Source organism: Homarus americanus, unplaced genomic scaffold (assembly GCF_018991925.1).
Source record: "Homarus americanus isolate GMGI-L3 unplaced genomic scaffold, GMGI_Hamer_2.0 scaffold52512, whole genome shotgun sequence".
Lineage (NCBI taxonomy): Eukaryota > Metazoa > Arthropoda > Malacostraca > Decapoda > Nephropidae > Homarus > Homarus americanus.
This window is the reverse complement of record NW_024735442.1, coordinates 1,251,764-1,395,942: the sequence shown is the minus strand read 5'-3', so window position 1 is coordinate 1,395,942 and position 144,179 is coordinate 1,251,764. Positions and strand designations below refer to the sequence as shown.

At 39.3% G+C, this 144,179-nt stretch overlaps 3 protein-coding genes and 1 long non-coding RNA gene across 8 annotated transcripts in view; 2 read left to right on the top strand and 2 right to left on the bottom strand.

The window, feature by feature from the left end:
- The window catches only part of LOC121870907 (ionotropic receptor 93a-like), a 29,091-nt gene extending 17,824 nt beyond the window's left edge, over window positions 1-11,267 (top strand). Inside the window, exon 11 of one of the 2 annotated variants that reach the window (XM_042372878.1) lies at window positions 10,594-11,267. In XM_042372878.1, coding sequence (XP_042228812.1) covers window positions 10,594-10,848 — 255 coding nt within the window. In that variant the 3' untranslated portion in view covers window positions 10,849-11,267. The remainder of the gene's footprint in view (window positions 1-10,593) is intronic. The other variant, XM_042372879.1, reaches the window with a different exon arrangement.
- Window positions 11,268-14,503: 3,236 nt separating this feature from the next.
- On the bottom strand, window positions 14,504-15,562 carry LOC121870906. Its single transcript, XR_006089796.1, has 2 exons — window positions 15,024-15,562; window positions 14,504-14,914 (listed from the first exon to the last, which is right to left on the bottom strand). It is a non-coding gene; the product is annotated as an uncharacterized LOC121870906 (long non-coding RNA).
- A 9,841-nt stretch (window positions 15,563-25,403) lies between these two features.
- LOC121870973 (voltage-dependent calcium channel gamma-7 subunit-like) lies at window positions 25,404-58,383 on the top strand. Of its 2 annotated transcripts, none has more exons than XM_042372968.1 (5): window positions 25,404-25,650; window positions 48,377-48,436; window positions 53,984-54,121; window positions 55,379-55,521; window positions 58,043-58,383. In XM_042372968.1, exons 1-5 carry the CDS (start codon window positions 25,404-25,406, stop codon window positions 58,148-58,150), a joined length of 696 nt encoding a protein of 231 aa, XP_042228902.1. In that variant the 3' UTR covers window positions 58,151-58,383. The 2 variants fall into 2 exon arrangements, with proteins under 2 accessions (XP_042228902.1, XP_042228903.1); XM_042372969.1 differs by lacking the exon at window positions 25,404-25,650 and adding an exon at window positions 30,047-30,068.
- Window positions 58,384-69,755: 11,372 nt separating this feature from the next.
- Window positions 69,756-138,819, bottom strand: LOC121870972 (sortilin-related receptor-like). Of its 3 annotated transcripts, XM_042372967.1 has the most exons (38): window positions 138,504-138,819; window positions 132,388-132,621; window positions 131,704-131,865; window positions 131,111-131,268; window positions 128,077-128,161; window positions 127,652-127,789; window positions 124,984-125,135; window positions 120,609-120,825; window positions 117,585-117,770; window positions 117,309-117,458; window positions 116,215-116,316; window positions 113,090-113,505; window positions 108,629-108,809; window positions 106,455-106,690; window positions 105,166-105,241; window positions 104,585-104,734; window positions 103,815-104,011; window positions 102,062-102,143; window positions 101,252-101,443; window positions 100,122-100,285; window positions 99,405-99,517; window positions 94,699-94,858; window positions 92,483-92,789; window positions 91,987-92,192; window positions 91,342-91,513; window positions 90,383-90,562; window positions 89,863-89,986; window positions 88,837-88,942; window positions 86,522-86,621; window positions 84,919-85,153; window positions 82,435-82,637; window positions 81,628-81,807; window positions 81,371-81,502; window positions 80,025-80,296; window positions 77,612-77,802; window positions 74,832-75,029; window positions 74,354-74,391; window positions 69,756-70,173 (listed from the first exon to the last, which is right to left on the bottom strand). In XM_042372967.1, exons 1-38 carry the CDS (start codon window positions 138,756-138,758, stop codon window positions 70,150-70,152), a joined length of 6,474 nt encoding a protein of 2,157 aa, XP_042228901.1. In that variant the 5' UTR covers window positions 138,759-138,819; the 3' UTR covers window positions 69,756-70,149. The 3 variants fall into 3 exon arrangements, with proteins under 3 accessions (XP_042228901.1, XP_042228899.1, XP_042228900.1); XM_042372965.1 differs by lacking the exon at window positions 74,354-74,391; XM_042372966.1 differs by lacking the exon at window positions 74,354-74,391 and having other exon boundaries at window positions 90,383-90,559.
- Between the last annotated feature and the right edge of the window lie 5,360 nt (window positions 138,820-144,179).

Genomic DNA, 144,179 nt, shown 5'->3' with positions numbered 1-144,179 from the left:
TGGGATTTGTGTTATTGTTGCTGGGTCGTGTATCAGCCCATGTTCGAGCTCTCTCTGAAATCATGTGTTACTTCTGGATCCTCCAGACGCTAAGTGTTAAAATCTCTTCTGGAGGCTCGTTGCCTTCGCCGTTTTGGGGCGACTTGAAGTGAGAGTGGCCTAAGCTATACATGGTTTGGGTGATGAGGACATCTCAGCAATCTCTTTCTCTGACAATGATGTAGACAATGAGATGCCAGTATTTGGATCATTGGTGTAGCCATGAATCCATGAACTTGTCGGCCTGCCTAAACAAGGTATTGGTGATAGTGAGGTTGTGTGCAACACACTTGCTGAGGAGGAGCAGGCCGTTGGGATTTCACTTGCCTCGCCCATTTCTCCCTATGGTTCCCTGTCAAATGTCAGCATCTCTACCAACTCTGGCATTGAAGTCACCATGGAGCACAACCTTATCTTCTCTGGGGATAGATTAGCACTCTGTCGAGGTCGGCGTAAAAGGCCTTCTTGATATCATCCTCTGCATCCAGTGTTGGGGTGTATGACCTGAGTGTTTCAGTAGGACTCTGGGCGTCATGAGGCGCTCGTTGATCCCAACAGGCATTTCAGTTAGCCTGTGTAGGATGTGATGGCTGATGGCAAATCCAATCCATAAATGCGGCTTCCCTCAGCAGCAGGCTTACCTTTCTGTGAGTCGACCTAAGTCTGGGAGCCGGGACTCATTATTGACTGCCACAACGTCGGTTCTTCTTTCAGGACGTGCGTTTGTGCTAGTATCCAGAAGGGACCTGACATTCCATGCAGCGACCATAGGAGGTTGGTTAGTTTTTTTTTTTTATCTGTGATTGTAATTGTGCTTTCGACCGCATAAGGATGACCTTACTGGGTGCGGTTGCCTAGTCAGGTTGGTTCTTTAGGCACACTACAGTATGTTTAGGGCACCTTTTCTAGCCTCCTCCCCATGTGGGGTGAGCAGAGTGGCTCCTCAAAAAGGCTGCTCAGTCGCACACACAGGGCCGGAATGCACTGCTGCCTAGATCCCAGTTATAACAAGGGTAAACTCGCGAGTAAAATTATAGGTAATGGGATTGTAAGGTGAGGAATGTTTGGTAGCGTGGCTCATTAGTTATTTAACTGTTAATTTATATTCACAGGGGGAATTTTTTAAACACTAATTCTTAGTACAGCTATATATTAGTTAGCTGAATGACACAGACGCATTAATAGATCATTTTATTTACGTTACGAGACAATGACACTCGGACACAAACATGAAATGGATACACTTCCCACCGTAAGTAACTGAGGGAGGCTCAGCGGCTCGGGGATGTCTGCAGGTGCTGCTGAAGAGCGTGCCTCCTGTCTTCTTCTGAGTCCTGTCTTTCCCTGTCTGTTCTCATCTATCTCTGGAAGGAGCAGTCGGCCCCTTCCCTATTATAATAGCAATGTTTCGTGGGAGGAGCTGCAGCCCTTTTATGTTGGCAGTGATAAGTCGGCAGATGACGTCTCCTGATCAACACCAAACTGGGTAGGCCTGGACAGCTGTGTTTGATCAGGTGCGTGGTCATGTTGCTTATCGTGGAACGCCAGTCGGTAATGCTCAATATCAATTTAAATTGTTTATTCCTTGATAGAGGAAGCGGGATCCTAGTGCTGTCACTAGGTACCCCTGTACAATAATACCAGAAGCATCTGGCAAGTGTGACAAGTATATACAGTATAAATATTATAAAGGGGCTTACTAAAGCCTAAGGAAGGAAGGATATTACTTTAACACGTAATCAATGTTATTTACATAATATCTGGCCAGTATGGGGAGGATCATCGTGTCTCCGTCAGGGGGTCGTGGAGTGGTGGTCCAGCAGGTGTCACGGAAACGTTGTGTGTGGGGACATCTTAGGAGGTAGTGGATAAGGGTGCGGCTGTCGGGTCTTCTGCATAATGCACAAGAGCGTTGCTCAGGGGATGCGGGGATACCAATCTCCCAAGCAAATTCATACCCAATAATGATACGGGCAGCAATCACGTCCCTTTTCCGCGACCCTTTCCCATAGACATACGAGAGGTCAGGAAGTTTATGGAGGACATCGTACCAGGTGGGCGGGGAGTCCAGGGGGATGGCTGCTTCCCGAGCTTCTCTCTGCTTGCGGCGAATTTGGGTCCTAAGCTGTAAAAGTGTTCGAGGAACAACGTAGTCAGGTGTGGCCTTGTTGCAGCCAGTCTTGGCAAGGCCATCTGCTGCCTCATTCCCTAAGATACCAACATGACTGGGTATCCATAGGAATGTCACAGGGCGGCCTGCATCATGAAGTGTTGATGTTAGCCCTTGTATTCGGAGGATGAGGTCCTTATTTTCCCCTGATCCAAATGCGATCCCGTCGAGAGTAGACCTGGAATCGCAGCAGACAAGCAAGGGGCAGAAACCATCTGCTTCTTCCTCAGCGAGAAGGGCAGCAAGGAGGGCTATCAGTTCAGCCTGAGTGGAGGATGCCCCGTCAGAAACTCTGAGAGACAGTTTGATAGGCTCAGGGGCATCAGGACGGGAGATGTAGACACCAGCCCCGGCCCGACCTGTAGCGGGGTCAACAGAACCATCAGTGTAGAGGACGACCCTACCTGGGGACCAGTGGGCGATCCTGGAGAGGTGGTATTTGAAGAGAATAACAGAGTTCACGTGGGATTGCGGGAGCGGTCCACCGAGGGCAATCAGTTCAGGTTGAAAATCCAGCCAGGGAGAAGGAGACGAACCAACAGCAGGGGTGACAACAATATCAGGCAGGAGGTCGTGTTCCTGAAGAGCTCGGAAGAGTGACCCTCGCCACTGTCTTCTAGATGGAGGTCGGTCTCGGACAGCAGGAGTCAAGTTGGCTTGGACATAACTGCCCCGAGGATTCCGTAGAATGAAAACGGTAGTTTTTAGGTAAAACTCCTGGACACGATCCTGTAAGGGGGAAAGACCAAGTTCGGTATATAGAGAAGTAGAGCGTGTCCACTGAGGAGCCCCAAGGAAGATACGAGCAGCTTTCCTCTGGATAACTTCGAGACGGTTGACAGCAGTCCGACTAATGTTGACGAGGGTAGGGGTGGCGTAGTCCACACAGGAACGGACAAAGGACTTGCACATGGTGAGAAGTACAGGGATGGTGGCACCAAGGGAACCCCTGCACATGGTAGAGAGGGGAACGAGACGCCGAAAGCATATGTCTCGAAGATAGCGGACTTCAGGGATCTGACAACGTGTGCAAGTTACATACACACTCAGGTATTTTGTCTCATTAACCCAGTCCAAGGGCGTTCCTGATAAGATAAGGGGTGGAGGTACAACACGACCGTGCCACATGGCTTTTGTTTTCGCAGTTGAAAGAAGGAAACCAAGTGAATCACACTCTCTGTAGACCAGATCAAGGGCTTCCTGCATGCTGAGGTACCCAGGGGTTTGGAGGAGGACATCGTCGGCATATCCTGAGTGGAAAACTTCTGTCGGCCATTGAGGGAGTTGTGGAAGCCGCCTATGGTGTGAAGAAGGCGACGATGGAGTATCCTTTCCATCATTTTGCAAACACAGGAGGTAAGACTAATGGGTCGATATTTCCCAGGATCTCCCGGCTTAGGGATGGGGATAATAGTGGCATTTTTCCAGTTAGACGGGAGAACCCCATGTTCATAAGACATATTGTAGAGAGCGAACAAGGGGCCATTAGTACAGGCGTTGAGGACGGAGTAGGTTATCTGATCATCCCCAGGAGAGGTGTCTTTTCTAGAGCGACGAGCACTGTCAAGCTCGAACTGTGTGCTGGGATGATCAGTGGGGGCAGGGGAGGTAAGAGCAGCACGAACAACAGGCTCAGATGCATCGATGCGAGCCTGCACTGCCTCCTGCATTGGATCTGGAAGTGCCTCAGGGGAGGAAGCTCGTGCCCAGTCCTCCATTAAAGAGCAGGCAAGGGAGGCGGGGTCAGGGTGGGGAGGAGGCCTCCGTCGAGTACCCCGTATAGCATTAATCCGATTCCATACATAAGTGGGTGACGACTGGAACGATAGAGACCCCGTGAAGGATAGCCAGTCCGCCTCACGAATCCGACGACGCTCCTGAGATGCAAAGGAGCACCAATTTTTTAAGTCTTCCCAGTCCTCTGGAGAGCGAGACCTCCGTATGGCAGAGTAGAGATCACGGGTTACCTGCTGAAGATGTCTCATGGCAGGGATACGATACCAGTAGTTGGTGGCACTTCTGGGATGACGGGGAGGGCGTGGAGGGGCAGCGCGATTGACAGAGTCATACACGGCATCAACAAAATCAGCGCTGTAAGAGTCAAGGGACTGGGGACAAAATAGGAATCCGCCCAGGTAGAAAGGTTTTGGGTAAAGGAAGGAACAGCATTTTGTGTGAGACGAAGGCGAGGGGATCGATAAGGAGCTGATGTCGGGGCAGAGAAGGAGAGCCTGAGATGGGTAGTAACGGCAAGATGGTCACTATACAGAGCAGGCTCGGTGCAGACGGTAGGATGAAAGGAGGTATGACCGTTCAATAGTAAGCCAACATCAAGGAAACTATGGGGGAGGCGAGTAGGATCGTCAGGACAAAGAAAGCGAACATCATCATCCCCATTAAGAAACTGTGAGAGATGTGATCCGTTAAGGGTACATGGCGTGGGATGATCCGGAGTAAGAGTGGGATGGCGGGCATTAAAGTCGCCAAGAACAAGAGTGGGAATCCCATCATGGAGGTCGTGAAGAACCTGGGGGTCCAGAGAATCACTCTTGAAATGAACATTGACTACACGAAGGGTCCGGTCACCAAGAGTAAGGGAGACAGAAAGTAATTCAGACGGGGGTCCATGTGAGTCAGGTGAAGGGAGACGAACAGATGGAATGGTGTTACGCACAAGGGTGAGGAGGCCACGAGCCTGCCCACGGTACCGAGGCAGGGTGTAAGCAGTATAGCCAGAGAGGCGGAGTGGAGTAACATCGTCTGTGATGGTTTCCTGAAGTAGAGCGACATCTACTTGATGGGAGAGCACAAACTGGGCGAGGTCTGTCCGGCGAGGTCTAAGTCCCTGGATGTTCCATTGTAAGAAGAGGAGGGAACGGTCTCTGGTGTGAGATGAGTCGGTGGGGCTAGACAGGGCTCCTGAGGGGGTACCAAATTTTGTTGAGAAAAATGGAGAGGGAGGAGTGGGAGAGAGAGGGATGGATCCTCCATCTCGGGAGATGGAAGGAGGCGGGTCATCAGGGCTTGCATAGAGCGCCCCTGTTGGGTCAAGGTGTCCAGAATGAGTTGTTGTTGCCTCTGCAATGTCGCAATTGTTTTTACAAACGAGTCAAGTTGGGCAGAGAGAAGGTTGATTTGCTTGGAGTGGCGATCCAGACGGAGAGTGATTATTTCCATAGAACCAACTTGGTGTACCTGTGCATGAGCTGGAAGTGGCGGTGAGGATTGCCGAGGGCCCGACTGGGCAGGTGGTGGTGGTAGCGACGGAGAGGGACGGTGAGGGTTCAGGCGAGTAAGAGGTGGTGGTGCTGGTGCTGGTGAGAGACAGCGGAGGTCCTGGTGGGCAGGAGGTGGTGGTGACTGTGTGGCAGGGCCGGCAACGACCTTGTTCCAAGAACGGTAGGGAGAGGGAGGGTGAAAGGATGGGTAGTAGGGGTGATAGGGGGGATGGTAGAGGAGAGGAGATCAATGGGAAATCCTTGGTGGATGGAAGAGGCGGTGGTGGATAGGAGTGAGGTTTGGTGAGGAAAACTTACCTTGTACCTTGTACCACCGCCCTCGTGTGTACAAGGTAAGCTTTCCCCGGGCGAGTGCCACGACGCTGTGGGCAATTGGCATTCCAGGCGTGGTGACTGCCATGGCAATTGACACACCGTGGAATAACTGGGATTTTGTTCTCAATTTTCGATTTGCATTCCACTGTGTCGTGAGGACCTGCACAGAAACCGCAGGCGACCATCGTCGTGCACTCCCAGGTGCGGTGTTTCCACGATTGGCAAAGACCAAAGATTTTCAGGGTTCCGATAAATCGGTCGAGAGGACAATTGTGAATTGGTCCTACATTCACCTTCGGAGGGAGGGGGCCCACCCACCAGCCGATGAGTTCGTTGGATGGACGTTTGAAGACCGGGTTGATGCGGCGTTCCATGTCCAGTAGTTGTGGGAGAAGAGGGCGAAGATCGTCGATAGGGATCTCCCAGGTTACGTGGCGAACCATTACCTTGGTACGACGAGTTTCCGGGGTGATGATGGTGAACTTCAGCATCACCTTCTCCTGGGGAGCAGGAAGGCCCACCTGAGTGAGCAGGCGTACCGTCTCGTCCATTTGTGTGATGACTATTACGGCTGTAGGACCGCGGCGGAGGCGAAGTGTTGAGTCCTGAAGTGGAGAGCAGTGGCGGAAGAACCAGGTCGTCCATGTGCTCAGAGGCAAGTCCCGAGGAAAGGCGAGACGATGAAGGCGCGAGGGTCGGTCATTGAGCCATATGTAAGATCACTTGGGGACCCCGATGACAGGAGGAGGCCACCCTCTACAGCCCCAGACGGGGTGCGAGGGGGAGCCGTGGCCCCTGCTGGAGACCCTGACTTCTGAGGTTTCTGCTTCTTTGACTTGTCTTCAAGAACAAAGTCGTCAGCATCTCTGTCACCTACTGCCCCCGTTTCCAACGAACGGGAGCGTTCAACGGCGGGCATAGGGAACGTTGGCAACACTGCAGTCAGGTGGAGTGGTAATGACGTCACTGCTACGTCACACTATCACATTGCACATGCGCAAACTTGAAAAACTTTGCCCAGACGGATCGGGTGGTAGGACCAGATGTTTTATCCAAAAAAATGACAAAGTCCGATAGTAAAAAAAATAGATGCCACTGTGCTGATAACTGGGTCTTACTATAGTTGTCTGCACAGGCTGGGATTTGTAGACTTAACAAACAAACATTTTAAATGTAGCTACTAAGTTACCTCTCATCAGCCAAGCTCAGGTAACCAGAAACAGTTACACCCACCCATGTGCAGAGTTGTGACAAGAGACTGTCGGCATTCATCTCTGCCTGTCCCCATCGTCATTCGTCAGTCACCATAGGTCATTTTGGGTACAAGGGTTTGATGATGATGAGGAATTTGATGAGCTAGTTGATGGCTGCGCGTGAGTTGATTTATGTGGAGAGGCAAGAGCGCAGACTGCTACCACACATCTTGGTTCTCACTTTTCCTGATCCAGTGGTGCAAGTGTTGCAGCGACTGTGGAGAGGGAGAGTTGCAATGGACTGCCGATAGCCCAGTTTGTTGGGTTTCGCCTTAGTAGCCTGTCCATCATGCATTGCCTTCTTCTGCAGGTGTAGTCGTTGGGTTCCCATGTTGGTCACCTATTCCGCCTATACCGCCGTTGGGGTCTTGTTGGAGCTCAGTAATCAAGTCTGCCTGATGCGGGGCTCCACCGCAGATTTTTTCATTTTGGGTTTACTTCCGTAGCGTTTTACCTACCAAGGTAAATCCGAAAGGCAACAGGGTAGTGGTTGGGAGGCACCAGGACGTGTCCACATGCCAGTGGGCCTATTCGCCATCCCTCTGGGGCCCACTGCTACTCCAAAATCCCTCTGCTGGTCTAGCTTGGCCTCACGAGGCACACAGTTACCACGTGTTGCCACGAGGAGGCACAGCAGTAGTCTTAATGGTGAAGAGGCTGTGTACTGGTTTGGGAAGACTTATGCAAGTTGCTTCCCTGTTCGTCACGAGGGCTAGCCAGCGGCAGTAGTTGAAAGCGAGAAGAAGCAAGCAGTGCTTGCACCTTAACACTAACATAATGGTGCTACACTAGATGCATTACACTACCCTGTGTACGCACACACACACACACACACACAGACACACCTCACACACGCTCACATACACACACACAAGTCCTCAGAACACGGAGGACGTGCAGTGCGAGTCGTGTGTTTGCTTCCTCTTGGTAGAACTGTCCTTCCATGTCTTAGCCTAGTCCCCAATGCTTGACTGTTTTTCCATCCGGGTTGGGGATGTAGAGATCACCCAGAGACGATTGGATCTCGATGGACTCTCCTCCAAGGTATTGGCAGAGCTGTCTCGCTGGAATCCGGACCACTTTATGACTATTTTCACTTTCGGGCCAACTTTGAGACGCACCCCTGTTCCCCGTGATGACCTGATACCATCTTTGATGTATTCTTCTCTATACGTGTCCCAAACAATATGCAGACTGGAGACCTTCCTTAGCTTAGTTTTATTATGATTCTTGAAACACAATTCTTTGTAGTCTTCGAAGGTTTAAACTCCACCGAGAGGAACCAATATGTGGATGAGTACTCTATCATCATCAAGAAGCTAATCATAGGCCGTGGACTGGTTCACTGAAATTTTTAAATAATCCTACGATTCGCAGTTCTCCTTCTCGAGACAGTCAATGGTATCCGACTTTTTCTAAAGATTCATTACTTCTTCACTCTCAGCCATGGACGTGGGAAAACCATGAACCTCATGGGAGAAGAATTAGTCGAAATCACTTACGTGCGTACTTGTTGCAATGTACATTATTTCAAAAGAGTATCTGCCAGGATGATCAGATGATTCTCAAAAGCTACATGCAACTCGTTAAGTCCCGGGAGGATTGGTATGCGTAGCTCTGTGGTATACTTATTCTAATACACTTGGTAACCGAACATCATATTATTAACACCGAAATAAATGCACATTAGATTACTTTTGTTAAACTATATACCAAAGTAAATGCATGTCCCAATATGTATCATCCGTGAATGTGAGGATGTTATTGAGTGTCTGACACACACTAGATACAACCAAAGAAATTAAACATTAATTTACTATAAAACAATTACAAAATACATGTATATAATAATAAAAATTATGCACTCAAACAAGTAATTTTTACCCGACAATGAGACCTGAACTTCCACTTCGTTCCTTCGTTAATTGGAGCTGTTCTATTTGCACAAGTAGGAATCTTAGCTCACAGACTGACGTATTGTATCCGCTCTTTTCACTCTTAAACGTCATTAGTAACTGCTTAATTGATTAACAATTGTTGGAATGACACTGAGTGTATACCGTTGACACAACACGACGAGAGACAGCTCCCAGCCAGCCCACGATACCGGTCTCCAGAACGGCCACCTCTGCTCCAGCACTCGTTAACTGCAAAAACCAGTCAACCCAACTTAATACCTAGCAACAAACACCATTTGATTCGAAATAATACTATGTCCACAACTTAAATACCACACTGGAGACATACCTCTTTAGTAACGTTGCCATACAGCGGGAACACTCTCCCTGCATGACTCGTGGCAGCAGCCCTCACACACCTCTCAACTAAACTCAGCGACCAACACGAACCTAACCCGAAACACTAACTACACCCAAATGGACCACGACCAAACCAAAGAAGTTTCACTGTTGCTACTCGTTCTGACAGTGGTATCATAATGTTTCACACAGAATGTGGACAGATATTTTTTTGAGATACTATACATTTGGCTGAAGACGATTTTTCCATGCTAGCTCACGAGATCTTCTCCATCTTGTAGGAAAGGAGCTCCTCGGCTTCGAATGGCGTCAACAAGACTTTGGACATAAGTGAGGAAGTCGGTCTTTCACTTGTGTCCATCATCATGATGAAAGAAGTAGAATTTTTTGTGTCTGTAATTTCCCCCGAAGTCCTGGAACAACTGGTTTACCAATGATCCAGAAATGGGTCATTTTACGACAGACGGTGGTTCGTGGATCATTACAATCACTCCTCCAGTACTCTTCAAAGTTTAGTTCAGTCGCTTATTACTCTGATCAAGACAGTTTTTCAAGGAAAATCATTGGAAAATGGCACATCCCAAACAGAAATTCGTCTAAAACGTCAACACGGCAGCCATGTTTGAAAAATCTTTTATTAATATTACATCCGTCCTTCTAAGACCTATTCATAGAGGGTCACATGTCCAAATCGGACAAACAATAAGAACTTTATGACTGTTTCTTTCTCTCGGGGCCTCCTGGGGCACCAGGGTGGAACCACAGGGAACCCTAAGGGATTTGTTTTACCCCTTTCGAGATCGAGTGTTGATGACCCAAGGAACCTGGAAAACACCCTGGTTAAACTTTGAAGCCGTTTGAACTACAACTAAGGTGTTCGTGCTCATTAATGGGAGCTTATTCATCTACTGTATGAATAATTTTATATCCAATTTAGTCTTCATGTCCGACTGGGGCTCAAAGGAATAGGTTGTGGGAACTCACTGTATACAGTCAAAGAATTGACAAAGAAAACTTTAGAAATAATTTATTATTATTATTATTATTATTATTATTATTATTATTATTATTATTTTTATTATTATTATTATTATTATTATTATTATTATTATTATTATTATTATTATTATTATTATTATTACTATTATTATTATTATTATTATTATTATTATTATTATTATTATTATTATTATTATTATTACTATTATTATTATTATTATTATTATTATTATTATTATTATTATTATTATTATTATTATTATTATTATGTTAATTTGTCAGAAAATAATTCAAATTATTTCCAAAGTTGTCTGTTCTAGGCTGGACTGTACGAAAAGTGGATAGAAGACGTGATTCTTAGAACTAAGCAAGAAACTCGTAGGAGACTACAGGAACACCAGAAGCAAGGCCAGAAGGTGACCACCGCACAGGTCGATGACGACAAGAAGAATCAGGCACTGAAACTCGTCCACATGCAAGGACCTTTAATACTTCTCCTCCTGGGCCTTTCTTTATCTTTTTTCATCTTTGCCATTGAGCTTCTTAACAAGATCTTCAATAAGAAAACTAAATAAAATAATAAAGTTTATAACTAAAATATGATTTAGGCATAAAAGGACTGTAGCTGTTTTAATAATTAAAAAAAAAACGCCTGTCAATAATAGTTGGAGTAATGTTAAAAGATATAATTTATTATTTAAGGGAACCCATGAGGAGCTTCAGCTTTGGCTTTCACTCCGTGATATCCCAGCAAATGTAGTTTCTTCCGTGTCTTTCACTTCCCAAATTTACGTTCTGAATAAAAGTGGTAAATTTTTGCAAGATGGCAGGTTAAAATCACTAACGAGAGGCCCCTTAATTCAGTGCTAATGTTTGCTTCTAATTTAATGTAGTGTCGTTTTTGTGAAGAAAACAATGTACTGTACAGACAGGGTAGTAGATAGTAGGCAGTAGGCAGCTATCAAACAGGGAGGTACTACCGCCTGGGAAGATATTGGAAGCATAATGTGTTGTCTAATGGTAGACCCTGCTGCCATATGGCATCACAAGTACAGTATTGTGACCAAGTTCCAGGTTGCTGATCTGACTTTCTGCCTCATTTACACACAACTGCAGGGTTTCAGTTGCTTCTCTTACTTGGCAACACTACATACATATATTGTTTCTCACTATTGATCTTATAATTAATGTTTTGTAATTACTTATGGTCCTTTATTATTATTATTATAATTATTATTATTATTATTATTATTATTGTTATTATTATTAATATTATTATCATTATTATCATTATTATTATTATTATTATTATTATTATTATTATTATTATTAATTATCATTTTTATTTTTATTTTTATTATTATTATTATTATTATTATTATTATTATTATTATTATTATTATTATTATTATATTTTCGCTCCTAGGCCCTGATGTGGGTCATTGACCTGTGCCCTGGTGGGCTAATCCAATAAAAAAAAAAGTTTACCACACCTTCTACTGTAAATCTACCACCCTTAAATTTAGTAAATATGTTGATGTCTGGGTGTCCGAGCTTATTACCCCGTATTAGTACCTGGTCTCATTAAACCAACTTCTTTTTTCAGGTAGTAACAACTTCAAACTTGGAATATACATCGACATTTGCTTTGCTTATACCCTTTAGAGTACCGATATAGCACCGTGTACACATGCTTTGTATAATTGAAGCCTTAAAGTCTTCCGGATACTTGTGACAATATCCGGATATAATATAAAATAATCATGATAATTTTGTATTGTATCTAAAAAGCAAAAACAGTCAAAGAACATCTTTGATTCTCATTTCACAAAGACATGAAATCAAATCAAACAAATATTACCATTAACACTTGAATCGGGAAAGAGAGAAAGTATTACTCCTGTGATAGTGTTGTGATACCTATCTGTACAATATACAGTACACTTCAAATTGACCTGATAATATATTTGTGATTCTTACCGCAAGCGGTACTGAGTATGAAGACACATAAACAAACATTATGTTAGGCTGTAAGTCATGTCATGTTTATTGGGTGTGCCTGCCTGTATACAGTATATATATAGTGTTAAGATGGAGGCAGATGAGTGACCCAGAGTATGTTGAGATGTTGGGTGGTGTAAGGGGAGCCTGTTTGCGTATAACACGCCTGACAGCAGCGAGTTTGAATAGCCGGCCTGGGCACATGATGCCCGGCAGGGCACCGCTTCCTCACTGTAGCTATCCCCATCATAGTGCCAACACCTAACCTGTTTCTCCTGAAGACTTTCAACACATAAGTTTAACTTGTTCTTATTGTGTACACAGGTATAGTGTGTCCATTGCATCGTTTATCATTGTGACGATATAAAAATATGACAAATTAAATACTCATTGTAAGTGTTAAGATTAGACTAATTACATAGCTATGATTGTTATGTAAATATATATTGGATTAAACATTTATGTATGATTGCCTATGTATGATTTATTTGACATACTAAAATAAAATGTATTCAACAGGTTTGACCGAATTATAACGTTCGAGTTTAACGTGACAAGTCTGAATACTCCTTTAACCGCCCGGATGGCGGTTAGAGTGATAAAACATTAATCGCATATCCTGCTGGTAGCTTATCTTTAACTGAATAATTTCACAACGATCAGTTTATATATACCAGTGTGTAAAATTAATAGAAAACCAGCACTTTGTGCAAAATCATGGCATATGTACGACAGTTTCCGAAAAGATTAACTCCATCATTACGCATTAAAATAGAAAAAATTTACAAGAAATCAAAACACGTAACAATATAGACGTTATACAATAATGGAACAAACTCTTGTCCTTACTCTTTCTTTGTGAAATGAAGTTAAAAAAAATATTAATAATTAACCACGTTATCTGAGAATTTTTCCTGCAAATAAAATCTCTGTAAATAAAAAAAAAAGCTCATAATATTTTTAAGTACGTTATCATGTAAAAATCTGGTTGACATGCAGGTGTGTGCTTTTAAAAATGCATCATGTATTAGCCTAATCAAAAGTAAATGTCACACTACTGTTATATGCTAACCAATCGTCTTCGATTTTATTGACGACAGCGACCAATCAGGAACCTGCACAATTTTCAGCAGGGGTAACACGCTCTAATATGTCATGGAACCCACACATCCTCAACATTGCTAAAACTTCCTCCCGAGAGCTGGGAATGCTGTACAAATAAAGTAGCTACTTTACTCCTGAGCAGTTGCTTCAGGTATATAAAGGATTCATTCGTCCTAACTTGGAGTACTGTTCTCATATCTGGGGTGGCTCTTCTTCTGTCCAACTTTTAGATAGGGTGGAATCAAAGGCATTTCATCTTATTAACTCTCCTCGTTTAGTTGACAATCTTTCTTGCCCGCCGTGCCCACCATTTCCCTGTGGATGTCGGTCACACTAAAATAACCCGTTATAGTACTATCGTGCACAAAAGTCGTGTCCACTACCCATCCACAGTGAGGATTCGAATAGCCTTGAGTCTGAAGTTTCGAAACAGCTGGGGGGAAATGCTATGGTCGGCCAACAGATGTCGCCCACTGTAGTGTGTGTGTGTGGGGGGGGTGGGTGGAGTAGAGGAGGTGGGGGCTGGATGAGAGGCAGGTTTATTTATTATTTATACCACCATAATTTCAAGCTGCCTTTTTAACTACGTTTTGTCTTAGTTGTTTATTTATGGTTACGAATTCATGGAACAGGTGCAGTGTCCTGGGTGCTTATTGCTGCTCAGGTCACAATGATACTTTAAAGAATGAAATATATTAAGGATAAAAGTGAAATATGCAAGGATCAGCTAGTTTTACTCAGCGACTACGTCACAATTTTGTTGTTATTCCGACAAAGAGATTAGGGTAATATTTATTTATATTCCACCCATCCTTTGCTTAATAAATATTTGTGATAATATGCAATATTATATAACTATATACTTATGTTAAAAAGAGTGGAGTGAAAAAGTTATCAGTATTGTTAAATACACCTTCTTTCATTTGCAATTGAACAATTGACCACTTGCCTTTAACAATCAAAATTTTGGAATGACAAATTTCTATTTGCTTTCAACTATTTTCCGAATCCATTCAACAATCAGTTATTTTGATTTGACAATTTACAAAACCTTTCAACAGCCACATATCTCAGATTGCTTTCAACAGTCAACCAAACTTTTCAACAATGCGACTGAAACAATCATCATTGAAAAGAATTTATTCAACAATCTTTAAAATCAGTAACAGCCATGAATATTTAATTTTTGAGTATACTTACACAAACATCAACAACACAATGAATTCTGGTATAAACATATGTAATTATGTAATGCCTTTAGTCTTTAGTATGTAGTAGCTACATAAAACATACGATTGCTTAAAAAGAAACAAAGAAAAAAGGGCCTTATACTAATAGCTAAATACATTGGTGTCATGATACTTCGACGAAGCAATTCACAGTAAAGGCCTCGTACACCTTGGTGGGTTGTTTCTGCCTGGCTGTAAGGTAGGGATGAAGGTAAGTGAGGGTGGGAGGGGTAGTGGGATTGGGGAGAGGAGTGTCATATCAGCATCCCGTTGACTTGCCTTCCTCCTCTGCCTCACGAATAGTAACCTGTCAGGTAAAAAAGAACCCATGAGTGTATAGAAGGTTTTTGTTGTGAATTGTTTCAAGTGGAACAAACGGTAAGGCAGTAGGTTATATTATATTACTGTAGACCAACTGTATATCAATTGAAGATGTCTCGGCGCTCAATACATTGAACCAAGTAGGTGTTGACATGGTTATAGTTCTGCGACACAACATGTTCCGTGACACTAGGCAGTGCAAATTCCACGCCAACTTGCAAAATGTTCTCCCTCAGTGCATTGAGAGTCACTCCTTCTTGCCTGGCGTGGGCCGCGTTGCACCGTGGAGCTTCACGGTGGAGGTACTGCTTCAGGTATGATTTAAACACAGATAAACAGCTTTCTATGGGGTTCAAGCAAGGAGAGTATGGAGGGAGAAATTTAAAATTCAGCTCGGGATAGACTGCTGCGATACCGTTGTGAATTGGAGCGTTGTCTAGAACAAGTATGGACCTTGTGTCTCCGATTATTGCTGCAAGTGATGCGATGAAATCACTGAATACTTCCTTCGTCACTGAACCATAGTGAATTTCGTGATAGAGTATTCCACAGTGTTCAGCTATCGCAGCAATCACTGTCGTGTTTCTGCCACGCTGTCCACCAACGGCGCGATGCACACGCTCCCCGCGTCTTGCCCTGCCGTACCTCCTCTTGGTCCACAGATTGAACCCTGGAAATGAAACATCAGTGTATGTAGTCATACTGTAATGTAATTAAATATTAACACAAGGAAAGTTGTACGATGCATCAAACTGAGATCAATATTAAGTACTCACTCGTTACATACAGTTTACTTAAGTAATTATGTAGTACATACTACAGATAGTTGATAAGTGGTTACTTAATTACATACGTCTCATCAATATATACTAGTTGCTGTTGTAGACCCGTCGCCAGCATCCACGTAGCGTACGCGTGTCTCGCCTCCTTTACTGCGGGAGAATTTCTTTCTGCTGGGGAGTCACGGGACATTTTCAGTGATATCAGCTCCCCCTCCAAATAATGCGAAAGCGTTACCTCACTGAAATGTGGTTTTGTAGGAAATATATCCATGACCTCCTCCTTTATCTCTCTCAAGGTCATCATAGGGTTTGCTTCAAGCAGCATCACTATTAGATCCAGAGTTTCATTGTCTATGATCTTGTGTCTGCCTCCTGCGTGAGCCGCTTCAACCCTGTTTTCGCGTTGGTATACTCGCACAATGGAGTATGCCGTGGTGCGCTGAACTCCAAGGGCTGCTGCAACTACGAGGAAATCTTGTTCGGCTCTGTAGGCCTCGATAATGCGCCCGCGATCTGTAGCACGTTATTCGGTGCCTCCGTGGCATGCTGGAGGGGCTCGGCGACGAACTGTATACGGGAGAAGCTGCACACTCGTAATGAAAATACTGAGTGTGTAGCACACCATCTCGACTCGGTGATTCGTTACTTGCTTCAAAAGTTCGAATTAGATCAACTAGTCTTTCGATCTACGAAAAACACCAAAACATAAACTTTTTGCATAGTTATGATGTTTTAAAGATTGTTACTTAGTTTTGTAAAATGTTGAAAGTATTAGTGAATTGTCAATGAAGAATGAGACGATTGTTGAAAGCAAGTAAACATTGTCACGTGTTGAACGACTGTTGAAAAGTTTTGGATGATTGTTGAACGGAAAGTAAAGATTGTTATTAATCAAGTGTAAGAATGTCGATTCCATTCGAAGATGTTGAAACCAAAAGTAACATTGTTCAATTGCAATTGAAAAAAGGTGTAGTATTCAGACTTACTCTAGGTGACTGTCCCATAGTGTCCCAATTCTTCCAAGTTCCAGTGTTTAAACACCCCACCACAATATGCAAGCTTCATATATTTTGGAGTGTGCTCAGTTACCGTTAATATTGTGTGCTGAACATCATGAGCATTTCAATGATGGTAGCAATTATAACTATACAATTATATTGTGTTATAAGACAACACATTCCACGACGTGTTATACAGATCATTGTATACCACACAATACATAATTTGTGGCTGTTAGGTTACTTTGTTATGAATTTTCATGCGATATAGTTTATGACATCATTAAGGACATGGATTTAAGATAACACTGTAGGTGAGTTAATATATATTAATTGTATTTACAAACAATACTAAAATCCAAAAAATACACCAATACACACATCTTAGCATTAGGTCCAGCCACCCATTGCATTCAGGACTTCATCAAGGCGATTAGGGATGGAGTCGACCAGCTTCAGGCACACCCCTAGTCGTCGACGATACTCTCCCACATGTCGTAAGCTTTGGCCTCTATTGCTGCACAGGTTCGCTGCTCCCCAATATCCCAATCACGTTTCATCATGGTCCAAATATGTTCAATCGGATTAATATCACATCATAGCATTGGCCAGTCGATGACCTCAATTTCAGGGTGATCCTGGAGGTAGTCCTTTACTATGTTGCTGGTATGAATGGGACTGTTGTCATGAACCAGCCTGATAGTGTGGGGGGCTAGAACTGCCATAGCTCGGACTGTAGGAATTAGCACTTGCTCCAGGATGTCTACATACTGCTCACCAGTGAAATGGCCATTGATCTTGAGCAGTTCACCTGGCCCATGTGCCCACATCCACCCCCAGAATGACACTGACACCCTACCACTCACTGCGCGATGTTGAATGTGTTTCTCATGTGTGTTGGGGGGTCGCCAGCACTGCCTTGCTTCGGCTCCCACTGACCTGAACATCGTTTCATCGGTAAATATAATGGTTCTCCAGTATTCTTCTCTATGTGGAAGGTGTTCCAGTGCAAAGCCGAGTCGACACTCCTTGTGAGTAGGTGTTAGCCACCCTTTGTGAGCTGGAATAATGGCAGTCAATCCCGGCTTCATGAAGTCGGAGTCTTGTCGTCATGTGATGGCAGTTGAGGCCCAGATTTCTTGTATACTCCACTGATGTTCGCATTGGATATGCCGTTGCAGCTGCCACGATCATGGCGTCCATCCTTGCAAACGTTACTCGTGGCCTCCCACTTCGAGGTTTCGTCTCCACTGAGCCCTCTTCCTCCCACAGGTGGATCCACCTCCTAATCGTCTTGTTGCTCCTCCCCACTTCGAGAGCAATGTTCGGCACAGTTGCCCCGGCTCTCCACATCCCGATGATTTGGCATCGCTCAGCAATCACTGCCAACGAATTTGCTTGTCCTGCAGGCATATCTGAAATGGCAGAATAATATCATGTTGTGGTAACTGATGCAGGCTTTTATATACTAGAGTAAATTAATGGTATTAGTAACACCTAGGTTAAGTATTATTACTCTGACATAACGTTTTGGTAATCTTTTTGGATCAACTGCCCAAGAAACCCTTCCTATTTCATGTATTCATAGTGAACTACAAGTGGATCCTCGTCTACCCCCCACCACCCACACCTCCACCACCACCCCTGCGACTGCAGAGGAACATTCGCCGATAATCATCATCAAGATTTAGTTATCCAGACCACTGACACCCATTTGAGTCTCCTAGGGCTGGTCAGAGGGATTAGTTAACATATATTTGTGTTTCTATAAATTTAGTGCTATATTGTTTGGAGTGAGATTACAGTATTTCAAAAAAGGTTAAACTGAATTTAGGGAAAATTTTGGGGTCTCTAAGCAAAATATCTACATTGTAGGGTTAGTGAAGCCATTGTTCGATAAATCGACATTTATAGGGTATTCAATGAGAATATGTTGGACTGTTATTTGTGTTCGGCAGTTAGAGCATATATGTGGGCTCCATTAGGGGAAGACATGAGTTGGCCATGCGCCAATCAAGTGCATGCCCAATTCCCAGGACGATTCAGAACAGTTCCGTGATGTTGAAAGGATTGTTTTGATGATGACCAAGGATAAACTGATGATTTGATCATTTTAACTCATGACTTGTTGGTTCATTTTCCCAGGACTTTTGCCAATCGTCAAATATTAATATTTTATAGGTAGTTAGCCTCGCTTTTCATATTTCTTTGACAATTTTCAGCTATGACATGTTCGTTCCAGATTACATATAACTGTAATAGGTTACATTACATTAGGGTTCGTTATATAAAAACGTTTTTCTTCATGTTCATTGAGTCGTTCTGAATTCCATTTCTGCTCAAAATACTACATTACCCAACCCAAACTTCCAGGTTGCAACTGGGGGTGTAACATAACCGAGTAAGGTAACGTGCGGCAAATATGACCATCAAATGCATAGCACGTCAAACACCATATTTTTATGGTGAAGTTAACTAAGGAGCTCATATAACAACTGTCATATAATTATAATAGGGTGTCCCACTAATTACAGCAGATATTTGTAGAGGTGAAAGAATATGTGATTCTGAGTATAAAACTTCTATACATATATGGATTTTTCGGTTTACGTTTAGCCGTGAGGTGGATTTTACAAATTACGCAAGGCAACCATTACTAATGGCAGAGTCGAGGCGGGAGATACCGATAGCGATAGCGAAATATAGGAAAGGGGGAAGAAGGTTTAGTAGTGAAAGAATGTGGGTTAAACGGAACAGACTTTTAGGAGGAGAGAAAGTGTGTGGCCTTCTGCCCACTGCATGGTATTGGGTGGTAGGTTGGGGTGACTGGGGCGATGGGAGGAGGAAAGGATGTGGAGAAAAGAAGGCGAAAGGAAATGGAGGGCCCATCCCTATTTGGGTGGGGTGCACCTCATCTTTAATTTGTTTGGAGGGCCCATTCATTATTTTTTCTGAGTAGGGTTACACTTTTTATTATAGATAGAGGGAAACGGATGGAGATAGAGACGTGGTGGTTATGATTTTAGGTTGGGGTAGGGGGGTGGCCATGGGTGTTGCTTGTTTTTTCCACATATCTTAATCCGGCTCAAGTTACGTGGGATTGACCTTTGTTGTAAAGGTTTTAACTCTAAATACAAGGGGGAGGAGCCATGTCGTCGGTTCTGTGAGTGTTCATTACAGTAGTCCAAATCGTCGCCATGGGTAGAATAGGGGGAGGGGGGTTGGGGAATGCAGGGGAAGGTAATGTGATGGGATGGAATGTTCGATTGACGTTAGTCTTGGGGGAGGGATGAAGGGAAGAGGTGGGGGAGGGAGGAGTGGAGTGGGGGGATGGTGGAGGGGGAGTGTGGGGAGAGAATAAGTAGTCGATTAGTGTTTAGGTGTGGTAACCCACGATGCTCAAATTATGAGGTTTAATAGTTGGGTGGGTAGAGGCGGGGATGGGGGGGGGGAGGCTAGGTGCGGAGTTGGAACTCGTGAACGTATGATGTCGTTTAATGCAAGTTATGGAACATTACAGTATCTTCAAACGGGTTTTCACGCTATTAATAGGCCTTATGTAATCCACCAATAAGGATTACAACAGCACACAGTATGGCTGCAATTGGTAAGAAAAATAAAATATAACATGGCAAAATTTTTGCCCTGCGTAATTTTTACAACCCACCTCACGCCTAAAGTAAACCGAAAAATGCTTATGTGTATAGAAGATTTTCAACTCAATATCACATATTCTTTCACCTCTACAAATATCTGCTGTCACTCATGGGACACCCTGCAATAGTATAAGGACGACATGGGCTATGTTGACAAATTAATGTGACTTACCTGTTGGTGACGACGATGGTAGGAATGAGACCTCGGCATGTTTCAGTGTTCGACATCACCTCCTTCCCCTGGTGTGGGTGGCGCCAACCTTGGTAACAACTTGTGTATTATCCGTGACTACCATTACTGGTAGTCACGGAGAATTAATTACTGGTGTGCCCATCAGTCTCACCGTCGTAGCCATGAACGGCAGAGATAAGGTCGTTGTAGTGATTTTATTTACCCGTTACACATCTCTCACCATGCTTAATAATTTTAACTATCTTCATGACATTCTTATTGTTATCAGTGATTGTGGAATTCACGATGTTATGCTCCACCTACACACAGCCTGTTACTAGACTAACCCCCACCTCCTCTATTCCCCCCTCCCCACACACTACAGTGGGAGACATCTGTTGGCCGACCATAGTATTTCCCCCAGCTGTTTCGAAACTTCAGACTCAAGACAATTCGAACCCTCACTATGGCTGGGTAGTGGACACGACTTTGGTGCACTATAGTACCACCCACAGCAACTGGTGATTGGCAAGGACGACGCCAATAACTTCGCCCGCGGCCACTACACCATCTGCAAGCACAAGGAGACGATTAACGTCACTTTATACCATATCTGGAGGATGACCGACCAGGCCTTCAGGTACGACAGTGAAATACAAAAAGAAACGTATACAGGTACACTTGTCATTATCATGGGATTTGTATGGAAGTCCTGTTAGGCCATTTATATACATTTCGTATTACTTACAAATAGTACACTGAGGTATACTTTTGCTGAAGATGCCAAATAATTATTGTCAAAATTGATATACACTAAGAAAATATATTGCGTTAAGGAAATACTCGTGGATCTACTGTATTGCAAACACCCTTACATCTGGGTGCCCGTGTCTCAACCATTCGGTGCCTCCCAGGGTTTCCTTGTGTTCCATTCCTTCGGCGGTGGCACTGGCTCCGGCTTCACCTCGCTACTAAAGGAACACCTCTCAGTTCACTACGGCAAGATGACCAAACTAGAATTCGCCATCTACCTGGCACCACAGGCGAGTTAAAACATCACTACATGAACACCACCCACACACCACAATAATGAACAGGCGTCAGTCACAACAATATCCAAACGTCAAACACACACGATAATGTACAAATGTCAGTCACAACACGACCCCAACACTCAACAACATGACACATGACAAGTGTTTTATGACAACTTAAAAACAAAGTATAAATTTCCCTCCAGTAAGACACTGAGGTAAAACAAGAGATTGACCATATTACCTTGAAGTACAAAAACTGAGTATGGTTTTTGTGTCCTGTTTTGCATTTCTTCGTAAGAAATCTTGAATATAATCATCTACCATGAAATGTTACATACTTGTTGTGATAATGCAGAATAAAGGTATCATATCTGAACTAATACCCCGGCAGGTGTGAACGATGATCAGGTGGGCGCCTTGGGTCTCTTCGGATAACTTCTCAACAGCAAAGTCTATACCCTGGTGGCATTACTGAACCAAATTTATAAGACCTCAATACAGGGTTACTGACATCAAGACGTAAATATTCAGACGAGTTAGAAATAATAAAGTTGTTTGCAGGTGGAGCCTTACAACTCCATACTGACCACACTGTCGCCCCGTCTGGTCCCCAAGATATGCTAGGGACTGTCAGTTGATTGAAAATGTCTAAAGGAGGGCCACCAGACTGGTGCCTGTACTTCGGCACCTCAATTTACCCAAGGACATTAGAGTGCCTGCAACTGCCTAGCTTATACTACAGCCGGGCAAGGGGTGACCTAATTGAGGTGTATAAACATCTTAAAGGGCATTACTCAGTTGAATGTCTACATGGAGCTGGCAGACGCTCCAATACTGGAGCAGGTTCAGATACTGCGCACATTAGTACTGGTCCCTATAATCTCTGCTGACGCATATTACAGCTGCATAACATTCAAACTCACCGCGCTAAGGGAATATCTTTCTTGTGGGGAGTGTCACAGAAAACGGTAAACATTTGGAAGGGGTAAATCATATACTGCATGTTGTTTTATACGAATTATACCAGTGTCCGTGCATATAATCTTATGTATGTATACAGATAGTATTAAGGGAGAACTCAAGGTACAGTACCTATATGGTGGTTGGGAAGGCCCAATTGTTACGTATTAGTGTAATATTGTACATAAGTGTGACCGTGTCTGAAGGTTGTGGTATTTACGTCTATGTATGATTAGTAAACATAGCTACACCAGGTGTCAGATGAAAATATATGAGAACAATGATCTGGGAAAATGATAAGTGTGTCAGACATATGTGAAGTGTTGGGGGTTGATCCGTAAACTATACTCCAAGGAAAATATTTTATGTACTATCGTGGACAAAAGTTCGCTCCCTCCCAAACTGAAGCAGTATCGACCCCAAATGAGATAAAACAGCACACCCGCACCAGATGACAGTCAGGGTAAGTCAGTTCGGAGACTCATTCCCGTGACTCAGTTTCACCACAGGGAGCGAACTTTTGTCCACGATAGTACAGTCGGGGTCAAAAGTTCGCTTCCTCCCAAAATGAAGCAGCGCCGACCCCAAATGAGATGAACCAGCACAACCGCAGACAGGGTAAGTAAGTTCGGAGACTCATTCCCATGACTCGATTTCATCACGGGGGAGAGAACTTTTGTCCGCGGCTGTACATCGGTGAGAGCTTAATACACATCGTTACGTCTTGTGACGAATAGCCACGAACAGTGCAGTGATTCGAGAATCTTATGAAAGTGGTAAGCAATTACAAAGTGTGGGGGATGACCCATATATTGAGAATAAAGTGAAGTGGATATACCAAAGCCCAGAACCAAGGCCTTTGTCTGCCATGGCGCCTAAATCTCCTAAGGGACACAGTTTCGAGGAAATGAGATGTGTAAAGTAATTCACCAGAAACCTGACAAATCAGACACTGTAGTATGTAATTTAAGGTATGTAATTATAAGGCATAAAGTCACAATATCTAAGAAAGTGTATGTGTGGGGGCCAGAATAAAGACATGGTGATTTGTAAGCAATGGTACCTGTAGGCCTAGGTCTACGCGGGGCACGGCCGCACGGAGGCTCTCTCTCAGTAACTCCGGGAATCTCATGCGAATAGGTCAGTGCCAGTTGGTGTTACGTAAGAGTACTTAAAGAGGCGTATTTTAGTTTTACATACAGCTTAAAGCTTTGCCTAATCTATCTATATAAAACAAAGAAGTGTGTCTGTTTGTGTGTGTTTGTCTGTGTGTCTGCACGAGAATCTCGGAAGCTACTTTACCGATCTGTAGTGATGATGGATGGTGTTATATGTGGTGATGATGGATGATGTAGTGATGATGGGTGGTGTTATATGTAGTGATGATGGGTGGTGTTATATGTAGTGATGATGGATGGTGTTATATGTAGTGATGATGGATGGTGTTATATGTAGTGATGATGGATGATGTTATATGTAATGATGATGGGTGAATACTGATATTCACTACAATAGACTGAATCAAACACAGAACATACCTGAGAACGAAGGTGAAAGGTGATACGGGAGGTCTACTCCTCTCGCCTCGCACTGGTTTATATACCCCTGAGTTGCCAGCGATCGCTACTCACGCGATGACAAATTACAAACAATTTAACTGTTACTCATTCAAGGATGACCCTCAGTTGACTAAAGGTCTGGTGAATTACTAAAGTTGATTTACACAGACTAATTCAAGGTTGTGTTTGCCAGTAGAGAGTGGAATAAACGTAGTGACAACTGTGTTCGAAGGCAGGACTTACTGGGAGTGATCCTGAGGGTAAAACAGATGGGAAAAACACGTCTCTCCTGAGATTCTACAAGCGCGGTGGATTTGAATGTTATGTAGCGTAATATGAATTAAAATGGGTTTTTAGGAATGACAATGATGTGCGCAATACATAAGTTCCTGTATTTCCAAAATACTCTGAAAATATTTCATTCGCTGTAATTTATAGACACCCCAAAAAATTTTCTTTAAATACTTGTGCCAAAGAAAACGTACTTCATTTACGGGATTACTGTACAAAAAATGCTGAGAAAAGCTGTTTAAGCATATTTTGTATTTGAATTGCTGATATAACTACATAAGTACACAATAATGAAAATTGAAGCTCTTTATCAACTATCCTTGAAGATATTCTGGAATCAACAACGGTAATGCATGAGAACACCGCTACCACCAGAAAAATTTGACGGATTTTTTTTTCACAATATGTTCTTATCATTACAGCAAATATTTTAAAAGAGGCGACATTTACTAAAATTATCATTAGTGGGCAGGGCGTGAAAAAGAGGTAAACAACGGGGTAAAAATATGGCAAACACAAATAATGAATGCAGAGAAATGTCAAAACCTGACCTAACCTAACCTCCTAACGTTGCCATGGCTTTTAGAAACTGATGGAATCTGTCTCATTGGATGAAGCGCCTTTTGATGAGGGATTCAGCTAAGTAACCCACAAAACAATCTTTGCATAAAATGGAGGTAGGATAGAGCTACAGGAAATAAGTTAAAGAGCTTAATTACAACTAACTACTTAACAAATTGTAACTTTTACTCCAACAGAGTTCTAGTGCTTGTCGACCCGTTTTTAAACTCTGCTCTTCTGACGACCGGTAGATAGCGTCGCCTCTAACACGAGCTTGTGGCACACGTATCAACTTATTTACTCTATTCCTACTGTACAGCTGACCTTGCAGTCTCTCATTTTACCCAATGATTTTGTTGAACAAAGTTTGCATGCTGTACGACTACAGAAGAGGCTCGCGTGGCAGCGGGAAAGCTCATCACTAGGTTCATGGCGGACGCACGATCAGTGTCAATAAGGATGGTCAACAAGGAGGCGGCCCACGCCGTGCTCGTGGAGCGGCGGGTGTTGATTGCCGTCACTGCATTTCTATCCATAGGACTAATGTTATGGATAATCGCAATTTCTACCTCCTACTGGGGAATTGTGGATGGCGGAAAAGGTATATACGTAGCGACGACGAAGCGCTACTTTTTACAGTCGCACTCTGGAATTTGGAAAAGCTGCCGCATGTCTTATGAGAATAAGACCAAAGACCTTGTTTCTGGTAAGTACCACTCCAAGTTACCTGTAATTTATTTCCCTTAATATAAATCAAACAAAATCTAATTTGTATTTCTTGCACCTAACCCACTTTGTGAACTGTCCCACCTAACCCATGTATACTAAATCATCATAAAAATTACAAATATTTTTGCAACTATAATTTAACCTCCATACTCACATAAAGATCTGTATCATTAATGACAATAAATGCTGAATAATTTATGACATGAAACCTATCTAATGAAATGCCAGTGGCCAAGAAGTACAGTGGAACTACTAAACCAGGAACAACGTGTGTGTGTGTGTGTGTGTCACGTACGAAATTAGATGGCAATTGTTGGACTGTTTGAGGGAGTGACACAGAGGATACAACATCGTTGGTCCTCTGTAAATATACTTTACTGTTGGGACCCTTAGAAGCATTATGTCCTAATGGTGCTTCAGAAAAGTTCCAATACTGTTATTACATTGTAAATATTCCAGTGGTCCTTTAGATGTCGTCCTTTTAGAATTATCGTTGTCCTTGTTGAATTAGAAATATTCATGCAGTTAATGTTTTAGAAGACGTCTTAGTATCGGTACTTCTGTATACGTGTTATTTTAATACTTTAGAAATATTACATTTTTCGTTGCTAAAGAAATATGTCTCATCAGAATCCACAAGGGAGGTGAAGGGGCGAGGGGCTGTTGTTATAATGTTATTAATGATCTTCAACAAGGAAGGTCTTTAAACCCAACAGCAATAAAACAAAATACGAAAGGTAGAACTACGTTAGGGAGGGGAGAGGGAGATTGGGTGGAGGGAAAAGGGAGACTGGGTGAGGGGAGAGAGGGAGGCTGAGTGAGGGGAGAGAGGGAGAGGGGATTGAGTGAAGGGAGAGAGGGAGACTGAGTGAGGGGAGAGAGGGAGAGGGGATTGAGTGAAGGGAGAGAGGGAGACTGGGTGAGGGGAGAGGTTTAACAAGTTTAGGTCTAGTTAATATGACGGGAGAAATTTTGAAATAAAAAAAAATACTTCGGTAATATATACGAATATTCCCTACAAAAATAAAACTATCACTACTACTACTACTACTAATGGTCGGAGTGCTAGTTGGTGTCGAAACGTACTATCAGTCACGAAGAATGGAGACTTGTAGACTGGAGGAATAAGGAGGAAAACTATGGGGGAGTGGAGGGTGAAAAAAGCTTTGAGGAAATTTAAATAAGTGTAGTTAAGGAATGGGGACTGAGGGAAAAGGAGTGTGGAGAGGTTAGGAAAGTGTGGAGGAGGAATGTGGAGAGGTTGGGAAAGTAAGTGTGGAGGAGTTGGGTGCAGGTTAAGGAGGGAGGAGAAGGACTCAGTCTGAGGCATTATGAGGTAGATAGGATAACTGACCACTCGCTTCACCGTTTTATCTAACACTCTCTCACAGTTCTCGCTCCCTCTCTTCACACACACACGTACGTTTTTCAGGAAAGAAATCTATTTTATATCACAGTGGAAAATCACTATGATATATGTTATTGTTGTGTTAAGGATAATCTCCATTTGTCAGTTCTAATGTATTACCCATTTTCACCCATAATATTAATTATGATGAAAAACCATGATATTTAAGTTGTCACGCTGGAGACGCTGGAACTAGGCTGTGTAATTTTGATGATAAGCCGACCTTCGTGAGTGTCATTTCGATACTTTACAGCGATAATTTGTGATGTTATAGAATTGTTAATTATCAAAAAGCAAAAAACCTTTTAAACTCAAGGTTAGAACATTTAATCTAAAAGAGAGGTCTCAGTAAGATTTATTTATTAAAGACAAGGAAGTACACGAGAACCAACCACCTATCTTCCGTCCTCCTCGCACCCACGACTAAATCATAACAGGAGATCAGATCAGTCTACCATGTCCTTGACCATGCGTGAACAATAGATTGATATTTTTACCATCTCCATAATGACAGGAGAAAATTTCCCATGTATGAAACAATTGTACACAATAGCATATCAATACGTGGATTTCTGCACCAGGAGTAAATTATACAGTATAGCAATTGTGAAGGTCGGGTTGTGGACTGACTCGGCCAAACGAACTGTCAGACTCAACCCTCACCTCCTCCTCTAGTAGCGACCCTCAGTGTTTTTGGGAGAAGGTTGTGGGATAAGCAAAGAATAACGTTAAAATGTCAATATACTAACGACTTATAAGATACCAAATTTAACCTGTCCTAAACTAACCTAGTATATCTTCAACCACTATGATAACACTTCGTTTATCGTAATGTAAGCCGCTTCACACAGTTTCAGCGGTGGACATGAGAGAATCAGTCTAGGGGGGGCGGGTCTAGAGGTGTTGGCTTTCTGTTGAGATAAGATGCATGTCCTGTTAGTGAGACATACGACGTTTTCCATTTTCTACATCGGAAGTTGGAAATACAGAAGCGAAGCTGTGATATAACTTGTGCTCAACTTTGATTTTGGTTAGTGTTGATGTACCCTTATAGTTTTGAAACGTCTGTACCTATATTTATACCTGCTATACTTGTATCTACTGTACTTGTATGTTCTTTATCTATTTATATTCATTATGCCTGTCCTTTATCTACTGTACCTCTACTTGATCTGCTGGTTCTTTATGTTACTCTCAGTTGGTAATTGGCAGGACATGCATTCGACATTGAGCTGCTCACCAGTTGTTAACTCGTCAACAAAGGCTTCTCGAACTAGACATTAACCTCACTTGTCAGTTTTACTTTTACACAAGTCCAGCAGCTCAGAGTCGGATTATTTTTTTCAAGTAAATCCTCAGAAAAGCCCAAAATCTCTCGTTTAATGACTCCCAGTGACAAAAATCAGTGCTCCCCACTCGTCTTGGAGGATGCGCTGTCCACAAGGCTTCCCACATCACATCACCTCCATTCCTATTCTATGTCCTTTGAGGGGTGGTAAGCCGAGGTGGGTAGGTTCGATGTGGTCAGCACCATGTACTTGTGGCCGGTCTCACATAATATAGTCATTTGTCACCAACTGGGAGTCAAGCGTAAGTTGTTTTTATTTCTTTACAGGGACCATAGGTAAACACTATTGGTCTTCTCTCTACTGAACAAATGTTATACTGAAGCAAGCCTTGATGTTAGCCCTCTGTGGTGCTCAAAATAGTACGTTAAGATTTCTTGTACTGTCCAATATAAACAAACAATTGGATACAACGCCGCCGCCTCTTCACAACAAACACAGACTGACATTAGTTGTCTCTCCAGCAGTGAACACAACCCAGTATTGATTTCCATTGGTTGTTCCCGTGTTTGTGCTGGGAGAACATCATTAATGTTAATCATGATAATCACATTCATTAATTTCTACCCACATTTATTTAGAAGCGCATGTGAGGTCGGCCAGGGTATGTGAGGTCGGCCAGGGCACGTGAGGTCGGGCTGGGCATGTGAGGGCGGGCAGGGCACGTGAGGGCCTGACAAACCTTGATCACAACCCACCCTGGCATGACACCCAGGAAGCATCAGCCACTCGCCGAATGTCTTTTTAACGAGAAAGAAAACAGAGGTCTCGTTAGCACAGATTTCTACATTCTTATCAGTTCGGAGGCTGTTGTGACTTGAGACCCATTATAGTTGTGGATTGTTGTAAGATGTTTAACTTGTCCTTTAACGCAAGTCCACCACAAAAAAATTAGATTAATTAAATATATTTTTCATGTTTTTTTGAGTTTCTGACAAGGAGCAAATGTTTTAATGGTCAATATTGATGGGTTCATGTACGCTTGGATTCAAATGTAATGAAAATGCTGCATTTGCAATTAAATGTGGAATGATCATTTACCCTGAAATTGCACTTGCAGCCGTGAGGTGTATGGGTTGTGGTGGAGAGCATGGGTTGAGGTGGGCGGAGGGTCGTGAGGTGTATCTTCCAGCTAGTAGCTAGCTATTAATATTAAACTATCCTGCTTCATTATTCTTCATAACAAATCTGATTTTTTAGTTTTGTAAAATTATTTTCACTAGACCTACGGGGGGGCCCTCTGGGACGCGGAGTTCTGGACCACTACCCAGTTGCCTCCCTCCCTTAAATACGGTCCTCTGAATTGTATGTTTTCGTCAACGTACCTGGGTTGAAATATAATGGCTTTTCAGTGTGTGTGTGTGTGTGTGTGTGTGTGTGTGTATTGCAAAAAATTATAAAAGTTGTGACAATTTTCTTCTATTGCGTACGTGAACTTTATATAGTTGGCTGTAAGTCTTGTAACATCTTTCGTGTGTATATGAATTAAGGAAAACTAAAACGTTAATAAACTAATCTTACACAGAAACAAGAGGATGAGGTTTGAACCAGATTAACCTCTTTTCTCTCTGTATATCACCAATGACAAGACACGAAGGGAATGAACTACTGACGTCAATCAACCTCTTCTATACCACACAAGTAAACACACTACTGTACCTGTGTTGTGAGAGACCTGAGACACATACACACAGTCATAATATTCCATCCCGTCACAGTAGAGAAGTTGGTAAAATTGCAGTTCGGCCAATATGCCCTAGTAGTTTAGAATTGAGTTAATCCTGTGTATTTTGGTGTGATTTAATCGAAAGTACCCGTTTTAGAATTATCACCCCCCCCCCCCTAAAAAAGGTATGGAAAACTTTAAAATTCATTTCTGACGTTATTATTCTTTGGAAATGTGGTCAGAAATACTCCAAATAAGGAGATATAAAGGTTGGGGATGGTTAAAACAGTCGGCCGTGTATTGACCGAAACTGCAATAATACCGAGAAGTTCGTATATCAGTTCTCAGATACGTGTGGTGTACGCTCCAGGTGTGGTGTACGCTCCGGGTGTGGTGCACGCTCCAGGTGTGGTGTACGCTCCAGGTGTGGTGTACGCTCCAGGTGTGTCGGGCCAGAAGTAACTAGTATACTCTTACCAGGAAGTAATTATGGTATTGGATTCTTTACGTAATGTCCCCCTGACGTAGTGTATACCAGCGCCTTTCTTTTTAACTCTTTATCTTAATGTGTTCTGTGTATTACTAACACTATTTACCAAGAGGAATTAAGTGTAATATTATTTAAGCCCGCGCCATCTTAGTTTGTCTCTCCTATACGTAATCTAATGGAACCAAATATAATTTTCGTTTCTTTACCTTAAGAACAATTTGCCTCTTCAAATTAATTTACAATTTATATAAAACAAAAGCTTCATGACTTTAAAAAGGGAAGTCACGCTGTAGATTGAGAGGGTCGGAAAGGGATTGTCACGGTTACTTAACGTTGTGTCTTGGCTCCAGTAACAGCAGCAATAATGTTCACCTCCCACAGGGTAACACGCGTTATATTTTTGGGTATTATTGCAGTTTCGGTCAATACACGGCCGACTGTTTCAACCATCCCCGACCTTTAGATCTCCTTATTTGGAGTATTTCTGACCACATTTCAACCAGAGGGCAAAGAACAATAACCTCAGAAAGGAATTTTGAAGTTTTTCCATACTTGGAGGGGGGGTGGGGGTAACTCTTTAACGGGTACTTTCTCCTGGAAATAAAGGTCAAATTCGATTAACTCACACAAAAATACACAAAATTAACTTATTTCTAAACTACTAGGGCATATTGGCCGAACTGCAATTTTACCAATTTCTCTACTGTGACGTGTAAATTTTAAAGAGGGTTAAAAGAGTTGATTTGCGAGCTACAGGTGGCGTCACGTTAATAGTATGTGCACACTTACATTAATAGGCAGATATCATATTCATGCATAAATCCATTCATTATGCAAATTTTTCCCAGTTACAAACTATTCAATCATTCATTAACTCACTAAATTTCCTAGCTAGAGACCTATTAAATCATTAACACTCGCCTTACATACCAAGGTAAAGTTCCCGGGTCTGGCTATGATAACTTGCACTGAGAGTTTTGGTTAGTTCTTTCCACAATTAATTTATAAATAACTTCCCATCTCCGTGATTACGAATGAACACTCTGGCCCAGGGAAGCTGTAGTAAGCGTCCGTACGCAAGATGGTGAAAATCCAACTGATTTTCCCAGTCAATCAAACTACACGGGACAGGGACGTCACAGTGGGGTGGGTAACACCGTCGAACTACCTAACTACCCTCTTACAGGACAAGCAGAGACGAATTGTAAGTTGAGGATTCAGAGTAATTGAAGAATTTTAAAATTTTATAGTGAAATGGACGGAATTTTAATATCCATATTTTATACGACAAGTATTAGCCATAAATTGCTTTGAGGGTCTAAACGCGAAACACATCACTGGCACTGTTCTAACCTAACGGAACCTAACCAAACCTAACCTGTGAAATACACAAATCATTATCACAATGAACTAATTATCTGTCTACATCTGGCAGAATATAAAAAAAAATGCTCATCAGTGTTGGCTGGGTGACTCGTCCTCGCTCTGGGCAATAACTTCGAAATTCAAAAGATCCAGACTGGCTTTCATCAGCATGGCTTTTTTTTTTTTAATTTATAACCTGACGTGATAGGTCGCTCGGGGTGATGCGTTCTAAAGACTCAAAGACTGCGGGTGTTTTGATTTTTTTATTCCTATTTCCTGCTCTGTTTTAGGGGAATAGTTAAAGATACTCTGTTTCGTTTTATTTTTTTACCTTATCGCGGAGGAACAATTGGCTGTGACCGATAACTTAGTGGTGATATCTGGGTTTGCATTAGTGTATATGTTCAATTTACACCGTTGGGAAGTGGGTCACGTTCGCTACCCAGGGGAGGAATTCGATCCTAATTTACATCGCCCGCTGAGGATTGGCCGCATTCTCGCTTTTCCATTTTTTTAAGAGATAAAATAGGCTACGTTTTCTTTACGTATCTAGAAAGTGTAGATCACTTTTATGTAACGAAGACAAGCTGCGTTTACTTTCTTTTAGAGACGTTGAACTGGGTTTTTTCCTCAAGATAATACGATTCGCCATTGCTTAGGAGTTGTGTTCATTGCCCTAACAGATGAATTGGGGAGGTTGCAAGTGTGGGAGTGAGGGAGAGGGTGTAAGTATGGGAGTGAGTGAGGGAGTGTACAGGTGTGGGAGTGAGGGAGAGAGTGTACAGGTGAGGGAGAGAGTGTACAGGTGTGGGAGTGAGGGAGAGAGTGTACAGGTGTGGGAGTGAGGGAGAGGGTGTAAGTATGGGAGTGAGGGAGAGGGTGTAAGTATGGGAGTGAGTGAGGGAGTGTACAGGTGTGGGAGTGAGGGAGAGAGTGTACAGGTGTGGGAGTGAGGGAGAGGGTGCAAGTGTGGGAGTGAGGGAGAGGGTGTAAGTATGGGAGTGAGTGAGGGAGTGTACAGGTGTGGGAGTGAGGGAGAGAGTGTACAGGTGTGGGAGTGAGGGAGTGTACAGGTGTGGAAGGAGTAAGTTTGGTGGCTCACTCCCTTGTCATATTGATTCTAAGGTGAGCTCTTACAGGTGTGACCGGCTCTGACACGCACACCTTGCCCCACGCCACCACTACTACACGCTACCCAACGCCTACACTGCACGCTACCCAACGCCCACACTGCATGCTACCTAAACTGTTCCCTACATCCACTCTCCTTTATCCTAAACACACACACACTAACACCTGCCATACGCACACCATTTCACGCTATTGGAACCCATTTATCGTTCTGCCATACTGTCACGCTAAACTTAAAGCTGTCTCACGCTATGCAGGCAACACACGCCACGCTCGTTATCACCATAGGAGAAATTGAGAGTTGGGATGATAGTTGTGGTCCTCACACTTGCAACGTAAATAGAAACACTACATAACATCACCACACACACACTACGGAAAGGTACGGTTATATGCTAATTAGTCTTGCTGTAACCTACATATATACGTATGGAGAAAGGATGATATAATTATGTATATACCAGTTTATATACATTGTGAATATACGTATGTAAATATATATGTATGTATGTATATATATATATATATATATATATATATATATATATATATATATATATATATATATATATATATATATATATATATATATATATATATGATGTTCGGTTCCGAATTCTTAAAAGGTTACTCGGCTGCCCAAACTGTGCTCATTAACCTTGAGGCAGAGAAAGACGGGATAAGAATTACACACGCTCGACCTAAGAACACACTCTTACTGCACACTCAACCAACACACTCACTGACAGCAACACACGCATACGGGACAGTCATCACTACATAAGCGTATACTTAATAAGACCCCCTCCACCCCCACCCCCCATGACTATCTACACCCCCCTCCCCCTCTCCCTGGGTACCCTTGACCACACTGCTCACAGGTCACTGATTATGATGATGACATCTTTTATTTGTGTGTCTGTACAGTATGTCCCTCCGTCAGTATAAATCATGAACACGAAACTTTGCCTGAATAATTAACATAGTCTGGTGTTTGTCATGCATGAAGTTAATATACGAATTTCATGTAGTTAAAAGTATAAAAAAACTAACAATTACAATTATCTTCCTGGGTGAGTCGCGTCCATCAAAGAAAACGACGATACATGAGGTAAATACTCCACTGAAAACGCCCAGGTTCCCAGACGTATACCTGGGCTTATAAAATACACAGCTGTAAGTAATGTTGCCAATTACACGTTAATTATCAGAAATTGCCGTTGTTATATACCTCGACGGAAGAAAATTATGAAAAAATAACATTGCAACATTGCTGGAAAACAGGTAATGCAACTGTGGGACGTAATAAACTTTTAAAAAGTTTTGCTAATCATGGGACGCTGTATTATGTAGGTGTAGGAAGGAACTAGGGCCACGCATTTGACCACCTATATAAGCAATCTATATTTATGGTAAACAAGGGATTATAAGCCGAGACATTTATATCAGAAAATATTGTAGTGAATTTTTATAGTGGACAAAAATGAAAATGGTCCATTAGAGGCGATGCGGGTATATAGGCCTAAAAAATTATATACACAATGCCTTATCGAATGTCGTGGTGATCGGGTGAACATTGTTTTCGCTTGTTGTTGTGGATTAATAAGCTCAACAGCCCCGGCCTGCATAACCTCTCATAAACATTACTGGGTTTATTTATAAGGAATGATAATAACTTACAAATAGTTAATGAAAAAAGAAGAATTACCTCAACGTATTCACTGCTCTATAGTTACAATGGCTGAAAATTTTGAATCTTTTGATGATATAAAAAAATATTGAAGCTATGGTCTGTGAATCAGTTCGCAGGAGTGACCTCATTATCAGTGTTATCAGCATGAGAGATACATGTGGAAATATTTAGTGTGGGTTTTTTTTCATCTTTTTAATGTATATCAGACACAAGGGTGAGAAAAATCTGGCTCCCTTGTTGAGGATTATGTATGTGTGTGTGTGTGTGTGTGTGGGCAGTGAGTGAGAGCTAGAACAATAGGCTGTGTGGGGTCGGTACCTAACACATGTACACCCCCGGATGAACACGTCAAAACACATAGAAAAAAACATGTTAACCCCAAATTCTTTCAACCCTTTACCTCTTCCCCATCTCTCCCCTCTCAGGCACTGCACACGACCGTCTTTACTTTCCCCATCTGTAAAGTTAAGTACCTGTGGGGTGTCTTTAGCGCAAACCAGAGGTGGGATAGGGTGGAGGTGGAGGTGGGATAGGGTGGAGGTGGGATGGGGTGGAGGCGGGATGGGGTGGAGGTGGGATGGGGTGGAGGCGGGATGGGGTGAAGGTGGTAGTGCATTAACTTCATCCATCGCCATTTCCCTCATCGTGTTTACATTAATATACAGCCAAGCACCTGTCAGCGTCCCACCACCTGAGCAGCAACACTCCCACTCGGCAAGATAGTTCAGTATACTGTTTAACTCACAACAGTTGAGTCAAGTTGAGCATCACTCGGCTAGATCGAAACTCACTCAATATTGCATGGGAAGGAGATCCCACGCCCCCCTGTTGGACGTAGCTTAGAAAGATATGTCGCTATTTTTCATTCAAACAAGAACTTACTAGATTTTCAGCACTGTGGTTAACAAGAGGGAGGGCTGACGTATTCGTGTGTGTGTGTGTGTGTGTGTGTATGTGTGTGTGTGTTAATGGTGGGTAGAGACAAGAGTTAGCTACAGGTGGTGGTAAAGAGGTCAGGGTGACGAGCCTTGGAGGAACACACAATGAATACAAAGGCAAGTGAGTTTTTTTTTCAAGAAACATGAACTGACGTGAGAAATAAAATCCACCTCAGTGAAATAAACATCGCAAAACACACGATACTTTTTCCCCCTTCTGTTTTTTTCTTTATAAATCAATGTGTTTGGATGTGTAGGATGATTTGTTTGTTTGCAAATTTTCAGTACAGGCCGGGATAAAACTGCGGCGGTGATAAATATGGTCATTGAAAGCACTTAATTGTTTTAATTGTTGGGTTTGGACGCATTTTAATTAACCTGACACTGGGTGGTAACGAGGTCCGGCCGCCGTGAATGGAAGACCACGAAAAACAATTGTTATTTTATATTGTCATTGGGAACGTAGTAAGGGACCTGCTGGTGAACTATCTTAACGAGTCGTGATGGAGACCCCGCTGCCAGGAGGGAGTATTACAAAAGGCAAACACATCGATACCAACCAACAGACTTGCACCGCCGCCACAATAGTCTGCTTTATGATTCGTGACGCCATCGAGAACAGGTGTAAGAGGCATGTTAGATGAGGAGGAGAGGAGGGGGGGAAGGAGGAGGAGGGGGATAGGAAGGAAGAGATGGAGGAGGAGCAGGAGATGAAGGAGAAGAGAAGGAGGATAAAGGAGAAAGCGGGGAAGGAGGAGGGAGAAGAAAATCAGGTGGAGGAGAGGAGGAACAGGGAAAAATCAAAACAATGTATCAGAACACGGCGAATGTATACTGCATTATGTCGGTCTTCAAAGCACACAATTGAATCTTATTTTTCCTCTCTCTTACAACCTGATCACTGTAGACAGTTTTCAATACGTTATTGTTATGAGGACATTGAGACAGGTAATGAAATGTTGTAGTGTATGTTGTAAACTGATGTGTTGTTCTTGCGTACATAAACACCAGGTAGCCATTGATATACGACACTCTTTGATTGGCTTATTCCCTAACCAATGAAAAGGCGATTGCACCAAAAAAAAAACCAAGCTGAAAGTTAGTGATAAATAACTTACGATTTTACAAGAGTTTCATTCAAATGGTTGGAAATGTTAACACATCAGTTAATTTGTTCGTCGATAATTAAGGGAGAAATAATCAACACAATCATAGCTGTAAATTAAGGTAATGGCTGTTATCACACGTCTTGTATCTTAACACACACACACACACACACACACACACACACACACTGATCGCTATAAGAACAGCCCAGTCCCAACCATTGTAAAAATTATCAATAACATGTAATAAATCAGTGTATTCACTCCCAGTAAACACTGCTCCCTACACTGTCACTATGTTGAAATGAACTGTAGTTTGAGCTGATCCCCATCTAAGTTACTATATGTCTTATTTGTGTCACTTATGTCACTTGTATATTATTTGTAATTCGTAACCCATTCCCCAAATATGTAACTGTATATTTTCAGCCTTCTGGCTGCCAAGCTCTTTCAATAAACCGTTAATTATTGTTATTATTATTACACACACACACACACACACACACACACACACACACACACACACACACACACACACACACACACTGGCTTTTAAGAGCTATAGGATGTTAACTTGTTTATGGCGACCAAATTTGCTGCTATCGAGTCTATCAGTGGTTATTAAAATCAGCCAATCAGCCGCTGTCGTTCATCTCTATCTAGTAATGAAAAAAAAAATAAGCAAGCACACTCACCCACACCCACCCATCCACACCCACCCACCCACTCGTAAAGACCACTTTCCTCTCCAGGTGGGCACAACACTCATGGCTTCCTCACTGAAGTCATTATCATCAGCGGTACTTGTGGGTGAGATTAACCAGATACCCTGACACACACAGCGACTCGAAGCCTTCATTTATGATGGGTGAAGGGGAGAGGGTGAAGGGGAGAGGGTGAAGGGGAGGGGGTGAAGGGGAGGGGATGGTACTGGGTGAAGGGGAGAGTAGTGCTAGGGGAGTGAATGGTGTAGTTAAGACGATTAAGAGTGTGGGGAGAGACACAGGGGTGGGGGTTGTCTCGGTGCTCCACTGTATGTACGTTAGAGGAGCAGCTCTGTGTTGGTGGCTTACTAGGGGGATGTATATGTGTGTATGTTTGTGCACGTGTGTAAGCGCGCGTGTGACCTTTACTGCTGTCATCTCACAAACAACCTGTGGGATGGTATGGGAGAGAGAGACTCACTCTGCCGTCGTCACTGTGTCGTGGATGTGTCGAATCTCATGAAGAAGGAATTCGACCGAGGAACATATACGAGATGATCGACCCCAGGTATTGAGATCCCTGTCGCATCCTTCACCCCCTCTCCCTCTTCCTCCTCTCTTACCTATCATCCCCTCTTCTCTCTCAACACCCGTCACCACTCTTCCCTCTCAGTGCGAGGTGTAGCGCTGGCGGTGGGCGTGGTGCCAGCCTCTGCAGTCACAATGCTCTTGTATTTTGGTAGCGGCCCTGGTGCTTCGTGCGACTGTACACATTGTCAGCATTCTGTGTGGCCAGTACCAGGGTCTGCTGAGTCTGCGGTCTCCTGTCTGTGTCTGTGTGATCAATAGCAGGACCTGTTGCGTGTTGGGTCTGGGTAGTCCAGTTGTCTGTTTGTAGGGTTCAATAATCTTTGTTCTCAAAACTTTGTCTCTGGTACATAATGTATTAGGTGCTGTTTCCGTGTAGATCAGCGTCTGTCTGTGCCAATGTGTGTTTGTTTAAGTACTGTCAAATGACCCCTTGGACACGACGAGCTAATTCTTGACCACATTATTTATTTCTTTAAAATCAACAAATTTAATCATCTTAGTGTTCACCAGACCACCGCCGATGTGGTGAAGTTATCAACACAACCAACGAAAGTTTAGTCTTGGCAGTTCCTCGCCAGTTTTGACAAGTTCCCGCCAACCTTGATAATTCCCGCCAATCAAAACTTCAGGTGGACCGAGCTTATGACACGTGTGGCATAACGTGATGGTTTGTTTTCATCGTAGTGTGACATCCGACGAATCTCGAAATACCGCAAGTTGTCAGGGCTGGACTTCTTCCAACAAAATTCCTCGGTTTATAGCTGAAATTTAATCTAATTTCTTAAACTAATGGCCAAAACTCGACATATAACCTTTGCAGACTTTGAATTTGGATATTTGTCATCCCAAAACTATTAAAATCCGAGTGATCGTCGGCCACAATATTTTGGCGCCAAGCAGAGGTGAAGCTTTCTCCGTCTTAGACTTGTGGTTGATACTGTAACAGTGGTTCTATCTGGCCTTGATCTTGACTCTTCTTGTGTCCAGATATCTATGTCCAGCCAAATAGAAATCGCCCACTAAACATTTTAATTAAAATCAAAAGTTTCTATCCGTTTTTGTTGTAAAGTTTTGGTCGAATATGTGATATTAACGAGGGTGGAATGCGATGGGAGAGGGTGGGGGGGATGAGGCGAACATTTCGTATTTCCTTGATCTTCATAATAATCACAAACAAAAAGTTTCTGGCCACGATTGTCCTGAAAATGCCAAGGCAATAGCTGGAAGCACCCATATTGTGGGCTTTTGACAAACAAGAAAAAAAACGCAAACAACCTCTTATAGTCAACATACATATAAGCCAGTCGACGATAACAGGAATAATATCTACAGCTGATCGTTTACTGACACTGATATGAACATCCACAAGAGGTCTACGTTATTTCCCCTGTACTATCGGAGACTGTACAAGAGTGTAAATGTTACTGAATATTGTGGACTCGGGTGTCTTGGACTACCATCAAGCCCCGTGAGGCACCGCGCCAGCTCAAGCAGGTTTCCTGGCCACAATAGAACACCTGCTATTTTACAGCTCATCCTGGGAGAGCAGCTGTAGGGGTAGTTGAGGGGGTGGGGGAGGTTGGTCGACGATGGTCCTCCAGAACGTTGGAAGAGGTAGATGGCGATGGAATATTCATGGTGGTCATAGGAGGGCACAGACGGCGTGCCGACAAACACCGAGGTAAACATTGATTAGTTTACCTGTCCCACGTGGATACTGGTACCCCCCCTCCTCCCTTACTGTCACGTGTCTCTCTTCTTACCAGTGTACCTCGTCATTCTCTCTCTCTCTCTCTCTCTCTCTTATTGTTTGTTTATCTTTTGTCTATGATTTACAGCAGTTTTTCCATCTCTTATTGTGCTTCCCTCGTTAATCTCTCTTTTTTATCTTTATGTCCTCTATGGTTGTCATCCCCCTTTTTGTCTGACGCCCCTGCACACACACACACACACACACACACACACACACACACACACACACACACACACACAGTTGAGAAACGACAAAATTCACTGATGTTAAATACAAGTTCCACGCTACTGGACAACCTCGATTAGGATCAACATTGTAAACTTCTCTCGCTCGCTCCTCTGTTGTCATGGTTGCCTCTGTGACGGGGAAACGTGTTCTTAAGTATCCCGGCTCCACTGTCTATGGCTTTTGTCAGTCTGGGTCAACATGGTTGATGATTCTTTGTTTATAATGATATCTGAAGCGAGTCGATAATTTTTAAGGGGTCATAATCAAGGGTTCGGTGTGTGTGTGTGTGTGTGTTTATAGTGTACAGTATCTCTGGTACGTAAAATTCAGTTGTGTTGGGGAGACACATATCCTCCCAAACACAACTGAATTTTTGTACATGGTTAAGTTCAGGGGTTCAGAGCTGTCATGACACTGATTTATTTTTAAAAGCACATTGACACGCTCTGAATGTAGGCGCGCACACACACACACACACACACACACACACACACACACACACACACACGGTATCGACATAAAGTGTTGTGCCAGTTTACACACAGTGTGGTTGGACCTGTCCCAATATTCAGTGCCATAATATCCTGACCACGGGGGTTAGTTATACTGACACTTTGTGAACTCTACACTGTAATCCTTTTGCTCTACCGCTCACAGGATGAGTATGGGGTGCACAATAAACTAGCCGCTGTAAGTGGCCAAAACAAAAAAATCAATCAATATCGACAAAGATAACTTTTATACTTGTAATACCTGTTTGACGCTGTTTCCTCTATAATGAATCATTCTTGTCTTTATTTTAATTAATCCCTGTCACCCCCCCCCCCCACACTTGGACTGAGATGAACCATGGATGGGAGAACACTGAGTGGGGGGCAAGGGGGGGGGGGAAGGAGAGGGGGGGGGGGTTATGTGGGTCGTTCTATACCAGGCTCGTCGCTGAATAATTCAATGAATAACATCTTGTTTACGCAATTTGGGCGTAATAGTTGAGAGTGAGAATGAGGGAGCGGGTTGAGAAAGAACGAAGGAGAGGAGGAGACAGAGAGAGAAAATCTAGGGATAAGAAACAGAGAGAGAGAGAGAGAGATTAAATAGGCAAACAGAGGCGAAACAGTTGAGCAAGTGATAGAAATAACTGATAAACGGGGAGGGAAAGAGATGAAGGCAGACAGACAGAGGACGAGGTAAACCCAACCTTCGGGTAATAATTTGTTGGTGTGTGAGTTCGACCACAGTATTGATGTAGCGATGACATGCATACTTATTCCAGGTGGGAGGGGGCGGTATACCTGCTCCGGGGTGACAGGTGGGCGGGGCGGGGATGCTCTTGATAACAGGGACGCGAATTTAAGAGAGTTTATTATGTTTTATTGTGCTATTGAATACTGTGGCGTGGTATAGTGTGGCGCGGTCTGTTGTGGTATATTGTGGTGTGCCTTGGTATGGTATGGTGAGATGTGGTATGGTAAAGTATGGTCTGGTGAGGTGTGGTGTGGTAAAGTATGGTCTGGTGAGGTGTGGTGTGGTGTATGGTCTGGTGAGGTGTGGTGTGGTAAAGTATGGTCTGGTGTGGTGTGGTAAAAGTATGGTCTGGTGAGGTGTGGTGTGGTAAAGTATGGTCTGGTGAGGGTGTGGTGTGGTAAAGTATGGTCTGGTGAGGTGTAGTGTGGTAAATATAGTCTAAGGCTGGTCTGGTGAGGTGTGGTGTGGTAAAAGTATGGTCTGGTGAGGGTGTGGTGTGGTAAAGTATGGTCTGGTGAGGTGTGGTGTATGGGTGGTGGTGGTAAAGTATGGTCTGGTGAGGTGTGGTGTGGGTAAAGTATGGTCTGGTGAGGTGTGGTGTGGTAAAGTATGGTCTGGTGAGGTGTGTGGTGTGGTAAATATGGTCTGGTGAGGTGTGTGTGGAAAGTATGGTCTGGTGAGGTGTGGTGTGGTAGTATGGTCTGGTGAGGTGTGGTGTGGTGTGGTGAGGTGGTGGTAAAGTATGGTCTGGTGAGGGTGTGGTGTGGTAAAGTATGGTCTGGTGTGTGTGGTCATGGTCTGTGGTGAGGTGTGGTGTGGTAAAGTATGGTCTGGTGGTGTGAGGTGTGGTAAAAGTATGGTCTGGTGAGGTGGTGTGGTGTGGTAGTATGGTCTGGTGAGGTGTGGTGTGGTAAAGTATGGTCTGGTGAGGTGTGGTGTGGTAAAGTATGGTCTGGTGAGGGTGTGGTGTGGTAAAGTATGGTCTGGTGAGGTGTGTGGTGTGGTAAAAGTATGGTCTGGTGAGGTGTGGTGTGGTAAGAGTATGGTCTGGGTGTGGTGTGGTAAAGTATGGTCTGGTGAGGGTGTGGTGTGGTAAAGTATGGTCTGGTGAGGGTGTGGTGTGGTAAAGTATGGTCTGGTGAGGTGTGGTGTGGTAAGTAGTAGTGGTAAATGGTCTGGTGTGGTGTGGTAAAGTATGGTCTGGTGAGGTGTGGTGTGGTAAGTATGGTCTGGTGAGTGTGGTGTGGTAAAGTATGGTCTGGTGAGGTGTGGTGTGGTGTGGTAAGTATGGTCTGGTGTGGTGTGGTAAAGTATGGTCTGGTGAGGTGTGGTGTGGTAGGTATGGTCTGTTGAGGTGTGGTGTGGTAAGGTATGGTGTGATGAGATGAGGTGTGGTAAAGTATGGTGTGGTGTTTTGTAGTAGTCTGGAGTAGTGTAATCACATACTGTGGTAGACTGTCTTTTAAAGAATCCTCTAAATCACAGCTGCCCTGAAGCTACTCACAACAGCAATGCTCACACCTGCTCTGAAGCAGTAAGGGTCACCACCAGCCTTTATATCCTTAAAAAAATTTATTAAGAAAAAAAAAGGAGAGAAACCAAAAGTTTCGTTGATGTGACACTTGAGACAGCAGCCCTGCCGGGACAGTGTAGGCAGCTGCCGGAGACAACACCTCTGGAGGCAGAGCCGACCAGGGGCACCCAGCCCAAAGATCCGAAAATGTGTGTGTGTGTGTGTGTGTGTGTGTGTGTGTGTGTGTGTGTGTGTGTGTGTGTGTACTGTTGTGAAATGAAGGCAAAACATGATTACTGTACTCTACATTTTAACGAAATGATCAAGTTCATAGACACGAACGTTACTCAATAAAAAAAAGGCCACAACAGGACACCCATTAATACACATAACTAACCTTAAGACTAACCAACCTAAAACTCACCTAACCTAACCTAACCTAACCTAATCCAACCTAACCTAACCTAACACCCCAGTTAATCTTCAAGTAAAATATGCTTAGGGAGGGAGAGGGGGGGAGGTAAATCTACAGCTGACGTGATCCAACTTTAGTATGTAAGTTATAACAAAATAATAACTTTCAATACACAAAAAATTATACCTTTTACATATTTACTATTTATTTTTTACGAAAACTTGGTAATAATTTTTTCCAGTAGATAAAGAGAAAAAAATCATTATATAAAATACCTAAAATAACAGTAGACGTCTTATAAGGGAAACTGTGTGTGAATGCTTTCTACAAGGGTTACGATCCGTACTGATGGTAAGGTCTGGTGGTGGTGGCTGAAGCAAGGCCTAGTCAGTCTGAGGAACCAAATTACAACAGAGTTAAAACTAAATTGTTGTTTAGTGTGTGTGTATAGGGAACAACTGATTATCTGGGGAGTTTTGCTGATTAACTCATGACAAGTGAAGGAATGGGAGAGGGAAGAAGTAGGGAAGGGAGATGAGGAGGATGATTATGAACGAGGAGTGATAAGAGAAAGTATAGGAAGAAGGGGATGAAGAACAAAGAGAAAGAAAGAGGAAGGATGAGAAAGAACAGGACAAAGAAGAGAATATATACAAGTTATGAGAAGTATAGGAATGCGGCCACTTGTCGGTGTGTGTGTGTGTGTGTCCTTGCCACCTCAACTCTGTCTCGCTGTTCACGTCCTCGCCCCAACAGTCACCATTCACCCCCGTATTGGCACTCTCAAATGTTAACACTGACTCATGCTGCAGGGTATACCGTTCACCCTATTTCACTACTACTGCGCATAATGTCTTCTATCTCAAGTATACTGTAGAGTCAAACCGCAGTCTGCGTTTGCTATAGGTAAACATGTATCAATATTTATGTTTTGTGAGTTTCCTTGGTGACAAAAATTGGGAACATAAGACGTGTTAGTGGACGGTAGGACGGGTTGCTGTGTGTACCCCTGACCCTCTCACAGTAAGTCCATCAACTTGAATTGCAGTTCACGAATAGTATCGATTTGCCTTCCTTTGCATAACATGAGAAACTACAAAGTTGATAATTGTTTCCAGTGTGAGAGTCATCTGCGAAGTTGTAACAAAGTAGAATTTGAGTGTAGTATGAACCTTCTAAAGGTTTAAAAGTCGCAGTAGACGAGATGACACCGAGCGTGGGCTTTGTTAGGTCAAACTATCATAAAAAAGGGGTTGTTAATCACATAGTGTCACCACACTGAACTACCTGATAGTGTAACGATAGCGTGTACGAGAACTGCTCAAGCCTCTTGCAGGTAAACAAGCGTGCATAATTCAGGGAGGAGGAGGTTGCCACACCGGCAGCAACTCGTAGCAAGGGAACATACCTGCTGGGTCGCCCACGTCCCGCTCGCCGCCCCCTGTTAGGTGGCGCCCCCTTAGGGTCTTGCTCCACACATGCCCTCGCCCAAGGGTTACTGATGGCCTTCGCATGTCAAGATGGCCACGTGTCACCAGGAAATAAACCTCAATAGAATTTCTTCTAGAGATTAAAAACAGATTTACACATTAAACAAACCGGAGGTACATTTTGATGCTTACAAAATTACTCGCGTCAACTTGGGGTGATTTCGCGTACGATTACAAGATAATTTTTCAGGCACGATTCATTTATATAAATAATTGTTAAGTAGAGACGTGAACTGACGAGAACCATCCACCCAGCGAACTATTTTCACGCGGGCTATTGTTTAAACAAGTCAATATCCTGGCAATATACGACGACTGCCAAGTCTAGAATTAGCTTATAATTTTCACAGTAAAATGTACACTTACACTACAGCGCTGAGTTACACCACCTGTGATCATGCTCAGTGCCGGCGTTACTAGTTCCTTCGACGTCATCATCACTCTACTGCACACGACATGAGAGGAAACACAAGTGCGTGCGTTACATTATAATTATATTTCGTATTTCTGTTTGTAATGAAACACTGCATCATCCACAGCCATTGACGCGCGCGCACGCACGCACACGATGGAATCATTCTTTTCTAACTTTGCAACTGGGGAAGTACCGAGTAAATGCGGTCGAGGATGGCAGGAGAGAGGTGGTAAGGGTGAGGTGGCAGGAGTGAGGTGGCAGGAGTGAGGTGGCAGGAGTGAGGTGGCAGGGGTGAGGTGGCAGAGGTGAGGTGGCAGGGGTAATGTGGGAGGAGTCAGGTGGCAGGGGTGAGGTGGCAGGGCTGAGGTGGCAGGGCTGAGGTGGCAGGGGTGATGTGGCAGGAATCAGGTGACAGGGGTCATATATTGTACACCTGCATCAGGGGCTGAGGGGCTGTATCCCCAGGCCCACTAGAAACATAAGTCCACAAAATTCGTTAAAAAATATATGCCCTTTCTCTAATAAGTCTCTTAGACTAGCACAAAATAGCCAGTCCGGTCGCCACAGGCGATAAAAAATCCTGGCGGGCGAGTTGAAATAGTGAGCTTTTCCGGCTGGCGATAATTATTTTAGATCTCATTACTGTTTATATTTTGCGCCGCTGACGTTCAAATTTACCGCCCTGGGCAAGAGAGTACTCATGCCTTGGGGTTGACAAATAGAAGACTTCTCGAGCTGTGATTGGCTCTTGATGACATAAGTTTGATGCTATTGGCCAAAGTATGAAGGTTTGGAGCTTCTCAGTCGCGGGAGATGGGAGTTTGCTTACGGTCTTTCAGCCGAGTGCCTGATTTTCGAGTGATCAAATACCTATAAAATAGAAGTTTATAATAGATGACATTGTAATAGATATGTAAACTAAAAATCAATTACTGCCATAATTATATACACATACATAAAATATACATACAAGCATATATTCATACATATAAAATATACATTCATAAATACATACATATTAGCCTTTATACTCTATCCTATACAAATAGCCTAAGATAGGCCCTCTGGACTTAATTAGCCCCAGGCCCACGAGACCCTAGTCCTTCCCTGACCTGCATTACTTATTATAATTCGGACGTGTTGATTTCAAGAAAGCATGTAGTAGGCCCACAGTCAATCACTCCAGACCTATTGTAACACAGCACAAACTATCGTTACAATATCTGAGTTCAATAAACAACATAACTTAAATCATATACTCTTAAGGCGATGCAACGTGATTATGACACCCACCTGTTGAGTCGACGCCCACACTGACCCACCACATTGATACGGCATTTGATGATGGTATAAATCAGGTAATATTGTACTGCGGGGGCCCCATAGATAAGTGTTGCAGCACAGGAAGGTAGTGGAACTGTTTATGTTTATAAGATTACTGTAGAACAATTCTATATTTAAGGAAGGAAGAGAAATTCGATAAAAGTCAGTGATAACGTCTATTATTTCAAAGTTAGCAGTTATTCTCATTTTTCAGCGCTATCTATTCTGTGTATGACCAACGAGAAATGTGTTTGCTTTTTTTTCCCACCGAACGGTGCGCGGTGTCTCAGTCGTATCTCATATTGTGGTCAATTTTGTAGATACAGTATCAACAGTGATACAGTTTTTGCTATAAGGTATTCATATTAACAAAGTTTTTGCTCTCAATAATTGTTGTAAATGTCAGAATAGTGTAATAACTAACCTTGTAACGCGCTTAAAGACCTTTGTTGTTGAAGCGCTTATAAAATATTAGTCTTCACGTTAACACGATTTAGCCTGATTTCAAAGACGACTTATTGCGTGTAGTGAAATTTTATTTTAGTATTTTACATTATCACCATGCTTGCCCGTCGCATGAGTGATTGTGTGTATAATCTGCGAATCGGAGTACAGTACTGTATCTACATTTCTTGTGAGTGCTAGGAGTTCGAGGAAGTGAGTCAGCAGGAAACTGGCCGGGCCGGGGCGCCGACTCACAGATCACAGTACCCAGGCTGGGTAACCCAGCTGGAGCCTTTTGGTGGCGCTACCACGGTCTTGGTCACGTGCCACCTTGGCCACCCAGCTCAGGTGTTGTTCCCGGGTTATTTCAGGGACGCAGGTGCCCCGGGACCCTGTGCCGCAGCAGGGTGACACTGGTTATTCGACATGTTCCTATTCTCCCTCATTAACAGCTTTTTTTTTAAACTTAAGAAGTTCACGGTCGTATGAAGCAGTAGAAGGTCGTTGATTTTCACATCTGGCGTAGACATACATTTACTCTCTTTTTTTTGTGTAGCCTAGTTGTTTGCCAGAGACAGCAGTGATGTGCACAGGGAGATATCTGACTTAATAACTTCCTCCGCTTTCTACTGGAACTTGGTATTGATCTCCGAATTATGTTGAAGTGTCTCTCAGAAAACATTTTTTTTTTTATTGGGCACTCCCCTACATCCTTGTGTAAGGTGAAGCGCAGAAGCGTTTACAGCGCCCAACAGGGAAGCATGCTAAGTTCATGCTTGCCTTTATGTCTCATGAGTTAAGGGCGTAGAAGCCTGAAGAGTCAAGGGGGTAGAAGCCTGAAGAGTCAATGGTTTATGTCATCAAGTTATTGGAAGCTCCAACAACTTGTCCCTGAATTCGAATTCGCAACTTTCGATTTACACCAGGTACCTACTTTACTGCTAGGTGAACAGGGACTAATGGGGGCGAGGAAGTAAGTCCAAACAACTTCCACCGGCCCGGGAATTGAACTCGTGACATCTCGCTTGCGAGGCAAGAACGGTACAGCTTCTACCACCGGTCCCCCAGAGAACGTTATGTTTTACGTCCAGTTTGCACCCTTGTATGGCAGCTGGCTAATGTGATTTATTATCGTCTCTTTAGTTAGTTACGTACGGTGCCCGTTTTGTAAAATAGTCTAAGATCTTTCTCCTCTCCTCAACCTGCTGGTGTATATACATTCAGTAGACTCTCCATCATTCGCTGATGCAGGAGACAGTCACACAGGTCCTCGGGTAGTCGATTTTTCCCTGACACTTAACATCATGGGATAATCACCTAGAAAACATATCTAAGTACAACGTCAGAAATATTACAAATTGTTTATTGTAAGTAAAAGTCTATCTTAGGTAGGCAATGGTTTCAGTGATTATTCGTTATCATGAACCTTGTTGTTTCAGACATCTGCACAAACCACAAGCTCTTCCCGAAGATGAAGCCTCTCCACCCGGTATTCCTCGGTAAGTTGTACCTCCTTGCCACATTTTAACTTATTTTTAATTAACTCCCACTCGATTTGTTATTGATGATGGTCGTGTACAGAATAAAAACTACAGATAAACATTAGTATGTACTGTACGGGACCTAAGTCAGCAGGTATGTACGAGTATGGCCCTTCCGACCACCACCAGAGTACCTCTTGACAATAACCAGCTGTCAGCATGGTTGGCTGCTGGCAGTGACTTAGCTGTCAGGTTAAGTGATAGCGACAGGCTTTCTGTTTCGGTGACGGTGACTTGGTTGTAGCTGTTTGGGCTGTCAGAATGGGTGATAGTGCCTGGGCTGTCAGAGTGGGTGATAGTGCCTGGGCTGTCAGTGTGGGTGATAGTGCCTGGGCTGTCAGAGTGGGTGATAGTGCCTGGGCTGTCAGTGTGGGTGATAGTGCCTGGGCTGTCTGTGTGGGTGATAGTGCCTGGGCTGTCAGTGTGGGTGATAGTGTCTGGGCTGTCAGAGTGGGTGATAGTGCCTGGGCTGTCAGTGTGGGTGATAGTGGCCTGCTGTCAGTGTGGGTGATAGTGGGCTGTCAAGTGATAGTGGGCTGTCAGTGTGGGTGATAGTGCCTGGGCTGTCAGAGTGGGTGATAGTGCTGTCAGTGTGGGTGATAGTGCCTGGGCTGTCAGTGTGGTGATAGTGTCTGGGCTGTCAGTGTGGGTGATAGTGCCTGGGCTGTCAGAGGGTGATAGTGTCAGTTTTAGAAGTGGCAACAGTGAATAACATCACCAAATATTAACATTAACCAATCCTCGCCACACTCTCACGACCCACTACCACCACCACTCACACGGCCTACCACTACCACCACCACCACCCACACGACCTACCACCACACACGACCTACCACCACCACCCACACGACCTACCACCACCACCCACACACCCACCACCACCACCACACACCACCACCACCACCCACACGACCACCACCACCACCACACCACCGACCACCACCACCACCCACACGACCTACCACCACCACACGACCTACCACCACCACCCACACGACCTACCACCACCACCCCACGACCTACCACCACCACCACACGACCCACCACTACCACCCACACGACCACCACCACCACCCCACGACCACCACTACCACCACCACCCACCACCACCACTACCCACACGACCTACCACCACCACCCACACGACCTACCACCACCACCACACGACCACAGTACCACCACCGCCACCCACAAGACCACCACCACCACACGACCTACCACCACCACCACACGACCCACCACTACCACCCACACGACCCACCACTACCACCACCACCCACACGACCTACCACCACTACTCCACACGACCTACCACCACCACCCACACGACCTACCACCACCACCCACACGACCTACAGTACCACCACACTGCCACCCAGACCACCACCACCCACACGACCTACCACCACCACCCACACGACCTACAGTACCACCACACCACAAGACCTACCACCACCACACCTACCACCACCACTACACGACCACCACTACCCACACGACCTACCACCACCACCACCTACCACTACCACCCACACGACCTCGACCTACAGTACCACCACACGCCACCCACAAGACCTACCACCACCACACGACCTACCACCACCACCACGACCACCACCACCACACACGACCACCACACCACCCACACGACCACTACCACCACCACCCACACGACCTACCACCACCACCACACGACCTACCACTACCACCCACACACCCACCACCACACCCACATGACCTACAGTACCACCACCCACCCACAAGACCTACCACCACTCACACACTCACTGACCCCACCCACCACGACCTACCACCACCACCCACACGACCACCACTACCACCACCACCACACGACCTACCACTACCACCACCACCCACACGACCCACCACCACCACCACCACCCACACACCTACCACCACCACCCACACGACCTACCACTACCACCACCACCCACACGACCTGCCACCACTACCCACACGACCTACCACCACCACCCACACGACCTACCACCGCCACCCACAAGACTCCACCACCACCACACGACCTACCACCACCCACCACCACACGACCTACCACCACCCCACACGACCACACCACACGACCTACCACCACCACCCACACGACCACCACTACCACCCACCACCACACGACCTCACCACTACCCACACGACCTACCACCACCACCCACACGCCTACCACCACCTCACACGACCTACCACCACCACCCACACACCCACCATCACCACCCACACGACCTACCACCACCACCTACACGACCTACCACCACCACCCACACGACCTACCACCACCACCACACCGACCTACCACCACCACCACACGACCTACACGACCTACCACCACCACCCACACGACCTACCACCACCACCTACCGACCCACCACCACCACCCACCTACCATCCACACGACCTACCACCACCTCACACGACCTACCACCACCACCCACACGACCTACCACCACCACCCACACGACCTACCACCACCACCACACGACCTACAGTACCACCACCGCCACCCACAAGACCTACCACCACCACGACCCCACCACCATCACCACTCACACGACCTACCACCACCATCACCCACACGATACCACCAACACCCACACGACCTATCACCACCACCCACACGACCTACCACCACCACCCACACGACCTACCACCACCACCCACACGACCTACCACCAACCGACCCAAAACACAATAACATAATCTATAGTAAACTTACAGTAAGTAAGGAAGTGCAGCCCATATATGAATAAATAAAAGATCAACTTCATGGTCCCATTACACACAGTCTCCCACACCTGGCGCCATTGTTCACAAGTTTTCAGAGGAGATTAAAGTACAACAAGAAGCAATGTGTGTGCGTGTGTGTAAATTCTGGGAAGGATAGCACAATGTTTACTTTGTTTCGTTGGTGTAATGTGCATTTCAACCTTCTGGCAAGTGCAGGTATTTACGTTTACAGTAGAGCATCTCTCTCTCTCTCTCTAGGTTTGTTATGCTGTGACCGCCGCTGGTGAAATAAGCAATAACCTACTCTTACCGTTAGCTTTAGTAGACTATCTTCACTAACCTCTCTCTTAATATTTTATTTGGCTAACAGCCGGTTCTCATGGGCCTGGTCTTAAAGAACCACCAGGCCTAATTATTTGATTAGGTTTAATTTAGCCAATGATCAGTTCTTGGTTACATATAGTTAACAGCGAGACGAGTTAGGCTTTGCTTATATCAGAGCACAGTGGCTCTGTTGAGTCAGTCTTAGCTCAGGCAAATACTTTAAACTGTGAGGTGGTCTCATTCTCATCTGCTATGGCTCTCGCAACACTAGTCTGCTCTCCTGTGAGTACATTTACTGTATTCAAGCTTTAAAAAAACTAAATTAAACTCGATCATTACTCAACTGCACAATTTGTGTCCGTCACACCATTTTCATCATAAATCATACATGGCAGCATTAATCAGCGGTGTAATCTGTGGAATAAACTAAAAACGTGGATTGTAGGCCTTATTTACCTATCCTGCACAACCAGCCGCCAGTGGCAGAATACACTCGCATGAGGGTTTGAATTACGCCGATTGGTCCATTAATTACTCCCACACTCGACTTTTAACCATCCTCATTCTTTAAGTTAAAGGTCACTGACATACAGCAGCACCCACCTGCCTGTGTCACTCTGGGTTCAACAGAAAGAACATTTGAGGTTCCGGATGTTCATAATGTAATGGACTTGAATGTCACAGAGGTTTTGTGGTCACTTATCAGTAAAATCGCTGTTTGAGTCCCTAGATTTTATGATAAAGTCGATCAATTTTCTTGGGCATGTGGTCCTATTTTTGTTGATAAGTGATTCACTCGTCCCTGACAACAAACGTAATCAACGATCATCGAGTCCTCGTTTTCATTGTGGATCTACATGATATTATATATATATATATATATATATATATATATATATATATATATATATATATATATATATATATATATATATATATATATATATATATATATATATATATATATATATATATATATATATATATATATATATTATATATATATATATATATATATATATATATATATATATATATATATATATATATATATATATATATATATATATATATATATATTCTAACCTCGTGAACAGTGGCGAGGGTCAGGTAGTTGCCCTTTGGTGCTCCTGCTAGTGCCAGTGAAAATAAAGCCTCTGCCTCTACCATTAACATGCCTCGCTTGTCATCTGAGCAGAAGGGTGAAAGACAATAGCAAAAACTGAGAGATTGATGACTAGGTGGGTAAGAGACTAGGGCAGAAACTAGAAAGTGTTCTCTCTCTTTCTCTCTCTCTACTAAATTGAAAGCCAACAGTTATTTATAGAAGTTTAGAATAATATTTTCGTTTAGCATGCATTTCTATATTTTTTAGTGGCAGCCAACAACTCCTAGGGTTATTTACTAATCAGTCTTATATCGACACACACACACACACACACACACACACTGAGATAAAAAAAATCTTGAGACAGACTACTGAAAGTTACGAAGTCCATTGATGAAGATTTTCTTAGGCTAAAGTGAACAAAATTCAATCAACTCTTGTTGTGCTAATAACCTTATACAATACAGGGCATGTGATTTGGGTGCTCACTCACTGACGTATATAGTCCAAAAAAGGTATCGTTAACCATGGGGTCCACTAGTTTCGGAACAGTTGGTACTGTCGACCACAGGTAGACATCTCAACTTATTTCATTTGAAGATTAACCATCATAACCTAACCTAACCCCCAGGTCAGGTAGCATTAGAGGGGTTAATCTTCAGGTGAAATAAAAGAGTGCCTAATCTTCATGTGATCCCTGCGTTTTCTATGGAGAATAAGAATGTATTGACGAATAGTAATTTATTACATCATTGTCTTCCTTACCAGTCGCTCATTGGGTGTTAGATCTCGTTTATCACGTCCCAAGTTGAACGTCTTTTTTCTGTTGTTGGTATTTTGAGGAGGAAACATCAGGCGAAGATGGTCCAGTGCCGCACACCTGTTGGCACCACTCCTTCCCCTGCCCTCAAGACTTCAGACAATTGTTTCTCAATTTTTGCTCTCTTAATGAAGTTAGTGGTGATCAGAACCTTCAAAATTTGGGTTGCAACCTTAGTATCGTAGGCACTGTGTTAACATAATCAATGAATTTCGTAGACTGAAGGAAGGTTATTAAACACATGGGGATTACCTTTTGTGCGTGTGTTGGGGGGGGGAGGGGTGTCATCTGTGTTACCAGCTCAACCACCTCACTGGGAACCATAACCCTACAACTGCTATACCATCTAGAATAGATATAATTACCGAATCTTTACCTCTCTTATCAAACCCCAAATCAGCTCGAACCATGCACCCCTGACGGTTAAGAACATGATTGATACGCAGTTAGCATTTCTGTTGTGTGTAATGTCCTCAAACACTCTCATTTTCAGATTACCAGAGGACGGTGGCGGCGTTCTCCATCATCAGCCTCTTGATAATGATTATGGGCTTTATCTTCTCCATCTACACCTTCCGCCACACCCGTTACATGTACAAGCGTCTCACTGCCTGTAGTCACGTCATTGCTGGTAATATTTTGCTTTTAGTAGATCTTCTAGTCTATCTCTCATTCCTCACAAAACCATCAATATCTCTCTCATGGTTCCCAATGTCTCCACTCTCTCCACCCCGAGACCCCCTCACTGCTCAGCGCACCATGAGGCCCCCTCACTGGTCACAGCACCATGAGGCCCACTCACTGGTCACGACACCACCTGTTTCACCTTCATTACTCCCTGTCACTTCTCACAGCACCACCAATCTCTTCATCTCTCTACTCAGAACTAATTCTCTCTCCCACATTGCTCACAGTATTCACAATTCTTTTTGTCAGTGCACACAGCACCACCAGTTTTCCTCTCATTGCTTATACTGTACTGGCACTGATCCTGATCCTTGCCCCACTGCCTATAATACCATCAGTCACTTCCTCACTGTTAACATCACGAATCTCTTCCTCCTTGACCACAAAAATACTATTCTCTCCTTTACTACTCGACAGCAAAACTACTCTTTCCCTTATTTATACTGGCATTGATTTCTCCCTCAACTATCTACAGTACTAGTCTCTCTTACTATTCATAACACCGTAGTACCACTAGTTTGTTTCAATCAGCGCTCATGCCACTTCTAGTCTTATTTATCTCGGCCCACAGCATCATCAATATCTCCCCCACTGCGCTCAACACAAACAATCTCTCCCTAACTTCTTTCAGCTCACTGCATTATCACTTTCCCTCACGGCTAAGCACCACCATCTCCCTCGCATTGGCTGCAGTATCACCAATCCCTCCCTTATTACTCACAGCACCTAGTCTCCCTATTACTTCCCACAGTGCCAGCAGTCTCTCCCTGACTGCTCACAGTACTGCCCATCTCTTTCTCGCTGCTCCACCAGTCTCTCCATTACTGTTAACAGCTTTACTGTATAAGCCTCGCCCTGTGCCTAAAACACCACCATTGTCTTTCACAGGTCACATTACCATCAGTTCCTCTCATTGCTCACAGTACAACTAATGTCTCCCTCACAGCACCTGACTCTCCTTTCCACAGTACAGTATGTTAAAAAAAAATATATACTGTATATATATTTTTTAATTACAGTACAGAATACCAAAATTTTCAGTCATTAAAATTTTTGGGTGTGGAAACCTGAAGGCTATATTTACAGTACTGTATGTAGATTTTTTCCTTTCAAGTTTTATTATAATCTTCACAAAAAATCTGTCCATTTTAAATCCTTTACCTTTATGATTATTTAACTTCAGTATCTAATTATTGTACAGCTGGATGTGTTCTCATCGTGATCGAAGTCGCAGTCTCTCTGTATCACTACCAGGCTGAGAAGTTGCCAAACCGTCACCCAACAGGAGCTACTTGGCAATATGGATTTTCTTTTATGCTTGCTTGGATCTCGTTCATTGCTGAGGTAAGTGTTACTGGTCAAAGGTACTCAGTTCCTATAGTAATTGAGTACCATATTATAGTTATCAATTTAGGTGAATCTTTGTTTTAAGCAGTACAGTATACTGTACATGTATATGTAACAAATAGTACAGAAATACCTCGCTATTCGCAACCCCAATAATCACAACCCAATTTATCCGCAATTAATATTTAAACACCCCTATTCAATATTTGCAAAGCATACCCTGCTTATTCACAAATGAAAAATTACTACACTACATTAATATTTCAAACATGATGGTGCAAACTGTTTAATTTTCAATGAACATACACAGGACTGTATTCTATTCACTCAAACTATATTAAAATTACTGTACAATGTATTTTAAGGTAAAAAGTGTAAAATCACAGTCACCACCAGCAAGACACTTCCCTACATTTCACTTACCTTGTTGGTAACATCAGCAATGGGGAGGGGAGACATGGTGGTTTGATGTTCTCCATTATTTGTGTTTAAAACCCCGTCCACACTAGGCCTCATGATGCGCGCTGTGGTGTGGACTCACAGCCTGTGTGGTGATGCAGATAGGGATGAGCAGCCACACTATGAGCATGATAGAACGCAAGTCATTGATCACCACCCGAGAAAGAGAGAGTATGGATGTTGACTTCCGGGTACAAGAGACTGATCTCTGGATTGTGGTGGCTTTATGCTGTGCGAAAAAGAAGATATTATGAGAGAAAAGGAAACAAATAAGGTGCAAGCAGTGAATTTCCCGACGACATAGAAGAGGAAGCTTCCGACAATTTTTTTTATAGCTGGTTGTGGAGAGTGAAAGTGATTTTGAAAATTATATACAAATGCTATGACTGCATTCTACACTATACTGCAAAGAGGACACTTTACTCACCTTTATGAAAGCATCTCACTCGGAGCTCGGCTGGAGGCTACACTGAACTTTCTTGCTGCCAGAGGTTACTACACAAGCCTGCAGTATTCTACTAGAATATCAAAACAGAGCTCAAGCCCCATCATACCTGAAACCTGTGATGCTATATACCATATGCTGAAGAATGATTACTTGAAGGTGAGGTTCTGTAATAGTAGTCAGTAATAAGTGAGTATAACAAAACAATTACTCGTCTTCTATGGTGTTACCTTTATTATTGTTAACAGTACGAGAAAGTAAAACAAAACTGTCTTAGTTTGATGCAATGAACTTATGAAGTAAGTTATGCAATATGCATGCAGCAAATGAAAGTTATTTGTTGCCAACATACATGTAACTATTGAAACATATGTAGGAGTAATGTAGAAATGCCTCCATATCATCTTTAAAGAATAATAATTCCCTTCCTATGATATATAACAGAAAAGTACTTTCAGTAGAGTAAAACAACTCTTCTCAATTATTAAATGAAAGTTATTTGTTGCCAAAATATAAATAACAACTGAAACATACGTAGAAATAATGCAGCTAACCCTCTGATGATGACAGCCAGATGATTACTGAGTGCATCACTCCCCAAAAATGCCTCTTGCCAGAGTTGGCTGCATCAGTGCTCATGGCCCACCCACAACACAAAAAATGGGCCAGAACAACATCACGCATGTCACGGCATGTCATGAGGTCTAGTGTGGTTTTATTGTTTATTTCATGTAACATGTCACAAATTATAATTCCCCTTTCAAGAAGGTTAACTTAGCATATCAAGTGAAAATAACAATTATTTGGGGGTTTTAAGTTAATTTTAGAAGGATTTGGGACTCGGGAATGTAATTCCACTTTCACTACTGGTACAACTGATATAATAATCTGCAGTACAATCCACAGGATCTGTAGAAATATAACCTCAGAGTGTGGGCAAGAACAACTGTATACAGTACAGTATGCATATAAATTAGTCTATGGTATGACAAACTCTGGCCAAATGACTTTTAAAGTATACTATTCTCTCTTAATATCAGTTCATACATTAGTAATATATTTGTTTCTTCCTTTACCAGCCATGATCATCAAGTCACCATTTCTATACAGTACTCATATTCATGTCCAAATAATTAATTTTTTTCCCACCTACCTTTAAGAGCGTCAATGCTTACTCGTAAGATATCAGAATTGCTTCACGTTGCCTTAAACAGATCTTCACACTCATTTGTACTGCAAGATACTCAACCTAACTTCCCTGACAAAGATTACTTTAACAATGTACTATTCATTTAGAAATTATGAATTTTATTAAATGAAAATTTGAATATACCTGTAATATACTCTTTAACTATTCACAACAAATTTCTTAAGTATTACAATATATAAATTCAAACTTACATCCTAGTAGACAAGCCAATTGTGAATGACATGGATGTATTGCTGCCAAGATCACTATGATTCTTACCTAAGAATATTCATAACTCTCTCTCTCATGACTAACTTGATACCTTCATTACCAGCCGCCACCTACATCACAATCTCACTTCATATCTACTCTACCAGTGCTTGAGTTGAAAATTTTAATAAATGATGTATTCATATTTCTCTCAGGCAGCTGCAGCAATTGCTTTTGGAGTGTGTTCACGCAAGAGGAAGAAGGATAAGGCTCCAGATGACCAATATGCAATTGAAGAGGAACCCACCATTATTGGCCGATAAAGTGATAGTGTCATGAAATTGAGCAACAAATTCAGATATTGAACGTTAAGAATCCAAATTTTTAACAAGCTGTGGAAACATTATGAAGGTCTCAGACAGTTTTTAGGAGATTAACACAAAAAATAAGAACCAAGGATAAAAATCCCTGTGAGGGGAAAGGCCTTTGCCGGAGTTCCAACTGAGAATTGTTTTGCACTTTTGTTATAAACTTTGATCAGTATTAAAAAAGAAAATCAATGTAAGATAAATACTTCTGATCTGATCACACACACCACAATACATATTCATAATTCTAAACCAAGAATAAAAAGTGTATCATTAATAGCTTGGCACCTTAAGTCTTTGGTTCTTGAAAGTAGCCAAGTTTGTATCTCTTAGAACTTTGATAAGACATATCACATATGACTTGGTGCTCACTAGAATCATTATATAATTGTTAAAGATGAAGATGGTAGTTTCATCTGTAACATAAGGGGGTCAGTCCCAACAGTTAAGAATTCTTTATATGTATATATTCCATTTTCCACTTTCCTTGTTTTTAAGTTTTTACTAGTCATGGTTATCTACCACACAATGGTGAATTAAAATGTGTGATTCCTTCTACCTTGCCTTAATAGTTTAAAGTAGTACTATATTTAGAATTTCATTGATAGTATGTTAAGGTATAAAGTACAGTAGACCCTTGCCTGTTAAGGTTTAAAGTACAATAGACCCTTGCCATTCGCAACTTTGCGATTTTGACAATTCGTGGTAAGCAGATGGTGGCTAGCTTGCAAGCCTTTTCCCACAGTACAACGAGTCACCCCACGCAGCATCTCATGTTGTACTCACAAAACTTTAGTGTTTCTATGTGAAATGTCCCCTAAAAAACTGCCTAGTGTCAGTGCTTGTGGAGTGAAATGTCAAAGACAGATGTCAGTGATGACCCTGACAAACAAAGTTTTAATATTAGACAAGATAAAAGAGGGGATGAGTGATGCCACTGCTGGTCAGTTGTTTGGTATAGGTATACAGTAGTGCATTAGGGTAATATAAGTTGCTATTTGCGGGTTTGCCAATTCGAGTCATTTCTTGGAACCTATCCCTCGTGAATGGCAAGGGTCTACTGTACACTTAAGCAACTTCTTAGCCACAGTTACCAAAGCATTTAATTAATTTTGCCATAAAAAAATTATTCCCCTTCTTCCTATTAAATAATTTATTAATATAAAACAATTGTTTTTCTTTTTGAAACTTAATTATTAAAAAAATATGAAATTGTCTAGTGAAATATAGTATTACAGTACAGTATACAGTATAGGTTTTGATAAACTACGTGATGTTAACATTGTTATTCTACCATTTGTATTACATTATCATATAAGCAGATTTGTCCATAATGTCTTTTGCACTTCAGGTAGTCAATATTTGATGTGTTAGAAATTGATGAACTAGATTATAATAGATTAGGCATTCTTGACTGAATGGTCTAGTGAAAATACAGTACAATGCTATTTCAGAGCATATAATAAATATAACCATTATAAATACTTAAATAAATCAAGTGCTTTTTCTGATAATTAACAAACACATGTTTTGTGGGTGTTCATATTGTATGCTCAACTACTTAAACAAATAATAACTATTGGGGTACTTTAAACCAGGAGCACACTAGAGAAGTCATATATATTATCAGTATATGAAAATGTGTCAGTTTCAGTCAATAGTATACATTTTCATTTCTTCATTTTCTGTATTGTAGAGCCAGTTTTCTTAAAATTCTTTTCTTCCTGGGAAATCAAAGGATATGCAGAATTTATAACTTCTTTTAACAAGTACCTCATATAAATCCTTTACATTCATCAACAATTTCAGTATATATCATTCTTGAAGGTTCCTTATCTGTTAATGTAATATTAGCTTCTGTTATGAAATATTATTCTAGGGGTAGTAGAAGCTATTTTGGGAGTAAAGTTGAATATTACAACAATCCCAACTAAAAACATATAAAAATCATAAACTGGAATTGACACCACTTATTTTCCAGCTTTAAATGTTTCACTGGTGTTGATGAAACTTTTATTGTATCACTAGTACAGGTACAGATGAAACTTTTATTGTATCACTAGTACAGATACTGATGAAACTTTTATTGTATCACTAGAACAGATACTGATGAAGTTTTGACATTTCTTTGTCTTATGTTATATAATTTGGCTGTACAGTATATATTCCCAGCACTCAATAACACTTATTGTATTCCTGACAATACCTATTTGGTATATGTAAAGACACAGAAATCATGATATTTACTCTATCAATGAGTATCTTCACTGTTTGATTCATTTTTTTGCCATTAATTTCTTACATTTCTTAAAGTTATACAGGTTGTACCTCTCTAGTCCGGCAACCTCGGGACCTGACCGGTGCCGGACCATGGAAATTCACCGTTTTCCTGGATAGATAGTGACTTGTGCTTATGCTTGGAAGCACTAGCACCACTTTCTCTGCATCATGGTCTCTTTGAAGACATATTGAAGGGTTAAATGTCGTATAGTAGCTTCTCAAATTTCGCGAGTTTTTAATTCTTAACGTATTTAATTGGAACACACAAAAAAAAAAAAAATAAAAAAATTGACGGCGGAAACTTGAATTTCGATGGGTTTGAACGGCCTGCCAACGTGCAGATGACGTGCATAATCGTGTAAACAGCGTCATTTCTCTTATGTACAAAAGATTCATTATTGTTTTTTACTGAATGTCTTTTTTATTGAATTAATGTTTATGTGTGCAAAATGAGCAATACAATTCATTAATAATACGTAGAATATTAAAACACACGAGGAAATGACACAGCATTGTTTTCGTTGATTACAAAACCAGTGACTGACTGGTTCTACATATAAAACTGAAGAAAATAAGACCTTGGCTGTAGCTGTAGTAAAATTAATATGGTAGTTTTAAATAATGTAATTTAATGTTAATAAATGGAACAATATAAGTAGCTAAACATTAATGGTAAAAAAAAGTGAGACCGCGTATGTAAGTGCACACATGTGAAAACATATCGTCATTACTCTACATAAGAATATGAAAGCAACACTTATTTACTGCTCATATATATTGAAGGGTTAAATGTTGTACTCTGTATAGACAAGCAGAGAGAGAATGCAGCCGAACTGCAGGATGTAAACAAACCTTAATTTCCCGCGGCTTTTTTTTTTTTTAGGGGATTAGCCCACCCGGGCATAGGTCACTGACCCACATTGGGGCCTGAGGAGCAAAAATTTAATACTCCTGTAATAATAATAATAATTCAGATAAAAAAAAAAAAAAAAAAGCTGCCTATCTACCTATTGGACAAACTAAAGTCATTCCGGACCATGGGAGTTTCCGGACCACAGAATGCCGGACTAGAGAGGTACAACCTGTATTATTTTAGTTCATAAAGATTAAACATTTGTGTCCACGGTTAATAGCAAAAATTCCTTTATGAAGTAAATTCCCTTCTCAAATTACATAAATTAATCTTAACTTTATTCATGTCCCCAGAATTTGTTTTTGTAAATACATACCATTTAATCCTTTATTTTCAATGTTCCAAGTTCATTGTGATAACTATGTAATTGTTGATTATTAGAGATTAGACCATTTTACATTTGTCATGATAAACAACTACAGGTACAGATCATTTATCTAGCATGCTTGGGACCTGGAGTTTGCTGGATAGAGGATTTTTCCAGAATTTTGAGCATCAAGACTAAAATGTGCAAAATGTACAATAAGCCCTCTGTAACTGGCTGTGAAGACTGTTCAGATCACTAGATTCAGCCCTGAAAGTAGCTTTAACTGTACACTGTAACATTGAAACGTAAAATTGTAGGCATATAAACATTAATAACAAAATCATATTAATACTGCGGTACAGTGCTGTAATAATAAAATCATGTAAAGGGCAAAAGTAATACAAGTTAGTGTACAAACTGCATCACAGTGGCCTGATACTCGCCTTACCAACGCAACAGCATCCTTGACCCTCTGACCTCCACACAATTGCCACATGATAATTATTTCCTTTTGCATTTTCTGTATGTAGGATTGTGTGAGCATGTAAATGAGAAAAAAAATGAAAATAAAATTACATATATCTACCCAAAATTACAAGTTGAAAAATGACCATAATATAACATACAGCTCACAGGTGGAGAGTGGTTGAAAAATTTCACCGCTCAGCCCGGAAATTACTTTTGGTGCTCAATTTTAGTAATTTGTTCCAGAACATAGCCAGTTTTTGGAGCATTCTAAATATACTGGAAAAATGGCTCCATACCTGTTTATATTTATATAAACCTTCTGTGTATTAAATAATTTAAACTTTACAACACTCATAAATGCTGTAATTCTACATAATTTAGCATAATCGAATTTACTCTTCAGAGTAAAACACAGAAGAAAACAACTATGTAATAAAGACTATACTGTACTGTATTATGACACCAAGAGGACGTCTAAGCAATACAGTATTTATTTATCACCGAGGGAAATTTTTGATCAACACATTTCTGGTAATGTAAGAGTAATGCAATTACAGTACTAGAAATAAAATTGTTCTGTGTATTGAACTTTAACAGCCAAAATAATTTTTAATTACAGTATAAACTTTACATACGTTAGAATTGCAGAGCATATACTACAAATTGGGTTGAACAAAAAGGTTCCACATTCTGGAATAGTCTTCAGAAAAAATTTCCCATATCATAGCCAGATATTACAGAGTAGACATTTGTTTTAATATTAAAGTATATTTTTTTGGCAGGAATATTAAAAAGCTTGTTTAAAGTTAAATACCAATTTATGTTGGAAGGTACTGTATTATGTTATGTTTTTGTTTTTTTAAATAGACCAAACAGCTGACCTTTTTACATAATGGCATTATACACCAGGCCCCCAACATAACTGTGGACTGGCATTTAATGCCATTACCCTAAAAGGCCAGTTGTTTGGCCTTTTTGCAGAAGGAACAATTTCACAAAAATTTAAATGAACATATATTTAGTTTATGAGATTCTTCATAAAAAAAAATAAAATAAATAAATCCCAAATTTCAAACAGGTATCCCACTTTTTACAATTTGGTTAGGTTCCTGAAAAACTCATCTCTAGGTGAAATATCACAGATGTGGATCATTATAACATGGGGTTCAATGGGATACGATCCCAGCCTGTCCAACACCCACATGTATCACTGGGGGGAGGATTACTAATAATATACGTAAACCAATTAAGAACACTGCTCACTTAAATCACAAATACAGAGCAAATGATGATAACATTACTGCGGCCAACACTGAAGACATCATGTTTACAACAACAGAGGCAAAACACTTAAGTCACAAAAAAAAAGCACAAATCACTTCACAGTCACCAAAACAGAGTACAACGTGAATGTTAGTGATGTCCTCTCATTGTAAGGGAAAAAATAAAAAATAAATAAAAATTAGTAAAAACACCAATACTGACTGAGAATTGTTGAGTTACACAATCACGGCCATCTGGGATCACCATAGAACATAGCTTGGTACTGTAGTACACAGGGTGGCCACTTGGCAGCACTCATATAACAACCAAATTATCAGTCAGTGTCGGTGTTTTTACAGTTTTATTAATTTTTTTACCTTATCGAGAGGACATCTACTCTGTTTTGGTGATTGTGAAGTGATTTTTGCTATGTTTTTTATGACTGTAAAGTGCTTTGGCCAAACGATGACCATCGTTCATGCAGATTGTTTCCTTCGTAAATAGGGGATGGTCTTAATACATCATTAAAGCGGATTATCATAGAGAGATAGTAGATTGAGGGATATCTGTATTACTATATTCAAATGAAAATTTTAGTGTACACTCTTTATAGCTGTTCCCACTGTACTTCATTGATAAATTAATTTCAACCGAACTACTTACTGTTTTAATATATATATATATATATATATATATATATATATATATATATATATATATATATATATATATATATATATATATATATATATATATATATATATATATATATATATATATATATATATATATATATAGTGAGCCCTCATTATTTGTTGTGAGTGTGTTCCCGAGGACAACAATAAACAATGAAATGCTGAACAATGGGTAAATCATCCCAGCCAATTATATATATGCATGGAAGATGTGTTCCAACAGTAAACATAAATTACTGTATTTGACACAATTTTACTCCTTATTTTCTCAATAACTTACAAAATGCATCAATACATGTATACCTGTACAGTATTACTATGATATTTAGTGAATAAAAATGCATCTAGGAGATACTTTGTACAAAACACTTACGAATGATGGTCTCAAAGCTGATGCATGTGTGATGTTAAAATTATTTTCAGCTTATACTCGTGTCATGTTGCTCTTCTTAGCGAGTTTGCTCCAGTGCTGTATATCAAAACGGAGAGCACTTTAATGCCTAAGTATTCTTGCTCAAGAGGTTAAGGCAGGGGTGGGCAAAGTGCGGCCCGCGGGCCACATTTGGCCCGCCAAATTATTTCTGTGGCCCGCCACAGCATTTGGCAATCAGAAAAAAAAAATTCTTATTAATTACAGAAAGGACAATTTTGGAAGTCAGGTGGACATAGCAGCAATACTGGCTCGTCGCTGTTAACCTGTGACCCGCGAAGTGTGCCACCATTCATGAAGTGGCCCTCCATCAAAAATAATTGCCCACCCCTGGGTTAAGGCATCATACTTAAGAACTTTATTCATCGCACTCAAGGGGTTGTCATCATACTCAAGTGGATAAGTCGTCGTACTCAAGGGGTTGTCATCATTCTCAAGGGGTTAATGCAAATAAAAATGCAAACTCAACACAATGCACATCATAGCTTGGAGAAATTGCAGCTCACTTGTACTTGAAAAAAAGTCCAATTATGCACAGTTGTTAGAAAGAATTAGCTTAATGATTTGCAGTGATACTCTGTACTGTACATTAAAATAGTGAAGGTATTTGTAAATATTTTATAAGTAATTTTTATACAAAATACAGTAGAGTTTGTAATTAAATTTAACAAAATATTCTTTAACAATCTAATTAAAAAGACCAATTGTTGACCAATCAACAAATCGGACATCGCGCAATTACAGTAACTATCACACACAGGACGACAGTATTGTCTCAAATGATGACGATTCAGACATCGAGCAATGAATTACCATATGCTGGACAAGAGAATTGTCCTAAGTGTTGTACAGTTGAACGAACTAGCCCGAAAAGGAAGGAAACTTTTGTTCAATTATAATTTCATAATAAAATTTAATTTTCAAATGATAAACGGACAGCAGGGCGATAATTTATGAGGACTGCCTGTAAGTCTATACTGTATGATATAGTATATTATAATAATGCATTATACCCTTTATATTGTTGTCATAAATTTACTGAAACAGCAGTTAAACTGTAATAACCTTAAGATGCATCACAAGATCTAATTAAATAATTATGTTTGATTTTTTGTATTACACACCATGTTGTTGGTTAAGCAGATTAGATGAAATAAAGTTTCCACACTAATATGCCCAGACAAATTTAATTACAGTAGTTAAAAAAATACTGTACTGTAGTTCAATTTATTTTTTTTACTTTTCAGAATTATGTTTAGTTCTACTGTACTAACAAAATATTTAATTATATTTTCTATTCAATTACAGTACAGCATGCCCTGATAATTTGCGGATGACACCCTGGATATACCCAAGAATGTTGCTGGCATTTTTGCGGCCGGGACAGGGAGCCATTTGCTCTAGAGACAGTAATTTCTTTTACCTGTATTGTATACTGTATGTGTATGTGTGTGTGTGTGTGGACACGCACACACACATATATACAATACAAATAAAAGAAATAATTGTCCTAAGGGCAAACACAGAGGGAATATATATTTCTTTGCACACGAGTAAAAATGTAACCCCCCGCCCCCATCAGCAAATGTTATTCGTGGCCATTTTGAGTACCTAACCCCCGCAAATTTTAAGGGCATGCTGTACACTTTATTTGAAAATGCTCCATTCAAGGGATGCAACAGAAAAAGGCTTGTGTTGGACACTAACTCCAAAATTTCTTATTTTTCAAAGTCTTAATATATTTTATTCAATGTACCAACAATAACAGGAAACATTGGGAACAATATTGTGACATAAGTATCAGCCTTAAAATTGTAAACAAACTTGAAATTAAAGTCCTCTGAATATTGTTGGCATTTATGGTGACTGTAAGCTGGATGAAACAAGTAGGTAAGTTTCCACTGAGATAACTGGTCCAAACTGTTCTCTGGACAACAATAACTGATATCAAAGTTAAATCATTTTCCTCTGGAGAACAAAAGTACAGTACTGTATATCATAATTGTCTCCCTTTGGCAACTTCTTTACCGTATTAGTGCTTCAGTGGAGTCAATGACAACTGGCTTAAGAACAAACTCAACTTATTAGAGAATAAAAAATTCAAGTAAAACCAAATTTTATTTTTCTTAATATTTCTCAGGCAACTTTACATCTTTTAATTTGGATTGAGATTTCTCATGTATAATAAATCCCAAAGTACTAACACACATGCTCTACTTAATAGGATTCATTGCTTAATATTACTTTGTAAAACAGAATGCAGAACCTGCATTAGTGTATGCATAAACACTAACCTTGGATGAAAATATGACTCAAAATTACATTAATTTTGAAATCAATATCACCATTCTTAAATATGTGAGGACTCATAACCACTATATCATGCCCATCAATATTCTGAATACTAGTGAATATATTCTATATGGTACAGTACAGTATATAATTATCACAGGAAATAACTTTCAATGAAAACATAAAATGGATACAGTATTACATGGGCGATTCAACCAAAAAGTTAAGATTAAATTGCACATTACCTCCTCATGGATCCTTATTGCACACAAGCAAGAAATTTTATGAATGCTGTTTACTGAACTTTTAGAAATACTGTACAAGCTTTTTAATTTTACATTAAAAGTAGTAACAAGATACCCATGTAATTCTGCCATATCTAATTAACACAAGAATTATGGACTAATAATCACATTCACCTATAGTGATAAAAAAAAAATACTTAATGTTAACAGTACAATAGTAGTGTTACTGTACTAGTAATTTACCAGTATCACTATGTTACAATACCTGTACCACTGCCTCAACATTAAAAGCTTTTTACAGCAAAAAAAAAAAGTAAATTTATGTTGCGATTAATTAACAAAATCCCACTTATTATAGCAATGATTATTTACCCTCTCTTGTCTAGTTATTAATAAACATAAAATATCCAGCACTTACTTATCACATCATTAATAATTATTCCACATTTATTGTGTGTTTGCAATTACAGGTAATCACAAAAGGAAAAGGATCATAAGACAAATACTGTACTTATGAGCCACATCAAAGCACTGTTAATATTATACCTAAACTGTGTCAACTGGCAAAATAAATAATACTGCAAATAAAAACAAAAGAATATCCTGGTTTAGTCTCTTAATAATTATAAAGTCTACACTAAGATAAATTTATGATATAACAAAACTCAGCAAATATTGGAAAGAAGAGAACACCACATTTGGAGGTCTGTGTAATACTCCTACTTGTTCATTAATACAAATGCTTTTTCTGTGACATTTTCATTAGACAAAAAATATATATCCAAAATTTATCATTTTGGATGAACGTTTCTACAGATCAGACTATCATAATATACGTATATACATGTACAGTGAAACATAAAAATGATAAGAATACTGAAGATAAATTTACTTTAGATTCAAAGCAATGCAAGTCTAAATCTCCATTTCAAGTTAAATGCCAATTTTAATATTTGGAAAACATAATGGACTGGGGCTCCTTCCCTATGTCTTAAATATCAAAAGCTATTATAATAGAAAGTTATGCCAAGTAGAAAATTAACATATAAAAACTTTTTTTTGCCTATAACACACAATTATTTCAAAAATAAAAAAATTAACATTGTGTACATCCATTACAAGACACCTTTCAGAACGATGTATGCACTGTAAGCAACTTCCAGAGGGTTTCATTAAATACTGAGAGAACCAGAATAATATTAGTCACAAAGAGCTGCTGTTTCCCTAAAGTGACCTGTATACAGTAAACATTACCAATATTGACTTACCTCAAACGAGGATCTGCTGATGGTACCAAAGACACGAAAATTATCCAATATAATAGAACATATTGATAAAAATACACAGTAGATAAAAGATACTGCCTATTTATATTTTAAAAAAAGTGACAAGGGAACACTGACAATACTGCAAATGCCTTGTACCAATATGACACCTAACCTCAGCAAAATGGTTTCAAACAAGAATACCTCCGAAAGAAGAAAGAGATATAGAAAGCTTTAATTTGTCTTAAATACTGTACATGATTGTTAGCTAAGAATATGAGGTTACCAGTATTCTTATTAACTGTTAATGATGAAGATAATTTGTTAAAAAGTTTAATTAAATAAATGTAATTAAAACTAAATTGAACAAAATAATAAACTAACCTGAATTAGTGAGACCAAAACACACAAAAGGAATGTACTGTATGACATTACCATTAAGCAGTGGTGGGCACGGTTCCGTTAACCGCTAATAAGCGAAGCTAACTTTCTCGTTAGCGGATTGGCGTTTTCGCTAACTTTGGAAACCATTAGCGGACCAATTAGCTTCCGCTAAATTTAGTTCCGCTAACAAAATTTATACATGTTTGTTCCTGTCTGTTGTAAGCGTGTGACGCAGCGACGCGTGTCTCCAACAGCCAGTCAGGCACGCTTGGCTGACTGCGTTATATAAGTTATATAAAAATGCACTGGTATAATGTGTATGTGGTTGGTATTGCATATTTACATGAATAATGAATAAGGCCGATAGGTTGTATGAGAATGCAAATTAATTATTTGTGAAACTGTGTAGTGTACACCTTGATAAGTTGATCATCATCTGATCTTGGCATAATGATATTTGCTACCTATGCTATACAGTACTATAGTTTTTGGATTCGTTTAATACTTTCGGTCTTTTCGTACAGTAAATAAAGATTATAAAGTGTATGTTGAAACTTGAATGTAAACTAATGTTTAATTTCATTTGTTCATTTAATTATTTGTGTACACCTTGATCATCATCTGATCTTGGCATGCTATACCTTTTTGGAAAGCTCTATGTCTAAGCTACAAGACAACATATGAAAATTTCAGCTCTCTAGGTCTGGTTTTAAGGGTTTTAGAGCCCCCCCAAAAAAGAGGCTAAATTCATATAATAAAAGTTAGTGGTTAGTGTTAGCTTCCGCTAATTTTTTTAGCTGTTTAGCGGTTTAGCGTAGTTACTTTTTAGTTAGCAGATTAGCGGTTAGCGAAGCTAACTTTTCGTTTAGCTGTCCCCACTACTGCCATTAAGTTAACTATTTCTCATGAAAAATTATATACAGTATGAGCATAAGCTTTTTTGTCTCTATTGACAATCATATGTTCCATGTAGTGATCAATTAAAATACAGAAATCCTTCTGAAAACTCTAAAGAGACTGAAAAAGAGAAAGCTTCAGATGAGGACACTAACTGGTGGTGATTTTCCTAAAAATTTATCTGCTAAAAAGATTCCTGTTATAAACATGACTGTAGGCACATACAAAGATGCACACATTCATGTACACACACACACAAATATTCAAAAAATAAAAACTAACACATTCTTCACTCATTGTGAATGAAAACACTAAAAGCCTTTATTACGGTATATATACTGTATATGAAATGAAATACAAACAAAAATATAGTTCAACGTACTCTTCCAAATGTTTCAATTATCTTTATAAGACTTGTGGCCCCTGCAGTAAAGGGTCAGAGGGGGCAGAGAAGCAGGCCACACCAGACAGACATCAAGCGATCACCAGTGGCTCATCATCCGAAAATCCACGGATCATGGGAGAGTCATCATCTTCATCTGAAATAAAAATATTTCTTGATCAAAGCCATTATTTTATGTACTGTAAATAAAGTAAAGGAAATGAAGAGAATAAAATACAATATTCCAATTAACTGAAAACATTCAATATGCTACATACATGAAATTAGGACTTTATTATTAAGTTTATCTCAGTCCTACTTCCATCACTGTAATGATTGTAAACTTAAATTGGCCCCTGAATAAAGACAAGTTAAACAATAAAAAACAAAACATCCACACACATGTACTGTGCTGTCTCTCCATTAAAAGGCACAAGTAAAGTAAAGTAAATTAAATTAAATCAAATCAAACCTTTACTTACTTTTATCACACAAGCCCAAACAACCATCAAAGACTCCAAAGCCAAAAGACTAGACATCTCCAGCACTCACCTGAAGCATCTTTAATCACTCTTGGACACAACCAAATACTGTACCATCGAAATGGAGGAAAGCCATCATTTTACACCCAACACCCCCCAAATAAATCACCATCAAACAGATCTACAGTATTTCATTCAAAAACATCAAATCACACATCAAACTCCCAACACAGCTTCTGCTCCCGACACTCTACCCTCCCTAACACCATTCTGTACCCCAACAGAAACTCAGCAGCAACATTATTAACACAACAATACATAAAAATAATATAAACATTATTTCCAAACAAAAGTTCTTATGCGGTTCCAGAATCTTCTCAAAATGACATCCCCCATTGATCACTAATCTCTCCTCTCTTCCAATTTTTTTTCTGTAAGACCTCCCTCCCCCACTATCCTAAATACAGGAGAATCCCAGTTATCCGGCACCTAAGGGGATTGAGAAGTGCCGGATAAAGAGATTTTCAGGTTAGTTGAATCTCAATCTTACCAATAGATAAATACCCTAAAATCTTTGTCATCATATTGTACACACATGACATTAACACAATACAGTCAACCCTCGCTTTACGCGGTCCCACATTCCGCATTTACGTGGTACCCTGCCGAAACCGGAATGCTCACATTCCGCGATGCGTGTACCCCTTTACTCGGAGAGTGTCTGGCTCGACGCTATTTTTAGATTCGCCCCTCCCGCCTGCTCCCGCCTCCGCCTGGGCAAGCCGCGCGGTAAGGTTGCGCAGTGCATGTCTCTGTTGCGTTATCAGTGATGTCATATGACGTATCGGACTGTGATTGGCCATGCATCCCTACCTCCCTCCGCTGCTAGCTGTAATTGGTTTAAAGTAATATGATGTGTCCACCCGGGGGAGGGAGGGAGGGAGGGAGGAAAGACGACGCTTGACCTAGCCGCGGCAGTTTCATCCCTCCAGGCCACACCGTGTAATCATGCATCCATTGTTCTGTAAAATGGCTTCCGCCGGACCACCGCCCCCAGAGAGAAACCTTTCCTTACCTGGACCCAGCCGCCCTAAGCCAAAGAAGACACGACGTTCCTTAAGCTACGAGGTGAAGTACAAGATCATCCAAGAGTTGGAGAAAGGAACAAGACAGGTTGATTTGGAGCGCCAGCATGGTGTGAACGAATCTACGATCCGGACGATAAAGAAGGATGCAGCCAAGATAAAGGAGCACATGAACATCACAAAGTCTACAGGTGCTTCTATGATCAAGTATTTCCACAACCAGGTGCTTCTCAAGACGGAAAAATTACTTGTGAGCTACTTGGTGCGTCAGGCGCGACGGAACATGGCGGTGGACACGCGCTCTGTTAAGGAGTATGCACGTGAACTGTATGCTGCAGTGTCACGAAAGATGGGAATTACAGAGCCCAAACCCTTTAATGCTTCCTCTGGGTGGTTACAGAGGTTTAAGAAGAGGAACAAGATCACCAATATCAACATCGGTGGTGAAGAAGCTAGTGCTGACCGTGTTGCAGCTAGGGAATTTCCTCCGTTTTTACGTGAGATTATGGAGGAAGGACAGTACACCGACGACCAGGTGTTTAACAGTGGACGAATCTGGTCTTTTTTGGAAAAAGCTACCTTCCAAGACCTTCGTTGTGAAGAATGCCAGCAAGATTCGGGGCCGGAAGTTGCAGAAGGAGCGCATCACCGTCCTGTTTACCACCAATGCCTCCGGTACCTGTAAGCTCAAGTTATCGGTGATCCACACAGCTAAATGTCCACTGGCTGACCGCACGTAGGGCGTGGATGTTCTCTACACTGTCCCTCTCCTGGTTTGATGACTGTTTCGTTCCCGATGTGAAGAAATTCTGTGAGCAACAGAATGTGCCATTCAAGATTTTGTTGCTGCTGGACAACGCAACAGGACACTCGCCCCTACTGTTAGATCGTCACCCCAAAGTAAAAGTGGTCTGTCTTCCTTCCTCCCAACACTACGTCTATATTACAGCCCATGGACCAAGAGTTAATCTGTAATGTAAAAGCTGCATTCTCTACTAAAAAATTAAAGCTCCTGAACGACTACACCAACACCAGGGAAGAGTTGCGTAACCTGAGTGACGCCACCACCAATAGCAAGAGCGAAGAAGACGAGGATCAACAGTTGGCAGAGCAACAAGTACTTTTAAAACAATTCTGGAGAATATTCAACATCAAGAAAGCTGTGGACTTCTTGGTGGAGGCATGGGATCAGCTGTCTGTAGCAACTGTTCGTCACGCATGGAGACATGTGTTGCAAGGCATTCCGGCCGTTAGGCAGAGTCAATCTGTGACTGGTGAGGTTCAGACTGTTGCAGTAGCAGTGGACCTTGCCAGAGAAGCTGCGCAGAGTGTTACAGCTGCAGGCTTCTCCGAGACCACCAACGACGACATCCTGGAGGTGATAAGGGATCCTGATGTGACTACCGACGAGATGGTAGATGATGATGACGTCAGTGAAGAGGCAGGTGGTGCGTCATCCCAAGAAGAACGCCGCTTATCCCATAGTAATGTAAGGGGTGCCATCGAGTGTATTGAGAAAGTCAAGCTCCTCCTTTCCGACGACCCTGACGCAAACAGGTATGAAATCTTCACTACCCAGCTGTTGCAGACTATGGAGCCCTACATCAAGGTTTATCACGACAACATAAACACCAGCCGTCAGCAAAGCATAACAGAGTTCTTCGCCCGCAACCCACCACAGCCAGCCCAAGCCAGTGATAGTGACAGAGGTAGAGACAGTGATGATGACTTTGAGGGATTTGTCAGGGAGGCCCTGACAAGTGTGGATGACAGTGATGGTGACTCACCTGAGGGGCAGTAGCCTGCCCTCTGCCTCGGAACCAGCCTCCATTCCCGTACGCCGACCCATCTCTTCTATTAACGTAAGTGTTAACCCCAACCTTTATTTTTCCTAACCTAACCTCTTCTATATTAATTGTGTGCATACCATCATAAAGTTAAGATAATATTTTTACAACAACATCGTTGTGTGTCGTCAAAAAGTGGAGTTTGGGGATCGGCCCGGTCTCTATTTCAATTAATCCCATATGTTATGTTGTTCACTTTACACGTTTCTCACTTTACGCGGGCCGCCGTGGGTTGAATTAACCGCGTAAAGTGAGGGTTGACTGTATACAAATAACATCAAAGTCACATGCAAGCCTTGCAAGGTCAATACACTTAAAGCACTCACAAACACCACCTTTGGACAACAAAAAGAACTACTAATAACAGATCATAAACAATTCAACCTCACAAAATATCCTCGCCCAAGCTGGGCCGTAATGACAGCATATAGAACCTCTAAAATTCAAACTAAACCCATTGGAACAATAATTATCTGTACTTAAAAAAATAAATTACTCCTAGCTCAATGACTTGGTATTACTTGTATACTCAACTCATCTCTCCAATTTCATAAAGAACCTCCCCACACCCTCTAGACACAAAAGGTACACCATAGCACTAAAGTATTTCCATACATTAAACAGTAATCCACCAACACCTACCAACACAACTATCCACAAATACTTACACAGGAGCATACTGAACATGTCTATGTCACTTATTCACATTTCAGAATTCACTTTCCTTAGATATGAGAATATATCTAATTAGCTTATGGTGTGGTCACCTACCTTCCTAAAATTCAAGTTATTCACATTGCAGAGCAATCCAACACACAATCCATCAACTCAAAACATGCCCAACACTTAGCCAACACAGAAAATCCCTCAACAAAGCATCCACAAAAGATCTCTGGTAGAAACCAGAGGTTGTCAGTGAGTACCTGAGGCTCATCATCTTCGTATCCATGTGAAGTAGGGTCTACAACAACAAAAACAACAAATCACATTAATAAATTTATCATGCACAAGTAATATACTCACCTTCCTTATCACAATGAGTAAATCTACCTTTAGATACTTAAGTGAGACAAACATTACAGTGTTTATTCACTTCAATCTATCCACTCAAAAAATATAAACATACTGTACAATCAACCAAATGTTCAATCATAGGTAATATTTATACACTGGATTTAAAACAGCACAAGGGTTGCTTTGAAAATGAAAAGTCACAAAGGTTAGTGACCACTCTAATACTTCCCCATCTGAGATCTCTCTGGGAAAAACATCCTTACTGGTTTCAGTAAAATCAGATTTAAAACCAGATTTCAAAAACAATTATCTACTGTCACAGACAGCTGTAATCTCATCACACAACTTTCATTATATTTATGGACAAAGATATATTCAGGCTCTTACCCAAATTATGGTCTGTAGTGATAAGAGTGGTGCCTTGTGAACGGTCATAGTGGGTGTTTGCAAAAGTGAGGAATGATCGTGCTAGACGCCGATGCCTCACTGCCAGTATGCCTACTACCACTATTAAGGCCACCACCACTAGGAAAACTGACACAGCAACACCCATTACGCTGCTCTGCGACAACACAATTTCATCACCTGTAAATATAAAGAATTTAAAGAGTACATATTACATTTCCACCCCATTCTTTTTACCGGTTATCCAGTATATTTTTCATTCCTTTAATCACAAGACTTGTTCCATGCACATCATATAAAGTTAGTTCAGTATAGAAAACCCTTGCCATTCGCGGGTTTGCGATTCAAGATTTCGACGATTTGAGTTAAGCAGATGGTGGCTAGCTAAAAAGCCTTTTTCCGCAGTGAAACGAGTCACCCCATGCACCGCAGCGTCCCTGTTTGCGCTCACCCAGTACCTGTGACCTAGCATCTCGTGTTGTACTCTCAAAACTTTTGTGTTTCTTTGTGAAAATAGCCCCTAAAAGACTGCCTAGTGTCAGTGCTAGTGATGCTAGTGAAGTAAAAGGTAAAAGTCAGTGATGACCCTGACAAAGAAAGTTGAATTATAAGACAAGTTAAAGGGGGGATGAGTGCTGTCACGGTTGGTCGGTTGTTTTGCGTGAACGAATCCAATGCTGTATATGAAGAAGAATGAAAAAGCAATTCATGATTCTGTTCAAGCGAGTGCTCCTGCAAGTGCTAAAGTGGTGCAGGTTGTTCGTAACAAGAACATAGTTAAAACAGAGAAAACATTGAACATTTGGATTGAGGATCAGCACCGCAAAAATGTTCTGATCGAAAGCAACGTGATTCGTGAGAAAGTTAAAAGTCTTTATGCTCATTTTTATGATTTAATTGGATTCTGAATTTTAAAAATTCACATTTAGAAAGTTTGACTTTGAGTCCTGCTGTAGAAAGTTTTTAAGAACTTCATGGAGCTTAGCAATATGCGTATCTACATCCTTACTGACTACGATGAGATCATCTAAGTAGGCACTACTGTGGTCCCTATCCAGGTGATGAAGGGGCTAGTGTGGCTACTGAACCAACTTTAAGTGCCAGTAAAGGGTGGTTAAAGAATTTAAAAAAGATTCTCTCTTCATAATGTGAAGCTGACTGGGGAAGCCGCATCAACTAACTACACAGCTGCAGATGCATTTCCTGCCAAGTTAAATAAAATAGTAGAAGAGAAAGGGTATAGACCAGAGCAAGTGTTTAATGCCAATGAATCTGGTCTATATTTAAAAAAAAAAAAAAAAAAGCCTGGTAGAATGTACATAAACAAGTAGGGGAGGCATGTCCCTGGGTTCAAGGCAGCCAAAGACAGTGACACTCATCTTCTGTGGCAGTGCAACTGGCCACATGATCAAACCTGGCTTGTTTTCCAGCTCAGCAAACCCTAAGGCTTTAAAGGGTAAAAACAAGAACCTTTTGCCAGTGTTTTAGCAGTCCAACAAAAAGGCATGGGTAACTGTGCAAGCATTCCTGGATTGGTTCCATAAATGCTTCGTCCCAGAAGTGGAAAAATACCTTGCTTCCAAGAAGATGGAATTCAAGGTGCTATTGTTGATAGATAATGCACTAGACCACCCAAAAAGTTTGCAGTTTAGCCATCCAGGCGCAGATGTGGTGTTCCTACCCCCTAACACCACTGCTCTTATTCAGCCTTTCGATCAGGGTGTAATACGCACCTCCAAGGAATATAACACCCGACGCACTTTTGGTTGTATCCGTAGTGCCATAGACGCAAACCCTGACCTTGATATTAGCAAGTGTACAGCACTGCGGACTGCATTACCAACATCAGTGAAGCATTCAATGAACTCAAACAGAGACAGAGAATGCTTGTTGGTGCACCTTATGGCCTGAGTGTGTGAATAACTTCCAGGGATTTCCGTCCATAATAAGACATTGTGAGTGTTGCACGTCAATTGGGTGGTGAGGGGTTTGTGGACATGGCTGCTGCAGATGTGGAAGAGCTGATTGATGGGCATGGAGAGAAACTGACAGAAGAGGATTTGGAAGAGTTGGTAAAAAATGCCGAGGAAAATAAAGATGAAGAAATTATGGAACTGCAACAAGAAGGTTGGAGCGTGGACAGATTTGGTGAACTATTTCGACAGGTGTAGATGGTAGCTGATTTCAATGTTGACCACGACCCTTCCATAGAACGGAGCCTTAAGATTGTCCGAGGAATCAACCAGGTATTGTTTCCCTACCAGGAAATGTTTAAAGACCTCAAAGCAAAGAAGAAACAACTACCAATCACGATGTTTTTCAAGAAAGAACCAGCTACTACTGCCGCTGCTCCACCCTCCTCCTCGCGGCCACCTCCCGATTGCACGCCTCTCCACCACCCGCCTCTCCACCAACCACCACTGCATCACCCTCTTCTAACAGTGATCCTGATGATTCCTCTTTGCTTCAGTAACCATATGTCTCTCTATGTACAGTGCACCACTTCATCAAGCTCCAAACTTCCACATACAAATGTAAGTACTGTATAGTATTGGTGACTTAAGTTTTTCATACACAGTACAAGTATATATGAGTACACTAAGGTAATATATATAAATTGCTATTCGTGGTTTTGCCAATTCGCGCCATTTCTTGGAACCTAACCTTTGTGAATGGCAAGGGTGTACTGTATGTAATATTGATTTTACAATTCTTTAATCTTAAAATACTAAAGCTGCAGAAACAAATTAATTAGATCTTACCAATGTGTTTCTCAAATCGCATAGACTGTGATTGTGGTGAGAGATAGCCGTCAGCATCCTTGAAAGCAACAGTAGCATAATAGATAACTCCTATGGAAAGATCATTCACCACAATTGGGGGAGTGTCACACTCATAAGTGGTTGCATCACTCATGTTTTTGTTCTTGGATATATACAAAATGTAGCTATACCTGGTAGTAAGGAGAGAGAAAAACATTAAGTCAATATTTAGGCCAAAAAATACTAATCAAATTATTCCTCTGATGTTCTTTACAACAATAAACTACATTAGATACAATAAGGCTCTCTAACTGGAATAAATTTAATGATGAAGTTGCAATTACTGTTCAATGTCTCATGTTAACCAACAATGATACATAGCCTGAAGGATCTTGATACATTTATGTTTCATCAACTAAAACTTACAATGTTTCTGTTTCATCAACTAACATTAACAGATTTTCATCTATCATCAACTAATATCTACAGTAAATGATTTACCCACTACCTATGTCATCAACTAACACCAAATAATCAGTAAGTTTATCCGTTCCATCAAATAACATCGAACTCAGCCTCTATCATTTACACCTTCAAGGTGTATCTATTTCATCAATTAGCAAACAATACATCTATCTATCTTAACACACTCCAGCTATGATGCAGGGTGGCTATGCCATGATTTTAAGGGAAAATTCAAACAAATTTCCAAGACATTATAACCATACAATTTGATGATAATACAGTAGAATATATCATAAATGGTTTTCCTCAATACTGTGATAAAATTATTTTTAAAAAAATATGTGAAATAACCATAACATTCATAATCATTATACTTTTACTGTTAGCAGCCTATGTTACCATCAAAACAAGCTCAAATCAAAACCACTGAAACTGAAGTACTGGGGGCCCCCCAAGTTCGCAGATTTTTATTTCGTGGTCCTCTATTCTTCGCGGATGACACCCTGGATGTATCTAAGAATGTCTGTGGGTAGTTTTAAAGTTGCCGGCATTTTTGAGGCTGGGACAGGGAGCCATTCGTTCTAGAGACAGTAATTTCCTTTACCTGTATTGTAAATGTGTGTGTGCGCGTGCGTGCGTGCGTGCGTGCGTGCGTGCGTGCGTGCGTGCGTGCGTGCGTGCGTGCGTGTGTGGACAAACTCACACAAAACACATACAAATAAATAATAATTGGAAAATATTCTCACAAATAATCAGACACAAATTTATTAAAAATGTGAGTCTACCCTCAAGTCTGTGCTTTATTACTTTATTAATAAAGCATGGGCTTGAGGGTAGACTGTCACATTTTTAATAAATTTGCTTCAGATTATTTGAGAGAGTATTTTCCCATTATTTATTTGTACAGTATGTGTTTTGTGTGAGTGTGTCTACACACACACACAAATACAATACCTGTACAAGTAAAAGAAATAATTGTCCTAAGGGCAAACACATAAAGGGAATATACATTTATTCTCATTATAAAATTTTATTTTTAAATTAATGTAAATTGATGGCAACACTAATTGCACAGTAAACTTGTCTGCAGGTATGACCAGGGAATCTGCCTCCTCTTGAGAAAAGATGTATTCTTTCTCAGTTTCAATTTCAATAATCTAGTGTCTGTTGCACTATTTGTTGACAGCTTTTTTTTCTTGTTGACAGCTTTTTTTTCTGTTTTACGGGTATTATTCACTAAACATTTGAAAGTCCCCTGTCTCAAGGGCAATTATTATAATTTCAAGTCTTTCTATAATTGGATTCCTGATGTGTGTGTACCCTAATCCTTTGCACTCAGCAGCTACTGGGTTAACCCACCCCCTCAGAAGGATGTTAAAATACTTATTGGTTATTCCATCATTGGAGCACATCTGAGAGTATATGATTTTTATTTCTGAGCATGCAAAGGCTTGTGCCATAAGAGAAAAACCAGTCCTCCAACAAACTTCATTTCATGATGCATATTTCTGTCTATCGTCCACTTTTAAACTCATTAGTTTTCTACTAGATACAATCCCTTGATAATTTTCTTGTAGTACAGTATACTGTTAATTCAAGTACCATATATCAACTTGAGTTCCATACAAAGTCTAGCCCTTTGTATTTAGTGATAACCAACAAAAGTGCTATCATGAAATCTTCCAAGTACTTGTACTGTACATATGCTTATCTCCCCCTAAAAAGTTCAAATAATTTTACACTATATCACACTACTGGGCAACTTCACTCACATATTCCCAGGCCAATCTATATCTCTTCCCTTCAACCTTTTACTGTATTACAACAAGTCCCCTTGACCAACCAAAAATCCACATTAATAAAATTAACTATTACCTCTGATATCTAATTTGCAAGATGATAAAAGACTTACACATATTAACAAGAAAACTACTAAAAATACACTTACTTTTGATTCAAAAGGTCATGTGGAAAGTAACGATTGTTTCTCCAGAAGAATGATCCATCACTTGGATTAAAGGTCAGTTCATATGGTGTTGGAATAACTGGACCCTGACACTCAAATGGCTTACTCTGCCGAGCACCTTCCAATGATGTGCTAACATAAATGGAGTACAATCCACCCCAGTGAGCATCAACTTGATGACTCTGTGTGTGGTTATTACGACTCATCAACTTATAACTTGACGTCTCATTCCTAATGACTTCAGTGATGGTGAGCTGTTTAAGGAAGAAATCAGTTTAGTATTGAAGACATTGCTTTTTATGTTCCTGCATGTAGTAACTTTACTATATAAATAAGTCTATATTAAGTTTGCCTTAGATCACAACTAAAAACAAACAAAACATTTATTTTTATTATCTGTTGTTCACTTTATGGAGTCATGACAAATAACTTTCAGAGAAACTAAAAGGAACATTTCTCCCTCCTCCTTATAAACAATAATAAGATAGGACAACATTTAAAGAAAGAAAACTGTTCATGGGAACTATATTGTATAAAAATTTAATACCCGTATCCATATCTAAGTAAAATATAATAATCTGATATAACTCTTAACCTATAAACAGGGAAATATTACACTGTGGCTTGGAGCTAATGTACTGCACTTTGTTTTAGCAATTTCCTTAGTACAGTAATAAGGAATCAAGCAAGTACTGTACAGGGAGTCCTCGTTATACGTTGTACCGATATACTTCACTAACATCATTTACAGATTAGTGGAAAAAGGTGAAAAATATGGTTCAAGAGTTAATACTGTTAAGACATAAGTATTCATCTAATAATCTATAAGACCTAATGGAAAGTGAGATTAACTTCGTTTTGAGAAAAAGGCTGCTGAAAGGCTTGATATGGCAAGGAATAATGTATGGGTTAGAGGAGTGGAAACTTTTAACAGACACCAGAAAGAGTTGGAGGCCTTTGAAATGTAATGTTATAGACAGATGCTAAGATTAGGCTACACTGATAGGAATACAAATGATGTACTTAGATTATCAAAACATCAAAAGAAATGCTTGAAATGTACAGAAAAAGAAAAATGAGATAATGTAGCTGTACTTTAAATAAACTACCCTGTATTTCTTGTCTTTTGTTTTTTATGGTTCCTGCATGTATATCCTAGTGCCAATACCTTATAATTGGGTAACAAGACTAATATATTATGCTACAATAGTTTATTTAGGTGATTTGGTACTGCAACATATTCTTTGGTCTGGTCATGAGGGTGCCAGACAGGAGAAGTTCAACCAGTATATCATTGATATTGAATTAAATCTAAGATTAAAACTTACCATATAATAATGAGTACTGTTACTATTTTCTGCCAGAGGACAAGATGGTTCCCATGTAATCAGCATTGTCTTGTTGACTAGGCTTACATGCAAATTCCTTGGTGGGGCAAGTGGGTCTTCTCCTGTGAGTACCTGTGTAATTATTAGGAGAAAAAAGATACCATAATATATACATATATACTGTGTATCAAAATGAAATTATTTTACAAAAATAATTCAATTATGTACAGAATAAAAGTATATAATACAAAATTTACCTGCTTTAACTTAATTGGGCCAATGCCAATGGGTCCTCCTACCATCACAGCTATGAAGTAGGTCTCGCAGGCCTCTAGTCCTTCAACCACAAGTGTTGTGTTTGATGTATGAGCAACATCGGTACCAAGCTCGAGGTCATTATGACTCTTACCCCAAACAATGCGATATGACCATACAACCTGATAAGAAGAAAAGAGAAAGATTATGACCACCATATACAGGTACTTCAAAAGATCTGAAAAAAAGATTGCATAAAAATATAAGCAATACTGGACTGAATTTTAAACAAACATGGATAAAGTAGCCAAGGGTTATTTGTATGATAGAGACTGTAAAGCCTTTGTGAAGTAAATAATCATGATAAAGAAAAAACACAATTCAATACAAAATAAGGAGTTAGGCACCAAAAACCCCCAAAATTCACCAAACAAACCTAAAAGGTTTTTTTTTTACTTACTAAGCACCAGCAAGAAATATACAGCATTCTAGTTCAACATGGAAAAATAATGAGAACTGTACAAAAACAAAGTATATTATACAAGAAAATATATCATAGAATATACCAGTCTGCTACCTCCAACTCACCAAGCATCCCACATATTCGGCATGTGAAAACTTCACCAAACAATGCTTAAAAAGTTTATCTATTTATGAAATACAGTTACTGTAAGAAATTTAAAATATTCTGGTAAACCACGGAAAAATAAAGAAACTGTACAAAAATGAAGAAAATTGCATGAAATTAAGAACCTAAAGCCCTTATTTATGTTAGTACCTACTAATGCTTTACTCTTGTTAATTCCTACCTTTTTCCCTTTGTAAGGTGGCTCATTCCATGAGAGCTTTACAGTGGTTCCAATATCTTTCATGGGTACAGCCTGTAATGATTCCACTGGTAATAATGGCTGCCCTTCAGTTTTCACATTTATAGTCTGTGGAGGTCCAATCTTCTGATCTTTGTATGCTCTGATCTCAAAAGTATACTGCATCCCTGGTGCTAGATCTGATACTGTAAAGAAATCTAGCCATTAGACAAGGATACCGTTTTGAAATCCTGGACTCTAATTTAGATCTAAGGCCAATTAAACCTTCATTTCCCAATACTACATTTGAACCTAAAACCCTTAGACCCAATTAACCTATTCTATTCTTAACAAATATACACTGAGAAAATGAAAATGTTTTTGTTACAAAGTACAGTAATCTATTCAGTGTAAATTCCCCAAAAATGAATGTCCTAATAAGCTATACAGTACAGGGTAATATAAAATAAAATCGAACTTTAACTAAAATAATTACAGTAAAAACAGTACAGTACACATAGCCCTCGTTTATCCCAAATTCTCACATCTCTGTTTTGATTCAACAAAATTGCATCTCTGTGACCAAATTACCACAATGTTTCATTTTATTGCAAGACTATCGTAATAAATTAAAATATAATCAAATAAGCAAACTACTCCCACCAGGAGAAAAATCCACATGATTCTTCTTGATGCACTAAGTGGTATGGAAGAAAATTGTGGCCATTAATCGTTGAGTGTGTGTAAGCACCCAAGCCAAAATTTTCCGGAAAACACAGTTAAAGTTCTGCATTTTTCATATCGTTATAACTCTTGAACAAATGATATCATTGTCAATAACTTGTTTTCATTAAGCTTTCAATTTCCCAAATATGTTGGTGTTGTGGAAATTAAGGTTTGTCTGGGATATTTTATTTTATTTATTTTTTGCAAATATATTTATTAGTTAAAGGGCAGGCATGTACAAAGATGCATATGGGATTATACTGTAATACTTATCAATAATGTTTACCATAAACATGTTTTATACTGATAAAACAGTAGCACTCAGTCTCAATCACTAAAAGACCAACATAATTAAGGTAAGCGAGCAAGCAAAATTAATCCTGGTGCGGGCTATGGAGTAAAACATGGAACTGAACGAGATGGAAACGCTGGATGCTGATTGGCCCGCAAGACTTCTGCCAGGAGTTGCGGTTGACTGAGCAGTGCCAATTTTGCCATGGTAGTGCACTACGCTGTCTCTGACTGGTGGTGACACCAGCGAGCAGTGTGGTCTTAGCTCTTTCTACAGGGACGCCTTCATCCAAACACGTGTCTCAGAAATTTGGGGATGGTTACCCTGTTGTGTCTTAGGACTTTAGACCCTTTTGCCAGTTGAACAACAAGTTATCTTCAGTTGGAACGCCTAAAGGAAGGCCGGGGTAAGACAGTGATGGTGGCAACATGCGGTGGTGCTTATCCACTTCTGCCATGCACAGCCTTATATGTAAGCAATTTCTTTTCCCCAAATCATGCATAATGAGTGCAAAAAGTCCTGTCAGTGCTTCACTAACCACATCTTTTATCAAGAAACAAATAAAGATTGTCACCTTAGAGGTGAAACTAGACATTATTAAGGACATGAGCATTGAGCTGGAACAGCATTGACAAATGAGAATGTGTTCACACCTCTCAATTGAATAATTCTGTACTTCATATATATCTATGAATATTGCATAGTTTTTTATCAATTTGTTTTTGTACAAAAATCAGCCCAAGTACACCAAAAATTCCCAGCCAGGAACACAACCCTCCCTTAATGCAGTAATGGCAGTCCCCAAGTTTCAAACACCTGATTTACAAATTCCTGTACAGTACTTACAAACAGAATCCATTTATATTCATCACTAAAATTTGTAATTAAAATTTATTGTTTTTTACTTTACTTTAATTTGTTTAACATCACCTGATTTACAGTATTTACATGATCTGTTATGTGTGGGGTAATATTGTTGGTTTGTATAAGCAGGGTTGTGCTACTTTAACATAACTTAAGGAATTAACACTGTTCTGATTTATGAACAGGTCCAGGAATGTAACCCGGACATAACTTGGGGACTCCCTGTATTGTCAATTGTTTCTTATGGGAAACTTAATTTCACATACTGTATCACAATTAGAACATTGCAAGTGTTTTCGGTAATGGAATCCTAGCAATGAACGAGGACTACCTGCACTGAATCTTTTTTTTTGCAATATCAAAGCAAATCTGTGACATGGGTATGATACATATCAATTAACCTTGAGCTATTGTTGCTACTGATGCCAATTTAAGACATTAGAAACACATCTCTAGTTTAAATCTTATAACAATTATCACCATAAAAACAATACCATACTGATATTCTGTGCATGATATACTGTACATCAATTAAAACATAACTGTAAAATGTGCAAATCAATTACAGATTCTTTGGGCATTACTTGATAAGGTTGAAAACTCACTCTCAATATGGGTGTCCGTGGTTTTATTTGTAATCTTTCCTATCAGATACTTTTCTTCTTTACGTGAATGGCTAATCGTATAGCCATCTACTTCCGGTATGGGTTCCCATGATAATTTGAAACTTGTCTCCGTACTCTCGTTGGTCAGTATGTGAACTGGAGTGTCAACAGATGATGGAACAATTTCAACATGTTCACTTTCTTCACTCATGTATAGGTCATTTGATACAGTCACCTGAAAAAAGTTTAATAAATAAAATTACTTTTCTACCATTTCAATCACTTCCCAGTAATGATAGAGAGAGGATGGAACCATACAGAATCTCCGTGTTTTAGTATGGTGTTATCCTACCACAACAAGGTCCCTACAGACCCATCTGGTTTATCCCAATCCTATCATAATATAATCATAGTAAGCATAATAGGGATGTAATGAATGAAGGAAGAGGCTGGTAACGATCTGAGGTATAATAAGACTTTGGGTTTTAGTTACACTGAATGCAACAAAATTAAATGTTGCCCAGATGAGTTATGAAGCCATTATGCGAGTTCAAGGAAGTGTACATGGCAATATGCTGGTAGATTTGACTGGATATGGGCATTAAAACAGCAGGAAAGACTGGTGACATGATCAGTCAGTTTTATGTTTATAGGAGCAATATCTTAAACACACTAATGAACTTAAAGAAAAAATATCATAGTTCTATTATCAGTAGTTGCATAGAACAATATATAACTACTGTACAGTACTATTAGTAGCTAGATAGAACAATATGAAATATTCTTAGACAGACAGTGTGATACCCCATATAAAAACTGAGGTAGGTGAAGAGATTGATCATTCTAAAGATCAGGGTTGTTGAATTTTTATTATTTTTTTTAATAAAAAAATCTGATTCATTTGATTTAAATAGTATTTTATAAAAACTCTTTTATTTCAATCAAATTTGTACAAATATAAATCATATTTTTTACCTTCCTGCTTGACAACTGTTCCCAGTCATGTCTTTCTTTTTAAGTCTTTGAAATGCAGATACTGTTATGGTTACAAAGATACTTAATTAAATCGTAACTTCTTATTTGTAATGTGTGATGTAGCAGACTAAGAGACATTAGAATATGATTTTTATATATATATTATAGGTCATGTTGTATCTAAGTGTTGTGATTTAGTTGGTTTTGCTTTGTTTTCTATTTGCAAGTAATCCTAAAACAAATTATCAGTGCCTTTAATACTTAACTACAACCCCTACATGTTTGAAGTACTGTAGAAGTACAGGACTATAATACATGTAAGGTAAGAAAAGTGATGTAACTTATCTTAAACTTGTGTTTGTTGTTTCAGTTACAGAACAAATAGAATATTGTAATTTCTTTTGTAACAACACTAAATAGTGATCATTAAAAAAGTGTAGGTTTCTCTTGTATAATTATGTACGCTACTGTAATATAGGCATAAGATACTTTGCTTCTTTGGCTGATAAGTTTATAACAATACAACATATAAATAATTGTTTAATTTTTACTTCCTTCGTTTTACAATGATTTAAATCAAACAACCCTGCTCAAGTTCCTTAGAAAAGCTAGTCCTTGCAGTACTCACCCAAATACTGTCTGTTTTGTTAGTCCAATGTGGTGAGAGCTTTACAAAATAGACACCATCAGGAATATGTGAACGAACAGGAATCGGGCTAGACAAATATCTGAAAAGTAATATTAATTAATTTTGTAAAAATATCACAAATAATGAAGAAAACCTGACTTCAATATACTCTGTGATCAACACCAAAGTTGAAACAGTTTTGCTGATTGAAACCTTTTCTTTCAAATGGTTCACAAACTTTGATCACATCCAAATTACAAGGCCAAATATTTGTACAGGTAGTTCACATATTGAAAAGCTAAATCCATATCCCCTAATACATACTAAGCAGCTTAATGAAGTTTTGATCTACCGGTCGTTATTTTTTATAACAAAAAATATTGATAAACAGCTGCTCCTCGACTTACAACGGGGTTAGGGACCCAAATCCAGGTCGTAAGTCTAATTGGTCATAAGTCGAAAATGCGAAGATAATACATAGAAAATCTAAAATGGGTGTCTCTTTTTCTTCTCAGGGAATTACAAGCAAAAATTTTGCCAGTACACAGCGCAATCACTAACGTCGGGACTCGAAAATACGTATTTTGAAAAATTTTTGGTACGACTGGGGCAGTCGTATGTCCAGGTGGTCGTAAGTCGAGTAGGTCGTAAGTCAAAGAGTAGCTGTATTCCAAAACTGATAAAATTATCAATTCTGCAACAATACTGTATTGAAAGTCAGATAACTACTTTGTTCTAGACAAGTCAAGAACACAATATTGATTATTCAATTTTAATTTCTGTGATCTTGAAAAGCACATCAAAATCAGTAAGAGAAATAAAGCTAAATACTATACCCCAGTTGAGCAGCTTTAAGGTGAAGACATTACACCAAGCTTACTTCACTCTGGACAAAATACATCAAAAGTTCCCAATATAAAAAATTGTAACGTTGAAACAAACACCAAAGACCTCAAATTAGCTTTTGGGGATACACATTTGATACAAATTACCCCCACACTCATTATGATGCAAATCACTTAAGATCATTCGGTAGTACTACAGGGTGTTTGCACTGGTGACATAGCTCATGTTAGTTGTTGTCAATATGAGTGCTGCCAAGTGGCCACCTGATGCATTACAGTAGCAAGTTATGTTCTATGGTGATGCCACATGGTTGAGATCATGTAATTCAACAGTAATCAGTCAGCATTGGTGCTGTTACTAGTCTTTTTTCTTTTTCTTTATTTTACCTTACAGTGAGAGGACATCACTAATGTTCACATTGCACTCTGTTTTGGTGACTGTGAAGTGAGCAGTGTTCTTAATGATGTGGTGTGCGTTGTTTAATTGTTTTATGTATATTATTAGCACTGGAATATTTTTCTCTGGGTGTTGGACTGGCTGGTAACATATCCCATTGAACCTCATGTTATAATGATCCCTATCTATGATATTTCACATAGCAATGGGTTTAGGAACCTAACCCTATCATAAACAGGGGGATACCTGTACTGTATATTACTGTCGCCATAAATGGGAAGGTCATTCCTGTCTCCCAAATCATGTATAATGATGTCAATTTCCTCCTGTGTGGGACACTGCCATGGTTCATCAATTACTAATGAACAAGAGGCTTAGAATGCCTAGGGGCAGTTTCCAAAAGCCTCCACAAAGATGATCAGCAAATACAAAGGGTGTCAAATTTAAAATGGTCTCACCAAAAATATTTTGCAAAAATTGTGGGATATACCCAACACAGTGTGAATCTCCTTCCCGCAACTATTGCAGGATATTTCCACCAGGGGTTAATGGAAGGTGGGCAACGTATTCTAGATTTGATAGATAAACTGCAACCACAGAATCTTAATGTTTATATTTATATGCAATGAGATCTCTAATCTATTAGGTGTTTCATTTTAAAGAAACAGTTATTTATCTATACAGGGTGTGAGGGTTAGGACATTTTCAAAACTATACATAAATACAGTACAGTAAATTCTTTTATTTCCCAACCCTAACTCAAACCCACAATTTTATTCCAAATTTTGTCAACATTCTTGGTCTGTATCTTGTGAAATAACCCGAGGCTTCTATATAATGTATTAGTAACAGTAATCTAACTATGAACCTAATCTTGTCTACAGGTGTTGCAACTTCACCAAAGGCCGAGTGACTTTGATACAATTTATTCAAAACTTAAGACAAAAAGAGGAATAGATACAGAAATTCTGAGCCAGTGTTTATATCTATGTTCTTACCCTGAAAATTATGCATGGGTGGGAAAGAAAAATAAAAAATTTGTGAAATACAGAAGCAAGGATGTATCTACTCACACTCTATATTCCTTGATTACTCCATTAGGCTTATGGGGAGGACTCCATCTAACAATGAAAGAGTCCCCATCTTGTTCCACTTTTACATCTTCTGGAGGACTTGGTACTGTTGGGAGATGGGAAAAAAAAAAAAAAAACATGAAACAAATGAAGACAACAAGTGAAGAACATTCAACATAAAATGCCCTACAGTAAAATTAGAGCTATATGTAAGGCAAAAAATTTAATTATCCAAAAAATCATTCTCAGTTAATATTTTAACTGGCATTCTTCAAGTACCATTTACGAAGAACTTATCACCCGGTTTTGATTCTTCCCTTCCGCTTCTACTACAGATACTACTGTCTATTACATGAATGTACAGGGGGCCCCCCTAAATTCACAAATCTTTATTTTGCGGTCCTCTATTATTCACGGATAACACTTTGGATGTACCCAAGAATGTCTGTGAGTAGCTTTAAAGTTGCCGGCATTTTCATGGCTGGGACAGGGAGCCATTCGTTCTAGAGGCAGTAATTTCCTTTACCTGCGCACGCACGCACGCATATATATACAATACATATATACAATCAGAAACAAATTTAAAAAATGTGGCAGTTTACCCTCAAGTCTGTGCTTTAATAAATAAAGTACAGACTTGAGGGTAAACAGTCACATTTTTAATAAAAAAATTCTAATTATATGTGAGAGTATTTTCCCATTATTATTTATTTGTATGCGTTTTGTGTGTGTGTGTCTACACACACACACACACACACATACACATATATACAATACAGGTAAAAGAAATAATTGTCCTACGGGCAAACACAAAGAGAATATACATTTCTTTGTACACAAGTAAAAATGTCCCCCCGCAAATTTGGGAGGCCTCCTGTACTGTACTTTGAAAACTGATCTCTAAAGTTCTCTTTTGACTGAGTTGTAATAAATTAAAAAGATGGTTAGGCATGACAAGGATTACACTTACAATCTAGTTAAAATGATCTTACAATCTAAACAGTAGAATAATTGCACTCAACTTACTTCCTTGTTGTGTCTGAAAAACTGTGGAATTCATGGGAGGTAGGATATTTGTTCCATTCTGTTCCCGGATATACACCTTCAAGACATAGAACGTGTAAGGCTCTAGATTGGTGATCTCGCATGACTGCAACAAGAAAATAAACGAAAATAAGAATTTTTTTTTCAATTTATCTGGTTGGTGAAAGCAAAATCAGATGCGAGGCATAAATGCAACAAACTGCATCGAAAAAATTTAAACAATCATTCCACCATGAAGTTAGTTACATTCACAGACAACTTATTCATATATTCTCGTTTATATTACTAGAGAAAACTAAAATCAAATGACTCTTAGAGCATATATTACCAACACTTAAGAGTTACATCATGCTACTAATCAGAATGTCCGTTATAATATGATTTTATATTTAATGTCAAAGTTACCGTGAGGGTCATTACCACACACTCAATTTACATAAAAAAATAATAATTCTTGAAGACACATTTCATTTTCATCAAATAAAGTAATTTTAATCCTTACCATATTTGAGGTCCAGGACATATTTTTCCAGGCAGGAGAGTTACCAATAGTAGCTTTAACAATGTAGGATGGCATATATACTAAGTTGGATGAGGCTTCAACTTGACCATTAACTTTCCATTTCACACTGACTGAAGTATTTGTTATTTCCGTCATTCGGAAGTCTGTCACAAAATACTGCTGCAAAATATGGGCATATGTGAGGACTGGACTTTATCTTTGTTGGTAAATAGGTCACTAATATAATAATAATAATAATAATAATAATAATAATAATAATAATAATAATAATAATAATAATAATAATAATAATAATAATAATAATAATAATAAAAACATGCAAGTTTACTGTTTATGGACAAAAATCTACAACTCATAAAATGGTACCTAAAATAACAGAGCCATAACTAAAAAAAAAAAAGGTTGCAGTTTAATAGGGAAGGAAAACTTGTAAAATACAATAAAATAAAAAGAAAGAATTCAGAAATGAGGAGCTGCACCATCAAAATAAACAATATAAAAGTTGCAAGGTTCTGTCTATTAAAACCTGTGCCAATCTTCTCTGTATCATACCAATTTAACTGTAGTTAATGCAAGCTAGTTTATTTTACTATATATAACTGCATTTACTGTATTAACCATTGCAATATTGGCAGAATGAATTATGCAACATCCATTATCCAAACAATTTCTTTATGTAAAACATCTATGGATCCAACCATTCCATGTACAAGAGGTCCTGCTGTAATAATACCAATACTGTATATCACCTTTCTCTCATTCTGTTGTAGATGTGGCAGGATTCCAGTGCTTAAATGCAGTCTGTGTCTGATAGACACAAAAGTTCAAGATTGGCTCTGGTCAAATCTACAGGCATTAATGACAACCAAAGTTTATAAGTAAAATTCATTACTTTACTGACATACACAATAGAAAGTTGTGATTGCTGTAGTGCTCACCTTGCCACTATCAGAGGAGCAGTTATGGTGTTCATCTGTTCCATCCACACAATCCTGGTTCCTATCACAATATTTGAACATCTCCTGGCAGAAACCACCATCACACATGAAGAAGTTATCAGGACAGTGATCTACTGCAGGTGGGGCTGTGTTACAAGCATCCTCATCAGACCTTAATTGTAAGACAAATATTTTTGTAAATGCTGTACCTTCAAGTTCCTATGTTCTCTAAAACATTTACACTACCAAATCCTTTATTTACATATTTCATTACTTTTACTTACTGATGGTGACTTACTGGTTCAGTAGTGTTTTAGGATCTCTTACTGTTTATATATTGTACAGTACTGTACTATTCACATACATCAATGGATAACATTTTTGAAATTAATAAAATTTTATAGTTGGCAACAGACAGTGAAATAACAACACTACAAAGATTACAGAAATGAGAAAAAACAAGTGATATAAAACAGGATACAACTTTAGGGAGATATGACTATCCTATCTCAAACTCTATGATCTGTGATGCCAGGCCCACATGATTGGTGCCATGTGCTGACATACAGTACAGTATAAATATTTACTGGAGTATAATACACTATGGCTATGGGCCACCCCTTACCCTAAAGTCCTCATACTTACCCATCAGCACAGTCTTTGTGACCATCACAATATTGTGTCCTGGAGATACAACCACTAGATTGCCTGCAGCGGAAAGTGTCTGTTTCATTACAAGATGAGGGAGGATGGCAATTTTCCTCATCCTCTCCATCAGGAAGACATTCTTTAGTTCCATCACACCTCCAAGCCCTCCATATGCATTTGCCTGATTTACACTGAAACTGGTCCTGGGGAGGAAAAACTATTATTTCAACTTTGTTTACAAGTAACCTGGAATAAATATATCAAACAACAAAATGCCATGTCTGAATTCAAAGCCAATTACTGCTGACTCAAGAGAGAAAATCATGTCTGTCTTTTGAGAAAAATCTACTGATAAAAAGTAAAAAGCACCATGGATAAACCAGGCTCCTATAAGGGGAGTAAAGTATAGAACTAATAGTGAAATTTAACTGGTCACTTGTCAAATGATCAGTTCCCTAATAAAACCAAAACAAATAAATTAATAAACACCAACCTCCAGGCATACAGGCATATTGTGTGTTGTTGACGTTGGGGTTGTAGGATTGGTATGAATCTCTGGTTGGGAACACCCTTCTTCATCAGAGCCATCTCCACAATCTTTCAATCCATCACACCTCCACCAGAAAGGAATACATTCGGTATTTTTACACCGGAACATCAGTGCCGTACAGTTTCCACTTGTAGGTGGGAGAAAAGGTCTTAATGGAACAGTAGGCAATGGTGAAGGTGTGGTAGCATTGGTACAATTAGCTTCATCTGAGCCATCCAAACAGTCAAATTCTCCATCACAAACCCATGACCTAAGAATAGAAAATAAAAATAATTTCTTTATGAAAAGGGAAATTCAAGAGCAGTAAGTCTGGTAAGCATACCAGGGAAAGTGTTGAGACATTGTTGAGTGATATGATATAAAACAGTGTAGGTACAGTATTAAGGAAAGACCAGTATGGATTAAGGAAAGGAGGATGACATGCAGTTCAAGTGATTATATTTTGAAGTCAAAGTGAAAGATTTCTGGAGAAGGGAAAGACTTTATTTGAGACATTCATGGATCTTGAAAAAAGCATACGATAGAATCTATAGAAATATGATATACAGTACTGTAAGACGCATTGAAAACGTTTGGGATAAATGAGAAATGTGATTACCAGTCAGGAGTTAGTATAGAGAGAGTAAAGCCTGTCTTAGTATGAGTTAGAAAGAGGGTAACTGATACCCAGTGAACACAGGGCAATGTAATGGATTTGTAATGTTGTCATGGTGTTTAATATTTCCCTGAATAGGGTAATAAGAGTTGAAAGTAGGGGTAATAGAGAGGGAAGCAGGTAAATACAGATAAGGAAGGAGAGTTAGCTGTTGTTTGCAGATGACACTGCTCAGGTGGTCAATTCTGAGAACAATTTGTAAATGATAGTGGTTGATTTTGAAAGTTAATGCTAAGAGAAAGTTAATATACAATGTGAACAAAACTGATTGCAGTAAGCAGATAATGGGGGTGTGAAAAAATAAATATAAGTGTAATTAGTTAAATGGGGATAGAAGAGATGAGAATGGGAAAATAAGAAATTGCTAAAAGTTTATAACTCAAGAGTTGGATAGTAGGAAGGGAAGAACAAGGAGATGACAGCACAGAGATAGGCAGTGCTGAGCAGTTAATAGGGCTATTAAAGCAGTAAGAGTGAATGGAAAGCAATAAATGAAAAATGTCTGTTCATGGTTCCAACCATCCTGCAAGAGTGTAAAACAAGAAATGCAAAAGTAGTCCAATAAAAGTGTGAGTTTTTCCTCATACAGTGAGTTCTGCTATAACGTGTGTTTTGACAACGCGAATTGGCTCTAACGCGATTTATGAATAGAGGAACAATATTTGTATAACGCGAACGCTTGTTTGCTGTAATGGGATTTTTGCTTACTATTTCTCCAATTTTGTGATATTAACTGTGAATATGGTAAAGAAGAATATCTCCAAGAAGCGTTCTGGTGATCGCATTCCCGGTGATGATCGTAAAAGAAAGGCTATAACCCTTGAAGAAAAGCTCGATGTTATCTACCTCAAAATCACCCTTCTCCCCCATCAAGTTATTTTCATATTTTTTCAAGGTAAAGTGTTACATTTACTGTATGATTTCATTATTAGATATGAATGTAATATTTATTTAGACTGTGCTATCCTTTGTGTTAGGCTAACTACTAAATTTTCTCGATTTCGAGTAGTAATCTGCACCTAACCCTAGTTTCTCCATAAGCCCTGTTATTTCTATTACGCAAATTTCTATAACACGATGTTTTACAAGAACACAACTATCGCGTAATAGCAGAACTGACTGTATAGACAGTCCTGAACACAACCACCTTATGTATAATAATAACTGATGGTGTACTTTAAAACACTAAGCATGAAAAGCTGGTGGATGACAGTTTTAAAAACAGATCAGGTTCAGACAGACACACAGACCGAACAGACAAGAGAGGTACTCAAACCTCCACTATACCAATCAAAGATAAAAACTAGTAAAATTTGCTGTTGGTCATTTCAAGTAAATTAATTCCTATAGGGAGAAAGAACTAGCAAATTCAGGTCCTTTAGAAAATCAAGTGACACTGAAAACATACTGAACATAAAATACTTATGTTATCACAGACATATGGATAACTACTTATTCAAGACATAGACAGAAAGAAAAATAATGAGAAGCTCATTTTTCTTACCCGAAGATACACTGCTTGTTGGGGCACTGGAACTGCCAGGACTCACACATGTGTGACTCACAATTAAGCTCATCTGAATTATCCGCACAATCAGGGTCACCATCACACTGCCATGAATTGGGTAAGCATCGCCCATCTGATACGCAGGTCAACTCTGTGGCTGTTGAAAGAACCCAACTGTCTATAAACTAGAGTACACGAACTGAAGTTGGCAGAACAAAAAATGAGAAATTTAAGTTTTGAGAATCAAGCACCTTCAGGCTACAATTGTACTGAGAAGAGTTATGAATGGGAAGAATGTACTGTATTTTGTTGAATATAAGCAGCCCCCTAATTCTATGCTACAGGGCGATTTTTTGACAGAATTCAGGCAAAAATGTTTGGCATTCGAATCAAAGCCTCACCCCCAAAGTTGGAAATCAAAATCATATTCACATTCAAAATTGTTCATAACACAAGATATACGTACCGTATGTGCACATATAATATTGAGTACTTGTGTACATATGCCCATGTTAGAATAGTTGAACGAGGGAACAAAGGTGTGGTAAAAAGTAAGCAATTATGTAACAAAATGAATAGATGTGGCAACAGCGCCAGTGAGTGAAAAGGTACAGTCGCTAGCGATGATGTAACAAAATGAAATATGTTGTCACAAGTGTTGGTGAATGCATAAGTCATGCTGTCATGTCTGAGAGTATGCCATGAATTCTTTTGGAAAGCTGACTGGCATGAGTGGTGTGAGCCGTGAGGCAACTGTATGTCATGGACTTACTACCCACCACATTACCGTAGTGGAGCTGACATTTGCAATACGTTGTTAGATGAAAAAATCTGCTCATCATAATTTACTAATAGGTATACTGTATTTTATGGCATACGACATGCACCTTTTTGTCTGAAAAATGGATAAAGAACAATCAATCTGCATCCTATATGTGAACATGACGTGTCCTGTAGGCTAAGGAATCCCCGGAATCCCCGGAATCCTCCAGATGCTGTCTCCAGGCAAAATTCTACCTAACCCACCTCCAGAATTAAAATTATGTTATTGCCTCCTTAAACACATTATTCTTTTAATTAATTAATTAAATAATTATTGTAAATACAGTAAGTCCTCGCTTAACGTCATGGTTCCGTTCCTGAAAACCGCGACGTTAACGGAATCAATTTCCCCCATAAGAAATAAATAAAATATGAGAGTTACGTTCCCCAGCCTCCCTTTGCCCCATAAAATACATTACTGTACATATACATAAATTCAATGGAATTTTTATAGAAAATAGTATACTGTATTGTATATTATACATCCAAAAAAATAAATGAACTAGGCTAAATAATTTTGAATTGTACTCACTGATGGGCAGAGGTGGAGCGAGTGTGTGGTGGGTAGTGGAGAGGAGGAGGGTGGGAGAGGAGGAGGGTGGGAGAGGAGGAGGGCGGGAGAGGAGGAGGGTGGTGAGTCACTGAGACCCGGAGGGTGGCTCCTCCTCCCGCTTTGACTGGGGTTCCTCCTCGACTGCCGTTTGCTCCTCCTCGCTTGCAGGCTATTGTGAAGCCATTTTGAATGGTTACAGTACAGTGGTCCCTCGGTTAACGGACGGTTCGATTAACGAAATTTCGGTTAACGAATTTCCTCCCATAAGGATCTTCAATTCAGTTAACGAACAAAACTTCAATTAATGAAATCCTTACAAACAACACGTTTTGTTGTGAGCATCAACTGATCAGCTGATGGGCTAGTCTGCCAATTCAGTAATCTGTTTTATGTTTACATTCGTTTCCAGTGGAGTAAATATCAAGAAAGTTGTGCTCTTTAATATTTTTGCATTTTTTATATCACAATTATTAGCCATTTTATAATTTAGTTAAGATATTGATAATACTGTATATGTAGTTCAGGGAACTAGTTTTTTGTGTGCCCATCAGCTGCTTGACTCAGCCACCAGGCGTCAGTTTGGCTTTGTTGACAGTGGAGTGAACATCGATTTTGTTGGTGTCTTGAATATTTTTGCATTTTTACATTGAAATTATTGGTCACTCTGAAATTTAGTTAACATATTGATAATAGATAGTGCAGTGCAGTGTTGATTTAAATAAAATAATCTTGAATTACACCTAGTGAATCATAATTTTTTTTGGTGAAATGACTGCATCACGCATGGGTCCCCTGAAAGGTGATTTCTCCTCCATCCCCACTTCCTTCTCTTCTCCCTCCTCCTCCACCCCCACTTCTAATTCCCATCATCATCATCAACCAGGAACCTTCTACATACACACCTCAAAGTAAGTGTACTTTACTACATTTTTTTTTTTACTTTGTATGTACTTTTCTGTGAGCTGGAACCAATTACCCAATATCCCATTGAAACAATGGATTCGGTTTGCGAACGATTCTGTGGAACGAATTGTGTTCGTTAACCGAGGGACCACTGTACAGTATTTAGAGCAAAAACACTTCAAACACCCACAAACGCTGTGGAAGCCTAACAAAGATTGGGGACGCTTTGGGACGCTGGGACGCTCTGCGAGAGTGAAGCGCACCAAGATGAGAGAGGGTGATGCGCCGTACCAAGTAGTCCGTGACGACGTTATACCGAATCATAGGCATCTAAAGAGTAGCGGCGTTATAACAAAACAATGATGTCAAGGGCAACGTTAAACAAGAACTTACTGTATAAATGCTCGATTAATAACCACTGTACTGATGCTGATAACCCAAGACGACTAACGTCCATATGACAGACACCCAACTCTTCAGGGGTAGCTAAGCAGTAACCTACTCATACAAACAATACAATCTATCAATGCCATACCTGCAACATTTATTTTTAAATCTACTGATGTCTGATACAAATGAAGATTTACAGATAACTTACTTTTCACATTTGCATCTGTTAACATTACTGGCGGCATTGTAGTGAGGTTAGACTTGTCACTGTAACCACCAGGCTACTGGGCCAAGCTGTGAGGTGTTATGCTTGTTTTTCAACTCGTATTTTTGGGTAGATATACATAACTTTCTTAATTTATTTTTACTGATTTACATGCACACACCATCCTACATACATATTGTGAAAAGTAAAGGAAACAACTTTTCTACGGGCAAACACATAAATGGAATATACTGTACATCTCTTTGCACACGAGTTAGCTTTATCAGTGGGGGAATGGGAGGAGGCAAGGCATGTGGGGGCATTGCTAGGGAATCGGTGGAGGTAGCGTCTGCGTTGCTATAGTGAACCAGGGAGTATAGGCAAATGGAGACTGTGTTAAACTTTCATTTGACTTTTATTTACTGGTTTGGCAATGCAGTATTTTTTGTTGTAACTCATTTATTGGTATAATTTTTATTTATTCCTCAAATTTACTGGTATTGTATATACTGTATTAAGAAAACTATGGCTACAGGAGGAAAATTCACACAAAACTTTTTTCTTAAATACTCCCTGCTAAAATGGATGGGTGCATCTTATATGCCATAAAATACGGTACATTGACTCGGAGTGTGATTCATAACTTGCTATGATATCTGAATACCATTAAATTACCATAGAGCAACAGAGTATACAGTACTGTATTACCATTAACAGAATGCCAAACGCCCACTTTAAACAAAAAAATTTTCAGATAGTATCTGAAAAGCTTTCATAGTGGCTTGATAATGTATTATCTAATGTATGTGGCAAGTCAACAAGCCTTTCTAATACCTCATGTTCCAATTACATAAAATTAGGATATTAGAATGATAATACAGTAACTATGTTAGGACAACCCTGCGTGTGAGCTCATTCAAGACTAGATTTGACGAATATTGGTACGCATACAGATACATTCTAGAATCAATACATGCCCAATACAGTACTTGATTACAGTACGTAACAGAGACATGACCAACCACCCAAGCAGCTAACAGGTCTATCAGTGGTGAACAGAATAAAGTAAAGTACGAGGTCTGTCCGGAAAGTATCCAGCCATTTACTATTAAAAAAAATATTTCTTACCTAGGACAAAGGTGCCTTAGTCCCCTTCAAAGTACTCCCCTTGGGACCTCACACACTTCTCCCAGCGTCCCTTCCACTTTTCAAAACAGTCTGCAAAGTCCTTAATCTCGTCCACGGTCTGAAATCTCCTCCCTTTCAACGGCGATTTTAGCTTTGAGAAAAGCCAGAAGTTGCAGGGAGCCAAATCTGGGCTGTAGGGGGGCTGAGAGACCTGGGTGATGCGATGTTTTGCCAAAAAACCCTGCATAAGACGTGAAGAATGGGCAGGCGCGTTGTCATGATGAAGCTACCAGTCACCACTTGCCCACAGCTACGGTCGTTTTCTTCTTACCGCATCCCTCAGCCGGCGAAGAACTTAGATGTAGTACTCCTTCATCATTGTCTGGTCATTGTAAATGCGACGGTCACACAGTACCCACGCTCACTCAAAGACGTCTGCCAGGCATCTGAGTTGTCCCATGGGAGTGTGGCTGTTCACGCATGCGCAGTACGGTCCTCTCTGAGTGGCTGCCAAGTTACATCAAGGCCGCGCAACCAGTTCTCACAATATTCACAACAGCTGGATACTTTCCGGACAGACCTCGTATAAATGTTCGCTTCCTTGACCTCAATAACGGAAACGTATAATCGTCTTCTAATGTACAGATTTACGCATTTACCCTCTTAAATCTACCACATAGAATGAAGAGATACCAACATTACCTCTGCACTGACTGGAAACTGTAGAGGTACAATTGTCCTCATCTGAACCATCTCTGCAATCATCCTCCATATCACAAACCCAGTTAATATGGATACATCGCCCATTCCTGCACCTGGTGGTTAAAACGCAACAATGTCAAAGCATATTCAAGTGTGCATATACTGTAGTTTGTATATGTACAGTATATGTACAATCCCCTTCACTCATGCATCTACAGGGGATGATCAGGTTTTATGCAGTGTGGCAGTGCTGTGTTTGTTTACATTCAAAAGAAGGAAACTAGCAATAGTAAACATACTGTGAAATCACATTAAAACAAATACCTCAATTATGATTTGTGGAATGTTTATATGACGAGCACCTGTAATTGCACTAGTGAAGGGGACTGCAAATGCGAGAAATAGAGAGAGAATTTAGAACATTACCGGGAAAAATGGTTACATATGAAAAGTTTGGATCTCTCTCTCTTTTGTCAAGCAGAAACTGTTGATCATGATCAACTACATTTTGTAAAAAATAAGAGCAATACATTTGAAATAAAATGAGCTAGCAACTTGCCCAATAATTCATGCCACACTTTTATACCAAAATTCAAATAAATTCATTGATTCCATTGAAAATTATGGAGTGGAAACATAATTTATCGTATATTAACTGATGGATAGTTTCACTGCCATTTTCCTCTAAACTTTCAACCAAGATTATAATAAGCTTACTTGAAGGATTTATCTGGACATTCTTCATGATGACAGTGCTCTTCATCTGAGTTGTCACCACAGTCATCGTCATAATCACAAACCCAACTTTGTACAATGCATCGGCCATTGTTGCACTGCCATGAAGGTGATGCACAGGATTTTTCGCCACACTCAGGCCCAACCTGAAATAAAGGCAATTTTATCTGCCACACATGTGATAATACCTGAAAACATCAATGCCATCATAAAACATAAAGCTCATTTATAATTTCTGTAATTACCATAGAATGGTAGAGTCATTATCCTCTACACTCGTTCCATTATCAATCATATTCACCTTAATTTTGTTTGATACGTTACTTCAGTTTAAAATAGTGAAGAACTGGATGAGTTGAGAGAATTAAATTATACTTGAAATCAGTACAATACATGAACTCTAGTCCAAATATCCAAAATCTGAAACATCCAAAATTCTAAGTAGTGGACATTCAACATCCAAGCCAAAGTGATACATGACATTCCCATGATTGTCACACTGTTGCCCCAAGCACTGTCATTAACTTTACTCATTTTTCTTTCATAGACAAAACTATCAATTGATTTAAAGGACTAAATCCTTCAACTGCTCCCATTCATCTTCAACTCCTCCCAGTTTGCCCCAACTTCCATGTGCCTACCTTATTTCAAGCATTTCTTTTAATATTTTGGCTACATCTTCTTTCCTCAGCTCACAGACTTTTATAGCTTTCTTTACATTTCTTTGCCTCTATTTCCTCTGAACCTTCCATTCACTGTTAATCTTGGTTCTACAAAGACACTGCTCCTTGTAATATATTCACATCAATCAATTTCAAAGTCATTCTTCTTTCCACCAAAACTGACTAGCAATCCTCTATTTCATTTTCCACCCCACTCCACACATACTTATGGACTGTGAACTGTATATGCTATACTTTCTTCACCTCTAGAAAACATTCATAAATTCTGGGTACTATCATAATTACATTATTAGTGCAAGCACCTCAATTATAAGCACTAGAATATTTAAGATACTGTATATTAGTCTCTGGGGAGTATGATCCGACTTAATAAAGGTATTAAACTTGGAGATAAACAAATAAAAGTTCATAAATATATGGGCTGCTCACTTCATCCGAGTTATCTCCGCAGTCATCGTCTTTATCACACTGCCACTGGCTGGGGATACATCTTTCATTCTTGCATTTGAAGAAATTAGGAGGACAGGTACTGCCTGCAGATTTGCATGTTCCATTCTCTTGTATAGGGGATCCATCTGGACACATGCACTGTTCATTATATCCTGAACTTGCTACCTGCCGCTGAAATGAATATTTAAATACTTAATTTCATATACCCTGTATTATATATATACCGGTAAGACTTATTATGCCCTTCACAAATTCATCATTATGAACATACCTTTCACAAGCAGCATTAATAAGTCCATTTTTTTACCATTCATTTCACCTGATACCACTCAAGGTCAGCCCTCAAGTTATGAGATGACAATAGTGATATCCCATTAGCCAGAATAATTGGAAGAAACAGTGAAAGAAATGTGATTAGGAGGTAGGAAAACAAGAATGTGGGAGGGCCAGGGTGATGTATGAGGTGAGAGCAAATGGACTCAGGGAGTAGTGGTGGTGGTGAAAGAATGGACTACAAGTCATGGCCCCACTGCTGGCTTAGAGTGTCATAGAGTTTCATAGCACACCTATGAAATTTTATTTTGCCATTGTACAGGATCTAGTGACAAAGTATTATGTTAATATCTTCCAAAACTTGTATTTTGTGCAACATATTTCACAATGCAACTTCTTGAATGGTACTGGAAGAGAAGCTTATGTATGTAAACACAAATATTAATACATGGAATAGGTAAAGCATATTAAATGAACTTTAATCCACTCAGATAAAGCTAAATGAATAATACAGACCTCCATGCCGTCAGGGCAGAGACAGGCAAACTGGTTGTTGGGACGACCCACACAGAGGTGGCTGCACCCAGTTGTCTGGTTCCTGAGGAACATCAAAACAATTACTTATAGAAAACTGAAAGATGTGCATCAATGATCAACTAGATCTCATTACTCTTACTGTTATGCTTCTAAGATACAAAGAAAATTTCCTCCATCCCAAATGGGTAGATATACAGCAAGCCCTTACAATTCGTGGCCTTGATTATTTGTGGAGGACACCCTGGATGAACCCAAGAATGTCTGCAGGTACTTTTTAAGTTGGCGGCATGTTTGTGGCCGGGACAGAGAGCACGCTTGTTTTGTGGTGCCACATTGCGTCTCTGTTGTCCCAGGCGGCTGGGCCACACGCACATTCCACCTCAGTGGGGGATAAACACTTGTCCATCTCCTGCGTGTGCCACTCTGCTCTCTTAACAATTGTGCTCCTCATTCTTGTGATGGCTCCCAAATACCCTCAACCATCTTCATCCAGCCACAGGAAGGACCCAAACAAATGAAGAGAGAAAAGAAGGTCAAGACCCTCTTGGAGAAGATACAATTGCTGGACAAACTTTGGAGTGGCCAGAGTTTTACTGCGTGTGGCCTCGAGTATGGAGTTAATGGGTCAACTGTCTGCTACATTTCCTCTGTCTACCCAGCAGTAATTCGGAACCTGGATGTTAATCGATTTGCAAATCGTATTCCGGGGTAATGGTTAGCCAGTGCAGTTGACGAGTTGTCCGGTCTTCTTGGACTATTCCCTTGGGCCGGCCATCCTTGTTACACATGGGGCAACCATTATTAGTACATCATGAAGAAAAAGTGGGATATTCGTAATGACATTGCCCTCAGTACTCCCTCTACTGCCAAGGTAGCCACTAATGTGAGGGATACAGCTATGATGAAGATGGAAAAAGCCCTTAACATCTGGAATGGGGACTTTAACCACCACCACATCCCTCTCAGCCAGAAGTTTATCCGTGACAAAGCCAAGGTCCTGTATGACCGATTCCATGCTGAGGAAGGTGGTGAAGTGAGTGGTGAGGATGGTGCTAGTGCTGGTGGTTCTTGTGATTCCACAAAGAAAGGTTTTAATGCCAGTAAGGGGTGGTTTGAGAATTTCATGAAGCACTACAACCTTCACAACTTGAGGATCACTGCTTAGTCAGCCTCGGCAGACGATGTAGCAGCAAGGGAGTATTCTGCGATCTTTGCCGAGATTAACCGGGAGAAGGGTTACAAGCTGGAGCAGGTTTTAAAAAATGAGGAGCACTTGTAACCCCCTGCCTTCATCTTCATCGTCATCACCATTCACCATACTCAACATTTTCATCATGATATTCATCAGCGGGAGGGGAGAGAGGAACAGGCTCTACACAAACAGCCAGCATGGTATAGTGAGTGTTACTCTTTTTTTTTATGTACCTAAAAATATACCCACCCAGCTCCCCGGTCAGCAAATGATACTCGCAGGCATTTTAAGACCCAAGGCACCACGAATTTTAAGGGCATGCTGTATTTAAAAAAATAATAATAATAATTAATTTAAAAAAAAATTAAATACTACAAGAAGAAAATTATATTTTCAGAATATCAAGACTGTACATGAATTACCCCATCTTTGTTTAGTCTCCTTACTTGGCATGTAAGGAGAATAAACAAACTCAAGAAATCATAATGAAATTAAAAATAAATCTGGAGTTATTTAAACACTTTACTCCACTGAACTCACCCACAACTATTGTTACCAAGTTGTGACCAGTGACCAAACACCTTCAGATCAACAAGTCCTGTTCTTGTAAAATTAGCAATTGGAGCAATACCCCAGCCAGACTCTTTGTCTGCCTGCAACACCTGGTCCACATTCCAATCATCCCAGAAGAGGGTTGACTTGTATATACCCAAGGCAAATGGCTGCATAACCTTGTCCTGTGGTGCAAAAATTATGAGGTTATATATCACCAAAAATAATTTTTTTTAACTTTTCTGATGTGTCAAATAGGTTGTCAGTTCCTTGGCATCTTCTAATGATACAAAAACATAGCAACAACAAATTTAAAACTGTGTGATTTTTGTGTAAAACAAAGCACAGAATAAAAAACAAAACAATGTTTTTGACGATTCATAAATTGGGCATTTGTAAATCAGGGTCTGCCTGTATTACATTTACTTATAACTGGAATTAATTCCAGTATCTGTATGCTAGACCTATGCTACTGTAACCCCTGGCAACATAAATTTGTCTAACTCAGGAAATATGGTAAGTTTGATGCACTGAACTGTTCACTACGAGCTAACAAATATTCTCAAAATTTTAGAGATCCAAGTGACATTTTATCTTACAGCATAAGGCTATATTATTTTACATTACATAGTTAATACTTTACAGGAATTGTTAAATAGTACTTAGAACTACAAATTTTACATATAAGTTCATGAGTTACTAACTTACATTATAATTAATACAGTGATACTGCATACTACTTTACAGTAATCACTTACACTGTTACTTATAATCTTTCTCATATAGCGTCCATCCAGGTCTGCTGATGCAATATAATCTAACTTGGCATCTGCGAAGAAGATCCGCTCAGACTGGAAGTCAATTGTGATGCCATTGGGCCACCCAACAGTGCCAATTCCAAATAATGTCTGTGGAATTATAAAACATGAAATTTTTAACAAGATTATGGGAACAAAAGTGCTGTAAATAATGATAGAATGAACAAGACCCAATTTTCCCCATTAACTTTTTCACAATTAATGTCCACTTTGCATTAGATTTAACCTTTTAAATCTGGTGTTCTCACTTTAACCTATAACAGACAACTTTCAGATTTATAACCCATTTTTTTTAATTAAATCAAATTACTAATTCACTAATGAATCTTCTTTCCTCATTCCACACATACCAAAAACCTGGTTGTGATCCAAATGTTCCCAATACAGATAAGTGCCTCAGACTATTACATTTAAAATTTATCTATCATACTCTTCAAAATAGGAAACAAATACCATAACACATTCCCATTACTTATGGTATTTAATAACTGAAAGAAAGAATTAACAATAAACAAACTCACTATTAAATTGGTTCCATCAAGGAAAGCTCGAGCCACTTTAGGTGAAGTATCCGACCAATCCGTTATATACAGATACCTGAAAATTAACTGGTGTTGGTTAATTTACTTGATACACATTCCAACTAACATTTGTTACAGTACCCTGTATGTGTAGTGACACAAGTGTCATGCTTTAGAAAAATGTCTATCTTTGACCTTTAGTTGTAACCCTGACATTTGATGCAGAAACTTGAATCTTAGGTTCTGCACTTTGCCTATTGCTGGTCCAAATTCTTTTAAAGTTTCATATTATCACCATCATCAATGTCTTGAGGCCATTTTCCACACTTACGTGGGTTAGCCGTGATTACCTGAAGGCAGAACAACATATCTACCCCCTCCAGCACTCACCACTGCAAACCCAATGTGCCAGCCCAGAAAGTGCAGCAGAGAGGGGACCTGGTTGTCATCAGGCATGTGAAGCAAACTTTTCCAACTGGATACCCTTCCTAGCACCATTCCACAGGATGAGAACCCCTGACACGGGGGTTCTCATCCACCTGCCTTTATTGAAATGAGTTATGATCTTGACAATGTCTTGAATTTTGACCTTCTACTGTGGTACTGACCTATGACCTGCTATAATGATCACCTTTGACCTGTGACCTACTCTTTTGCTGACCTATGACATAGTGACTTGGTTCAAAATTCTGTACACTGTTTAGTAATGATACATCTTCTGTGAAGGTTTATCAGAATATCCGTATCAAAACTGTGTAAGTGTTGTGTTCTAGACAAGGCTTTGACCTTTGAACTTCCTATAACTTTGAACTTTGAAATAGATAATTGAATTTGGAAGAATGAACATTGCCTCTCGAAGAAGCATCCTATGGACAAATTTTGCAGAGACAAAGAATATCAAGTAAAATAATAAGTCATCCAACTGTCAGCTACGGGGACGTTTAACCTAGAGCTGTGTTTGTGAAACAGAGGTCACAAATTCATTAAACTGAATGAAAGTGTCATTGAAAAGTTAATCAGGTTACATACAGATGCTTACAAAGAAACCTACAAAATGTCACAACTGTAAAGAAGATATGGATGGGAGTAATTGAGTGCATGTGTCATCCAGATGTAAATACATAAGGAAATACCATCACATTCCATATGCATGGATATGGAAGGAATTCAGGAGAAAAAACTGTAATACACTATACAATGAAAAACTGAACATTTGAAAGATATTGGTATTGTAAATACAGAGATGCGATGATATAGTACATCATCAAACAAAAAAAAGTCATTCAAACCCTCGAACAGGATGGACAGCAATGCCACGTGGATTATCCAACTCTTTACTGTCCAGAAGAGTCCGCCGCATACGTCCATAGTTAGAGATATCTGTTCGAATAACCTGAAGGGTCTTTAGCTGTCCATCAACAAAATAGAGATTCTTAGAAATCCAATCAAAAGCAAGTCCCTCCACGCTGTGAACTTTGGTATCTACCAGAGTTTCCACGTCATGCTTTCCATCAAAACACAGCCGCTGTGGGAGAGAAAACATAGACACAGTGTTTAGGAGAAAGGCTTATCACTTTATGTTCATATCTTAAATATTCATTATTCTTATTTACTATACAAACATATAAACAAAAAAACAAAAACAAAAGTTCATTAATCCTTTCTTTTTTCTTTCTCTGATTGAAGGTGACTGGTATCAAGAGCATCCTCTGATTCTCCTTCATCCATTCTCATTCTTTCTAAAACTGCTGTAACTAATATTTGCTACCAAAATGTTCTCCTTCCACAGACTCCAAAATACCTATCTGAGTGATCCCTGTTGCTTCATACAGCTGGGCATCTCCTGTCAGCAGCATGTCCAGCCCCAAACACCACTTGACACCATGCTATTCAATCATTCAAATGCACTGCTGCTTCTATATGCACATCTATCCCACAATTAATACCTCACTCATCCCATCTATCACTTTATACTTGGTTTCCCCTTTTTTCTCATACCATCCACGTGTTATCTACAGTGGCCCCTCGGTTAACGGACTGTTCGATTAACGAAATTTCGGTTAACGAATTACCTCCCATAAGGATCATCAATTCGGTTAACGAACAAAACTTTGATTAACGAAATCCTTACGAACAACACGTTTTGTTGTGAACATCAGCTGATCAGCTAATGGGCTAGACTGCCAATTCAGTAATCTGTTCTATGTTTACATTCATTTCCAGTGGAGTAAATATCAAGAAAGTTGTGCTCTTCAATATTTTTGCATTTTTTTTATAAAATTATTAGTAATTTTTAAATTTAGTTAACATATTGATAATATATGCAGTACAGAGAACTAGTTTTTTGTGCGCCCATCACCCGCTTGACTCAGCCACCAGGCGTCAGTTTGGCTTTGCTGACAGTGGAGTGAACATCGATTTTGTTGGGGTCTTGAATATTTTTGCATTTTTACATTGAAATTATTGGTCATTCTGAAATTTAGTTAACATATTGATTATATATAATGCAGTGCAGTATTGATTTAAATAAAATAATCTTGAATTACACCTAGTGAACTTAAAATTTTATTGGTGAAATGACTGCATCGAGCATGGATCCCCTGAAAGGTGATTTCTCCTCCATCCCCACTTCCTTCTCTTCTCCCTCCTCCTCTACCCCCACTTCTAATTCCCATCATCATCATCAACCAGGAACCTTCTACATACACACCTCAAAGTAAGTGTAGTTTACTGCATTATTTTTTTTTTTACTTTGTATGTACTTTTCTGTGAGCTGGAACCAACTGCCCAATATCCCATAGAAACAATGGATTCGGTTAACGAAATTTTCGGTTAACGAACGACTCTGTGGAACGAATTGTGTTCGTTAACCGAGGGACCACTGTATAATTGTTTTTAACCATCTTTCATTTCCCATACTCTCTATGTCCATACCACTTAAGCAAATCCATTCAGTTCTGCCTGATGCCCCCTTTCATTTCCACAACTCCTTATATGTGTCCCTTATTCTTTGCATCTTAGTCATCAATATATTTCTCTCACGTATATAATATAAGACAAGGGTACTACGCACATGCATGCCAACTCTGCTCTCTTGATTATAGTTGCTGTTCAATATATATCAAAAGATCATACATATTTGCACAGAGTTTAGTTAGAATTACCTTCAATGCTTTAAAATTTATGAACTGGACCATAAAAAATCAGAAGGCAGGAAAAAAATGCCTCTGCATACTACATCCCATCCAAACAGCCCACAGTAAAATAGGAACAGCAATTCCCAAGTACTCTGTACTACATGAATTGCACATCCAAGAGATAACTATTTCTCTTAAATTTTGATATTCCCATACCAACCAACTTCTTCCTTCACTTCTTTCAAATTTCTCCCAATCTTTTGAAAGAATTTGAACAGTATATAACTACAGGAAAATAAACAAAAATTTTCTATGTTAAAACTCACATATATCTTTTTTTCGTTCACATCTGACCAGTATATACAGTTGGCTGACATATCAAAGTCAAGAGCAATAACCATCTTCAAATCTAGTAGAGGTAAAGGTTGCAGTCCAGCTTCGGGGTTGAGAAGGTCATATCGCAGGATCTCTTGACGAGCTGATACTAGCAGGAATTCTTGCTCTTCACTAAGGAATAAACAAAAAAGGAACATTATTGGTGCAAACACATATAAAACCTTTGCAAAGAGACAATACCTCAGAGTATATGACATATTAACAGATAATAGGTCACCTATCTATTTATCACTCCTGCTCCAGTCAACTTCCCATATTAAATCAAGACTAGATTAATAAACAAGATACAGTACCACTCTCACATTTTAAAGACTTTTCGATACCTTGAAAGTGAAGAAATTTATTTGTTTATTAACTTTATAATGAATAGTATTTTGTTTTAGTACTGTACTGTAATATCAAATACATAGATATTTTTTTGGCAAAATCTCATTTAATACTCTTTGGGTTTTCATACACAAAATTGTGTATGATCTAAATTATCACTTTAGAATTTTCATCATCAAATTTGTGTGTTAAGTAAAAATTTAAATAAAATATATTTGTTTGCATATGACCACTCGACATGCAGGACACATTTGGCATCGTCAGCACAATCTGGCAACTATGTAGACTGCAATCCAAAGTCACCACACCAGTCTCCCTTTCATGTTTAAAGGACCCAGGATATAACGTTGATCCACATTTCCCACGCATTTTCTTGCGGCTTGTGCTGATTTCTCTTGCATCACAGCGACTTCATTTATTCATAACAGTGTTGTGAGAGTTTTGAAAAATGTCTCAAATTGTTAGCGAGAGTAGTGGTGTGTGAAAACGAAAGAGTGCAAGGAGATTGTACCCCGTGGTGATAGTGTGGTGCCTCCAGATGCCTCTCTCAGTGTCTTTGGCCCTTCTAATGTAAGTGATAGTTTTTCTAGCCCTTTAACAAGCAGTCCTAGTGCTATGACTCAATATGTACAATTATCTTTTGTGTCAGGAGGGAAATAATGAATAATCTATACTTGGCCTGGGCGCGCTAATCAGAACACACAATTTACACCACTATTACCGAGTGAAATATTAATTTTTCACAACTTTTCTTCCATAACTAATTTTTTTAAATATGTATGGTTTATAATGGAACAAGGTTCATATTGCAATCACATGAAATAATTAAGGTATAATGATGTATACTGTAGAGTGATCCCTCGGTTAACGAGCGCCTCGGTTAACGAGTTACCTTCCATAAGATTCTTAACTTCGGTTAACGAGCAATCCCTCGATTAACGAGTTTTCTACAAGCCGACCTCAACATGTTTTCGCTTGCATTTGGCGGTCCACCACCTGTAGTATTAGTCCGCCAATACAGTTATCGGTTTTAGGGCTTAAATTCCTTACTATTTTAGTAAATATCAAGAAGTTTATACTATTCAATAATTTTAAAAGTTTAATATTAATATTTTTTAGTAATTTTAACAATTATTGAACATAATTGAAGGTAAAGAAACAAGTTTCTGGCACGCCATCCAGCCTGTTAACACACAAACAGGCGTTAGTCTCTCTCTCTTTTCAGTGGAGGTACCTGTAACATATTGCTTGAGACTCTTCAACTAAACGCTTTTTTTCTGTGTTTCCAAGCAAATTATTGGTCATTTTGAAATTTATTTTACATATTGACAATATATAATGCAGTGCAGTGTTGATTTAAAGAAAATAATCTTGAATTACACCAAGAGAACTAAAATTTTATGGGTGAAATGGCGCCATGGGGTGACTTCTCTTCCACCCCAATGCCTTCTCTTCTCCCTTCTCCTCCACCCCCATTCTAATTCCCATCATCATCATCATCCAGGAGCCTTCTACATACACACCTCAAAGTAAGCGTGCTTTTCTACAATTTTTGAATTTTCTGTGAGCTGGAACCAATTACCCCAAAACCCATTGAAACAATGGTTTCGGTTAATGAGTTTTTCGGTTAACGAGCAACATGCTGGAACGGATTGTGCTCGTTAACCGAGGGACCACTGTATATACATTTCATTAAGCATAAACAAAAATTTGGGATTCTACTCGCGTTTTACGTTTAGAAAATTTTATTTTATCGTGATTACTCCTATAAAACTGTTAGTAGACAATTTATTTATAATGCTAATGCAACAAATGCCACATTTTTATCTCGAATAGCAAGCTTGCTATTACTCATTACGTACAATTATCTCTCGTGCGGTGCATTCAAATGCGGTAAGGTGAGTAACAGGCCAGACCCCAGTCGTCTCGCAGGAAAGGGCCTCCCTAGAGTATTAATTAGCATCAATCTAATTATTAAATTTGATATAACGCCATATATCATTAAACATTATTTTACCTCACAAAATTCCCTTTCCATGTAGTAATATCCCCGTTAACCGGAATAATTGGTGCAGAGCTCTTCCGGGTAATGTGATGACTTTCTCAAACCTGGAAAAAAGCCCACATCCCAGGATTTCTCATAGTACAGGTATCCCTTGCTATGCAAATGAGTTAAGTCCCTGAAAAACACACATTTATTCACAAAGTGAATAAGAAAAAATTATGTCCATGGAGATGGTATGTTGCGATAAAATAAGAAAAATGAAGAGCATGGGTGTGAAGAGCATGGGTACGAAGAGCATGGGTGTGAATGCGTGTGAAGTGAATGCATGTGTGGACTTGGCATGTTGCCAAGTTAGACTGCCCCTGTAGCTACATCCCCATAGCTCTCCCCTTACCATGCCAAACTGTGTTATTACGTATTATTATTATTCAACTGATATTTTGGGGTAAATGTATGTAACTTTAATCATTTTTTCTTACTGTTACATACACACATGATCGTTCACACAGAATGAGTAAAAAAAGATAATTAAAGAAATCATCATAACGTCACAAAGAAAAGAAAAAATTCTTGCATCCACGGGAGTTAGTATCCAATCATGGGAGGGGAAGGGGGGAGCTGGAGGGGGGTGTGGTGTCGGGGATCTCAACCTCTTCCTACCAGGCCAAGCTGTGAGTCGAGTTACTTGTTATTGTTCTTTTTCAACTTGTAGTTTTGGGTAGATATACAAATATTTCTTCACTTTTGTTACAGTTATATGCACACATAATCATTCATACAGACTGTGCAAAAAAAAAAAATGATTATCATAAATAAGGTCAAAAACACAAAGCATTCCTTACATCCACTGGAGTTAGCCAATGATTATGGGGGGGGGGGAAGGGCACTGTTCTCCTATGTCCTTAGTGAAACAATTGCCAAATGGCAATGCAATATTTTTCTTTTATTTTATTTATTATTATTTTTATTAATTCCTTACATTTTCCTATGTCCTTAGTGAAACAATTGCCAAATGGCAATGCAATATTTTTCTTTTATTTTATTTATTATTATTTTTATTAATTCCTTACATTTTCAGAAGATTATATTGGAACATGGAGGGAAATCAAGACTGCACTGCATTATATATTGTCTTCAAAATGACCAATAATTTGTGCAGTTAGTCTCAAGCAAGATGTTACCTCCATGCCGCTGTGTTAAGAGGCTGGATGCATTAAACTAGTCACTTTACCTTCAATTATGTTCAATAATTGTTAAAACAGTGAATAGTATAAACTTCTTGATATTTACTAAAATAGTGGATACCACTGATACTAAATCAGTGAAAACATGGATGGCAAATTTTTTTTTAACAATTAGCTAGTGATTACTATATACATATCTGTAATCACCTTTTTATGTCTTGACACTTGCAGGAGAGGTGAGGTGGGGGATTACTGGTCTCATGTTACTGACCTTCTGTAATGTCAGGTCACCCATTCTTGGGGTGGTAGATTAAAGGGTCTCATAACCTGAAGAAGTCTTGAATAAAGGCAAGAGTTAAGATGCTCCAGTGTTCCCCTCTTCCTGTACATATGGTACTTTCACACTTACCAAATGTGCAATACAGTATACATAACGGCAATCACTTTTAACGTCTTAACACTGTATTCTTGGCCGATTGTGTCCTAATACAGTAATGTACAGTACTCCACAACATAAACTGTATGCAAAAACAGCAACTGGCATGGGAACAACCTTCTATAATAGCAGCAGAATATGAACCAAGCAATCCAAGCAGCTAGGCCACCAACATGCCTGGCAAGTGTGGACATGTTAGAGTGTGATGCAATCTCCTGGAACTCTCACCAGGCTCAGAATATAGGTGTTTGGAGAGATTTTCTTGGAATTTTTCTCAGAAAATACGCTTCATTTTCATCCTCGGACAAATTTCCCGGAATTTTTTCTGCCTGATATCCATTCTGGGAATGGTGATTACCTGACATTGAAATATGTTTAAAAATCCTGAGACAGAACAAGTATAGATGATAGAAATATAATAGTACTCTTAAAAACTTACGTGACAGGACAAGCAGTGATAGAAGGAGTGTACTGGTACGCTCGTCCACCTACGCAAGTGTCTCCAGGGATTTGACGATAACCGTTTGTCCTATTGTAAAAATGCCCTGGTTTACAGGTGTTAGGAACTGCATAAAGATCAATAGAGACCTCTGGATCTTGATAACATTTCTGGGATTCCATGTCATCAATGAAACCAAAATCACACTCAAAATCTTCCCGGTCACATGGGCAGTTTTCCACTGAGATTGGTCTATCATAGTTGACTTGATTCAAGCAATTGGAGTGAGGAACACGGCGTTCAAAAACCTGCTTGCGTCCAAGTAAACACATCCGTCCGCTACGACCATCAGAGGGAGACCAGGTCTTGTAGTCATCCTTAGAGCATGGATATTGAAAAAGTGATTTCATATCCACCTAAAACAAAACAAAAAATTTGCTGTAAGTTACATAACCATTAAAAGTGAACATATTAGATTATACAATACGTATCTTCACAAAATCAGTGAACTGTATTCTGTAAACTGACTCGATTTGGGTTATGCTTACTACACTATTCACACGCAAATACAGTACCTTCACCAGCTCAAATCATCCTGACATCTTATCTACATTGCCCCCCCCCCTAAAGACTTCATTCTGAGGAGACAGTCATTGCAAACGAGCTTCCAGGTAATGCTATCATTACAAACCTCATTTGCCCTTTCTATTTCCCTTATTCCCCCCCCCCCTTCTCTCTTTATGTATTAATCCACCATTCTCCTCTATGATGTCGGTGGTCTTCCTCTTCCTACCTTTCCCATAAACACCCTCCTATCCCCTCATACATCATTCTCCAATATCCATAACATCTCATTCAACATTTCTTTACCAATTTTTCAAATTACACCTTCTGTCTTCTCTGCCATTCCAAAACAACTCACATGTTAGAAATTTGGGCAAGAAGCACTGAACTATCACAGAGTTCATTCTTTATCAGCAAATTTACATTCCTTCTCTTTGTGACAGCTCTCCAGTCAACCTCCTTGCATCTTCTGTTCTGTCCCTAAATTTCACTCTCCTTCAGACCATTCCTGTTAAATACACTCCTAAACACACTAAATCATTAACCTCCTCCAGTAACTTATTCTACCTCATAATTTGACATTTCGATTAACTCAACTTTCTATTCAATATCATAGAAAATAAATCCACCTTGTCAAACCCCTTCACATCAAGAACAAATACTATATTCTTCCTAGCATTTATCTTCATTATCCTTCTATCACACATTGCCACAGTTATTTGCCACACTATGCAATTCCTGTTCACTCTCAATGAAATGCACTGCATTATTTGCATAGAGACAAGTTACCAGTGACCACATACCATCTTCCAAGTTCAGCTTTGTTCATGCCCCAGTCACTTTGTCTCCATTCCCCTTACCAATCCATCCATATAGAATCCTTAACCACCATTGAGACATTACACATCCTTGCCTTACCTCTTTCACCCCAAGAATCTCAATAAGTCATCCATTTACTTTCACATATATGTAATTACATTTGCAGAAAGCAGAATGCCTTTGCTGCACCAATCAGCAAATCTCCTGCTCCATAATCTTCATCAATTACTAAAGTGCCTCTTGATCCACCTTACCATGTGCTTTCTCCAGATCCATAAATGTTGCATACAATTTCTAATTTCTTTCCAATTAATTTTTCTGCAAACATCTTTACTGATATAATTTGGTCTACAACCCATATATCCTCTAGTCCTTTTCTATCCTCTCAATAACAAACCATATACTGTTCCAGGTATACTCACAAGACTGACTCCTCTTCAGCTTTTGCACACTTCCTTATTACCTTCCCCCTTGTACAAGAGTTTAATCAATAACTGACCAATCATCTGGTAATCATCTAGTAGATCAAAGATGATATAGAGGCAATTTTATGTCATTTGATACTTTTGGTAGTTTTACTATAAAACTGGTAGACAAGTACAGCATATACAAGACTGATATTTACATCCAAAATTTCAGATCAATATGACCTTTGATTTTCAAAATAAAGTTCACCGAAATTTAAGATGACACTGCATACAGTATTGAAAATCTTTAAATCACCATAATTCATCTCCAGGTAAACATAGAAAAGTAGCTTTCACATCACTTGAATAAATCCAACTTTCATATTTTATTACTATAACTTGTAAAATAAATATTAAATTTTTTTTTTTACATTTTTCCCCTTGTAATACAGGTGCTCCTCTACTTACGCACAAGTTACGTTCCTGAGGCTTGTTTGTAAGTCCGACTTTACTCTTGTAGAAACCAAACATATTGTAAAAAATGAAAAGATTATAGATGTTTAGTACAGCTATACCCTTTAATACAGCCTTAAAACCTGGCTCACTCTTCTCCTCTTAGGTAATGTTTGTTCTATCTGGAATTTGCTTTGAAATAATCCAGTCTCATCCACATTAAACACCTGTTCTGGCAGGTAACCCCCCCTCAGTAATGATGTTTGTATTTCTGAAAGTTTGTAAGTTGAACGTTCTTAAGTAGAGGAGCCCCTGTATAAATATATAAAAAATATAAAAAATTATATCTTTAAGCTAACCCCAAAATAATATATTCCAGATGTTAGTGCCCTAAATGTGTTCATATTGTTGAAGGTAGTAGTTATGATCCCTCATGCCTTGTGAAACCTAGAGCAGTACAGGAATGCTCTTTTACTGTCCGATCTTCTTCTTATGCAGCACCCAGATTGTACAATCGGTTGCCTGCAACCATGAAGCAGCTGACCTCCGTGGGGGCCCTCAAGAAACAACTTAAAGACCTTTACCTTTCTTTCTTTTAACCTATGATCTTGAAGAGACAAGGTTGATGGAGACTTAAATGGTCTAGGAAGTGTTCTAACTTAAGGGTATACAAATGATACAAGTCAAACTCACTTTTTGTGATCTTTTTTTTTCCATATTCCTTTTTTATTCTCAGGTCCTTGACTTTGTAGTGCTTCGCACACTAGTGAATTTTTTAGAACTGATACATATGAGAAACAAAAGACCAGCTATTATTATAATAATCAAATAAATTTTTTATAACATGTACTACACTCTTTGTCAATTATATACTGTACTAACCTTGACAATGATCCACTGATGCTTATCTTTCTTTGACCCAAATATAGTAAATACAGTTGTATTTTCACCAGGTTCTGTCATAAGGCCATATATGCGAAGACTCTGTGATAGAGAAAATAACATAATTAATTCAAAACATCAATCTTAGAGTAACAATGATTTTTTATACTTACTGCAAAACAATGTTTAAGTCATATAATACATTTTGGAAGAATCAAGACACAATAAACAACATTGATAAGATTACTAATTTCTTTTCAAATATACAATGCATTTCTCAATGAAAACTACAGTACTGTATATGTATTAACAAAAACTAAAACACAACTTAGCAAATTTATGAGTGGAAGATTAAATCATAAAATTCCTTTTGATGGTCAAGGACCTCAAACAAATTGCTACTGTTGCCAGCACAGAACCTAACTTGTCATTTATGAATGGCAGGAATACTGTACTAGTTAACTCAGTTTCATCTCCCAATCATACCTGAAGACCAAAATTATTCAGTGATATGGTGATTGTCTCCAAGACCAGAGAATCAAAGGCTCAGGGAACAACAAACACTTTGTACCAAAATATGAAAGCGTGGAAGGGCATGAAACACTAAAATGTGCCCCTAAACCCTGAAAAGGGATCCCAAGATTCATGCCCCTGAAATCAGCCAGAATAAAAAAGGCCAATGGATGACACACAAGGTCCTGAGCTACATCCCAACAGGAAACTTATATTCGTTCAAACAAAATCAATTGTTTAAAAAGCATTCCAGTGTCAAATAAGTCTGAATTAATATGATCTTTGTAAGGATAATTAAAGATGAAGGTCTTAGCTGAAGACCAAGCTCCTTGTAAAATAAATTCTAAGGACATACCCTATGAAAAAAATAAAAATAAATAAATAAAAAAATCCTGATTATGTTACTAGACAAACATTGGCTCCATGTGGATTCAACTCACCGGAAATGCTGCAATGCATTCGTCACTTGCAGCAATGTTGCTGCCCATTGGGCTAATGTCTTCTGTAAGGAGCTTTGCAGCAGCTTACCTCACTCATCTCTAATGTGAATCCAGACCATAAAAAAACATTATTATTCTAACCTCTGAGAAGAAACTAGAAGTCTGCCAAGTCTCCCCTTCATCAGTTGAATACTGGAGCTCATTTGTCTCACCATGTCCACGGTAAAATTTCACTGCAACAATGATGCCTCCATGATCTCCAATTGTATAAAGGTAGTTACCCATGAGTACCTGTTGATAGAAATAATGTGAATACTGGTAGAATGGCATTGTTTACAATTGTTTTAACGTTTAAAAGTGAACATTTTCCACATAAATATTTATGAGCCCAAATACAAACAGCACTAAGGTATTTACCTGATACCAATTGATTCCAGCATCAGTAGAAACATAGAGTGCAGTATGACCCTTCAAGGAAGTTCCTATTGTGCCTGTAGCCAGGATGAGACCTGGAGCACTCTTCTTACTAAATACAGGCAAAGTGTGAAAAGCTGGATAAAGGTGACTTAGTTCTTGGCTCACATGCAGAGAGCATCCCTTAGCCTGAAATTAAAAAAAATGTAAATAGGCAAGTAATCCAATATGAATACAGTAGAACTTCTATACACCAGAATCTGATTTTTGGGGGACTCTCTGAGGTGCTCCGGAGTGCCCCTCTATCCACCAGAAATACTTTAAAAAGTCCAGAAAGTCCAGCATCAATCCACATCGTTCGCGTGTTTGTAGGTGCGGTTGAACATCTGTGCACGGGTATCGTGTGGCACATGTCTGAGTCCTGCCTTCATACGTATAGTATCAGTGCACCACACCATGCCACCTACACTCATTTATATTAACCTTTTATGTTGAGCACATATCGTCTTGAAAGGGAATACTTGAGTTTGAGAAATGGGTAAAATTATGTAGAGTACATATTTTAAGAAATGGATCAATTAAAAAATGCATATGAAAAGAACAACACTTGTCTGGTCTAATCAGATACAGTATGCTGTAGGCCTAATGAGAGCTACTAAGTACGAGAGCTAAGATACTGCCTTTGTAAACAGGCTGGAAGGGGATTGGGCATTGCCGCATTTGCCAGGTTTATTTATTGATTCAATATATTCTCATATGAACAGCTTCTTATGGTGTACGAGTCATCATAATTAATATACAGTAACCCCTCGTTTAACGAACGCCTCGGTTAACGAACTGCCTTCCATAAGGATCTTCAATTCTGTTAACGAACAAAAATTCGGTTAACGAATTTCTTACGAACCGACCTCAACATGTTTTCGCTTGCACTGACCGGGCAACCAGCTTTAGTATCAGTCCGCCAATACATTAATCGGTTCTAGGGCTTAAATTCCTTACTATTTTAGTAAATATCAAGAAGTTTATACTATTCAATAATTTTAAAAGTTTAATATTCAATTTTTTAGTCATTTTAACAATTATTGAACATAACTGAAGGTAAAGTGACTAGTTTAATGCGCGGCATCCAGCCTCTTAACACAGCAAACAGGCGTTAGTCTCTCTCTGTTTTCACTGGAGGTAACATCTTGCTTGAGACTCTTCAACTAAACGCTTTTTTTCTGTGTTTCCAAGCAAATTATTGGTCATTTTGAAATATATTTTACATATTGACAATATATAATGCAGTGCAGTGTTGATTTAAAGAAAATAATCTTGAATTACACCAAGAGAGCTAAAATTTTATGGGTGAAATGGCACCATGGGGTGACTTCTCTTCCACCCCAATGCCTTCTCTTCTTCCTTCTCCTCCACCCCCATTCTAAATCATCATCATCATCATCATCATCCAGGAGCCTTCTACATACACACCTCAAAGTAAGTGAACTTTTCTACCATTTTTGTTGAATTTAGGAAATTTTCGGTGAGCTGGAACCAATTACCCAAAAACCCATTGAAACAATGGTTTCGGTTAACGAACTTTTCGGTTAACGAACGACCTTCTGGAACAGATTGAGTTCGTTAACCGAGGGGTCACTGTAACCTTTTTAATAATAGAAAATAATACAATATATAATTTGTAATTTGACTTGAAAATCAAAAAGGATAAGCTGTATATTGATAAAGACCCTACAATATTATTTACTAAGTGCTGAAGATAGATGTTGTGGTAAGCATCAGAAATGGAGAGCATTGTTAACATGGCGAGGAATAGATAGTGATCAGCTGTTTGTGCTTGTAATCAAAAATTTAATATGATGCAATGATTCATCTGGGGTAGAGTGTGGGAATCATTTTTCAAGAAAGTTTATTATTTCATGACAATGTTATATTAACCTGGCACTAAATGAACCTAAATATTATAGGAATTATGGTGAAATTGCATAGACGTGTTACAGTAGTCCTGGGGGAGGGAGCCACCCACCCACTGGTGCCTGCTGCTCCCAAGTATGTGAACTCATCTCCCAGTTTATCTCTATTCAAAATACACACATCAACATTAAAATGTACTGGTCACCACAGAATATGTGGAAAACAGAGAGTTCCCCAGGGAAGACTACTGGGATATCATAGTGAATCACACCTATCCAATAATGGAGGGAAAAACATGATAATGATCGTTTTAAGAGCAAATTAAATAGAGAACCAAACCCAACCCTCCACATTTATATCTTGTATACAATTGATCTTTAAACCTGAAAATGTAAGACCTCATCACACTGTCAGATGTGGCTCTTTGAGGAAAAATTACAGTAAATAAAAAATAAAAGAAAATTAATATTTCACACTATTAACCCCTTTAGTGTATATGCAAACTTTTGAAACCAATGGCTTGATCACTGAAAATTTAAATAAAAAATCATCAACCATTTTTTTTTAAATCCAACTCTGAACATTCTTCTGCCAACCAGTATCTTCCCAACAATAATTGAAAGTTAAAAGCCATTAACCTCTTAAAAGCCTATTTTTGGTACCAATGACCTTCACCCCTAAATTTCTTTTATATATTCATCACCTGCTTTTCTGATACATACAAGGATTGTTCTTCATTGCTACAACAACTACTATAGTACAGTACTGTTAGCAGTACTACACAAACTGAACCTTATAAATCTCTTAAAAAGTAAAAGAATACTGTACTGTAAAATAATTCATATAGTAAAACAGCAATGATGAGAAATATCACATGACAGCAATAATAGAAATGAATAAATAAACAAATAAAATAAAAGTAAATACTGTACTAAAACCATCAATGATTCACTTATGAAGTTTGACAGCACTGCTCCCAATACAATTTTAATTACCATAAAAATCATTTGTCTGCAGATGGATTACGGGACACAAGACTATATCCAACCATCCATTTTTGTAAGGGGATACCAACTTTGAAGGTCTACATGCATGTGAATAATTGGGACTACTAACCCTCTCACAGTCGATGAAATTGCCATAAACATCTTTTCTAGGTGGCTGAAGAGGCTTCCACTGTGCACCTTGATCAAAGGTGATGTATGAAGTCAGGTGTTCTGGTCCAAGCTTACTAAAGATCTGGCTAAAGTTACTTGTGAGTTGAGATGCAATGAAGATCCCTCGCACACCCTCAACTGGATGCAGATCAGCAAAAGTTGTGTCTGATACTTCACTGTGGATAGTAAAGCAAATTAACTAATAATACTAGTACAGTACTACACCTGTAAATATACTTTCTAATACAGTACAGTACTTTAATTATTATTATCAATATTATTATATAATCTGTCATTGATGGTCTTAATAGGGCAGAAGCCAATGTTAACATCCAATGTGTTCTAAGTTTGTATTTCACTCACACTTAAGAAGGGGTTCTCTACCCGTGGGCACTCACCTACACGACTATAACATTGAAATTCCTCAAAAACCAAACACAGCATTTCACACTTATTTTTTAATAAAGGACACTAATTTCTTGGTACAGATAACAGATATCACTTATTAATTAGTGATTCATAATTTTGACAGGCTTTAATTTAAATTCTTTTTTGTTTAAATTAAGTAAACACTTATCAAACTTTCCCATTCACAAATAAATGGCACACCCCTTGAGCAACATTAAGACTGAGCATCTGAGTACTGTACTAGTGACAAATGTTACAGCTATGATGCAACCAGATGACATTTTATGTCTGTGAGTAAGCTCAACATGAGTTCGTGCAAAGTTGAACGGGGTCCAAAGTACACGAATGTTATGTTCCTGGGATCCCCACAGAAATACAAATTTGCGTATATTCGGGCTCCCCTGTGTATATACGTACAGCCCTTTTTTATTGCCGACATGCAACTTCAGAGTTCAATACGCCGCTCATTAGTAAGTTCATTATCTTGACTTTTTCTTTGAATGTTCTTGCAGTATGAGCTCTTTTCTTTTTCTCACTCTCACCACCACGAGCACTGCCACTAATTTTCCTTTTAGGGGCCATGATTGCACTAAAATTCACCAGTAGAAAAAACTTTATCAGCACAAACGCCCGGGAGATTATTACGGAACCAGAGCGAGAGAGAGGATGCCAGAGTTATGTTATGGTTATTTTTCAACTCGCACTGTCAAGTATATATGCGTAATAAAAAATATAAAATTAGAGGGGCTTGGGCTAAAATCAGGGTTGATTACGGACAACACGAACCAAACTCAATTATTCCTATAAAAAGTTAAGTTCTTCAGTGAATGACTTTGAAATTTAACAAAATGTTTCCAAATACAATAGAGTACATACTTCACTTCAATGAGTTTCATCATAACAACGACAGCAATGAAATACGACACCTCAACACATTAACGATACATTTCAATACAATAACGATCAGTAGTGCAAGTTGATAGTCACTCTGGGCAGCCATCTTGACTTCAGCGAGCGTGTGAACAGGTGTGGTGTAATCTACTCTGTTACCTGTGACCGTATTGCATAATGATGATAATGTTCAAGATTTACCTGTGTGATCTGTTTGTTGATTTACCACTAAACTTCACTGACTTTGAAACCGAAGGATCAGTTGGTGGTACTGGGGAAGCAGAGCAGTGTGAGAGTGTGGGGGCAGGGGGCACTAACACACACTCCCCTGCCTCGGATGACAGCAAACAGTCTCATTAACCAGTTCAATGTGTGTTTAAAGATTAGCTGCTATTAACTCTACATACAGTATTAATGTGTGGATAAGTGGTTGTAATTTTTTGTGGGGTTTTATAAGGGGTGAAAGTGTCTGAGGGCTGGCACCAATTGACCCATTTAGCATGTAAACTATACTCACCACATTAACAATTTTCACTTTAACGACTGTACATCATTAAGGGGAGTGTCCGGCTGAAAATACGATGAAAATTGGAAAATTACGAAAGTATTCAGAAAATTACGGAGGAAAGCTGTTGCCTATGGCTATCTACTGACGTACTTTGATTGTGTAATTCATATTTATGTAGCTATGAATAATTGTTCTAACCCCCTTCATTTAGAGGGCCCTACTGTTTATGTGGCAAAAGCTGGAGAAAAGTATTTATAATTAAATTTTGGTGTAAAGTAATACCATTCACTTAGTAAAAATCAGTATCTGGCAACTTTCCCAGCTCGCTAAGAACAGAACCAGAGTCTTGTACACTGCAGTATCACACAAAAGAAGTGAGGGAGAAGTAGGACCATCTGTTGCTTTCGCACCACCCAATCGGCCTGTATTTCAGAACGAGTTTTTCTAACCTTCAGGTCCTTAAGGCTCAGCCATTTATGGGCAAATTTTAATAAAACAAAACTAAGTAGTAATATAACATACTGTACAAGGTTGAACATATAGATTTTCTTGGCTTAGTTTATTATTTGGAGGAAAAAATGTTTTAAGTTGGGAAAAAAATGTACTGTATGCACCCAAAACAAAAGTGAAAATAAAAAATGTTTATTTGTCACATCAAGAGGAGTAAATTAACTATATTCCACATGAATTTCAATGTAATCTAGAGAAGTTATGGAGAAGTAGGATTTTCAAAATTGATAATATAAGGGAAAAATCTGGTATTAGGGATTAGGCAGAACTGATTCAGGGGTATAGCAACAATGTGTATGGTGTCCTTAATTGCTGACAGGAAATTTATATTGATTGATCAATTATTAACAAATTTTGCGCTTCACCCAGACGTTCCCCTTCACTACAGGGTTGCCACTTTTACTCATTTATTTGGCTAATACCACACAATTTTATTGAGCTCAAAGGGGGGATCCAAACACAAGGGGTTAACTTATGAGGGATATATTTATTTTAAAAAATCCCATGGCCTGTATTCCTTATTTCGTTAACATTTAACCATAATTACTGTAACCTTTTTCTTTGTTTAAAATCATTCTATTTAGCTTCAATACATATACTTACCAACACCTGTACTTTTTTTCTCTGTCCAACCTTTCTCTGTTAATATGCTGCCAAATACAGACTCGCCATTCATTCATATACGTATACAATTGTACTGCAATAACAGATACCAAAGATCTGCCAAGTTTACACCTGTTGCTCACACATTCAAAATATTACTATAAAACAGCCATGCCTTCACTTCCCCTTCTCATCAAGTTAAGTACCCACCTGCACCTGGGTGGACTAGAAGTGCTCCATGATTTAATTAAAAAGCCTTAAGATTTGAGGTAAATGCTGCCACACCCCAAGATGCGGTCTTCTCCATGGCTTACAGACTTCCTCAGTGACCGACGCCAAGCTGTACGCTTCCAAGGGGCTGTCTCCACCTTTCAGTCACTCACCTGTGGCGTCCCCCAAGGCACCAAGATGGGACCACTCTGCTTCCTTATGCTTATCAATGATGCCCTAAGAGAAACCCCCGCTCGCTGGAAATATGTCGACGACTCCACCATTGGGATCAGCGTCAACAATTCTGCTCCCGACTATACCGCCCTTCAGGATTTATTGAACAGTCTCCAAAACTGGGCCACCAACAACCACGTCACCATCAACCATACCAAGACCATGGTTATGCACATCAACCTCTCCTCCGACATTGTCCCACCCCCTTCCATTAATTTAGGTCCGAACACACTCCAGGTTGTAGATTCCACGAAGCTCCTCGGCGTCACCATAGACAACAAACTAAATTGGAAACCCTCCAAACTCCAAGTCCCTAGGATTTCCTGCACCCGAGCTCCTCAGTGTTTATTCAACATTCATACTTCCCCAGCTCACCTATGCCTCCCCTACTAAATGCCACACAACACACCTAAAGAGGGCATGCAAATTATTCTCTCCCCTTTCTACTCCACATATCAAGAAGCGCTCAACACACTGACCCTTTCGACTTTCACTGACCATCACCACGACCTCATCTGCAAATTTGGTAAGAAGCTTCTGCACCATCCTCGACACCAGCTCCTACTACCACCTGAGATCCCTAGCCCGAGAATTGCTGTTCGACACCACAACCGCATCCAGCCCATACGTGCACGAACTGATCGCTATAAGAACAGCCCAGTCCTAACCATTGTAAAAATTATCAATAACTTGTAATAAACCAGTGTATTCAATCCCAGTAAATCCTACTTCTTGCACTGTCACTATGTTGAAATGCCCTGTAGTCTGAGCTTTTCCCCATCTAGTTATTATATATCTTATTTATATCATTTATGTTATTTGTATATCATTTGTAATTCGAAACCCATTCCCCAATTATGTAACTGTATATTTTCAGCCTTTTGGCTGCCAAGCTCTTTCAATAAACCGTTAATTATTATTATTATTATTATTACAGGGTATTATTATTTACATATTTCTTATTTCATACCTTAACCAGGTGTCAACCCAGTTTGTCGATGGATTGAAGTATAAAATACGTTCCAGGGAGAGAGAAAAACGCACTTCATGATGGGCTGACCTTGGAACTGATGACACATACAAGTTGGACATGAACTGATCATGAGCTACACACACCATCACCTAAAATAAAGAAAATAAGATGTAATAAAAAAAACATGACAATGCTATAGCTTCATCAATTATATATGATCAAAAGAGATTTTGCATACCTTTATGAAACCATACTACATACAATGAGTAAATCCACATTAATATTTCAGAAAGACTACCTGTACACTAAAGTTCCTAGTACAAATTATCTCTACAGCAGAAAATGAAGAAATCCATGGCTGATGTTTGGGTGAGTACCAAGAACTCTACAGGTGACCACCACTATTACAAAATACCTCTATGGGAAAGACCCCATGCTACTCCACACAACCCTGCTAAATTCCACACTCATAACCAGCATGACCAAATCCACATGGGGAATGCAAATACTGTATGGCTGTATTATAAGTGTCATGGAATACTAGCATCAAGGCTAATAGTAGTTCGATATAAGCAACAGCAAAAAACCAACATTGTAAGGATCTACTGACACCAGGAGTAAATTTTTAGACCGCATAATATGAATCACACACCATGCTTATCCTGGGTAAATTTTGTCCAATTGCGATGGTTTAAAAAATTATCACAGCTCTACAAACTTGCCATAATTATATGAAATCATTTTTAACACTACATTGACTGACAGCCATAATGTTAAGACATTAACGTTATTTTATTTATACAGTATCACATAGAATTTTTTTTACAAACATAGATATGTAAAAATAAATAATTCGTGAACAGAAACAAAAGGATATTTTTTTTATAAATATTTCTTGCAATGTTCTAAAACTTGCTTCATAATAACTGAAGTAATTTCAGTACAGTACAGCATTATATTTAGCATGGTAATAGGTATAAATTATATTATAGAGCAATATTCTAAAATCATATACAGTTGGTGTATGAGAAAAAATAAATAAATTGACAGTTGGCTCATTGCTAATTTCCATCCTGGGTATGCATAGGGCATGAAGGCCAGATACATTCTCCAGAACCTGAGAATGTCATCAAAACACATTCCTGGTACGTTGAGTAAGGGGCGATATGATCAAGGTATATAAATGGAAGTCGGGGCAAATCAATGGTGATATAACAAAAGTATTCAAACTATCCAACCAGGAGCGAACTCGTAGTAATGGTTTTAAATTAGACAAATTTAGATTTAGTCAAGTGATAGGTAAACATTGGTTTGGAATGGATGAGTGGAACAGGTTACCAAACATCATCATTAACTCGAATACACTGGATAGCTTCCAACATAGGTTAGATGGATATGAGCAATAGGGATTGGGTGTAAACGGGACTGCCCAGTATGGGCCAATAGGCCAGCTGCAGCTTCCTCTATTCTTATGTTCTTATATCTTCCCGCAGATATAAGCACTACACTACTTCAATCTGATATAATTTTGTCTTAAAAATAGTTTCCCAGTAGTAGGTAGTAGGCAGCTACCAAACAGGGAGGTACTACCGCCTGGGAAGATATTGGAAGCATAATGAATTGTCTAATGGTAGACCCTGCTGCCATATGGCATCACAAAAATTGTGACCAAGTCCCAGGTTGCTGATCTGACTTTCTGCCTCATTTACACACAATTGCAGGGTCTCAATTGTTTCTCTTACTATTGACAACACAACATACATACAGAATATTGTTTTTCACTCTTGATCTTTTTTTAATTTTTGTATTTCTTTATAGTTCTTTATTGTTATTATTATTATTATCATAATTATTATTTTATTTTCAATTTTGTATTAATTATAAATTTTATTTACTATGAATTATTATTATTATCATTACATTTTCGCCCCCCAGGCCCCTATGTGGGTCAGTGACCTGTGCCCGGGTGGGCTAATCCCCATAAAAAAAAGGGAAAAAAAAGAAGAAAAAAGTTACATGTCAAGAAGACAATGGAAGCATTATCAAAGAAAATCTTGTGTTTGCAACTCTAATATCATTTTACACCAAGTTAAATTTGATGGTGGCCGAGCTTTAATTTTAGCATTAAAATTCCTCTAATTACTATACTGTACTGTAACTAGTATCATTATTTATTGCAGTACAGTATTGGATGATAAACATAACGGTAAACCAACCAATCCAGACAAAGTTTGGAAATTTTTTATATTCATAAAATATCTCGGTTTAATCTTTACAGTATTTCAAAACATTACAAAATAAATTTCACACAATAGGCTGTATAATGCATTCCTGAGGATTTCATACCTTTCTACCAATTTCATTAAACTATCTTATTAAGCATTTTTAATATCTTTCAGTGCACTGTATGGTTCCATACTGCACAAGATGCAAGTTTCTTCAGATTTGACACACTTTGTAAATACAATGAAATGGGGTGCAGATCAGTGAATTGCAGACTGAAAATCTACAGATATTGCATAATTTACAAAAGTTATTTTAAATCCTCTAATTTTTTTTATTTTGCACTCAAGACCTCAGTGTTAGTTATCTCTGGTAGTAAATTATGTTTAAAAATTTACCAGAGAACTTAAAGAACAAATCTGACATCATTTTCTATTCATACCTGGCCTTCAGAGATATTAGCAACATAATAGTGCTGATGTTCAAGGGTATTTGGAAACTCAGCCCTCAAAAAGGGTCCTCCTTGGTATGATATCCACATCTGTAGAGTTGCATCTTTAGATGATGATCCCAGAAGGTGCTGAAAAAATTAAACAAATCAATATCTAAGTGTTTTCTAGTCCTACACTACAAACAGAGCCTTTAAAGCAAAGTAGTAATTAAAAGAAAAAATCGAACGTTACCCCTTTTTTAGCATTAATTCACTTAACATTAATTCGCTTTAGTACTAAAAAATTTGATACCCTTTCTCAGAGAAAATGTACCATCATCAACAAGAAACAAAGTATGAATGAATGAATCAAAGTGAGCAGCTCCTAATTGACTTCAAAGGATGGACATTTGTTGTCAAACAAAGATTCACCTTACCACTTTCTTCACAGCAAAGAGGAATTCATCTTTTACTTCAAAGTCCTCTACACCTGTTATGACTGTTGTTGGTCTGGTTCCATCCCTGCAAAAATCAAATTTTGTCATATTTTCTAAACCAAGTCTATAGCAATCCATGATGATCCTTACATGTTAATAAGAGTTACCTTATTAAACTCCTGAGGAGGGTGTTTGTATTGTAACAGTTGTGACTGACTGACAGAGGATTCTGTATCTGAATTGGGTCTCACTTATTAATATAAATTGTACAAGGCCTAATATAGTATACGGATGCTTATGTTTTTGATAAAGCTCTCATAAATGAAAAACTCATAAACCACATTTTCTCATTAGCCCCTAGTACGTAACTGAAGATGCGTTCTTTACGAAAAAACAAAACAAATCCCATTCTCAACCTCTGTTTGGTTACTGTGTCATTCTAAATTCCCACTGCTTTGTTTACAATGAGAAAACTCTGCAGTCACAGACACTTCAAATGTGACCAATGATAGTTCAAGTATCAGTCTTCAAGGACTCTTAGTTCCTTCCAGGCAACCTGTGTACTCTTTGTTTAAAAAAAAAAAAATTACCTTCCCAATGCCCATTTTCTCACTCGGTGAACAAATTTGGTCTTTGAGTCTAACATATACAAGCAGGAGTGATGTAGAATATGTATTCAGGATTTAACTTGTCCCAATCTTAATAGATTCTCACCCACTCTTTTCTCCAGTGAATAATCAGTTCACTACAGTGATGCCACTTTTATTAAATATTTTATTTGGCTAACACCAGACAATTTTATTCAGCTCATATAGGACTCGATACACAAGTGGTTAAGAGCACTAGCGTAGCTGGGGGCGGTCCTCCCGGCGGCACTTTTGGGTCTGCTCATCACCCATATCTGCAGCTACTGGAGACGTTAATCCATCCCTTTGTATCGGCGGCAAGTTAATCCTTGTCGTGTCTGACCTAACACCTGACCCACATCATCACGGCCACGTCATGAGCTACACCCTTGCTATGCCCCCCCCCCCGCCACACACACAACCTGTAACCTGTTGAGGATTAAGGAAACAACTTCAAACAAGTACGCCAGTGAGCTCATGTGGTGTGGGTCAGGTGTTAGGTCAGACACGACGAGGATTAACTTGCCGCCGATACAAAGGGAAGGATTAACGTCTCCAGTAGCTGCAAAACCATGCAGTCTCGGGTCATATCAGTTCATGTACAGCCGACCAATCCACCAGTTACAAGCAATTCACTTCAGTTCTGCACAAGTCTCCATCGTGACAAGACGAGGGGAGGCTAGACGACTTTTAAGTTCTCTTGTGTTTTCGATCCAGTTATTTACTTCGTTGGAAGACATAATACTATAAGGTAAGAAATATTAAAGTATTGGTTAAAAAATATTGATGTGACTTTTGCTGCGGTACTGAGATTAAATATTAAGATTTTGTTTCACAGCATTGCGATTTTATACTAAGACACTATCCTCACTGGGGTACAGACAAAAGCCCCCCCGACAAAAGCCACCCAGACAAAAGCCCCCCAGACGAAAGCCCCCTACTTTGATCGGGGTGGCTTTTGTCTGACAACAGTAAGGACTTTCAAAAGTTACGGACATAATTAAATAGTTGAGGGTAAAATATACTGTTCTTCTCTGTGGTTAATTATTGGTTAGGGCATTAGAAACATTTCTAGTTGAAAACAGGGACAAGCTAGTGAGTAATGGAGTTAACTATGCCAAAGAAATTTGCAATGATCTGGGGATAGTCATGGAGCGTCAGCGTCGACCCAAAAAGAAGAAACAAATGTTTGGTGAAGGATCACGAGATGCTGAATTGCCATACGACATTGAATTGAGGAGAGAAATGTTTTCTTCGCTGGACAGAGTGATCCAAGAAATAACTTTGAGATTTCAACAGCTTCATGAACTTGCTGAGAAATATGCCTTCCTTACCCCATTGAATCTTTTGGATGATAAATATGAGTGTCAAATAGATCACGATCACGACGACATTGATAAAGAGGAGTTCCTCGTTGAGAGAAAAAGACTTCAGCATTTTGTTGCTGTTGCTGCTATAACTATTAAAGACAGAATACAGACGTGGAAAGAAGGCCCCCTTGAACTTTTGCAGTTTATTCAAAAGTATAACCTTGGGAACTCGGTTCCAAATATAGTAATAATGCTGAGGATTTTCCTCACAATTGCTGTTAGTGTTGCTACCTGTGAGAGGAGTTTTTCGAAACTAAAACTGATCAAGAATTACTTAAGATCTACTATGAGCACCTTGTGGTTGAGAAATCTTGCCATACTGTCTATAGACCGACAATTGACAAATGAAATAGTTTTTGACAATGTCATTGAAGAATTTGCCAACAAAAAAACAAGAAAAGTTACTTTGTAGAAAGTTGTAGTTTTCATTTCAGAAATAAAGATGGTCCTAATTTTTTACACTTTTTTACTTTTTTCCCTATCCTATATGTCGTTTTTGCTTTTTGTTTAACTGTTACTTATAAAGTTTAAGTATGTTTGGTGTGTATTTAAAGCATACTATATTTGAGTATGTGAAAGTACAGTAATATTTAATACTATTTAATATATATATATATATATATATATATATATATATATATATATATATATATATATATATATATATATATATATATATATATATATATATATATATATATATATATATATATATATATATATATATATATATATATATATATATATATATATATATATATATATATATATATATATATATGAGTGAGTCAATATGTATTTTTGTAAAGTAACTCATATTTGCACACACCTTACGCACTGGTTAAGAGTAATCATAGGTGCTTACTCTCACCATGAAAAACTCTAAAATCCACAAACCCTAAACTATATAATGACCCGGATTATACATTGAAAAACTGTGGGTGTCTAGGAACAATTGCCACCTAATAACACTATAATACTGTACAATACAAACCTGAATGTTGCACATAAAGCAAAATAAAAACTACAATTCCTAACCTGAAGAGTTCTGTTGAAGAAACCACGGATGCTGATCCTGATGGCTCCTCTCTCTCAACATACAGGGTAGGTGGGAACGTGGTTTCTGACCAGTAATAGGACTTAACGAACATTCCAATAATCCGCCAACTCTCTCCAAAATTTTCACTTATCCACAACTGTGTAAATAAGAAAGGAAACAATTAAATAAAATCATTAGTGAAGAAAATTATGTATCCCACGTGATGCATCAAAGTTTATTACTATAATTGCACATAAAATGGAGAGGTTGATTTTATAAAACTAATTTGTCACAAACTCTCAAAAGATTTTAATTTGATTAGTATTTATAGAGCACCATGATGCTGTAGTTTAAGTGTTCCACGAGCAGTAACATAAAAAACAAATCCCCATGTAATTAAAATATTGTTTCAAAATGAGATAAACCATAGAACTAAACCTTTAAAAATAAAGGAGCAAAACACATTGATAAGTCTAATAAGGTGATGTAGCTACAGTCCTACTATAGCTGTACCAATCATGAAGTTTCTTAATAAGAACTACTGCCAAATGATAAAAATGCAATAACGTAAAGGTAAGTGATATTAACTAACCTTGCGCTCAGGGTCCTCCATATCATAAATCAACAAGACTTCTGCATTAAATGGATGATGGGTAACTTCAGATGGTGTGAATGGCACTTTGACATTAGAAACAGTTTTCCCATAATCTTGAGTCACAAAAATGTATTTATTGATCACATCAATGAAGACAAACTGAAATTAAATAGAGACAAGAAATAAAGGAGATTAAGTTTGGTTTAAAAATTAATTATAATTTAAATAAATTGCAGCAAAAGTCATGAAAGGATTTGTATTCAAAATACCTGTACTTTACATCTAAAAATGGATTCTATAACAGAGGAGTGTTGCTGTAGTGTCCACACCTGCTCATAATTAAAACTTAAAGGTGCACACTACTATTTGACATAAAACAAGAACTAGATCTTTTCATGGCTCCTACCACACCATGTACAGTGTGTATACTGTACAATAAAAAAAAGTAATTTCTTATCAAAATTGTTAACAAATCAATCTTTCCTTTACAATCTTTCCTTTACAATGAGAATACAAGCAGCCAATGCTTGTAGCTTAACGAGTCACAATTCATCTATGTAAAATCTCTATTTACCCAATTTCATGAGCCAGTCATTCTAGTTACTTGAAGCAAATTCACCTTCTGCATTTACCGTACATAAAATATAAATATCTTTTTAAATTAAAAACAAACATATTTACCCTTGATGTAAATCTATCATTCTTGTAAAACTTCCTGATGATAGCTGGTCTCCCACCAAAAGTTCTGAACTTGTTTGTTTCATTCTTGAAGGTGGTTCCATAATCATCTGAGATGAAAACATGTGAGGCCGAAGCATTTGTCTGGGTACCATCTCGAGTGACACACACCACCACTTTACTTCCTTCTCCAGCCCAGTCTATCATCACCTGGTGGTGGCTGTCATTCAGGAGAAACTGAAAAGAATTCAAGTTAAAACGTAAGTTTAAAATATTTCTTAAAACACGTAACTTCTTACATTTTCAGCGCTGGATGTACTGTAGCTGACAATATACATATCCTTAACAATGGAACATCCATTGTACTATACAGTACTTACACTCTTAATAAAAAAAAAAACATATCATCCAGTACACTTAAGTAACTGGCATTTTTTATATCCACCAATACAAATATTTAATTTATTTATTACAGCACTGTACAGTTATAATTTACAGTATTATTTGTACTGCACTGAATTGTTAAATGTGCAGTCAACTCTCATGTAATGTACGTTAGGCAGACATTAATTTCCCATCGAAACACATGATTTAAATTGTGATATACAGTATTTCAAAACATTCCAAGTTTTATTTACATAAAATTACCTCTAATAATGACAGACTGGTGAAATATAGGGATAGAAACTTAAAAACAGTGAATAAGTAAATTACAGATAGGAATGGTGTCAAGAACACAAGTGACAAAGGAAGAGTGGTAGTTTAGATGTGAAAATGGATGTGTTCAGGCATTGTGCATAAGGTGAATGCTCTGTAGATAACACTAGACCCTTAGGCTCAACATGTAACATCATTTTTGGTGTTTTCATATTTTTGGTCCATGCAGTATCTTGTTTTATCAAAAAGCTTGATTCAAAGTCAATTTTAACATTTTTCAACATACAAGTACAGTAAGACCCCCAAGTTTGCGGATTCTTATTTCGTGGTCCTCTATTATTCGCGGATGACACCCTGGATGTACCCAAGAATGTCTGTGGGTAGTTTTAAAGTTGCTGGCATTTTAGCGGCTGGGACAGGAAGCCATTCGTTCTAGAGACAGTAATTTCCTTTACCTGTACAGTCGGCCCTTCACATACGCGGGTTTAGAATTCACGGATTTGCAAATACGCGGATTGCCCCGCCGGAGGAATATTCTGTACATTGAAGTAATTGAAGTACATTCAAATCGCGCGCGGCACCGAACACGGGACACCGCCCGCTCCCGCAACCTCACACACACACACACACACACACGCATAGCTCTCCCTCACTCAGTCAGTCTCGCTGTAACCACGCTTGTGTTGACATCAGCATTGTAGTTGCAAAATTATTACATTTCCGTGAATGTATTATATCAAGCACAGTATGAATAGAATATCACTAATATAAGAGTATTTTAACCGAAACTACTAAAAAAACGAGTAACATATCTTGAACATCGGAAGGTTAGGTAAAGTCTCTTGTTTTCGTCATGTATTTTATCCTATTTTACATTGAAATACATCACGTTTCAGCAAAACTACTATTTATTTCTGAGAATATATTCATTCAGGCACAGTTTAGGTAAAATATACATGTGCTGTAACATTTTTTTAATTGAAAACGATTCGAAAAACACGTACCCTCTAGCCCTGTTCAAGGAGAAGACTGGGAGGAGCTGTTTGGTGCTTAAGACGATGACAAGGAAAATGATTTTGATGGATTTTAATGAAAATATTCAGAAAGACCCTGGCACTGTCAAGGAAAGTGGCTGCTGAAGGCTTCCGGGACATGGCAGAGGACGAGATTAGGGAGCTAATTGAAGAGCACGACACTGAGCTGACCGAGGAGGATCTACAGGAGTTAGTAGACTCAGGCAAGGAAGAGGAAGCGAAAGGGAAAGAGGATGAGGAAGAGCACCAAGAAATAACGTTGGAGAAGTTGGGGGAGATGACCAGGAATATTGAGGCACTGAAAAACCTGGCCTATAGTATGGACCCCCTCCATGGTGCGTGCCCTGAAATTCATGCGAGGGATGGATGACGTTTTCGCTCCATACAAAAACATCATGGAAGAAATGAATGAAAGAGACAACAACTCCCCATCACCATGTTCTTTGATCACCGAAGGAGAGATTTAACACCAATCACTGGCGGCAGTGAGGAAGCAGCTGAATCCACCGTCGCCCCCACTTCACCACCCGTTATGGAATTGAGTGACGATGAGCCCGATGACCCCCGTCCTGTCGCCGAGGATAGGAACTGTACAGTAAAGTGAAGTTTTTTATCTCTTTTTTTTTAATAGCTTTTCTTGCCATGTTTATTGTTTGTAAAAATGTACAGCACAGTACAGTTCAGTACTGTACATAGGAAGTGGAGGTGCAGTTATTCACAAAACATTTGTGTTTGTTGTCGGCAGTAGTGACGGTGGAGGTGGAGGAGGCGGAGGAGGGAGCGAGTTGGGAGGAGTGGTGACCTTGGACGCGGGAGCAGGGACGAGATGCCAGCCAGTACATTACGGGTGTATTAATTGTTTTTATAGCTATTTTTGCATTTTAATATTAAATACTGTACATTACATTTCAACAAAACTACCATTTATTTCTGAGAACATGGAAATGTAATATTTTTGCTGAAATGATGTACGTATTACAGTGGAAAGTGACGAAAGCAATGACTCGCTTTCTTTCGTTCAAAAGATGTTACCGTAATCGCTTTTCGAATGGTTTTCAGTTGTGGGATTATAAGGCTAATGATAGGATAGAATATTATTGTAATACAGTACGAGTACAGTACAACAGTTTTTTAACTGAAAACCATTCGAAAAGCGATTACGGTAAAATCTTTTGAACAACGAAAGAAAGCGAAAGTCATTGTTTTCATAATTTTATCCCACTTTCCACTGTACAGTAATATGTACGTCATTTCAGCCAAAATATTACATTTCCATATTTATTTCTGAGAATATATTCATTCAGTCACAGTTAAGGTAAAATATACTTGTGATGTAATATTTTAATGAAAATACGGTATCGTAGTTTTCTTTTGTATCAAATTTAATTAACAAAGATTGATGTTTCAAATGTAATGAACAAAAATTTATGTACAGTATCTATAAATAAACTTTAACAAATGAATACTTTGTTTTACATCGTCCTGTGTATACCATACCATGCATTTGGCTACTTTGGGCTAGCTATGATGACGCAAGAGATCTGCCCTGGCGACTGTACCGACACTCACAGCTGGTGGTGCGTTGGTGCGTCGTTTCCATTGTTTACTGGTAGTTACTGGTAAATATTTTTCAACCTAACGAAACTATTACCCTTTTAGAGGTCGACCCCCAATTTTTTGCAAAATAATTTGGTCTTAAAAACTCGAAATACACACAGGTATATACGGTAAATAAGGACATGGGGGGCCAGGGGTTTTTTAGGGGGGGGGGGGCAGCAAAAGTACACGGATTTTTAACATTCACGGGTATCTCTGTTACCTAACCCCCGCATATGTTAAGGGTCGACTGTATTGTAAATATGTGTGTGTGTGTGTGTGTGTGTGTGTGTGTGTGTGTGTGTGTGTGTGTGTGTAGACACACACAAAACATACAAATAAATAATAATGGGAAAATCCTCTCACAAAATTTCTGAAACAAATTTATTAAAAATGTGAGTCTACTCTCATGTCTACTCCGTACTTTATTAATAACAAAGCACGGAGTAGACTTGAGGGTAAACTGTCACATTTGTATTAAATTTGTTTTTGATTGTACATATGTACTGTATTGTATAGTATATGTGTGTATGTAGAGACACACACACACACATACATACATACAATACAGGGAAAATAAATAATTATCCTAAGGGCAATCATATACAGTGACCCCTCGTTTAACGAAATTTCGGTTAACGAACTGCCTTCCATAAGGATCTTCAATTCGGTTAACAAACAAAAATTCGGTTAACGAATTTCTTACGAACCGACTTCAACATGTTTTCGCTTGCACTGACCAGGCAACCAGCTTTAGCATCAGTCAGCCAATACATTAATCGGTTCTAGGGCTTAAATTCCTTACTATTTTAGTAAATATCAAGAAGTTTATACTATTCAATAATTTTAAAAGTTTAATATTCAATTTTTCAGGCATTTTAACAATTATTGAACATAATTGAAGGTAAAGTGACTAGTTTAATGCGCGGCATCCATCCTCTTAACACAGCAAACAGGCGTTAGTCTCTCTCCGTTTTCACTGGAAGTAACATCTTGCTTGAGACTCTCTTCAACTAAACACTTTTTTTCTGTGTTTCCAAGCAAATTATTGGTCATTTTGAGATATATTTTACATATTGACAATATATAATGCAGTGCAGTGTTGATTTAAAGAAAATAATCTTGAATTACACCAAGAGAACTAAAATTTTATGGGTGAAATGGCGCCATGGGGTGACTTCTCTTCCACCCCAATGCCTTCTCTTCTCCCTTATCCTCCACCACCATTCTAATTCCCATTATCATCATCATTATCCAGGAGCCTTCTACATACACACCTCAAAGTAAGTGAACTTTTCTACCATTTTTGTTGAATTTAGGAAATTTTCGGTGAGCTGGAACCAATTACCCAAAAACCCATTGAAACAATGGTTTCGGTTAACGAACTTTTCGGTTAACGAACGACCTTCTGGAACGGATTGAGTTCGTTAAACGAGGGGTCACTGTAAAGGGAATACTGTATACATTTCTTTGTACACAAGTAAAAATGTAACCCTCCACCCCCCAGTCAGCAAATGTTATTCACGGATTTTGTGATTTGCAGAGGCCATTTTGAGAACCTAACCCTCGCAAATTTGAAGGGCATACTGTACTTTACTATGCTGGTCAGACTCACTGGTCTATAATTATTCGTGGGGTGACGATCATCCTTCTTGAAGACAGGACTCACATACACAGGAACAAGGTGCCAAACACTTATTAAAGATCATGAGAAGTTTCCAAAATTTCATATATTTGGTTAAATAATGTAGAAACTATATTAATGAATTGGCAACTCAACTACAACGATGACTGCCACAAGATTCTCGGATAAAATTTTCTTCATTATTTAGGCCAATATAAGCATATTTGGAAACTTCTCATGATCTTAAATAACAATGAATAGTTTATTATTATAAAAATTCTACCTTTGGATTGTTTAATATTTATTCTGACAGTAATGCAGCCGAAAATAGATCCACCAATCACAATCACCTTTACATACAGCTTTCCTTTACCAAGTATTGCCAGGTAAAATTGCTAGTACGAGACTCAGTGTGGGGTCGCTGGATCTTTGGCTGACGGGAGCCACGAATTACCCAAAAGTACCCAAAAGTACCCAAAAGTACCCAAAAGTATAGCAAATAAGGGTAAAATCTTAACGAATATCTGTTACACATACACAAAACATGTTTAATAATATTTTCAGTGTAATTTTGTAAAAATAATTTGTATGATGAAATAATAAACAGCGAAAAACTTTCAGTATTGGCGAACGCTAAATTCCAAAGAGTTCGTGAACAAGGGAGATGACTCAGATCCATCGTGATGCACTTCGCTAACCTAACGAAAAGTAAATCCTACGGCTATGTTAAATACCCCAAAGTAACAGAAACATCGGTAATTATATCTCCATTTTGGATGGGTGCCTCTTTGGAATTTAGCATTTTTCACTGTTTATTATTTCATTATTTTGACTACATTTCAATGAAAACATTATTAATTAGGTTTTATTGATGTAAAACATATATTCGTTAAGATTTTACCCTGGTTTAATATACTTTTGGGTACTTTTGGGTGCAGTTGGGTACTTCTGGGTAATTCGTTGTACCGCTCGTCGGTGGGGCAGTCATCAAAATGAACCGTCATGTTTTGTTTTGTCTAAAAATTGCCTGTAAAACTGAAAAGTGGAAACCTGCGATTAGCCAATGAACTAATAATAACCTCAATCAGTAGTTGGGGCTGAAACTGCAAATTTACCAATTTAAATGACCAGACCTAAGCCTTTTTTTAACCTGAATATGAAACCAAATACTCAAAACAGAACATGATGTGTGTTGGCACGTAACTTACCAAACTTATCTCAGGTTTGTGTGTGGTGTCACCTGCGTCACGTCTCCTCCTGACGTGTTCACTGTGGTCCGCCTCTGGCCCCTCCACACCATCGTCTTCACCAACAGTAAATATTGTCGGTTCAGACCTTTTATGTCTTGCTATACTGATGAATTTTGATGGTATGCCATTTCTTTCGCAGTGGCACAGCTCTAGAGTAAAACACAACACAATAACAAAGCTCAAGAAGACTGCCCTGAGATGCAGATCAATCATATTCCCTGCGGTGTTATGGTTCCTGCCTGACGGACTGCCTGTCTCTCAGTGATCATCTGGGACAGTGTTGCGCTGTAAACACGAACAACAATGTTGACCAGGGCTGCCAACTCGGATTTCCAAATGTCGCTAGGCTGGTACCTAAAAGTAGCTAAATGTCGCTAAATTATATTTTCATAATGCCGACTATATTGGACGGAGTATAAATAAAATGCATTATGTAAAAATAAAAATATTATTTTTTTAAAGTTTAATGTGCACACTTACCTATTATTCAATAGTAATTGCATCCCAGTCCTCTTCGAAGTGTGAACAACTGTAGAGCTGGAAGCATGTGAAGTGCTTGGTTCAGGTTCTCTTGTAACTGTATGCCTCCACAGTCCCTATCTTTCTTAAAATATCACTAGGAAGTTCATAACAGGTGTTCTGTCTTTTTAACCCATACTTTATTGTAAGAATTGCCTTTAATGTCGATAGTTTCATTTTGTTGCGCAATTTTGATTTCACAAAGTTCATATTACTAAATGTGCGCTCTACATCTGCGTTTGAATGCGGAAGAGATAAGGCAGCGAGTGCAATTTCAGCCAGATCATGGTAAGGGTTTTCACCTGTCGCATCTCTGTAATTTGCCACTTCTGACCACAATTTTAGGGTGTTAGATGTTTCTGTCCAGATTGTGTGATGCAGTTTTTTCCACTGGAAATCAATCTTGGTAAGGGTGCTGGAATCTTCTGTAAATAAGTGTGCCAAACCAAGTATATCTGATTTAATAGGCTTCAAGCATTCATCGACACTCAGAAAAGAAATAGACTGCAGCACACGAATGTTGTCAGGTAAGCGTTGACCAAGTTGTTTTATGAGTTCAACCCGTTCAAATGCATTGTCCCTGTAACCCCGTTGCTATATATTATGGCTCGAAATTAGGAAAACCGAGTATCCAGAAAGTCGCTAGATTTCTGTGGATATCTTTAGGTTTGGGACAAGTCGCAAATCGCTCTAAAATGTCGCTAGAACAAAACAAAAAGCTCTAGATCTAGCTACAAAGTCGCTAAGTTGGCAACTCTGATGTTGACCCATCAATTTCATTTTATATTCCTCAAATCAAAGGAGCCAATATCTCATTAAAAATTATCCAAGCGTAAATCCATTTTTTTCCTTGTTTCATCTCCTCTAAGAAGTAAATGGATGTGAGGTTCTGTTCGAGGAATTATTATAACATTGACAATTTTGTTAGCGCTCCCCCCCCCCCCTTCCGGCTGCGTCTCTCATGTGAGGATGACTCACTTCCATGAACATGTTAAGAACATAAGAATGGAGTAAACTGCAGCGGGCCTATTGGCCCATACTGGGCAGTCCCGTTTATACCCAACCCCTATTGCTCATATGAGCATCCAACCTATGTTTGAAGCTATTCAGCGTATTCGAGTTAATGATGATATTTGGTAACTTGTTCCATTCATCCACTACTCTGTTTCCGAACCAGTGTTTACCTATTTCACGCCTAAATCTAAATTTGTCTAATTTAAAACCATTGTTACGAGTTCGCTCCTGGTTGGATAGTTTGAGTACCTTTGTAATGTCCCCTTTGTTTAGCCCTGCCTTCCACTTATACACCTCTATCAGGTCGCCCCTCGCTCTACGTCTCTCGAGGGAGTGCAAATTAAGATGCTTTAACCTGTCTCTATGCTCAAGGTTCCTAATGCCCGGGATTAGTCTTGTCATTCTCCTCTGAATTCTTTCCAAGGATTCTATATCCATTCTGTAATACGGTGACCAGAACTGAACTGCGTAATCCAGGTGTGGTCTCACAAGAGCAAGATACAGTTTTAGGATGACCTCGCTAGTCTTGTAACTAACACTCCTTTGTATGAACCCAAGTACTTTATTTGCCTTGTTACGAGCAAAAACACATTGTTTACTTGGCTTAAGGTTCCTACTTATCATGACTCCTAAATCTCTCTCGCAGTCGAATTTCTCTATGGCATCGTTGTTAATCTGATATCTGGTTTCCCTGTTTACATCTCCTATACTGAGTACTTTGCATTTGTCCACGTTGAATTTCATCTGCCATTTTACAGACCATTCGAAAAATTTTTTTAGATCTTCCTGTAGTTTTGCTGAGTCCTCGTCAGATTTAATAACACGTTTTATTTTAGTGTCATCAGCAAATTTACTTATGTTGCTGTCTATGCCGATATCTATGTCGTTTATGTATATAATAAATAATAATGGTCCAAGTACTGAGCCTTGGGGAACTCCACTTGTGACGTTGCTCCAATGGGACTTAGTGCCGTTAATGCTCACTCGCTGTTTCCTGTCCTGTAACCACGCCCTAATCCATTTAAGGATGTTACCTTTGATGCCATGAGCTTCTACCTTTCTAATTAGTCTTTCGTGGGGGACTCTGTCGAAGGCTTTGCTAAAGTCGAGATATACCACATCATAATTGTGCCCCTCGTCCACCTATTCGAAAACTGATGAAAAGAATGTTAATAGATTAGTTAGACAAGAACGTCCGCTTGTGAAGCCATGCTGGGAATCATTGATCAATCCGTGCTTCTCCAGGTGATTTCGAATAGAGTTTGAAATGATTGCTTCCAGTAATTTGCCTACTATTGATGTTAGACTGATTGGGCGGTAGTTAGAGGATAGTGATCTATCCCCCTTCTTGAAAATCGGTATTACATTCGCTATCCTCCAGGATTCTGGTACTACACCTGTTTTTAAGGACATGTTAAACAACTTAGCTAAGGGCATACTAAGCTCTTCCTTACATTCCTTTAATACTCTGGTAAATATCTCATCGGGACCAGGTGACTTATTAGGCTTTAGTTTGTCTATTTGCTTACTAACATCGTTACTAGTCACTACTATCTCGCTTAATTTGTTTTCTTCACTATCTCTGAATAGAGTCGGTGCCTCGGGTATCATGTTTAAATTTTCGTTGGTGAAAACTGTTGAAAAATATTTATTCAAATTATTGCTCATTTCTCCGTCGTTATCAGTGAGCTCACCGGTATCTGACCGTATTGGTCCAATCTTTTCTCGTGTATTAGTTTGATACATTTGGTAGAATCCTTTGGGGTTTGTCTTCGCCTCCCTTGCTATCCTTACCTCATTATTCCTCTTGGCTTTCCTTATCTCGGTTTTAACCCTACTCGCCAATATCTTATAATAATCCTGGAGGTAAATTTCGCCACGCTTTATCCTTCTACCTACAGCCTTCCTTTGGCCAATGATGTTCTTTAAATAATTATTTGTTTAAATAATTATATGTTATTTTAGTTATTAACTAATATCACGCGTACTGTTTAGGTTTACTACATGTTTACAGATGTCCTGATCAAACCAAGGATTTCGTATTAAGAAGATTAATCCAAAAAATCGTCATACAAATTTACAATTAGTTTGGTATGTATATAAACAATGCATGTATACAGCCAGCAAGTGTAAAGACACTGCAGGTTTGGTGTACGTATATAGGTAAGGCAGGTACAAGGTTTTTATGTATACAACAAAATAAACAATAAGGCAAGTCGCGTAAACGACCAGTAGAGCGAATCAAGAAAAGACAAGGCAAGTTGACCAAAGATGGTCGACAAAGCCACTTATTTCCAGAGAATCTGTAGTGGATTTCTCCACTACAAACGCTGTTTGTCGCTGAGTAGCCGACCCCGCAAATTCCACAGTGTATGCCTCGTGGTCTGGGTCAACCAGCGCTGCCCACGGAGCGGGGGTCAACTATCTACCCACGCCTACCTCCGCTATAAAAGACCTGACCTCGTGGTGACCTCTCTCTTTTCTACCTACACCAACCAGCAAGCAACACCTCCTTCAGATCACTTCAGTAATATATATATATATATATATATATATATATATATATATATATATATATATATATATATATATATATATATATATATATATATATATATATATATATATATATATATATATATATATATATATATATATATATATATATATATATATATATATATACACTGTATTCGTCCTGCATGGCATATTGGGCCTCTTGGCGAGCTTAAAGTTGTGTATCATCCTCACGGAAATTATGGAATCTATTCTCCATACCACTTTTATGATTTAGCTGCTAAAGCACACCCTTTAATTAAGGACGGATTCAGGAATATCAAAAGGGAGGGGGGTTCAAGAAGTTGTGGGTATGGAAGCATGGCAGGGCAATGTATTGGGCCCATTGTTGTTCACTTCATGAATTACATGCCTGAAGCTATACACTCCTCCATATAAAGGTATGCGGACGTTGCCAGGTTATTTAGGGAAATTAAGAACCAAGCAGACTGTGAAGAGCTACAGAAAGATCTCTATGAACTTCAAGAATGGTCGAAGAAATGGCTGCTAAAATTCAACGTCACGAAGTGCTAAGCAGCTAAAGGATACACCTGGGTCGCACCAACCGTAAGTAGGCGTATCCAAGGTAGGTAGATACCTACCTTGGGCGTATCAACATGACGAAGAGACTGCATTAATTGAGAGCAAATGTGAAAAGGACCTGGGTGTGTATGTCGACACTACGCTGAATATCATAACTAGTAAAGTGACCCATTTGATCGAGGGGATCCCTACACATGAACCATTCGGCGTTAAACAAAGTTAAGAAGAAAACCCAAAAATTCAAGACGTGGGTTGGGTCAAATGATGAGCAGGACAGGAGGATGTATGCAAGAGCCAGAAACCAAGCAAAGATAGAATGTAGAAGGGCTGAAAAGGAGTTCCAGAGGCTGGTTGCAAGCGAGGTCAAGTCGAAATTAAAAACGCGAGTAAGAGTATCAGACCTGAGGCTTGAAGATGGTAGTTATGCAGATTCTGACCAGGATAAAGCCGAGGCATTGGACAGCTTCTTTTCCTCGGTGTTCACAAAAGAAGATACGATTAACCTTCCTGCGTTTGAGGACAGACGGTTCGACACAGCACTGACCCACATTGTGTTCACAGAAGAGGGTATTAGAAATAAACTGTTAAAGCTAAAGGTCCATAAGAGTCCCGGCCCTGACATGGTGCATCCTTGAGTGCTAAGAGAGTTGAGCAACGATCTTGACGAGCCCCTAAAGATCCTGTTTTGTAAATGCCTGGATGAACAAAAGGTCCCCAGTGAATGAAAAGTGGCTTATGTGAGTCCTATCTTCAAGAAGGGCGATCGTCACTCCACGAACAATTATAGACCGGTGAGCCTGACCAGCATAATATGTAAAGTACTTGAGAGAATTATCAGGGATGCCGCGATGGAACATCTACTACGACACAACCTTGTAAAGGATTGCAAACACGGTTTTATGCCGGGACGCCCCTGCTTAACACAATTGCTCAAGGTATTGGATATTTGGACCCATATTCTGGAACGGGGTGGTAATATCAACAATATCAACCTAGATTTTG

Bases quoted from the DNA above. Each gene is read 5' to 3' on its own strand.
- LOC121870972 (XM_042372965.1), bottom strand. From the start codon at position 138,758: ATGATTGATCTGCATCTCAGGGCAGTCTTCTTGAGCTTTGTTATTGTG. The intron at 117,771-120,608 runs GTTAGTAGTCCC...TTTTAATTTCAG, and splicing joins ATTTCATCGACTGTGAGAGG to GCTAAGGGATGCTCTCTGCA. The intron at 106,691-108,628 runs GTGAGTTTTAAC...TCTCTCCCACAG, and splicing joins TGAACGAAAAAAAGATATAT to CGGCTGTGTTTTGATGGAAA.
- LOC121870973 (XM_042372968.1), top strand. From the start codon at position 25,404: ATGGTCAACAAGGAGGCGGCCCACGCCGTGCTCGTGGAGCGGCGGGTG. The intron at 48,437-53,983 runs GTAAGTTGTACC...TCTCATTTTCAG, and splicing joins TCTCCACCCGGTATTCCTCG to ATTACCAGAGGACGGTGGCG. The intron at 55,522-58,042 runs GTAAGTGTTACT...TATTTCTCTCAG, and splicing joins GGATCTCGTTCATTGCTGAG to GCAGCTGCAGCAATTGCTTT.